Raw genomic sequence first — 144179 nt, 5'->3', positions numbered from 1 at the left:
GACCTGCTTCTATGGAACCTTCTCCTTCTTCCCATGATCCATACGCTTACTTGCCAGCCTGTATAAATCGTGCTCTCTAACTCCAAGCACAATACCCATGGAGCTAGAGCCTCTGGGCCTAAGTCGTACCTTCCCATCCTAGAACAAGACCTCAAAACCCTTCTTCTTGATCATCAAGACATATATCATGCTATATCTAAGTCATGGTACAAACAGTACATCCTAGACCCACATCACCCATCTTGACTCCATCCTGAATGGCACAAATCACAATCCTCGGATCTCTTTTTGACTCTTGTTTCCCAACACCATGTACAACTTTGAGTCCCATTCATCTAGAGTCTCGAAAAGCTCCTATTCTCATGTCATGTGTTTCGACACACCACTATCCACCTACCATCTAACCTCATTGATATTACCCTGTGATAAATGAGAGATCATAATAAATTCCATCTCCTCCAACCTCCTGTTGAGAGCATCTATCTCAACATAAGTGGAAACATGGGTGGCCTTCTTTCCTTTCTTCTTCTCGTCATCTCCCTTCTTCTTCATCGGACAGCTCAAAAAAAATGACCCATATCACCACAGTTGAAATGCTTGACTTTACTCAAGTCCTTCTTCTACTGACCCTTCATTCATGCTGCAAGTGTCATGTCATCATTTGAATCCCTCTTCTTTGAATGAAGATCCTCGTCTCTTAACTCCTCCTGAATGAAGTCATCCCACATCCTATTCCAGTCTACAAACTTCTCTCTGGAAATGATCCACTTGATGAAGGGCTTCCATTCCTCGGTGAACCCTTTCAAATAAATCCTCACCATATAAAAATTTGAAATAGTCACACCGACAGCAACAATCTCATCTTTGACCTAAGACAATCTCGTCAAATACGAAGTAACTCCTTCACACTGTATCATCTTGGTGGACTTAAACTTATCCTCCAATACCAGTGCCTGGTTCTCGTTCTTATTCTGGAACAAATTATTAACATCCATCCGCATCTCATGTGCATTGTTCTTCCCGAGCAAATGAGGTATTAAGGGATCCTTCACACCATCAAGGATGATCAATCTCACCCTCGTATCTAAATCCTCAAACACTTCGAGCTCCTTTGGTTTAGTTGGCTTCTTGATGGATTTATTGGTGAACTCCCAGATCATAGTGACTTGCAAGACCAACTTGATCCTTTCCTTCCATGGACTATAGTTGGACAACCCCTCCAACTTGTACCCATACCAGAGATAAGGTTGTAACTTCGACACTGTCACCTAACTATGACCATCTCCCTCTTAAGTTGTACTTCGTTGTGCACTTTGATGATTCACTGTCTTCCAAAGTAGCTCAAACACCCTCTGATACCATGTTGAATTTCCGCAATCTTAGGTCTAAGATAGAATCTTAGAATCTCATACGCTACCAAACCATGAATCGCAACAGAAATAATTTTCATAGGGGAACAATATAAAGCAGTAAATCACACATGCACAAGTATAGATAATTTTTTACAAAATATTGTACCAATATGTACAACGACCCAATCTTCGTTATGTTAAACCAAATGAGTAATACAACAGTATATGTTGGATCTCCAAAATTTCATCCACTTTCATCTTCATTTCCATCTTTTACACTCATTTTGTAATTCTATAGCCCCATAACCCTACATCAAGTAACCATTTTCATAATCATATGGGTTTATCATTATTATTCTCCAAGCCATTGATTTTAAGTATTTTAAGTGAATTTGTGATTAAATATGAAGAAATTAGCATATTTTCATATATACCTAAAAGTGTTATGAGTTTTGTGATATTGTAGGCCTACTTGGAGATTTTAGAAGGGTCCTATTTGGCCACCCAACCACAAATTTGAATTTCAAATTCAAACTCATAAAGATTTGTGGGATAATTGTAGAAGATGTGGATCATTAACTATGCATATTCAAAGGAGAAGAATCATGGATGAGATAATTTATAGAGGATTTTCATCTTACATTTTTAGTTGATTGGTTCTAACCACAAGAGATAAATGTGGAATGTGAAGTAGAGGGCTGGTCAATGTACCGCTTTGTAGCATCTCCAATGAGCATGTGTTGGAACAACCGAAGACAAATGGAGTCATCGGTGATGGAATTAGACAAACACCACATATGGAAGGAGTGAACGTGATTGGTGGGGTCCTCTCCAAAGTTACCCTCAAACTTGGGAATGTCTGAGGGAATCTTAGTCGGCATAACTTGCCAACCAGCATTATGGTGTATAGGGTCATTAATCAACTGGCTAAAATCTGGGAGACTTAACCCAGCCATGAAAGGTAGCAATGGAGTTTTCGGAATGGTTCCTTTAATGGTTCTACTAGATGTGACGATTGGAGTAGAACTGGAGCCAACACCAAGTTGATTTCCTACACCAGCAATGGATCCTGACATGATGATGGTATGCGATGAAGGAGGCTCAGAATCGGAGGAGGAATCAGATGAACCAGAAGAAGAGTCGGTATGGGGAGTCAGGAGAGGATGAACTCGAACCCTGCGGGGAGGAGTAATACGCCCAAGCGGAAACTGGGGATGAAGACCTAAGAGTCTCTGTGACAAATGCCTTGGTGGCATAATGGTTGTAAGATACGAGTGACATGGAAATGGTGAAGGGAGATAAACAAAACGTCTTTGTCTCTGTGTGGGGATATAAATTAATTAAGTTAAGTATTCACTTGGCGGTGTAAACCAAGCGCCCTTTGCTTAAGGTGTGTTTGTGTGTAATTGTGTTTATTAATTAAGCCAATATCGTGTTTGAAAAACAAAAAAGATTATTGAAATAAATTGAAATTAGAAACAGAAAATTAACAACGAATCAACTATCTAAAACCCCACCCAAAATGGGTTTGTGAACACTATGTTGGCTGGTGGTAAAAAAACAAACAAAACAAAACAAAACAAAACAAAAAACAAAAAAACAAAACAAACAAACAAACAAACAAAAACAAAACAAAAAGACAAAAACAAAACAAAACAAACAAAACAAAAACAAAAAAAACAAAACAAAAAATGCCAATAGATCTAAGCATCAGTGTGACTAGGATCAAGTGACACGATGATGTTGGAAAGTGGTGTAGCAATAGCAAAAAAACCAATGAGGAAAATCGCTGCAAAAGATAGGGAGATGGGTGTGAAAACTAGGGCAAGCAGTGGTACCCTAAGGAAAATTACCAAACAAGGTTCAAGAGGGAACTTTGTATGTAAAGAACATATCTTTGAAGATCTGAAGAAAGAAGGTACAGATCTGGAAAATATGGCTGAAAGTTCTACAAAAACTCAGACTTCTTACTAGGCTAAACTCCTCCTATAAAGGTGGAAGCGTACTAGTAGCCCTAAGGGGCTAAATTCCACTTCGACAAGTGAAACAAAATAGATCCAGGCCTAAGAGAGATAAGATAGTGGTCAACCAACCCTGTAGACTACTCTCGGAAAAACTCAGAAAAAAGATCAGAAAAGTTCCCATAAACACTAAAATCGCAGGTACTGACATGATTCCTAGGATATCGTAATTTTTGGGCCATAAAGTCAGATTTGGACCTCCATATTGCAGGTTTGGGGCAGAAAAGTGTGATTTCTTCTCCTCATTTCTTGGGCAGAAAGTCTCGGAAAAAATTGTCGTCTCTGTCGCGGCTAGTTCCTGTGACCTATGGAAATAACCAGAAAACTTGCAATAGTTAGAAATTTGACTGATATAGGGTTAGAATGCTAGTAAATAACATTAATATATTGAAAAAGGAAAAACCCTAAGATGAAAACTAAAGATCACCCACGTTTCTGAATCAGAATTAAAAACGCAGTGGAGTAGTCATCTGTTAGATGATAAATGTGTAGCTAAATCCCCAGCGGAGTCGCCATCTATTGGGGTTTTTTTCTTATTGATAGTGTACGAAAAGAAATCACTTTAGACTATGGATGAAAAATAGCCTCAACAATAAAAATGGTTATTAAACATAATAGATCTGTAGCAAATGATAGAAACAAAACCTGCCAAAGCCCTGATCTATGTAACATAAATAGTTAAACAGCAGAATGGAATAAGAAAATATGTGTAAGTAACTCCAATAATCCAATGGAAACCAGATATATAAAGAATATATTTTATTAAAAGACACATGTGAAGGGAACAAATAATGTTACCAGTCCCCCTCTATGGGATGGTTTCTTGTTTATCCTCAATGTCTTCAGCTTTTGTAGAGTCTCTCTCCTCTATAATGTGTAAAACCCAGCAAACAAAATGTTTGAGCTCAATGAGAACTCAAATGAAAAACAAGATGGTGTGCGACAATGATAATAATCAGAGCTACAACAGTGAAAATGATCAAAAGTGAGGAATGAATGTAAAACCCTTCTATTTATAACAAAATATTAGGTTATTCTTAAATAATGGGAAATAATAAAATATTATTAACCAAATTCTAGAATTAACCATTTGGAATATTTTATTATATTTGGTTGGAGGGAAAAATGTATTTATATTGGTTAAATACTTTTATTTAGAAATAATAAATAAATAAATGATTTATTTATCATCTCAAGAAATATGGTTAAGGAATAATAAACAAATAATGATTTATTTAAGTATTCCTAGGGGATTTAGTCAAACTTGACAAGGAATAATAACTAATTAGTGATTAATTAATTATTCCTAGAATATAATTAAATAAATAGTGATTTATTTAATTATTCTTCATGGATTTAATCAAAAATGACTTAACAAATGTCATTTATTAAGTAATTTCTTATAGTGAAAGCAATTTTACTATGGTAAAATTGGCCTTACATGATGTATTTCGATCCATCTAGTAAATGATGGCTAGATGATCAATTTTTGGTGATAACAGAAACCACCATAGTCATTCCCAGCCTGCATCCACAAAGATATGAACGATTAGAACAGATAAAAAGTGATGTGAAACAAAAAATACAGAAACTTGAAAATTTTGCACATACGAAGGAAGGTCTTGCCTATGGGCAGAAAGATGTGTCACAACCATTACTTTTACCCAATGCACATGCTTACCTCTTTGATGGATATTACTTTTCAACAAACCTCGAAATCCTCTTGCAACTGTGTTCTCGTCTGCACCGAGCTTCTTAGCAAGTGCGAGGAAGGATTGAAACTTGTTGCCTGCAATAGAGATTTCCAAGCAAGATTGTTCCATCCATTTAGCGATCATATCATAAAATTCATGATGGTCATCTTGAAAGCATTGTGATCTCTAAAAAGTTGATTTTTTTATTCGAGAAGCAAGATCATGATGGGAACCTTGTAAAGAAAAATAGATCTGATCATCCTCGGCGGTCATGCCAAGACATCAAGGACCTACCATAACCACCAGCAAAGGCTAAACTACCTCACCTACTTGACGGAAATCTGAAGACAGGAATGTTAAGCAATGAAGATCAGAGAGTGCAAAGCAACTTTCATCGGATGTGCTAATGGGAAAATGATAAGCCAAATGACAATTACCCAAGATAGAGCAATGATTAGATGATCTAGTTGGGACGTCAGATTCATGGTTTGCAACGAACAAAGAAAAATCCATTTGAACAATCTTGTGACAACTTCGAATAATGGGACCAAGTTTGTTGTGAGCTAGATATGACAGATAGATTTGTAGTGCAAAGTTCGCAAGAAGGTCAATGAGTTGACAATGAAGGGGGAAATTTGATAAGTATGATTGTGGGTAAAGATAGTCTTCAAGATGATGAACTTCACAATTCCATGACTTTATGATAGATGAACATTCCTAACCTGATTTTGACATAAGAGATTTGCATGAAGACAAATGAGCTATAACAAATTCATGAATTCAGCCAAACGTGAAATTTTAAAATTTTGAAAGATCACACCCGGAATACCAAACATTACTTACATGGGGATCCACATAGAATGAAACCATGCAGATAAACATATTGTCTGTGAGAAACTGGATCTGATTTGATGCGGGGGGCTTACCAAAGTCGCAAAGTCTTGACATAACCATCAATGGACATTGAAGTGCCTCGACTCCTTGGCATGTCCTGTAACTTTCTAGAACTATAAAATCACATTTTTAAACTTAAACCAGATCATGCATGGCTTAGGGGTGGTTGTTGTTGCTAATTTCAAAATTTCTCTCCGGATGACAGCCATCTCTGTCACAGATTTCACTAGATTTTTCGGCTTCAACAACAATCAGATTACTCAATTGAAGAGGATCTTCTAATGGTACATCCAAAGATAAATGAATTGATGATATCACATGAGCAAGCTGATTTGACAATTTGTCTTCGTGAAAAATAAGGGATGATGGGGAATGGGTAGGACACTCTATGATTAGATTGTTTTCAATTTTATCATTGATAACCTCACTGCCTTGTGTCAATTGAGGAGATAACTCATCGGATGAAGAAGCAAGAGAACATGGAGTATCTTTGTCGCATGTAGATGTGTTGTAAATGATAGGACACAAGGGAAAGTGAGGTGAAGAGGAAGTTTCGATATGGACGTCTTTGACCAGAGTGCATTCAATATATAAGTTAGAGTCTTCATGAGAAAACAAAAAATCATGTGATGTGCTTGGGTGTTCATCACGGCATGTGGAAGCATGGGAGTGATGACTACCCAAGACTATGAGTTGATCGAAAGAATTGATTGTACAGGATGTTCCACCGAGATTAGAAGGTTGAGAATCGTTCAAGAATGTAAACTCATTGTTTTGATGCGGAAAATTTTGAAACAGAGATGGAAGATTGATAATGCCCTCACCTTTCTTCTCTTCTTCATGTGTAATGTGACTGACTGCCTTACGCCTGATTGCAATTTGAGCCAACAGCTTGAGAATCAAGAGAATGTGAAAAATTGGCTAGTGAAATAGATTTATCAAGCGAGTCATGGTACAAGGATTCATGGCTTATATATGATAGAGGATGGCAAAGATGCAAATTAGATTCAAGACTTGAGTTATGAATGATGACATCCTCTTGCGGAATGGAGGAGTGAGTCTTCATTGTAGGCTTCTTGTGCCATTCTAGAATTTCCTCCATTGAAGCGGGAGACGAATGAGAATATCGGCTAGGGACATGCTGCACAGATTTCTTGACTTCATGATCACCACAAGGGGGTACCCACATCGTGGCTAGAAACTGAGGAGGACAAGGAACAAATGGGGTAGTGGGCTCCTCCTCTGCATTCTGAGGTGCCTCATGATGTGCAAGAGTTGGGGAGGAAGGGAAATTGAGAGGTTCACCGTATTGGGAGACATGAACCAAGCGTTTAAACTCTTGTCTCAAGAAATATGAGTTCAAATTTTTGTCAAGAAATTTCACAACAGAGGTGAAGGAACCAATCAGAAAAGTCCTCAATTGATTCATCAGGCTTCATTCTTAAATGACGGATTCTTTCACAGACATCTTAGTGGTTATACTTATCGAAATATTTACATAACCTCCTTCCACGCTGACCAGATGAACGGATGGAAGCAATGGGTAATGTATGACACCATTGTTTAACATTACCTTCGAATGTGAGGGTTAGTAATCTAGCCATGACATCTTCAGAACCTACTTTGTGATAGAAACAGAGATGGATAACTTGAAATACATGTTCACGAAAATTTGATTCACCTTCACCATCGAACTTAACTTCCGACAGGCCATGAATAACTTCTGTAGGGATGGTACAATTAAGCTCTTTAGAAAAACATCTCAGGATTATGATTTCAAGAAGAGCCATTTTAAATAAGATATTCAAACCAGACTCTACGGAAATAGCCTGTCGTATGGCCCTCCCTCTAGAGCCATTTCATTGATGGTGTTGGAAATTTGTCAACCAAGGGGATCTCCCCAAAATGAAGTCCCAACTAGACCTCACACTGTTTGGTATAGGAATCCCATTCGGTATGATGGCTCGGTTTCCATGAAGTTAGAGACCTACCTTGGCTCTGGATGTCAGCACATGAGAGTGCTACGCTTGTATCTTCAAACAGAAAGGTAAGTGTGCATGGTGAGTGTGTAATGTAACTCATGTCTAGGTTCTCTTACTGTAAAGGGGGAGAGTAAAGTGAGGCTCTAAATGAGAGGTATTAGTACCACCCAGGAAGAGACACAAGCGAACTAGAAAGGTATGTCCATCACCCAGCAGAATAGTCCACAACGGATGTGATTGTCGTTAAAACCGAAGTGAAGGGAACAACACGTACACCACCCAACAGAGTAGTCCACATAGATGTGACGATCATTATAACCAGAAAACAAATATGGTCTATTGAGTATCCCATGGAGTAGTACACAAGGATGCTATAGTGGTGATAACCAATACATAAAGGTGGTCTGTCTAGTATCCCACGGAGTAGTCCATAGAGATGAGACAGTAGTGATAACCAATACAACACATTCCCAACAATGTAAGTACTAAAACAACCGAAGTAGTTCAACTATCTTAGTATAGGTAAAACAAACATGCATTAAAAGTGATGAAAGAATAGTCTTACAAAATCTACAAAACATGCATGAAAACCTGTTGGCCTTAACAGGCTTATGAATTAAGAAAAAGTCCCAAGACACATATGTACACCATACATCACTAATCCGAGTAGTGGGACATTGGAGCCACTCCTCACTCCTCAAATAAATGATTGTCTACTCTCATGGCTATGTGGGAGGAGCCAAGGTGAAGAGTGCTTGATCCTACAATGGGAGGGGTATATATAGCCAAGGGTGATGCTTGACCCTTATGACTTTAGACTACCCTCATGACCGTTGAACTTCCTATGACTTTTCAACTGAAATCTTCAACTTCTTATATGTGTCCATTGGACTTTCACTTTACATTACATTCAGTTACAACAGTTATGGCCCATAGTGGTGATGTGGCCTTGACAACTCATCACACAACTTGACACAACACTGCACACATGTACTAGCTGGTTGTGGTGTCCATGTCAAGTTGTTGCACTGCTAAGTGATGGATGTACTCTCGGGTGTGCTTTGTCTTCTCCTCTACATGGCTTGATGTTGTGGGGTCTTCAATGGTTTTGTTCTTGCAAGATGGTTTCGTGCATGTGTTCCTTTCGCTTGTTGCCTCTTTCATTCGTCTAGCTGCAGGTAAGTCTTCTAGCATGTACGCTCCTTCTTCATACCGTTCATCGTCTCTCCATGATCTATCAATGTACTTGTTCCTATAATTCACTCATGACGAGACGACATCAAATCCAAACCTCCTAGTCTAACATGATGCATTGTTTTCCATGTTCCGGGCCTTGGACAGATGACAAGCTAGGAAGAGGGCCTAGTAACTGTGCACTGCACAGTTCCAAGTGACAAGGAAGGGGGACTGGTCACTGAGACTATGCAGAGTGCAGCTTAGTCTTAGACAAGGAACTCCGAGGCACAGTCTTCATTGTCCGAGAAAACTGTGCAGAGGCCATTGGGAGGTAGAATTCCTCATTTAAGGGCACAAATGTCAGTTGCAAGGTGGGAACCTGAGAGACATCTCTGCGCAGTTTCCAGGGGGAGGACAAGGCAGGATAGTAGAGGAACCAGAGGATAGTTCTGCGTAGTTTTTTAGAGCAGTGAGTCTCGGCTGAGGGAAGTCACTGGGAGGACATCTTTGTGCAATTTTTGGGAGCAGTGAAGGCTCACATCTCTACGTAATGTGGGGTTCTAGCAAGCAAGAAGGAGGCTCGATGATTGTTCTTGCAAAGTGCGTAGTTCATATAGGCAGTGAGGCAATTTCTGTGTAGTTCTAGGAAGGAAGACAGGATGCTCACCTCTGGGATTGCACAGTGCAACTGATCAGGAGCACAGCCTCAAGAATTTTGCAGTTCCAGACAATAGAGCAACACCACTGAGGGTTGATACTGTGCAGTGCAGCTCAGTCGGGGTCCTAGGAAGTGAAGTTGTTCTGTCAAGACATTTTCAGGAAAATGGCTAAGTGTGAGAGGTAAGTGAACTTGTGATTACTCGACATTGTGATCACACACTTAGCGTACTTCGACAACATGACAACACTGACCACCATGACAACATAGTAAATCATGAACCTCTGTGGCATTTTCTAGATATGAAAGCGACAAGTGCAACAATTGGGATAGACCTTTGGACAATTGTGACGACACTTGTGTGATAGTGCTTACATCTTTGTGTGTGAGCGTGACAGGTGTTCACATAGCTAAGACAACCCAAAAACACAAAGACAAACCTTAGAAATCACCAAAACAAGATCACAAGTATGACAGAGCAATCAACATGTCAAAAGACAACAATTGGTTAAGCAAGAAAAAGGTAACAAGACGCATAGAGGAAACACATGGAATGACTTTTAGTGCTTGCAACTATGCACGTTATTGAAGACAGAATGATATGACAATGATAAGTAGTCCTTCAAGCTACAAAAGAGGTGTGATTCAAAATATGTGATTTGTTTTTCATACCTATGCTCCAAGGGTTGTGCATCAGATGGAATCTTCATGTGGTCTTGATCTTTTATCATACCCTAGGTTCCTTGGTCTGCTTATCTTCTTCCTAAAATCCTTGAGAGTCCTCTAGCATTTCATCCTTCTTTTGATCACGCTAAGACACACATCTGCGCAGTTTCAGTGGGAAGTGACTGCTACAGGTTGAGGCCTTGGGAGGACACATCTGCACAGTTTCAGGATGCAAGGGAGATCGAGCAGCTGAGGGACAAAATTGCATAGTTTCTGGAGACAGTGGGTTCCAGCTGAGGGAAAAACACTCTAGGAAACCATTGTGCAGTTTTTAATGCTAAGGGAGGCTGAGAAGATTTCCCCTTAAAGAAAAACAAACCTCCCTTTTCATAACAAGCGATAATCCCCATCACCATATATGACATGTACTTTGTAAAGATAAAAGCGTGAATGACTTCTTAAGATCGAAAAGGGGAGCTTGATATCATCAGCTTACCAAATAAGTGACTAAGGAACCAATGATCACAAGATCCATAGTAGGCTCCGAGATTTGAGTACAAGCCAAAATTTTGGAGGGTCTTGCAGCTACTACAACACTCTGATACCATGTTAAACACACATGAAAATGATAAACAAGATATGAAAGATGAGATGTTGAATGCATTCTATTCACAATGATATACATATTAATACATTTTTCATGACCATTGGATTCATCTTTCAAGGTCTCTTGGACTCCAATAACTCTACATATTCCACACCCAAAACCCTTAGGGGATTAGGTGTCAAACAATGACCTTAAATGATTGTGAATTATTTAGGAAAATGAAATTGTGTAATGTTAGATTTCAATTTGTGGAATGATAATATGTGTATAAATTTATAAATATTATCGATAATTATAAATCACCATGGTTTTCATGTGTTAAAATTATCAAATTGCGGTCAAAATCCACTTTGGATAGCTCATATGTTGAATATAATGATTGCAGTAGATTCCTCTTTTTGAGAGGACCAAAATCGACCTAAAGATCACCTTATTTGGACAAGCAGAAGTTGATTTTTGAATTTATTTATTTACTCATGTATATTGGATTAGGTCAGCTCTAAGCACATGTACAATTGGACAGGTCAGCCTCAACGTCAAGTGGACCCTCATGAAAGCCTATAAATAGAAGATACCTCAAACTAATTTGGACACAATCTTCAAGCCCTCTCTTCCCTCTTCTTTTGTTTGATTCGCACAAGTCTGATGAAGGAAAGCTCACGCAAAGGGTCTGAAACTATAGGGTCAAAGCTCGCATGTGTCTAGGGTTTCTGAGTCTCAGAGGCTCGCATGTAACTAAGGTTTTTCATCCCTAGATGTTGGCATAGTATGGTCATGGGAGTGTCCTGGAAGTCTCGGATGCACACACAGAGTGTTTATGGGAGCATCCGGGAAGCTAGGGTTTCTGCAGTCGAGTTTTGTCCCCAGGCACACGCACAGAATGGTCTAGGGAGCGTCTGTGCTATCATCGATGCTCGCACAAAAGCATAATGGGAACGTCCAAGGTTTGAGGCAAATTTGAGTATGTTTGGACCACGAACACCCTCATCCAGTTCTCCAGAGAGCATCCAGATCTGTCCCAGATACACTCATCCAATTTTGCAGAGAGCGTCCAAATCTATCTTAAATGCTCGCACACAGTATCTCTACACGTGTCTAGGACCTAAAGATGAGTTATCAGTATGAAATAGTGTTCAGCATAGTGACAACAGTATCCATCAGTTAATTACAGTCAGTGACAGTGCATTACAGTCCTCAGAATCAGGGTCTTTGAGTATAATTATGTTTAAGGTCATGTTATAGATGTTTTTGTTGTTTTTGTTGCTTTGATGAAGATATGGATCATTGTACTCTCTTTTTCTGGATCATTTGATGACGATCTAAGAAGAGGAATAATTTACAAGGGTTTTCCCCATAGTGGGTTTTACCCTGGTCTCCAACCAATCCTGGTGTCTCTAGGTGTGCATGCTTTTATTTTATTGTTCCCTTATGTCCCGCTGCATTGATGATGATGATGTTGTTCTTTCTTCATAAGTTGCATATATTGATGAATAATGGTGTAAATTTAAATAATGTTATAATTTTATGAGGTAAACTTAATATGTTAATGAAGAAATACAATTATCTAAGCAAAAAACAATGTAACCCTATGAAAAATTAACATCATGAGTGAGCCTGAAACAACAATAAATAAAACTAAATCAACCAATACTACTAATTTTCCAATATTGTTTTCTATGACTAATAATCGATTTATTTTTATTCTACATAATAAAGAGTATTTTCACTTTTTTGATCTAGGATTAGTATTGTTATAAATCGTTGGGATGGGCACCAAAGCTCATTTATGGAAGGAATCAAATGGTAAAAAAGAGGGTTATAAGTCTAGATTAATTCAATTTCTATATGAGAAACCAAATCTGATAGATTGATTAAATTAATCCCTTGAACTAATACCTACTCTACATGTTGGTTATCACTAATGAATTTTGGTTATCACTAATGAATTGTGGTGAATTTTGGTTGTGTCGATAGCTTCGGTCAACTACAATGATATAGGAGAGGAGATGGTGATTTGTCACCAGTACGTGAGGATACACTAATACCTCGAGCCAACGCTATACTTTACTTCCACCCATCAGGTACGTAAACATTTTGAACGGTACTCTACAAAGAAATTTGGGCATAACCTTTTCACAAAATATGATTTGTGTCAAAGGACTCACGGATTTCTTAAATTCTCTCATTGTTAATCTCCATACACTATCTAAATTCATGGCATTCAATTATGGAGAAGTAAACTCTATTTTGAAGAGTCATGTCGACGGTACGTGCAACTCTATTACTCTAAATCATTTTCTGTTGGCATGTAACCGACGAAGCATAGCACCATGAGGATTGCATGAACACTTGAGATGATTGTTACCACAGTGTCAATATACGCTTAAATCTTTCAGCTCAGTCGGAAGAACTCTAATGGTGGTGTTATTGTTAAGGGTAACAGAGAAAAATTTGATTGGAGTGAAATAAGCTATAGTTTTATTAATAAGCATAGTATTATTTGTTGTAACCCCAATTCTGAGAGAGAATAACCTTTTAACATAATGATTTCCTATATATTATAATTAGGGGGAATTTCTAATCTTGAAATATAATGGCCTGACTGAAATATTTTTTTATATACATCATGATGGTCTCGATGTTATATTATCGTTATGGGTTAGCAGCACTAACATTGCTCAGGATATCTTTGATCCTTGTCCCATATTGTTATTAATAATATAACCATGGTTAATGTATTCTAGTTTGAGTGGTTAAGATGGTGCCTTGTCATTTTATCCACCAAAGTTTAAGTTTTCGGTGATATGGCCTTTCATAAAACACTAAAAGAATAGGCATCTCATTGGAGTCTGGGACTCAGTTCTAGTTTTCGTTAGTCTCTAAACGTCTCGGTCCTAGGATGAATTATGAATTTATAATATATGTAACTTCCGAATTGTTTTATATATCTAGAGAAATTGCTAATTCTCCATCTAAAAAAATTAAATAAATAAATAAATAATACAACAGTGTGCAAGAAGAACCCCAAATTGTTGTATACTTTATGTTTATTACATTACTCACTAGTTAAGGTTAGCCCCATAAATGATTTTGTGTGGTGTTGTAGAAATTATAGTAAGATGGAACTATAAAATCCTATGTCTAGTATAAACTCTCAGACGTAAAATATTCCTTCATGAATAGATATCCCAACTGAGTTCTTTGGAATTTTAAATTGAAATTAAATATAAGTTATATAAACTCTTAATGACATAATGAGAATAAGAAACCTGAACTCTATAGTAGTATAATTAGTGTAAATTGAAAATTGGCAATGAAGCGAAAAATATGTGTCAAGGGATTATGTATGGATGAAAGTTAATAATGTAAAAAGGATATTATGTAAATTGATGATCAAGTGTCATATATATAGTTAATTATAAAAGATTTGATAAAATTACATTTAAAAAATCTGAATTCTATGTAGATTATATTTCTTTGGACTTTTAAATTTATTAAGTTATCATTTCATACATCTGATATGTAAAATGTGGAAAATAGAGAATATACAAAAATAGAATCACTCACAACCATAAGAACACAACATATAACCTAGAAAACCCTTTCGAGAGAAAACCAAACTAAAAGGTGAGGATTTTATGTTCTCTTTCTCTGAATGGAAAATGGATGCAAGTACAAAGAAGTGAAGCATGTGGCCTGTTGACTACTGCAGTGCACAAATCCTCTCTATTTTCTCTCTCTCTAAATACTATCATCTACTTTAGAACACAATGCACTCAAATAGAATGGAACCCCTATTTCTCCTAGAAGTTTGGTTGCTACTCAACCTCATAGTCTACTAGTCGTTAAGTTTGACTCCTTCAACTCTTAATTAGAGTTACAATATGGACCCTTATAGATTCTTCTTTATCATGATCACATGGCTAGCCTCCTTTCCATGAATAATTGGGGCTTAAGTGGCATCCTCTCGAATTATGGTGGTCAAAACAAGAAGTTCAACTTCTTATTGGAAAGGTGTATATGTGTCGAAAATATAAGAAGGTGTCACAGTTAGGTAGCAAAGTTTTACCCCCCAAAAAATACCATTCAGTGCCTTAAATGGTTCTTGAAAGGTTTTAAACCCCAATTTTCCAAACTATGTCCCATCGGTAAAAATGGCCCTGTGAGCTTATTTGTCCACTTTCTACACTTTGAAAGCAACGAAATGCATGACAAATAATATAATGATCCAATCCATATCACACCTCCCCATCTTGGGAGGAGTTTGGTTCCCAGAATCTTCAACTGAATAAGCTGAGGAAATTTTTCCTCCGCTTTCTCTTGGGTGTACAATTTAGCTTTACCTAGAAGTTGTCCATTCAACCCATTCTACCAAAGGTCATGCTACCTTTGTCATGTAGTTCTATACCTCTTTCTACAAAATTCTATCCTCTGTCAATTTTGCATGAGCATCTAGTATCAAATCCTCTATAGAAGGTAGGACTTGTTCTTCTTCCTTATCTACAATGGAAGGCTCATGGAGTTTTAGATTCTCTACATTCACCATGAAGTAAATGCACATGTATGGGGGTAGAATGAGTCTATCGGAATTATCTCCTACTTTTTCCAATATATCAAATGGACCATATTATAGAACCTGGATTTTCTTAACAGGACCCTATATCCACTCCGTGTTTGATTGTAACCATACTTTGTCTCCCACCTTGAAGGAATTATCTACTTTGTGTTGATCATGCATGTCCTTATATTTTTACCATGATCCCTACAATGTCTCCTATACTTGTATATGGATCTATCTTATCTTCTTAACAAAAAAAATTCCCTTAAGTCATCTCATGTAAGTTCCTCCCTCACTCCTCCTTATTGTCCACATGCATTTTCCAAAGGTAAAGGTGGAAAATATCCAAAACAAGTTTCAAATGAGGACTTACCCGTGGAAGTGTGGACTTATCTATTATAAGAGTGTTGTATATATACCATGTTTTTGTCCCAAGTTTTTGGATGCTTCTAATTATAACCCCACAAAAGCTACACCAAAGTCTTATTGACTACATTTGTTTGTCCATCTATCCATGAATGGAATGTTGTACACCTCTTTAACTTCATGTCCATCTTCTCTCACAATGTAGTCCAAAATGCACTAAGAAATCTTATGTCCTTGTTTGAAATGATGCTCCTTGGTATCCCAAAAGTGCACCCAGTCCTATCCAAAGAACAATTTATTTTCTTCTTGTATGCTAATGATCTTTATATAGGGCATCATAACACACATCCTGTTGAACTTTTCAACTACCATGAATAGGTAGTCATGTCCCTTCCTAGAGGTTGGTAAACCTCCACGAAGTCCATGGAAATATTTTTCCAAGGATGAGTGGACACAAGTAAGGGATGATGTATATGTTGCTTCATGTTACTAGACGTGTTGGTACAACAAAGCATGCATCCTCTTATGAACCTAGCTAGTTGTTCTTGCATCTTGGGCCAGTACACATACCTCTACAAGTTGGCCACTTTCTTCCCTACACCAAAATTCCCTACAACCTTGGAGTTGTGAGTCTCTCTAATTAGCCATAGTCTCTCATATTTAGGAACACATAACTTACCAGCCTATAAAGTAAGTCATCCTTGAGATGGTAGTCAACTATGTTGTCACCATTTTGCACATGAATCTAGCTCTACAGCTATTGAAACACCTCCTTCAAGTCATCATCCTCTAAATATGCCTCTATGTATGCATCATGGGTGAATGGATCCATGTGAATTAGAGTTACAAAAGTTGTGGTCTTTGATGCAGGTGCTCTTAAATGCATTTCGTCCAACTTGTTTGTGCTTCCCTTCTCGTACTTGATCATTAAATAATTTTTTTGTAAAAACCCCATCCACTTCTAATTCCTAGTTTGTTGTAGCTTACTTTGGACCTCCAAATACTATAATGGTTGGTGATATGTGTGTATTACTCTATCCTTTCCCATGAGATAGTGTTTCCAATTCTTCATAATTTGCACCAAGGCATAGAGCTCCTTATCGAAGGTAGGGTAGTTGAGAACTACCCCATGAAGTACTTTAAAATGGTAACATGCATGCCTTCCTCCTTGCATTAATACCACTCCCATAGCATACCCAATCACATATGTCTCCACTTCGAAGGGTTGCTACAAGTTTGGTAATGCCATAGCTGATGCTTGAATGGTCTTCTTCTTTAACTCTTCAAAGGCCCTTTATTCACCCTTTTCCCATTGGAAACACTTGTCAAATGTTGTTATGGCATGGAGTGATGTTGCTACCACTAAAAGCGAGGCTATAAATTTATTAAGCTATTGTTCTACCCAATGAAATTCTTGACCTCAAAAGCATTAGTAGGAACTAACCACTTTATAATGGCCTCCAACTTGGCGGGATCAATCTTCATCCCTCCTCCACCTATCACATGCCCTAAATACACCAAAGACTATTGTGCAAACTCATACTTCCTGATATTTTCTAATAGCTAGTGCTTCTTTAATGTCTTCAGCACCTATGTCAATTGAGAGGTGTACCCCTCCCAGATAGCACTATATCCCAATATATCATCAAAAAATACAATAACAAGTGAATCTTTAAAAAGGAACAATATGTCATTCATTAACCTCATAAACATAGATAATGCATTGCACAGGCCAAATGGCATGACTAACCACTCATATAAATCTTGCCTAGATTTGAAGGTGGTCTTCTGCTATGAAACCAGCTCACAAAAAGATAGAAAAGAAAGATAAACGCCTTAGAATTCAGCCTCTACGAGGGGGAAACCTCCTTTACATTACACAAATGAACAATTCTTGGACGATACGAATGACAAGTCCTCCTTTCTATATATATGAGTCTAAGGGGTCATAATATAATCATAGCCGACATAACAATAATAATGTAAGGGTACAATAATAACAATAGTGGGCTTCTATGGGGCACAATAATAACAATATGGGGACTACATGGGCACAACAATATAATAAGGGGGTTGTACTAATAACAATAAGGGATTACACTAGTATTATAGGGACCTAACATCTTCCAGGTATCTTCTTCTCTAAATAGAACCTAGTGATATCCTTATTTTAATTCTAGTTTGGTGAAGTGGTTGGCTTCCTCCAACTAATCCACTAGATCATGTATCCAAGGCAAGGGGTATCTATTATTGAGTGTAATTTTATTTAATGATCTATAGTGCATACACATACATGAAGTCTCATCCTTCTTTGGCACAATGATGATAATGGGTGACCCACATGCTGATATACTTAGTCGAATGACATGTTGGTGAACGCACAGAGGTGGGTTACACTTTTGGCATGCACGTGAGGTGTAATTCAAATAAAAGAAGCTCGATCGAGCATTTTTTAAGCGCTTGATTAAGCAATATTTTATTCCTTAATCAATTTATTTGAGGGCTTAAATATTACTCGATTGAGTTATAAACCAAACCATTGATCGATCTCCTATGTAACCCATGTTTACTTAGGCACTCAATCGGGCAGCCTATTGGTTTTGGTAGGATATTCGAAAATGGAGCTTGATCGGGCTCTTTTAAATTGTTAAAATTATCAATAAAAGGGCTCGATCGAGCTTATTTTAACTTTTATCCACCTAAATACCACACTTTGATTGATGGCAACTGTAGTGTTGGGATAATGGAAACTGCAGCTTCTTTCTGCACTCAATGCTAGGACAAGGTTGGGGGAGAGTGACCATTCCAGTGAATGAAGCAGAAGCCAAACATTCACTGGCATGAAGCATCATCAATCCACTCCAAAGCTCCTACACACCCAAGTATTAATTGTCATATAGTGTATTGGCCTCCTATTGCGGTTTGAACTAGATAATTGAGAATTAAATATATTTATATCTCTTGGGTGAGACCATAAGAAAGCCAACAGACATGCTAAAATGACCTTTTTTTCTCTTCAATAGATCATCACTATAAATAAATAAAATGGTGGATCTCCTATATTTACCAAATCTCTTAATTTACGAAGTATCCTGTTAGTCTAAACCATACAACCTATTCTACGTATTATTATCAATTGAAATGCATTCAATGGTATCTAGATCGAGAGAAACTGGATGGGGGCTATTATTACTCTGACTATTTGTTGGCAAATCATTTGGAAAATATTTGAAAGGCTCGACTTGAAGAAAGAAATGACTCATAAGGTAAGGGGATGGAATTACCTAGATTTATGGCTTGTTGCTCATCTACTTCTAAAAGAAGGGCCTGGGGCATGTGGACCGGACTCTTTATTGATTGAACCCTTGACCGTTGACGGAGAAGTTGATTCTAGCCCTAAGCATTAGAGAAATTTTGAAGTCTAAAATGAGTCTCCTAAGGAATACTATAAAGTAATAGTGGACATAATCAAATAAGATTAGATTACCTCATCAAGTTTTGGAGGGAAAAATAAAAAAACTACTTTTCAACTCGTATTTTCAACTTATCTCCTTACGATTTTACTCAAATTTCAAGCGGGAGCACTCCTTAGATGCATAATTTAATTTTACATTCAAGGAGTACCCATATTGAATAATTTGGATGGACCCTACTACACGAAAAATGTGAAATACATGAAAAAATGTGTTTGCTATCACACTTTTCCATGTATTTCACATTTTTCGTGTAGTAGGGTCCATCGAAAGTATGCAACATGGGTACCCCTTGGATGAAAAATTAAATTCCACATCCATCGAGTGCTTCCAATCAAAATTTGAGAAAATTCATAGGGAGAAAAGTTGAAAATACGAGTTGAAAAAAGTAGTTTTTTTATTTTTTTAATCATTTTATATTTTTACTCCAAAAATGGGGAATCATCCCCCATGGTTGACATCATTATATTGAATCCTATTGGTTCTTATAAACTTTATTTTTGTTGTACATTTTTGTTTTGAGACCCATTTTTTACCTCAAAATTTCTCTAATGAAGCATTTTGAAGTAAGTTTTTTTAATGAGTTCCTCGACCCAAGTCTGTAACAAGCAGATATGATCCATATTCATGTGATCTATTCAAAACAAAGCATAGCTTATTTTCATCACGTCCAACTAGATTCTTTAGGCATGGTTATGTTCTCTATTGCCTTACCTAATGACTTACTAAAGGAGCTCGACCAAGCTCTTTAGTCTTACCCGGTTGTTCCTCAAGAAAACAAGGGCTCGATCAACATATTTTCTTTAACCCTACCAGTGTTTCGATCGAGGGTTTGTTAAACCCTGGATTGAGCTATTTCAAATTTTACGTTAATCTTTCAATTGAGCTTTTTAAGTGCTCAATTGAGTTGTCGAGGGCCTAAAAAACAGATTTTTAGCTCCCCTTCTACAGATTTCTCTACAACACCATATTGTAGAATGGCGAACTTAAGAAAATATTTTTCCTTAGGTGGCAGATTTGATCACATCCAATTCATGAAGCAATCCTCTATCCAATGGCATATAAGTTTGACATTTTTTTAATTCATATGAAAATTTTCATCTATTTTCTTTTAAACCTTATGCTTGAATTTTTTTTGGAAAATTTCAAAGGGGCTAAATGAAAATTCAATAACATAAAATATACAAAACGAAAAAATTTCAAAAAATTTTATTCACTTCATTTATGCGTCCTCTTAAAAAAGTTACTCTTGGTTTTCTAATTTATTTAAATAGTAGAAAAAAATCATGCATGAACGCATGTTTTTGAAAAATGCAATTCAAATATTAATTATTGAACTTCAAAAAATAATATAACAATAATATTTTTTTTTAAAGATAACACTAGGACAACAACATAATTCTTCACAAATTATCTTTTTCCTCCAAATTAAAATTCACAAAACTAATATGAATTTTGAAGACTTTAATTCGATAAAAGAGTAAAATTTTGAAATGACCACATTTGGCCCAAAAGTGTAAACCACATTCATGGGTTTACCCACCTTGTTCTGTTAGTTGTTGTAAATTCTTCTTCACCTCACTTGCTTCTATAACAAACTACATGTACAACCCATTTTTTGGTAATGGTGAGTCCGATAATAGCTATATCGCGTGCTCTACTTCCCTCTCAGGTAGTACTCGTTTAGGTTCCTGGAACACATCCTTGCATGCATATAGTAACTCTTCTAGTTGTTGTTTCAGTTTCTCAGGACACCCCTCCAAGGATGACTTTACTTTCACTAACTCTTCTACAAACCGATTTTCTTTTAAAAATGATAAAATATACTTATTGCCGGAACTGATTAGTTTATTGGTTTGTTTATCACTTATTGACAAATTTTTTGACTTCCACTTGTGTGCACTGATGATGAAGGATTTTCTATCCTTGATGAGGTGGTATTGGTTGGCTCTTTGCATGAATATTGAATCATGCATGTACATATAGGGGCTTCCAAACACCACTCTGCATACATCAAGGGGAACTACATTTAACTCTACTTTATCAAATAAAATAAAAAATAATAGTAAATATAATTAACCCTAATTGGTTACCTTTATTTTTGCATCCTTATTTATCCATCCCAATGGTTATGGGCTTGGATGATCACAAAATTACAATCCCAATTTATTGACCATCTATGTTGCAATGAGATTCACATGTGATTTTAAGCTAACACATAATGAATCTTTATCTTCTTGACCTATATCTTTATATGGAAGTGTCTAGGTTTTTCGTTCTCTTCCTGTTGTTGAAGGCTACTCAAATTCACCTCCTTCTACACCAATGTGTAGACGATCTTCTCATCCACATCTGAGCTACTTTCAACCTGGTTTCTCAAATCAGTGGCCATGAGGTTCTTCATCTTTGCATATTTCCTTATGCTCTTCAAGTTAAGCTCTAGATGAAATTTCCAACACTCCTCTTTATGATCATCAATGTTACATAGGTTGCAGTGGTTGTCATGGTCTTTTTCACTAGCGTGTTATGGCTGCTATCTTTTTATCCTCCCCACTTTTCCATTTCTTCTCCCCTTCCTTAGAAGCATCTTAGTGCTCCTTCTACTTCGACCCACTTGATTTCCCTTTCTTATAGCCTATGTTCTCTAGGTATTGTACCTGTACAAAAGCGTCGCCAATCAATATGGGCTTAAACAACATCACTTTCCTCCATACATGGCTTTGTAGACTCCTCAAATACTTTAGGGGCATGTTTAGGTTCTTTGGGGAGATACCTACCAGTATGGTCATCTTCTAAATTTGGTTTACTCTTATACACTCTACCATTTCTTTTGCCTTAAGTAAGACCACTAGATCCACTAGTCCTATACATACCCAATAGAGTAAAATTTTGAATGTATGAGGGTTTTGAAATCCTCCCACTTAGTCACTGGAGGATCTCCCTCGAACCTCTAAGTCCTTTTGTGGCTTTCCCACAAGGTTAGGGCATGGCCCTCGAATTTAAATTAAGCAAATGAAATCTTTTGTTCTTCCTCTATATGATGAAGTCTAAAATAAACTTTTAATTACTACAACTAGTGATATAGCTTCAAAGCATCAATCTCACCTTGATACAACCTGATGTTGACCTTCACTTCCATTTTGAACAAGGATTGTGAATGGTTCACAACACTCAAACTGAGTTGATCCTTTTCAGGTTGTCTCTTCTGCCCCTTCTTTGCTTCTTCCATGTCTCTTGATCTCCCCCTGATTGGACCCTTGCATTAGAATGTCCAATATATTCTCTAAATAGTCGGATCTTTATGGTCAGCGCTGCCATGAAGAGGCTCACATTACAGTTTATATCTGCAACATATGCTTCCATCTACACAAACCTCTCCTTTGTTATACCATGAGGGTTATTCATAGATTTGTCAGCCATGATCGGGGTTTTGTGACTTTCATCTTAACTAATATAGATCCCTTGTAACTCATCATAATATACTAAAAGAAACTTACTCTAACACCAATATATTCCATAGCCTACCATGGATATTCCTTTGGATAGTTTGTCACAACAAATCTGATAAAATTACACTTTCCAAAATATATACTATGCAAATTATTTTCCCCTAGAATTATATATTTATTAAGTTATAGTGTCATGCATGCAATATGTAAAATATGGAAAATAGAGAATAGACAAAAATAAAATCACTCACAACCATAATAACACAATATATACCCTAGGAATCTCTTTTGCAAGAAAACCCAATTGGAAGGTGAGGTTGCTTTGCTCTCTTTCTTTGAATGGAAAATGGATGAAAGTACAAAGAAGTGAGGCTTGTTGTCTATGGGCTACTACAATTTCACAAATACTCTCTATTTTCTCTCTCCCTAACTAGTCTCGGCTACTATGCTCATTAATGGAACAAAATGCACTAAAATAGAATGGAACCCCTCTTCCTCTTAGAAGTCTGGTTATAACACAACCCCATAACCTTCTAGTGATTATGTTTGACTCCTTCAAATCTTAGTTAAAGTTACAATATGTACCCTGATAGAGTATTTTTCATCATGATCAAGTGACTAGCCTCCTTTCCATGAATAATGGGCTTGACATGGCATCCTCTTGTATTTTGGTGGTCAAAATAGGAAGGTCAACTTACAACTGGCTTAACTTTTTCATACAGACTCTGTTTAAGGTGGTTCTTGCACCATTGAAAATTTACTTGTGTGTACAATAGTATGAAAAGGCTTCACACTTAAGCGGAAAATTTTTACCCCCAAAAATTCCATTATATGCCACAAACTTTTACTGGAAGGTTTCAGACCCTAAATTTCCAAACTAGGCCTTACTGGGAAAAATGGTCTTGTGAGTTGATTCCTCCACTTTTGCACTCGGAAAGCATCAAGATGAATGAAAATCAAAATAATGATCCAATAAAGATCAAATGACACTACTAACTTACATGTAGCTTGTAAGTTGAGCATTGAAAAATATCAAAATTAATTATTTCCACTAGACTTCACCAAAAAAATGCAGAAAAAAAAGACATGATTGATGAGTGTTACATGTTGGTATCAAAACCCAGTTTAATACACTAGAACTTTGAAACCATCAAAAAATTTCTCCATTGTTATTTATTATTGTGTTGAATTTATGTAACTTGATTTTTTCTTATAACAAGTAGCATGGATGGAAGAGGAAGAGAAAGGAGTAGTGTTGCAAGAGGGTGCAACATGGCACCTTTGTTGCAACCAACACCTGTAACCTGCCTAGAGATGGGGAGAATATTGCAGCACAGAAACATATTCCTATTGAAGAAGTACCAAAACTAATGATATCATTCCAAAAAATGCCATAATACTTAATGAACCACTTGGAGAGGGAGCAGGAATGATCCTTTGCTCCTACTGCAAGGTACCAATATCGAACTAGAAACAACATACATTGAGAGTTGGAAAAGGTAAATTTCTAAAAAAAAAATTGGGTCCACAAACGTGTAAGCTTTGGAAGCATGGATAGAGAACATGGCCATGTGCTTCACTTTGAGAGAATACACATAAAACCTATGCAAGGTGAGAATGGGTTTGTTTCAACTTAAGCGAATCACATTATTATGGATAAAATAACTTTTACCCAACTTGGGTATGCATATATTAGAAGTGACCTAAGAGTTATTTGAGGACAAATTTAGAGAATGCTACTTGTCAAAGAAATTTATTGAAAGGAAATTAAATGAGTTCAATGGCTTGAAACAAGGTGGTCAATCTGTACTGGAATATGAGTCCTAGTATATGGAGCTACTAAGATATGTCTTGCATTTGAACAAAGAAAATTTAAGAGTAAAAAATTTTGTGTATGGTTTTAATATCAAGAATTGAGCTAAAGTGAGAATTCTAATTCCTTGCACCTTTCATGAGGTAGCCATTATTGATGAAGAGGAGGTTATGAGAACTAGTCAAAGTAGGACACCAAGACCTATGGGTTTGAGAGCACCTAGAGCAACAGAGACTTCAACACCTAGTGGGAATACACAAATTACAAAAATCATTAGAAGGGACTAGTCTTTAACAATCAAAGGTGGTTTACAGGGAACCAAAGGCCACCAGCATAGAAGTCATGGTCTGAAATACAACATTCATGTCAGACATAGTAGTATCACCCCGCACAGTGGTTCCTTTCTACCCCTCAACATCATTCAACGCAACGACTACGTTTGTATTGGTAGATTTCAAGACCATTTTTCAGTTCTGTCAAAAATGGGAGTCAAGAACTTAAGAGGGGGTATTGGACTTACAGAGGTCCATGTAGAGAAATCTAGGGCATTAGGATTAGGAGATTTCTCTATTAATGATAACTACTTGTGAATTATTCTAACTTCTTCGGATTCGGTTCTTCTCTTTGATATGATTATTATAGTGTTCTTCTTCATCAAGCAGCTACCAAAACATAAACAATAAAGAGACAAGAGACACAGAGTGTAGGTGATCGGCCAGGGCCAAAACCTCTCCAAATTGAGAGAAAAAACCCAAACAAATTTTTCTTCTTATAGAGACTTCAATTTACGAATACTAAGACCAAGACCAAGACCCTTGACACAACAAACTTTCCAATACCAATTCACAAGCCTTCTAGATTCAACTTCTTCTTCCTTGACTCAACGATGGTCAAACTTCTTCCTTCACCCACTAGCTCGGATATCCTTCATATTTCAGTCCTTTACATCAGACCTGTTAGCGCTTGAAATTTCACCTCAGGCTGAAAAAGGTAAACTCCAAGGCAACATCAAACCACTTAGCCTCGTAGCTAGCCCTACGGGGCAGGAGAGGGCTCTCTCCGGTCTATCTCGGCAAAGATCTTCAACGGGCAGAGATAACCAATAAAGAACACTAATTTTAGGCTAGTAAACTGATAAAAAGGTTTGATTTGGGATTTTTAGGGTTTTGGTGGAAAATTGGGGAAAGGCAATTTTGGGTGCAGGGATTGGACACAGTTTTCGCAGGGGGTTCTTTGGGGCAAGGTAGGAGACTGTATTGATGCCTTTGAAAGATTTGGATGGATGAGAATGACTAGTGAGGAGCTAAGGAGAGCAAGCAATCACCTTGAATTCTCCTTAAACAGCTGAAAACATTGATATTAAGCAAACTTAAAGGCAGAGCATAGAAACCATGAATTCTACCTTAACACTTCATTTGCCTAATTTGCAGAAGAAAAAATAAGAAGATGATTCACATAACAAACTTACAAGTACAAAGAGAAACACACCATCAATACATGTAACCACAGGAATCCCAAAAAGGACTGCAAAACCCTGGTCTTTCTTCCTTTGCCAAAATTGGAGAGATACAATGAGTAATACAATAGAAAGCTTTCTCCCTCAAGAGTCCAACCATGAAAATGACCAAGAAAGTACATAATATAGGAAATCTAACATCTTTCCTTGCCTCTAGGGGTCGAGCTCACTATCCTAGGAGCTGTTTCAACCAATTCCAAACTGAGCACTAAAATCTAGGCAGTCAAAACAACTTGCCTCTATAAGCTAGGAAACCAATTCATTCATTAAATTTTTGCCTATTTCATGAATGAATCTTCTAGAAGAGATAAATAAGTATCAAAGTATCATAAAATTACATCATTTACATCAAGGAGGATCAAAATCCACTCCAAAAAGTCAAACCTAGTCAAAACTGCGTTTTGCTGAGCTGTAGGTGCATTTCTGTGAAAATAGCCTGATGCGTAGCGCCCTAATCCTGAACGCGTAGCGCGCCTTTGAGCCAACTTTTGAGGCACTTCCCGGCATCCAAATGAGGCAAAAGTAGGCTTTTTGGAAAGGTCTGGATGTCTACTTTCCAACCAAAGTGGAATTTCTCAATTTGGTGGTAATTTGCCCCTCCAAAATTGCAATCTCCCAAGACTGCTTCCTGTGTGTCCAAAAAGTGGCAGAAAGTCATTTTTTGCATGTTTTTTGACCTTCTGAGGGCTCAAAACCTGATGAAATGTCTTGGCAATTGCTGAGAAAGTGTATTTTTGCATGAAAAATCCAAAAATGCTGAGTTTTCATGAAATGGAGTTGCCCATCTTCAGGGTAGCGCGCGGCGCGCTACGCGTTGAGGGCAAAAACCTGTGTGTGGCACAAAAAATTCACAATTGACAAAATTTTCTCCAAATTTCTTGAAATTTGGGCTGGGAGTCCCCAATCAAGTACCATGCTCATTCAAAGAGGCTTTGGCCAAAATTTGGAGTGGATCGGGCCTTTTTCTCCGTTTTAGTGCTTTGCTCAACCTCCTTGGATCTGGCGATTGTATTTTTGACATTTCTCTAAAACCATGACACCTGTGTAAAAAGTGAAGGAGTTTTTTCTTCTTTGGCATGTTGTGGACAAAAACCTCTCTCAGTTTTCCAAAATTCATCTTTGATTGCTCTGAAACATCTTTTGAGTGAAACTTATCCCGATGTGTGAAACAAAGAATTTTGTCGAAATGAAGCGAAATGAAGGGGATAAGAGGCTTCTAAATTCTTGGGGAAATTTTTGGAAGTAGGGAGGGATATTAGGAAGCAGGGGAAAGTGGAATTGCGGAGATCGAGTGAGGGGAAGGGGTCCAAAAGGGCAAAACACAGGCCCAACCTAGAAAATTGCCAGGTTGTAGCAAGAAACTACGGTTTGTGCGAAAATGAGGAATTTGGCGGATCTAAGGGATGGGAAGCATTTAATAAGGTACTTTAAGGATAGGGGAAGGTGTATGAACATCAGGATACAATTTTTTCCGATGATTTGACCGTCCAAGAGAAATTGCCTTCAAAACCCTAGGAGAGGGAAATGAACCTTGCTTAGGCGCAACTGAAGCATGAACAAGGTGTAAAATGACCCAATGGAACTTGACATGATGATGACAACCCTATGAATGATGATAGACTCAGCTGAATGATGACATGGACTGCCATTTGGACAACTTTGAAAAGAGTGAAAACAAACCCTAGACCTAATGCCTAATGACCAAATTTTGCTTGAAGACTCACTGAAATGACAAAATTTGACCTTGACACTCTGAGACCACTTTGTAAGAGCATATTTTATCACTGGAGGAAGGCTGGAAAGACTGACACTAACAAGACCTACAGTTCTTGGCCCTACTTCAAAAACCCTAGGACGTGTGATTGACCCACTTTAGAACTTTGATTATCTTCACTCTAGGTGGAGGTTTCTTCTTTGGGAACTCGGCTTGAGATACAACTTAATCTTCTCCTTGATTTGACCTTCAAGTGTGGCTATAATACCTCGGCTCCTTTTGCAATTTGGACAGCGTAAATTCTTCACACGTGTGGAGTGGATCAACCCAAAAAAGATCAGAAAATGGTTTGGTTGTCTTCCTCTTTCCTTCGCTTGGTGATGAGGCTTCTCTCTTGTCATTTTCGCACCCTTTTTTTGGTTCTGATTTCCTTGACCAAATTTTATCTTCAAGTGAGTTCGAGTTGCCCTATTTATAGTGGTTTGAGCATCCAAAATAAGTCAACTTCTCTTGGTGACAAGACCGACATGCCTTTCTAGATTTGTCCTTAGGTCAACTTCAAGGAGATATTTTGACATGGTCTTGGAGGGTTAATGACTCAAACAATTTCTCTTTTTACAATGTACAACTATGCCCAAATGTATCTTCAATCCTTGACATTAACTTTACTAGATTTTATGACTTGATGACCAAACCTAATAGCTCACAATGAGAGCTTCAACTAAAAGTAAAATTCCTTGATCATGAACCCCATGATTCAAGTATTACAAAAATAAATTTATTTTCTTCTTTACATCAATTACATAAAATCACATTTACACATGTCATTATAAAGACCGAACCTAGTTACACTTTTCAGCACTCCCTCTTAACTAGGGAGGTATTCATAATCCATACAAGGTAGTTGGACATTCTCAATATGAATAATTCTCATAAGAAGAGTCGGATTGGTAACCCATTTTTATAGCATCATATCAACCAGCAATGCTGCATAGCAAGGCCTTGACTAACATCTCTATCTCTCCACAAGATTAGAGCTCAATGCTAGCGAGACCAATGATGTATAGACACCCTCATCATTGTCTCTCTCGGAACATACCCTACCCGGGTTCTTAGAGTGTGTTCCACCAGGACTATTCTTATCTTAGATTCCCAGTCCTCAAATAATATCGGTCCTCTATGACTACTCTTATCTTGGATGCCCTAACTCATCCTCAAAGAGTATCGGATGCCAAATGTTTACCCAATCCTCCATTTTGTCTTCCCAAGTGAAGACAAGAATGATGTGTCTATCTCTCCCTCTCAACTTAGGGAGGACATACCCATTCCACTGAGGGAATGTACCCATTCCTATAAAATAAATGTACCCAAGCTCCCTCTTAACCAGGGACTTGAACAAGCTCCCTCTTGAATAGGGACTTGCTTCCAGTTTCTCTTTAGGTGGAGATCATGGGATAACTAGCTACTTATAGAACTCCTTCCTTTAATGTCATGAATTTCTTCTTTGTCATAGAGTCTACATATTTCGGGACTTCTTCGTAGGGCACAGACCATCCATCACTTTCATCCATGAGTCATACATGTCATCATTCCTTTCATTGGAAAGTGATCCATTAGTCCATATCTAGTCTTCTTTCATGCCATGCTGCCTTCTTCATGCCATTTTTCTTTAAGGATCTTTCATCCTGCCATATGGTCATAAGTGGTGGAAGAAACTCACAACACTTCCCTTAGTAGTGTTGCATAAGCCTATCCAAATATTATTCAAATAAGAAATGAATCATTAAATCAAAATTACCTTTGTGACGGTATTTCATCATGACATCTCCATGTTTGCATCAGCATCCTACATACATATCGACATATCTCCAAAAGATATACATTGTCAAGGGTCTCTTTATTTTTCAGACTTCATCAAGATATTCATATCTTTCATGGAGATATCATAGTCAAATCTTTCAGTCCTTGGATGTTAATTGCCTTCTTCATAGTTTCATACTTCATGATCTCTTCCTTTCTTTCTTCATACATTTCCTTCCCAGGAACTTCCAAATAGAGTTCCTCCATTTTTTGTCAACCACCTCATATTTCATATGAGGACATATTATGTTGATTTCATCTAGTCAATGTGTGACCCATGCCTTCCTGCATCTTTTCAAAGAGGAGAAGATCTATGTATTTTGATCATGCTCTCAAGGTAGAGCATTCATTCATGTTACCTGCAACCATATGACATGACTTTATTTTATCAAATACAAGCATATATACCTCATTTTTCCTTTAGGTCATATAGATTCCCTTCAGCAACTTCCTTGATTGAAATACCTTCAATTCCTTGATCTTCTTCACTTCTTTTGACAGCATTCCACCATCACATGAATTCCCACAAGTTGGAATTCTTGATGAAACACTTGCTTCATTTTAGTCGGTGAACTTTCCAATGAAGATTCCAACTGAGGATCTTGACTATCCTCATTTAGAAAATGTTTTCCTTTTGATTGATGTATGATGTGCTTTGTACTAGATGAATTTTTCATTTTCTCATAAGTACCATTTATGCTTCTAATGAGGTTACCAAGAGCTATATCCTTCCATAGGTGATTTCCACATACTTCTATCTTTCATACTTTTCTATGATGATTTTAAGAGCTCTTTCTTTCAATACTTATATGATGCCATGATGCATATGTCATGCTCCTTAGTGACTCATGATGGATATATCTTACAACAGAAAACTTGAAAAATAGAAAATTGAAAAGAACTAGGTGAGGAAGACTATTTCAATCATAGTAGAGATCTTTTACTTCCTCTTTCTTGGAATTCTTCTTTTCAGCTTCCTCCACTTCTTCATTGATATGGGCTTCTTCTCTACCTCTTTTTTCATTGTCCTTATTGAGCTTAGTACAATATCTCTTGTAATTCCCATATTCTTGACATCCATAGCATTGAATCTTAGTCATTTTTCTTCTTTTTCTAAGGACCAAATTTCCCAAACTTTCCTTTTCTCTTTGCCACGGTAGCATATCTTGATTTTTCTCATGTGTCCCTACATCAGTTTTTCCCTTCAGCCTAGTTTCTTCAATATTGTATAGTGACCCTAGATCTTGGAATGGAGTAGCTTCTTTCTTCCCATAAATGATTGAAGTAAAGTTACCCCACTCCTTTGGTAGTGCATTTATTACTATGGTGGTCATCTCCTTCTCAGACATTATTTCTCCCAGATCTTGAAATTGATCCCTTATTTCATATATCCTCATAAAGTATGAAGTTATTCCTTCTTCTTTTGAGGTACTTAACTTGTAGAGTTCTTGTCTTAATGAGATAAATTGTCCTATTGTGCTTACGGAAAACAACTCTACCAGATTTTCATATATTTCTTTTGAAGTTTCGATTTTAGATACATATGGGATGAGGGGATCCTTGATGGATTCTATGAGAATCCTTTGAGCCCTTACTTCCCCTTTCAGAAAATTTATCAGTGCTTGAGCATATTCTTTCGATGGTTTGGTGATTGAGCCTTTGACATGTTCCATGACCTCATTTTCAATGAGATTCATATATATCCTCTTTTTCCATGCAAGAAAGTTTGAAGCCCCAACCAATTTGTTTATTTCCTTGCAAAAAGACATTTTGACATATTCATATGTAGACATAAATATACTTACTTGTGAAGATTCTTCTTCCACTTGTTGCCTCCTTGGATTTGATGATGATATAGATAATATAAAACTTCTTCTTGATGAATATAGCTCTCTTCAAGAGTGATCCTTGACTCCACAAAGAGAGAGATCACATTAGATCTTTTTTATGATAATGTCATTATTGATGATGATTGATGATGTCTTGATGCTTCTTGGATGATCTTCTTCAAGGATGAAAACCTTATTTCAACGAGAGGGAGGTTACCTTAGAACCTTTTGATGATGATGACAATGTCCTTGATCTTGCTTCTCTTGGGTGAATATTCTTCAAGTTACTTTGATTTGTAGATCTCTTCAACTTGAGTAGGGTCTTTGTGGTCTTTAGATGATGACTTGAGGATCCCAAGGCTTCTTCTGGTGTAGACTTCTTCTTCGATCTAGGGTTTTGATACTTCTTTGTAGATCTTGACTTCATGATATTATAGATTTTCTTTGATGCCCCTTCTTGAATGCTTGAGTGTCCCTTGATGAGATTCCCTTCCTTGATTATGTCACCTTAGCTCTGATACCATGTTGAGAAATCTAGGGCATTAAGATTAGGATATTTCTCTATTAATGATAACTGCTTGTGAACGCTTTTAACTTCTTTAGATTAGGTTCTTCTCCTTGATATCATTATTATAGTGTTATGCTTCATCAAAAATCTAACAAAACATAAACAATAAAGAGACAAGAGACACATAATGTAGGCGATCAGCCAGGGCCAAAACCTCTCCAACTTGAGAGGAAAAACCCAAACGAATTCTTCTTCTTATAGAGACTTCAATTGACGAATACCAAGACCAAGAGACCCTTGACACAACAACCTCTCCAAGACCAAGTCACAAGCCTTCTAGATTCAACTTCTTCTTCCTTGAGTCAACGATGGTCAAACTTATTCCTTCACCCACTAGCTCGGTTATCCTTCAGATTTCGGTCCCTTACATTAGACCTGCAATTCTCAGCGCTACTTCAAAAACCCTAGCACGTGTGATTGACCCACTTTAGAACCTTGATTCTCTTCACTCTAGGTGGAGGTTTCTTCTTTGGCAACTTGGCTTGAGATACACCTTAATATTCTCCTTGATTTGACCTTCAAGTGTGACTGTAATACCTCGGCTCCTTCTGCAATTTGGACAGCGTAAATTCTTCACACGTGTGGAGTGAATCAGCCCAAAACATATCAGAAAATGGTTCAGTTGTCTTCCTTTTTCCTTCACTTGGTGATGAGGCTTCTCTCTTGTGATTTTCGCACCTTTTTTTTGTTTTGATTTCCTTGACCAAATTCTACCTTCAAGTGAGACCGAGTTGCCCTATTTATAGTGGTTTGAGCATACAAAATAAGTCAACTTCTCTTGGTTACAAGGTCAACATGTCTTTCTAGATTTGTCCTTAGGCTGACTTCAAGGAGAGCTTGTGACATGGTCTTGGAGGGTTAATGACTCAAACAATTTCTCTTTTTACAATGTACAATTATGCCCAAATGGGTCTTCAATCCTTGACATTGAATTTACTAGACTTTATGACTTCATGACCAAACCTAATAGCTCACAATCAGAGCTTAAACTAAAAATAAAATTCCTTGATCATGAAACCCATGATTCAAGTATTACAAAAACAATTTTAATTTCTTCTTTACATCAATTACATAAAATGACAATTACACATGTCATTATGAAGATCGAACCTAGTTACACTTTTCAACAGTCCGCACTATGAGAGGGATAATTTGCCTTTAGTGACAAGGGAAGTCTAACTTGGTGCAGTAGCAAACTAGAATGGGAGACCTAGGCAAGGCTCATTTGATACATGCTACAGTGAACAACCTCCAAGTTGAGCACTAGTATACTATTTTGGAGACTACAGGTACAATTGATGATGTAATATTTTTCATTTTAATAGATCTTTAGTGTTATTGAGTTTCATATTTTACATCTTGCATTATAAAAAATTAAGCATGAAGCAATAAAACAACATGATTTTAGGCATGTAGAAATGGCATGTGGGGTGAAACAGAACATAGGAAAGTTAGTAAAGGATTGTGAGATCAAATTAAGAATTTGTAAGGCTAAGGTCTCTCTATGTGTGATAGTCCTAGGATCCCATGACATGGTCATCTGAATGGATTGGTTAGAGTAGCATGAGCCATTTGTAGATTGTAAGGATAAGATGTTGTACTTGTAATCACCTTCTTCCCCCTTAAGGGATTCTCAGCTATGGAATTTGTTACATGTTTGACCCAGTCTCCAAGGCTTGTTACAAAAATTAAGTATGTAGAAATTAATTCTAATACCACCATTATGATCATCTCATTGAGAGATTTCTGGTGATATAAAATTTATACCAATCCTAATCCCAGATAAAAAGTTATGCATGTTAGAAGTTTTGGCCTAATAAAAGAGGCCATGTAATCACATTCCACGTGGAACCCATGTGGTCTCCATCAGGCTCATGTGACCTCTTCATGTCATCACAACAAGCCCACATTATTAGATTCATGTCATTCCAGCACAGTCGCTCATTCACATTCTCACACATTGCAAAGGTACAAATGCATAACCTGGCAATGGTGGTCTCCTAGTGGGCAGGGTTCCACTATTGGAACCTTGTCCGAATTAGCCAACTTATGTTTTCTTGCCTTCTATGAAGTGCTAAGGTTTGGAAAGGGTCTTGGTGACAATTTCTAGCCTCATTGTGTGTTTTAAGGCTAGAACCACAGTCAGCTCAACAAATTCTAGTTGGCGCCCGATGTTTAAGCTTTAGCAAAGTGCAAAGGGTCATGGCAGTGGGTAGTATCCAACTTCTCGATTCCACAAGCCAGAACCTCAATCAATCATCATCGCTCACTTACAAGGTTAACACTTCACAAGGCATCATGGCAGTCGCAATCTTTTGGCAATAAAGTTCTTAGGGGACGAAACGATGGTTGAATTGGTCGATCGCTCATCACTCTCGTTAACACAGTGACAAGTTGCAAAGATGTTGGAAATGGGTGGTGACTGGTCGTGTCATGACAATACTTTGCAACATGTCAAGATATCGATCTGGAAACAAAGGGAAACCATTGCCACATGATATGTTGTTGCAGGCTAAGGGAAAGTGATCACTCCCACCTGTCTCTTGCAAGTAGAGGCCCAAGGGCCTACTCTTGTGCTCCTAGATGTTGCATCGTGACACATAATTAACAGGGGTCTCAAAGTATGCATTGTGAGGCTTAAGTGAAAGGTGAAGTCCTAAGGCCAAATTCATGCATAGGTAAGGCTTACAAGAGAAACATATGATGCAATTCCAACTCTATCACCTTCTAGCAAGTTGGTTAAACATCCTCAGAGGCTTATATTCATTCATCACACAAACATAGAATTGCATAGTAACACAAGGACAATGATATTTTGACCACACACATTATGAGTCCATTGAATCAGTTGATTCCTTCATATAATTCCATTACTGTCAATAAATATAAAGAGAGAACATTGCGTATGGGTTAGCACATTATTCCCGATCTAGTAATTATCAACACCACCAAGGTGGTTATTCATATCATGGTGTACAACTTGTCTATAAAACAGGGATAGGGCAGCAACTCTTCAGTTCAAATATCCAAGGTTGGTAATAATGCATGGAAGGAGATAGATCTTCTAGCAAAGCAACTATAAGTCCTCTGAGTACATGTCTCATTGTTGCGTTCAGACATACCAATCAAGAACAAAAAAGGGAAATAATGTGCACAATTAACATCTCAACCATAAACACAATATCAGACAACATTGTCCAAACACCTATTAAAACGATATACATACAAGATAGTTGAAAATCATAAACACTTAAGACAATTGATCAATTGTTAGCATAAAAGTGAGTTTCAGGTATTCATTCTTGAACCTACAGGATTATGTATCAATATTAAGCACAATAAGGAATATCATAGTCCATAGTCCAATATGCATGAACAATTATAATTAAATGAGTATGTTTAATGATGGCTAGGAACTAAAGGAGGGACTTCCACTCTCCACCCAACCATAGGCCAGCTACACTACAATTTTCTTGTAGTTGACCACCCTCAAGTCGAATCCAAAATTGGAGGGAATGCTTGATCGTAGAAATTCACAATGAACCTTAGTATACATGCATGAGGTGGATTCCTCTGTCCTGGTGGTTTAGAAACTTCCCTATGGCAATAATCACCATTGTGACTCACTTCTCTGAGATCAATCATAGGGCTTCACCCAAGGTCCAGATGGGCTATTTCTCAATCTAGAAGATTGAATCCACTATCCAGGTTCTTTAACAACTACCTTTTCATTACAAGCATTGTTGGAGTCTGTAGTCCATTGCCTACATGTTTTAACAACTCTCCAACAAGCACCACAATGGCTTCGATTACCCTATCCAAGTGGTTTAATAGCTATACAACAAGCACCACAGTCATCCAATCATCCACTAAGCCTCCCACTAAGTCAGACCACTTAGGCTTGGTCACACACAGCCTAGTGGCCTCAACACGACAATATAGGGAATGACACCCCAAATCTCTGAACACAGGGATCAGTCACAACTTCAGCTCTGCTCCATGCCCAACATCCTGGGGATTATTCCTCTAGTAATGTTCTCCTTCCACTAGCACTCGCTTCTATTGCAATTTCTCAATTTTTTTTAGTGGATTGTTTCCTTCTTTGCTCTGCTTCTCTCTTGCAGTCGATGTTTTTCTGCCATCTTTGTGATATACTCTTCTCCCTTTTCTCTATTGATTGTCTTCTCCACTTCCCAAAGCAATTGTCCCCGATTTCATTCCACAAGGAGACAGGATGGGTGTGGTCCTCTTCCCAACCACGCAATCCCATCTTGTAAATGTTTGTCAGCACATGTGGTTTAGGTGGCTTGTAAGGGAAGTTCAACATTAACTCATGGCTAGTCTCTTAAGGCATGTAAGTAGCCTACCAACCCCACCGCCCCCCACCCGTCCCTTCCCCCCTTAAAACTTATCTCATCCACCATCTGTCAACAATCAAATTTGGGCTAGGTTCATGGCCCTTCAAGGCATGCAAGCTCTTCCCTCAAACAATAGATCTATAAGAAAGGCCTTCCCTTAATTGTTAGTTCATCAATTTTTAATAATTACTTTTAAAATCTTAGTCAAGGTATCAACCAATCATGGCTCTCCATGCTACAAATATAGTCATAATATAATATTACATAAATGGAGGTCTAAGCGAGGGATGTTACAACACCCCCCCCCCCCCCCCCCCCCCCCTTAAAGGAACATAGTCCTTGGTGTTCTATAAATAGAGAACACAAAAAAAAGCTCTTACATTAGTGACATTTTCCATCTCCTAAGTTGTCATTTCAAGCCATGTCATTCATTATCCATGGTCTAGTCACCTCTAGACCATCTAGCATTCCTACATGGTTGTCCATTTCTCCTCAAGGCAATCCACAGGGAACAGATCTGACACATTATCTTTATGGGACACACCTAATGCATTCCTAGTCTCAATGAGTATGTGCATGAAATCTTTGAAAACCAATTCATTCAAGGCTCCTCTTCCTAGCAGTCATGCACCTTCCAAGTTTAGTCATCCCATTCTCTGTGTCCTTAGTCCCTCAGGTGATCCATTTCTTAGTAAGGCTTCCTCACACAGGAAGATCCCTAATGGAGTCTCACATCCAAGGCATCCCTCTGACTTTCTCTAATAACACAACACATGTGTCATGCCATAAATCATGGTGATAAATGCATATCATGGGGTTTTAGTGTCATCATAATGCCTAGTCCCTAGGGTCTTCAACTCCACTACGCTCCCATTTCATTACTCTAATATTACTTGGTATCCATTGCAATCTATCTTTGTTGGATAGTTCATCATCTCACCTATATCACAAGCATATAGTGCTCATGAGATTAACCATAATAATCAATTTAAGTCAAAATTTCAATAGGTAATGTTTTGAACTGGTACTTATCTTTATGGTTATTATTTGCTTCCTTTTCCTCCATAGGTAACAAGTCGAACTCCATGTCTGCATTGAATAGGCCCTCTTGTGCTCACATCCCAATGAGTGTGTGACAAATTTCTCCCCCCATCAGTGACTTATGTTGGACAATGGATAAACCAACGCTCCATGTGTGTTTCATGACATGGCCTAATTGCCTCTCGTGGATCCTTATCTCTGGCGATGAAATTGTTGATTAACACCTGTGGGTTTTGGTCTAACCGCAATCGTGATTGCCAACAAGTGGTATCAGAGCGTAGGTCACGAGTTCGATGCACACTCGACTCATGTTGGGGGGGAGATTGTTGGACATTGGTTAAACCAATGCTCCCTATGTGTTTCGTGACATGGACTAACCGCCTCTCATGGATCCTAATCTCTGGCGATGCGATCGTTGATTAACACCTGCGGGTTTTGGTCTAACGGCAATCATGATTCCCAACAACTTACGCTTCCAAGCCCAAGTAACCCCCATTCCTGGAAGTTTACCTCTTGGAGGGAATTCTTACATGCGCTTCCATTATTTACTCACCCTTTCAAGCCCATGCAACCCCCATCTCAGGTAGTCTACCTGGCCGAGGATTTTCCTACATGGGCCCCCATCAACTACTTGCTCTTCCGAGCCCAGGAAACCACAATCTTGCGCAGTCCACCTATCCAAGTGTTTTCCTGCACTGGGTTATTGTTAGAGTCTTATAGTCAAGAGTCAGTCTAGCATGCTCTATTATATTGTGCATGGAGTATTATAACCAAGTACTTGTCTCGAGTGCTCCACTGTATTTCTCATGGAGTATTACAGTCAAGGTGTCAATTAAGGCTTTCTCCCATGAGGTAATCAAAGTTTCATAAGGATGCCATGTCACCACAAAGGTCTTGTTCTTGGGCTCCTTGCTACATCATTTTCACTTGTGTCGTAACACTCAGTTCCCATGAGATATACTCAAAAATTTCAAATCATAAATTTTTAATTGCGCAAATGTGCTTCATTCAGAAGTCAAATCTCATAAACATGAGACTTTTAGTCATGTTGTTGGGATCCCTTGCAAGTGGTGATGTTCTTGTCATGATGGCTTCTATCTCACATCCCATTCCAACACTTTACCTACAATCTGAACTTCCAATCAGCGAAACAATTGTAATTGCTCGTACATACAATCTTCTCATTACAAAAATTCACAACATCCTACAGTTATCTCAAAATTATTACACATAAAATAATTCTATCACCTTCAACTGATTTCAAATTGATTAGAATGAAACTATCTTTCATTCTATATTTGCCTCATAGTGATTCTAAGCATTTCAAAATGCAATCAAACATTTATTCCAACAACCCAAAGGGTCAAAACTGAGAGATGCATATCTTTAAATTTATGGGCAATCTAGTTCTCCATTTTGTTTTGTATGCATTACAAAATTCATAGAAAATTTTTCATACAGAAAGCTTCATGCCTTAACCATACCCATTCTTGGGTATCCATGCAATACATGCATTTGTTTTGAAACAAAGATACCAAATTTAGCTGAAAGGAATTCTTACCCAATTCCTTTCCTTTACCTTTTTTACCTTTGCTTGTCGCTTGCCTTACTTACTTTGCTACCATAACAAGTTTTCTCAGCGAAATTATTTTCAAAGAGTCCAACTGGATTTTCGTAAACTTCTTGTTACAATATTCAGCAGTGCTTGGAATTATCTCAATCTCACATATTAGTAACAACTCTACCAAGTTAGATGCTTACAAGTTTCAATGAAATTTCAAAGGGAATTTGCATTATGTATCCAATTTACATATTCAAACAATGTCTTTGTTCATATACCCAAACATGTGCATATACATTGCAACATGCATGTGCCATACATGCACACATTCCATGTTATTCATATGTGATTTATTTTAGAGTTAACTTTCAGCCTCTATTGTTCTCAATTATTCACACAACAATTCTGATAAGCATAAGCATAAGCACACTACTTTCTTTCATGTGGTAGTTAACTGCAAGAGGTCGTTCTTGCACACTTTCCATATTAATGTTCCATGTGACATGGAATCCATTAGGAAACCTCACTGTATTACCAAAAACATAACAAGTACCAGTGTCTTATTTGCTTACCATTCATACATTTACATTATTTCAAAAATAAAATATATCAACCAAGCACAAGTTTCAGTTAAAGGAAACTCTCTTCTTAAGCCATGTTCATAATTGTAGCATCATTGTCTAGTTGGTTCATATTGATCCAGTCAAGCACCCTTGATTGGTCCTTTATTCACACTTTCCCTCTAATGCAATTCTACAAGGAAGACTTCCAAGTTCATTAGGAATCTCATCACAAGAATAAACATAGCAATTTTATTAAATGTAGAAATAAGTTTTCATAAATTTTTATCAAGCTTGTAACCCAAACTTCTTTCTTGTAACAGCTATGGCTTCCATTTCCAGTGCATTCTTGTGCAAATCGGTTGTCTACACACACATTATTTGTTAGTTAGTTAATTCATGCATGAGCTATAACATCTCAATTGCATAACCAATTCAATCTTCTTGAATTCTTGAGTTCATATTGTCAACTATATACTAAACATTTGTAACAAATCAAACCTTTCTCAGGCTTATCGCATTTGTAATTCGGTGCACAACTTCATTTTATCTTGTTATGCCAACACTAAGGATGATTATTGGAAGGATGTTGATTTGAAGTTGTTCACACATCTAAAACCCATGTTTGTTACATAAAATAAAAAGAACATGTAAGCCTTTTATCAAGGTTAGCATTCACGATATCTGCAAGTTTAAAGTCGGTGCATATATATATATATATATATATATATATATATATATATATATATATATATATATATATATATCGTTTGTGCGTGAGCCTCTTTAGGTTCAATGTTTGAACCTATGTTGTAATACCACTCTATGTCAGGGCATCAATTTCATCCCCAAAGGTCCAGTGTTGAACCTATGCCTTGATACCACTCTGTAACGACCTCCCTCCCCCTTAAGGAATTCTAGATTGTGGAAAGTGTTACATATTTGACCCAATCTCCAAGGTTTGTTGTGAAGATGGCGCTAACAAAAAGATCATCTTTAAAAGTCGTTGGAACTATGATCAGCTTGCTGAGAGCTTTCTGACAATATAAAGTTTATAGAAATCCAAGTCTCGAATCAACAACTATGCTCGTTAGAAGTTTTGGCATGATAAAAGAGGCCATGTCAACACATTCCCACATGACCTCCACCGGGCTCGCGTGACCCTGTCATGTCATCACAACAGGCCCACAGTACTAGAACCACGTCATGTTAGCATGGCTGCTTGTTTAGGAAAATAATACAGCAGTGAAGGTCCTTGGTAGATTAGACCAAGAATCCAAGGAAAAGTATTAAAATTGTGTCTATACATTGGAAGGCCTTGGTCCAAGCTTTTGATGAGATTGGCAATAATTTGGAATGGAATGTGAGAATTGTTGAACAAGGGATGATTGGAGTTGATGTCATTATGGGTTGTGGTGAAGGGATAAGATTATCAAGAGAAATAATTTGTTTTCCATAGGATTGGGTCATTTGTACTCTCAATCAAGTTGCGGACCAAAACTCCACTAAGATATAGGAGAAAGTTTAGAGGGTTGTATAGTGATTAGAATTGGGAGGGGCATATGTTGGTCTATGGAATGCATATGTTAATTTGAAAAGAGGGTATATTAGGTTAATAGAGGAAAAGGATTCTCTAGCATGGAAAATGAATAAGGCCCTTGGTATAAACTCTTGAAGGTTGGTTAAATTCTTCTATTTGCTTGAGTGTCAAGAACCTGTCTAAGAGTGGAGGGAGATTTGGAAGCAAAGAGATCCTAAGAAGATTCGTTTTTTCTTTCCTTGGCTTTAATAAACAAATCTTTGACACAAAATTTTTGCATAAGAGGAATGTACATGGTCCTAATATTTGTTTACTCTATAGAATGAGGATGAATCTATTACACACTCGATGATGAAGTGCCCATATCCCCATGAAATATGGGATAAAGCTAGGAAGATCACAAATAGTGCAAATGTGTGGAATGGTGAAACAATGGAGATATCCTTGTGGCATGGGTTCAATAAGAAATAGCTTAAAGAATTTATAACACATCCTTGCTTAATTATATGGGAATTATGGCTTGCCAGGAATGCTTAGATTTTCCATAACAAGTTTCATCCCTACTTTCTAAGTATTCTCTCGAATTAGATCTTTGATATCTAATTGTAAAATGCATATCAAGGAAGATGGTCTCCATCAATTCAATGAATTGGTCATTGATAGCTCACAAGCCTAGGGCATTTTTGATGGAGCAAAGCAAAAGACTCATAGTTTTAGCAATGTTAAGGGTGTTTCATATTTTTCAAATGCACACAAAATAAGCTTTAAAGCAAGGTTGGTGGCTGGGGCAAATAGTTATGATGTGTTTATGGCCTTGAGATCATCATTAAAATGTGCACTAAAAAGAGCTAACCAAGTTTAGATAATCGGTGATTCATTTCAAGTGACTAATTGGATGATTGGTAAAGTTAGAATATTCAACAAAGTCACTTGATCATCGAATTAAAGAAATCATAATGTCTTTTGAACATATTCTCACTTGGTACTTTTAAGGAATTCAATATGGACATTGGTTCTCTTTCAAAGAAGGGTCAAACTCTCACAGAAGGTCATACCACTGTGGAAAGATTAAGGGAAGGAGTCTCAATCACTTCAACACTCAGTATTTGACAAGATTTATGCTTGTTTGATTAGTCTTTGAAGATCATCTTTGTTTTATGGTTACTTTTTCAATTTTTGTTATTGAAGCTTAGCTCCATTCAAGTTTACCTTTGGGAAGGTAGATCATCCTTGGCTGAAAAAAGTGGGTTGTATTTTGATGTATATGCTAGAAGTATAGTTTTCTAAACAATATCATATACTATTTCATGTGTGTGTTTGTGTGTGGCTATACATACATACATACATAGAAACACAAACACATGCATGCAATAGTGTGTGTGCGTGCAATAGTACATTATATTGTTGTGATAGGTGATTTGTCTATATCTATTGAAGGATAAGATCTAGGAGTTTTTAATTTTTTGACTGTGCAAAGGCACCCAAAAATGTAATTTATATTCTTTATGAATACAAACCACTATTTTTTTGAAGGAAAAAGATGGTTTTTATCCATGGTTACAATAATAAACAATCCAAACTAGATTTGATGTGATCTCCTATAGTAAATAATAATGTAAAGCTATATTGTAATATTAAATTGCTACTATTTAATGGAGTAAATTAATTTAATCAAATCAAATATATTGTGTTAAGACCGACATCGTTATAACATTTCTATTTCTAAAATCACTAAGCTTCAAAAATCACATTAAAATACCAATTCCTATTTATTATTGTGAACAATTAAACATCCTAAAATTCAAATACTTCAAACAAAAAAGTTGATAAAACCATTAAGATATTTTTCTACATATATAAAAACATCCATATTGGGAAGGGAAAAAAACAAACAAAACAACATGTGCTCTATTTAACCAATATCAAGCCATAACCTGCACTATCTAAAAAAGAAAGGTGAAACTCTTGTCTGTTTTCTAATGAGAATATTAGATGCATGGTCAAGTGGTTTGAAGTCCAGAGGTAATTAGTCTAGGTCCTCCAGCATTCAATAGTCTAGGTCCTCCAGCATTCAATAGCGTGTGAACCCCCAGGGTAAGATTTAGTGGACACTCTGCACTTGCCATCAGCTCTTCATCGGGCCAACAGACTTTGAGTTTCTTCAGTGTTATTCATTCAACGTCAGATGTTAGGAGAGATGGGTCTGATCCTCAGACCTATTAGCCCCTGGATCTTCTCCGCTAGGGCCAGATGTTGATTTATTTCATGCATTGTATCTTTGATTTACTTCATGCATTGTATCTTTTATAGGAGACCCTTTGGTTCTCGCGCTTTGTATATACATCATTGTACTCAACAGTCCCTTTGACCTACTTTGTGGTCATTAGTTGGACATAAATATAATTATCTTATCTTATCTTATCTAATTCTTCTATCACAACACATTTTTACACTTATGTATTCAACTTGGTAAAAAAATAATATTATAAAATAAAAATAAAAATAAAAAATAACGTAATGATACTCATAATGCAATAATACTCATTCACAAAGTATCAGGAATGACTGCAATCTTCTCTTCTGGGCCCAATTCTATCGTATTCCAAATTGGGGCTGGGGCTGGGGCTTTTCAACAAAGATGGAGTAAATACCATATAGATGACGGCGGTTAATCAACAAAATTAAAGATCCAAGCCTTGACTTATAGTTGTGAGATGATGCTAAGACTCTTTCTAATTTGTTCTACATTCCTGGCCTTCTGAAGATATCAAGGTTTTTAACGAACTTTTTGAAATAAAGATCTATTGAAATGGAAAGAAGATATTTTAACATAAACATGTCCAGGTTAAATTGTGTTTGAAACTTATCATGTCCATGAGCTGTACTTAGAAATGGTCACAAAATCATTTATCCCTAACAAAAATCTTCAGCTTCAAAGGATATTCACAAGTATGATCAGAAAGTGAAATGCCAACTACTTCCGATCCTATCTTCATTGACATGCCATTCATCTAATTTCTATCAAAGCGAAAATGGAAGCTCATAAAATACCCATTCCCGTCTGCTTTAGTCTACCAAGCTTCTTTCACATAATAACAATAACAAATGCAGATAAAAGGTAATTCCAGAACCAGAATGCCAAATCAGTCCCAATTGTGACATAAATGCTAGTCAAGCTTCTGTTTGAAGTCAGCTAATACTGCTCCGTTAGGTCTAATGCCAGCATATGATAGCCATGGGATCACTACAGTAAATTCCCTGAGGAAAAGTATAGGATCAAGAAAATAATAATAAGGAGACGTCAATAATAATAACAATAAAATTATCCCTAACCTGTATTCCACACATTGTCTCATCAATCAGGGGAAAATACACTAATAAAAAAATATTTAAATCTGTAGCCAGTATATCACATATCGTCCCAGCAAATGATATTGAAGCATGTTTCCATGTCCCAGGAGGAATGAGGAACCTTCATTGGTTTCCTGTCATCAGTGGTGAAGAAGAATCCTGGTTGTCAATTGATGACTTGGACACCTCAACTGTAGATGGTTGTTCCTCAGAACTGTTAGCATCGTCGCTAAACATGCTGGGTGTCATTTTCTGAACCTCATCATGAGTGTATATCAGAATTTTGCAAGCAATGTTACAAAACTCCCTGCACCAATAACGAAACAGATGATTTAGTAAATAGATTATATCATTAAAATGGTGAAGGTTCTGCCAGCCACCTCACAGAATCATGGAAAAGGGTTTATAAGGTAACATAGGGATACAACGCTGTCGCAATGCATAGGTAATAAGAGAAAAATCTGCACGAAATTCACTAACAAATCTACAACCTGTGTCATTCAGGTACTTACTGCCAAGGATCATCACCGACAAGCATCATGTCATCTTCATTATCTGTGTAAAGCACTTGCCATCCCTTCTTGGGATCATTCAGAAGACCTTCCATGTCAAACAGGCGCTCCAATTCACATATCAGTTGATCATAACCATCGAGTTTTGAGAGATCAACTGCTCTTCCCACAACACTCCCTTGTTTATGAACCTACAACATGATAATTAAAATTTTCATGAACCTACTCTGTAAGGAAACCAAGAGAAAGAAACACAGGTAGTAATAGTTAATGAAAACACACTTTTGTACGTCTACGCCCTGGAGTTTGAACTAAAGTGGAAAGTCCCGAAACAGCTTGGAATGTCTTTTGTTGTGCCGAACCCTTCAGTGCTTCAGGTGGACCAGAACGATCAGCAGAGGACTTCAGTAGGTTATCCTGATTTTGAGAAATAGATGAGTGGACTGTCCCATGCCCATATATTGCAGGCAAACCTTCTTGGGTAATATCACGAGGTATGCTGCTGCTAATCACATCATCCATACAGACAGGTTCCTCAATTAAAGAGAATCCAAAAAGTTTGCAACTTTGCTTTCCTTGGATTTCACCTCGATCAGTCTCTGTGGAATGGAATCCTATAGGAAGCTGATGTTGTTTCAGAAATACTTCTATCAAATTTTCTTGCTTCTTTGAAGGGTCATTTGAGGATAAGCCAGCTGTGTATCCGGCAGGTTGCGTATTATCAGAATCACAGTGCGAGACTGAAGAATCCTGCCACCCAACTGCCATTTTGGGAATATCAAACTGTGCTGAAAGATCACGGTTAAATGACTGGGAATAATCCCCATATAAATCATTTTTCTGAAAAACATTCGTTCTGCACATTGGATATGTTCCTCGTACACATAATTCTGAATCATTTCTAGTTCTGGAACTAAAAATAGAAGACAGTGGTGAGGCCCTTGGAATTGTTGCTAGATTTTGAGAGTTCACAGGGCATGTTGCATGATTACCTCCACTGTGCGGCTTAGTAAAAACTTTCAAATGCGGTGTGTTTGTATTTGAGATTTGTTCACAAGAATACTCCACTGACCTTAGTTTGTCAGATCCATATGCATTCCCAAACTTGCCTTTATTACTCAATACATCTGAGAAAGGAGCAACGTTAGGCCTTCCTAATGAAGGCCAACTTTTATGCCCATGCATTGCTCCTTCGGAGCCTTCAGCATGATAGCCCTTACAGTCCCAAAGTTGAAATTTCATCAAATCAACTCCAGCACTTGTAAGAGATGCCTTTGAAGGCAGGATTTCTTGACCTTGCAAGACCTTTTGGAATCTTACAGATTCTCCAAAGTCTAATAACCTACTTGAAATGTCGGATCTTTCTAGTGAAGACCAGATCGCATTCTCGGTTCTTGCTGTTTCAAAGCCTTCAGCTACAGCATTGCAACCCTTGCGTTCCAGTATTGGACATTTCATAAAACCAACTCCATCATTTCTTGAAGGAGCTTTAAAAGACATATTTTCTTGACCTTGCAAGACCTTTTGGAATCTTACGGATTCTTCAAAGTCCGATAACCTACTCCCATCTGCAGTAAAATCACAACTTGCATCATAGTCTAGACATCATAACTATCTGTATTATACTTCGCTAAAGCTTTCAAATTCCATAATTCATACCAGGGATGGCAACATCTACTGGTGTAGACAGAAGGGTTGTCCGAAGTCTCTTTGTTCTTGTACCAGATGAAACATTCAATCCAGCACCCGCAATAGATGGCTCAATTTCCCATGCAGAAACTCTTTCCTGCTGTTCATTTGCTGCATGTTCATCCCATTCAACCTATATTAACATCCAAAAGAAAAGGACAATGAGAAATTCTGTGCAGAATCAATTTCTCAACCAAGATAGCCTATTCTAAACACCTGTAAACAACCAAGGTACAACTTATTATGAGGAAGAAACAGCCCTACGAAAACACCTTCATAAAAATTGCAATACACCTTTTCAAGAAATTATTACTTATCCAATGCCAATACCTTCATAGATATCATCATTTAGGTTTAAACCATAATTGGTCTAATCGTTATTGTTATGAATGGAGTTATTACGCTAGCACATTAGGCACATGGATGGTGAGCAGTGTCCCCAGCTTATTTCAGACAATGGGAACTGTCAAATGTGCATACAGTACAATCTAGTTGATTTCCTCTGTATGGACTTTACTTTCTCTCTTTCAAACACCTTATCTTAGATCAGTATTTTACTTTCTGCATGCTTTCTATAGTGCTCCTACATTGTATCGGCACTGTTGTACTCAGTGGTCCCATTGGCCTACTTCTATGGTCATTTGTTGAACATTAATAAATTATTAGATTTATCTTATGTACTTGCTAAGCATAGCTTTTAGCACGCCTTAAAATATTGTGAAACTTACATTTTCAGACACAATCAGCATAAGATTAATTCTAAGTCAGTAAGAAAAGCAAATCACCAAACTTTGCCACAACCCCAATGTCAAATGATTACTTTCCTTTCATGTCTCTACATCACTATGATCAGCCATCACTAATCCCAATCTAGAGTTCACACAAACTAAGTAGGATTAGTAGCAAGCTAATGGAGTCAACCATTCCTTCAGATACTGAATACATGCAGATACATGAATAAACAGTTCCGGATGAAATTCCACATTATAAAGCCTACAAGGAGAAAATAAAGAGACTAGAAATCCTATCCGGAATGCAGCACAAAAGATTAGCATAAGAAATCACAATGAAAATACCTTGTCAATCAGTAAGTTCCTATGAAGGTGAATTGAATTGAGCTAGTTGATCTGCCTACAATCCTTAGTTAATGGTTCTTTCAAGATACATATTAAAGAGGCTGAAGCACCCAAGGTAAGGTACATATTCAAAATGCAAAATAAAAATAAACTATCTCCACGGAAAAATGGATCATCATCCCAAACACAGTTCAACAGTATTGAACAAGTACATCCAGCATGAATTTCTCTAATGCTGTAACTTGATAGGGTTTTTTTTGGCCCTTAAAATCCCTTTCAGGCCAGAAACCTTTGGCTTAGAAGCCTTGTCCAAGGGGTATCTACGACACACAGAAATCACCCAGGACTTGCACCTAGCCTCATCCGCCTAATTAGGACAAAACACCTAGGTTCATTTACCTTTGAGATATCATAAGATAGCTCAAAAACATGGCCCCCTTAACTTGGCATCTTGTTCTCGGGAGGAAGGGAGCAGAATTGAATCTGGATTTGTGTTAATAAAGTGCAATTGATTTACTGCTTGACCATAACATGCTTAAATTTAATAATGCTGCAACATTTTTATTTGAAAAATGTCTTAAATTTACAGAAAAATATTTGCAAAACAGAAGAGTGAAAAGCGGAAGGGTATATACAATGAACACCATAACCCCTTCCAGAGAGCTACTAAGCCAGAAATAAAAGCAGAATACTCAGTGTGATCCATAGATTGGGCAAGCTAGGTCAACAATACTCCTTTTCCCAACAACTGATGACGAACCTCATCCATCCAGACAGAACTAAAGGCAGACAAGGAGCTAGGCTCATTATCAAAAACAAGTTTACACTGTAGTTTCAATAAAACAAAAAACACTGCTATCCTCAAACAATGCCAAAGTCCATAAAAGGCTGTAATAACAAGAGTTCAGATATCACCAAACATCACTGCCCACCAGTGAACCCTTTCGTGAAGAAGCTCCAAATGATGATCCTCAAACCAATTCCAACAATGCCTAGCAAACCAGCAGTCGGAGAAAATGTGTCTGTTTCTTGATAGTCGATATAATGTTAGTTACTATAATTGATCATTGAGAAAGGAATTATAGTATATATAGGTCTTCTCGGGCATGAGTGAGGGAAACATCCCAATGAGGATGGGTTGCAAGTTGAATTTGGCTCGTGTAACTTTGAGATATTACAAGACAGCACAAAAACATTGCTGCATTAACTCGAAAGCTTGATCTGGGGCAGTCAGGAGGAAATTGAACATGCATCTCTGTTAAGTGAGTGCAATTGATTTACCACTTAACAATATCCTGCTTGATAATGCTGTAACTTAATAGTTGAGTGATGCCCGTTACCATAGTTGATCACTGAGAATAGAATTATATTGGTCATCAGGGGCAAGAGGGAGGAAAATCTCCTAGTGAGGATGGGTTGCAAGTTGAATTTTACCAGAGTATATGGGGTACGATTGGACCACAGCTTTTCAGGATGCATGAAGAAGCCATTACTACTGAAACTAAATAAAAGCTTGGTGAAGATTCCCAATACCTGAAATGGAACCACTTCAACAATAATCAACAATACACTGAAATAAACAACAATAAAAAGAACAAAGGTTAGTAGCACCTGCACAACCAGAGTTTGAATGCCTTTGCAATTCCTAAATCAAGGAAGATATCTCCATGTGTTAATACTCAAAACAGTGACATGTTCGATAGAAAATAGATTGGCTGCTTTGCAATTACAAGTGAGGGGGATGACCCTTTTTATCACAATAAATTGCAAAAGGCCTAACAAAACCCGAACTTGTGGCCTAAGTTACCTTTATGAGGTAATACCGTAATTGTATTAGTATTTGACCAATTAATCCTAAAACTATAAATTATGTATTTGAGGTCTTATGTTAATTATGTACGAGGCCTTATTTAACATAAGCAGCCTTGTACAAGTAGCAAATATAAAAGGACTCCATCAAAAATATGAGCTAACATAAAAAATAGCTCATAAATGTATTACACACATGAAAAAATGTCATGTTAAGGTACAGAACATGCCCTACCCCTTGGGAGGCATTGTCCCCAAAGCTCAAGAACAAAAGAGTAGCTCGATCATTTTCTTCATCTTTCATTGCTGTTGACCTTTACATGCATATTATTAGACGCATGAATTTGAATGGATAGAAGTGGTGGGAATCATTTTCTTTGATGAACTCATTGAGTACTCCTTGAAAATGCTCAGAATAGTTTTCATTATAATTTTCCGTAGCCATTCCCTCGGTTAATGTATTCTCCAAGATTCTAGGGTCAATGTTGGTTTGAAGGTAGGATGTAGTTTCTGCTGGAGTGTTTAGAGGGGAGCAAATAATTTTGGTCAAGGGTATATTCATTCTCAACAATGTGATCTGATTTGCATGGCTATGCATAGAGATTGATTTTCACAAGGATTATGATATGATTGAATGGAACTTTATTCTAGCTAAAGTTACTAGCTGCAATTATGACCATATTCTTCCAAGATTCGGTGAAGGTTTTTCCATCCCTTTAATTAGATAATTTTTATAAAGATGGAACTAGCCTCGTGCATCCTTAATCTACCAAATAATAGCCTAATATGAGAAAATGGAATATAATTGTTTATAATAAAACATAGGGTCATTACAATATAAAAGTCTGATTTGAAATCGGCTACAATGGGCCAACAAGGTGTGGGCCCTTGTAACAAACATAATTAGTTAGGAAATATATGGACGTGCCCTATTCTAAGGGACACAACTCTTCATGTAAACTAGGCACCCACCTAGTATTTATAGAGGGGCAGCCTCCATTGTAATCCATCATCCATTTTTTAATTCATTAATAAAACATATTTATACATTGCACATACATTTGTCTGTTACAATGGTATCAGAGTCACAACATCCTTCGCTCTCGTGCTACTACACGTTGTCTCAACCTCTTCTGCATTCTAATTGTGCTAAATGGTGTCCACCGCATTCATTGTCTCATTTGTCACATCATTTCCTTTGTTATCCATGTTTCACATTGTTCCTTTTGTACCACCTCGCACTGTTGTCTCATTGTTGCGCACTGTCTCAACCTGTCTCGTTGTCGAACCTTAGCTTGTGTCGTCTCCCTTGTCCCTTGTTGTGTTGCATCGTTGTACCTTCTTGTCCCTATTTCATGTTTTTCCCTCAATACCACCTTGCATTGTCACCCCGCTGTCGCGCATTGTCATGACTCAGGCCATCCCACTATCGGCCCTTAACCTGTATCATCTCCCTTGTTTCCCCATTATTGCCCCCTGCTAACATCACGCTTGTGTACTAAGTCAATCACTGCCACCCTGTTATTGGATCATTGTCGACGTCAACAACATTTCGTCAACCGTCGCCTCCATACTGTCGAAAAGTGTAACTAGGCTCGGTCTTCATAATGACATGTGTAATTGTGATTTTATGTAATTGATGAAAAGAAGAAAAATTAAATTATTATTGTAATTCTTATCTCATCGGTTTCATGAGCAAGGAATTTTATTCTTAGTAAGGACGCCCATTGTGAGCCTTAAGGTTTTGTCATCTAGCCATAAAAGTCAAATTGAGTCAATGTCATGTATGAAGGACCCTTCTTGGGCATGTTACATTTTGTATGAGTCATTCAATTAAGTATGAAAGCCCTCCAAGACAAGCACAAGACCTCTCCTTCAAGTCGGCTTCAAGAAGAATAATAATATTTTCACCAAAGAGTCATGTTGGTTCATCCTCTTCAAGTTGGCTTATTACAGGCTCCAACGACTATAAATAGGGTAGTTCAAATTTCATTGAAGGCAGAATTTCAGAGAAGTATTTTCGGTCAAAGTCTGCAGTAAGAGGTGTGAAGTTCACTAAGGAAGCCTATTATCAAGCGAAGAAGGGAAGAGTATAAACCAAGCTCTTTTCAGGTCTGTTTTTGGGTTAATTTCCTCTACATGTGTGAGGCAGCAAGAGATTAGTTGTAGTAGAAGAAGTCGAGAAGAGTATCAATCCTCTTGGGTAGCTGAGTTGGAAGAAGGTCAAGTCAAGAAGGGAGGCCAAGACAAGCTAGAAGAAGACCCTATCCAAAGCGAAGAAAGTTAAGGCATAAGATAAGGTCTTGTGCATGAGCTAGGGTTTCTGAATTAGGATTGCAGACCTAATTCAAGGAGGCCAAAGGTTTGAAGCAGAAGGAGGTCGAAGTGGAAGAGGAGTCGAGACAAAGGAAGGAGCAGAAGGTTGACTATCATCAAGGGAACTTGTGTCTTGGTCTTGGAGTGGCAAATAGGTCAAGGGTCTTGGTCTTGGTATTCGTCAATTGGAATCTCTATAAGAAGAAGAATTTGTTCATGGTTTCCTCTCAAGAGTGAGAGGTTTTGGCCATGGCTGATAGCCTATATTTTGTGTCTCTTGTCTCTTTATAGTTTATGTTTGGTAGTTGTATGATGAAGAATAACTTTATAATAACATAAGTAAAAGAAGATCCTAATCAAGAGGTAAAAAGTATTCACAAGCAGTGATCTAAAGTACAGAAATCACCAAATCTCGATGCCCTAGATTTCTCAACATGGTATCAAAGGTAAGGTGACTAAGTCAATCAAGGGACACTCAAGGATCAAATCCCAACTAAGGCATCAAAGTGATGATCATCTTGAAGTCAAGATCTACAAAGGAAGCATCATAACCCTAGATCATGTTGAGAATTCAATAGAGCAATGAATATGTTAATTCTCATTAACTTGATAACTGTTTGTGTTACCTTTTACATTATTAGCTTTGTTCCTTATTATTATATTGTGAGATACATCAAACATCTACCAAAACAATAAGAATAGTGACACAATATATAGGTTGCAAGCCAAGGCCAAAACCCCTCCTCTTGAGGGGAAAACCCTTAAATCTCTTCTCTTCTTATAGATCCTTCAATTGACGAATACCATGACCTAGTGACTCAGATAAATACCCTCCAAGATCAAGATCAACGCGGCCTCCTTCTGCAAGATTTTCGACCTCCTATTTCTGATCCGAAATTTTGTCTTACAGCAACTACTGCTACTCCTCAAGAAGACTTCGATCTTCTTCGCATGGCCTCCTTTCTTCTTCACTTGCCTTTCCTTGAGTCTTAGGGCTAGTGAGACACCCTAAGACACCTTCACTTTACTTCCTTTCTCTCTTGTCTCCAAGATCGAACCAAAGATAGCCCCAACACAGAAACCCTAGCTTCGAATTTCACGTGGAATAGAGAGAGACTTAACCCAAGCACTTCAACTTCCTTTGTCTTCCTCTTCGTACTTCTTCTTCGACCTCTTTTAGCCTTCTTCTTCGCATAAAGATATGTGTGTGAGTGTGTCTAATGGAGGACAAGTTCCTCTTTATATATAGGCCTCTTCAAGGGTAGGTGTGGCTCTTCATGTAGGCTACCTTGACAGCTTCTAGGCCAACTTGATCTTGGAGGGCATTTCGACCCTTTAAAGACAAAAACAATTTTTTCTTTACATGAAACAATATGCCCATAAGGTCTTCAATATATGACAATGATTCTTAAACCCTAGAAGCACTCAATGGGTGCTTGACCTATAAAATAAAAGGACTTGAGCATGAAACCCATGCTTCAATAATAATTTATTTTCATTTTATATCTTACAAGAATACATTTCATACATATGAAGACCAAACCTAGCTACAAATTTTTCAACACTCCCTCTTAACTAGGGAGGTATTCATAAGAGGTACATGGTCATTCTCAATCTGAAGAGATCTAATAAAAAGATTCAGATTGGTAACCCATCTGTCTAGCATCATATTTAACCAACATTGTCACATAGCAAGGGCTTGACTAACAACTCTATCCCTCCACAAGATCATAGCACAATGCTGGCAAGACCAATGACTTATAGACACCATAATCATTGTCTCTCAAGGTACATACTCCACCTGGGTGTTCACCAAGTATGACCTTCGTTGGACTATTCTCATCTTGCGTAGCTAATCCTCAAAGACTATTGGTCCACAACTACTCTTGTCTTGAATGCCCTACCTCATTCTCAAAGAGTATCGAATGCCAAATGGTTACCCAATCCTCCATTCTTTCTTCCCAAGTGAAGACAAGAATGTAGTGTCTATCTCTCCCTCTCAATTAGGGACGATACATCAACCAAACCAAGCTTGTCTCTCAAGTACACAAGCTTCTTGTTTGGAAGTGACTTTGTCAATATGTCAGCTACCTGCTCATCAGTGGAGATATATTGTAGTTGCAGCACACCATTTTGTACTAGCTCTCGAATGTAGTGATACTTCTTGTTTATATGCTTTGTCTTTCCATGAAACACTGGATCTTCAGACAAACGTATACAATTGGTGTTATCACAAAGTATCATTGTAGGGTTCATCGGTCCTTCAAAAAGGTCAGATAGCAGCTTCCTTAACCATGTTGCTTCTCTACTTATTTCACAGGTTGCAACGTATTCAGCCTCAGTACTACTTAAAGCAACTGTGTCTTGCTTTCTGCTCATCCATGAGATCATGGAGGATCCCAAACTAAAACATCCTCCCGTGGTGCTCCTTCCATCTTGCTCACTGCCTCCCTAGTCGGAGTTTGTATATCCAATCAGTTGGACATCATTCCTTCTATCATACTTCAAATAATAGTGGATGGTTCCTCGTAGATATCTCAGAATATGTTTCGTTGCTACCCAATGATCATGCTTCAACTCCACTTGGAATTGACTAAGAACATTTACTGCAAAGCATATGTTTGGTCGAGTATTCACCAAGTACATCAATGATCCAATAAGTTGCCTATACTTGGAAGGATCCACAGGGCCAGATTCGGAACTTCTTAGTCTTTTCAAATTTGTGATCATCGGAGTAGTCATATGTTTGCAATCCATCATGTCAAACTTCTTCAGCAGCTTGATCACGCACTTTGCTTGACCTAAATAAACTTCCTCAGGCCCTTGCCATACTTCTAGCCCCAGATAGTAACGCATCAGCCCAAGATCCTTCATGTCAAATTTCGTTGCTAGTTGCTTCTTGCATTCTTCAACTCGACCTTCTACACCTGTTAAGAGAAGATCATCTACATACAGAAGAACGATTCTAGGTTCTTCGCCTACAAACTTGATATAAAGGTTCGGATCTGCAGAACTTTTTGTGAAGCCTATTCTTTGAAGATATGAATAGCATACCATGCCCTTGGTGCTTGCTTGAGGTCATATAATGCTTTCTTTAATCTGCAAACATATGCCTTTCTATCTTTAACTTTGAACCCCAAGGGTTGTTCTATATGTTGATTTTGGGTAGCATCGGATGTGCTCTAGCTCCGAAATTTTGTGGAGGGGCTAGAATACATGAGATCTCCAAGACCCAGAAATCGTTTGGTGAAATTCCACCCGGTTTGTGTTTTATTAAAATAATTAATATTTTTAATGGGGTTCCTAAGTCTAAACTTAGGAAAATAAAAATATTAATGGGTATTAATAAAAATATGGGTGAGAAGCTTCTAAGAGACGAGGATCAAGTCTGTTTTAATCTTAGTCGTTGATTAGGGACTTAATCTCGGTCGTTGATTCATCAACAGGAAAAGTATAAGAGGAGGCTTGAGGGTCAGTTGGAGATACACCAAGTTGATCAAATCAGTTCGATTTTTTTAGGGCGTGGTTTGCTGAGAAAATCGAACCAGTGATCTGAGTTGCAGTGAGAGGGGCAGAAGCAGAGATTTGGATCGGAAAGGAGTTCCGAGCCAAAGAGTACCGGGCAGAGAGGCAGCAGTAGCATCAGAGAGGTAGCGCAGAGGCCTACGCAACCTAGGAAGGGGCTCATGTAGTGCTGACGCAAGCCAAGAGGGTCTCTTGCAGTGACAGTGCAGGATATTCGTCAGAAGTTAGAGATTTTGCTAGAGAAGCTAGGTTTTGAGCTGGGAGGGCTGAACAGCAGTGTTCCTCCAGCAAATCGATCCAGCAGAAGCAGTGACACAGTCTCCTAGAGGAAAGATGCTGGCACAAGCAGTGATTGCGCTGGGATTTCGCAGTGTTTGCCGGAGTCAAGCCACTCAGTGTATCAGTTGTGACTTGGAGAACAAGGTAAACCCTCGTATGTATTTCTTGTTGCTGAGATTTCTCTGTAAGGTTAGCCGGTGTGAGAGGGAACTTGTTGTACTCAAATTCTTCTTGCTTAATAATACAAACCCTCTATCTGTTGCACCGGTTTTCCTGCATTGGGTTTTTCCGGGGACGTGTTGTCCAAAAATAACAGTGTCCCTTGTGTGTTTGTCTCATATGTTGTTTCAGTTTATGATCTGTGTGTCAGTGTAGTCTGCAGTAGTGTTTTTCATCACTGTTTATAAATTAAATAACTTATTGAATGAAATAACAAGTAGGAGATGTTAAACCAGTAACTGCAGTAGGATTTCTATGTCTAGATTCAAAAATTTTCACACTATATAGACTTCTTCATCTATTGTGCCATTCAGAAACATAGTCTTGACATCCATTTGGTGGATGTTCCATCCCGTTGATGCTGCTAGAGAGACTAATGATCGAATTGTTGTATATTTTGTTGTTGGAGCAAATGTCTCTTCATAGTCGATGCCTTCAAGTTGAGAGAATCCCCTAGCCACAAATCTTGCTTTATACTTATCTATACTTCCATCATCGCATGTTTGATCTTATAGATCCATTTGGAAGTAACCACAGATTTGTCTTCGAGCCTAGGTACGATCTCCCAGACTCCATTCTTCATTATAGATTGATATTCTTCATTCATGGCATCTTTCCATTCTTGATTGTTTACAGCCTCTTCAAAAGTGGATGGTTTTGCTTCTATTAGTTTTGTCATGTATGCAACATACCCAGAATATATTTTAGGTTTCTTGCTTTCTCTAAATGATCCTTTCGTTGCCTCATGACCTTTTGCATCAAGTAGAGTAGATTTTAACCAATTAAGTCTTTTTCTTGTCTCAGGGATGACCACAAATTGAACAGGCTCACTAGGACGTTCTTCTTCCTTGTGTGATTCTTCTTTTCCCTTGTCCACTTCCTCCTCAAATACGGACAGTTCTTCATCATCAGAGTTTATGGAAAGTTCCTTTGATTTCTTGAAAGCTATGCTTTCGTCAAATATGACATCACGACTAACTTCTATGTGATGTCCATCTTTCATATAGATCCTATAAGCTTTCGATGAGTTGTTGTACCCAACAAATGTTCACTTCATTCCTGGGATATATACAAGACACCTAAAGATCCAGAGATGATCTACATATGGCTTCTTTCTCGTGAACACTTCTTCCGGAGTTTTGTTGTCTAGAGATCTATGGGGACTTTGATTCTGAATGTAGACAGCAGTCTTCGTGGCTTCTCCCCACAGAAACTTAGGTAGACCATGATCATGTAACATTGCTTTACACTTTCTTCAATGGATCTATTCTTCCATTCTGCAACTCCATTTTGCTCAGGATTGTATGGGACTGTCAGCTCCCTCTTAATCCCAGACTCCTTATAGAATGTTATAAACTCTTTGGATGTATATTCTCCTCCATTATCAAATCTTAATATCTTGATTCGTTTTCCTGTAAGGTTCTCCACTTAAGCTTTGAATTCTTGAAATTTTGAAAATACTCCGTCCTTGGTTTTTATTAAATAAACCCAGTTTGAGATTTAGGAGTCATAGGGCAACATACATTAGAATGAATGAGATCCAAGATTTCTTTTGACCGTGAAGCACTGCTTCCAAATGGTCTCTTGGTATTCTTGCCTAATGCACATCCTTTACAAACTCCTTCATGATATTCCTTTAGATTCAGAATTCCATCTACTATGGAACTTAGAGTTGGATTTTGAAATGTAGATGACCAAATCTTCTATCCCAGAGTTCACATGGGCTAATTTCAATGTGAACTAGGGCTTGGGCCACAAGAGACATTAGTCTGTAAAGTCCTCCTTCTCGAATGCCAATGACTTTAGCTTGATCTATACTTGAGTCTTTACTCCATACAACAACCTTACCATCAATGAAAGCTACTCTATCACCCTTTTCTTCTAGACTCGAAATGAAAAGTAAGTTCTTGTGCAAATCTAGAACAAATAGAATGTTGTTGAGGTGAATGTTGCTTCCATATTCTAGCTTTATGGAGGTTGATCCGATACCTTTCACGGGATAGCTCTTGTTAAATCCAAGTTCCACTGAATAAGTGGATTTTCCTTTTGAAAGGTCTTCAATCGATTGGAGTGGCCAGTCATGTGCCTTGATGCACCACTATCAATTACCCAAATGTCTTCATCTTGGAATGTGCTAGAGAGAGTCGAGAAGAGACCTTCTTCCTTTTCTTTGATTGACACCTTCTTTGAAGAAAATAACAAACTCCATGCTTCCTTGATATCTTTCTTGAGATGGCTTGTAATTTTCTTGATGAACTTCTTCACTGTAGAGGAGATCTTTGTGATTCCCTTAGATAACCTTACCTCTGATACCACGTTGAGAATTCAATAGGGTAGTGAATATATTAATTCTCTTTAACTTGATGACTGTTTGTGTTACCTTTTACCTTATTAGCTTTGTTCCTTATTGTATATTGTGAGATACATCAAACAGCTACCAAAACAATAAAAATAGTGACACGGTATATAAGCTACAAGCCAGGGCCAAAACCCCTCCTCTTGAGGGGAAAACCCTTAAATCTCTTCTCTTCTTATAGATCCTTCAATTGACGAATACCATGACCTGGTGACTCAGACAAATACCCTCCAAGATCAAGATCAACTCGGCCTCCTTCTGCAAGATTTTCAACCTCCTATTTCTGATTCAAAATTTTGTCTCCCGACGACTGCTCCAACTATTGTTGCTCCTCAAGAAGACTTTGATCTTCTTTGTATGGCCTCCTTTCTTCTTCGCTTGCCTTTCCTTGAGTCTTAGGGCTATTGAGACACCTTAAGACACCTTTGCTTTACTTCTTTTCTCTCTTGTCTCCAAGATCGAACCAAAGATAGCCCCAGCGCAGAAACCCTAGCTTCGACTTTCACGTGGGAGAGAGAGAGACTTAACCCAAGCACTTCGACTTCCTTTGTCTTCCTCTTCGTCCTTCTTCTTCAACCTCTTTTAGCCTTCTTTTTCACATAGAAAGAGATGTGTGTGAGTGTGTCTAATGGAGGACGTGTTCCTCTCTATATATAGGCCTCTTCAAGGGTAAATGTGGCTCTTCATGTAGGCCGACTTGATCTTGGAGGGCATTTCGACACTTTAAAGACAAAACATAAAAATTCTTTACATGACACAATGTGCCCATAGGGTCTTCAATATATGACAATGACTCTTAAACCCTAGAAGTACTCAATGGGTGCTTGACCTATAAAATAAAAGGGCTTGAGCATGAAACCCATGCTTCAATAATAATTTCTTTTCATTTTATATTTTACAAGAATACATTTCATACTTATGAAGACCAAACCTAGTTACACATTTTTCAACAGATCAAAGAACTCTACAAAGAAGTATTGGAATCATCATCAAGACAAGAAGGTCAAAACCCTACATCTACTCAAGTTGAAAAGATCTACGAATCAAGTTGAAGTGTCTTGAAGATTATTCATCTAAAGGAAGCTAGATCAAAAGGTGTTGTCATCACGATTCTGAGGCGATCTCTCTCTTGTTGAAGTAAGGTTCTTACCATTGAAGACATCATCAAGAAGTCATCATTGATCTTCATAAACAAGACTTCACCATCAAAAGGGATCTCCCTCTCTATGAGATCAAGGATCATTATTGAGAAAACTATATTTATCAAGGGAAAGTTTTATGTTCTCTATATCATCATCAACATCAAGGAAGCAGCAAGGAGAAGGAGCATCCTATCAAGTAAGTATATTTATGTCCACATCTGAATTTGTCAAAATGTCTTTTTGCAAGGAAAGCAACAAATTGGTTGGGGCTTCAAACTATCTTGCATGGAAGAAAAGGACAGATCTGAATCTCATTGAAAATGAGGTTATGGAACATGTCAAAGGATCTATCACTAAACCAAGAAAGGAAGATGCTCAAGCTCTTGCAAAGTATATGAAAGGGGAAGTTAGGGCTCAAAGGATTCTCATAGAATCCATCAAGGATCCCCTCATCCCATATGTATCAAATATCGAAACTTCTAAGGAAATCTATGACAAACTGGTAGAGTTGTATTCCGTGAGTACTGCTAGAGAAGTCATCTCATTAAGGCAAGAACTCCACACGCTGAAGATGTCAAGGGATGATGGAATAGCCTCATACTTTATGATGATATCTGAGATCCGGGATCAACTACAAGATTTGGGAGAAGTCATGTCTGATAGAGAAATGACTACAGTTGTATTAAATGTACTACCGGAGGAATGGGGTAACTTTACTTCAGGTATTTATGGGAATAAAGAAGCTACTCCATTCCAGGATCTATGGTCACTGTGCAAGATTGAAGAATCTAGACTAAAGGCCAAATCTGATGTGGGAGCAGGTGAGCAAAATCAAGCTTATGCTACAATGACAAGAAGAAAAGGAAAATTTGGGAAGTCTGATTCTCAGAAAAATAAAAGGGACATGGCTAAGATCCAATGCTATGGGTGTCAAGAATATGGACACTACAAAAGAGATTGTCCTAAGACCAAGAAGGACAATAACAAAAGAGAAAGAGAAGAAGCCCATACCACCAAAGAAGTAGAGGAAGTTGAAAATAAGAAGTCCAAGAAAGAGGAAGTAAGAGATCTCTATTACTGAGGTAGTCTTCCTCACATAAGTTCTTTTCAAGTTCCCAAGTCTTTTGTTGTAAGATATGGCTATCATGATTCACCAAGTAAAATAATGGGATGCACCAAAGCATCATATAAGCATTGAAAGCAAGAGCTCACGACATCATCATAGAGAAGCATGAAAGATGGTTAGAATCTATGGAATTCAAGGATATAGCTCTTGGGAATCTCATTGGAAACATAAGTGGCAAGATCATCTAGTAAAATGTTCATGATACATCTGTCAAAAGGAAACCTCCGTTGATGGGATACTTTAGATCCTCAAGATTCTCTGATGGAATCTTCATTGAAAGGTTCACTGGTCATGATGGGAAGCAAGTGTTGTTGATTTGGGGTAGCATCGGAAGTGCTCTAAGCCTCAAATTTTGCAGGGAGGCTTGGGCACATGCATTCCAAAGAACCCAGAAAGCGTTTTGCGAAATTCCACCCAGAAGTGATTTTATTAAAATAATTAATATTTTTAATGGGGTTCCTAAGTCTAAACTTAGGAAAATTAATATATTAACCGGTATTAATCTAATCAGGGGTGAAACTTCTAGAAAAAGCCATGGATCAAGCCAAAACGATCTACACCTTTGATTAAGATTTAATCTAGGTCGTTGGTTGTCCAACAGAAAGATATAAGAAGGGGCTTGAGGGTCATTTGGAAAATGCACAGAGATTGAGAAAATCGATTTTCTCAAGTGAGAAGTTCTCAAGAGGAAAAATCGATTGAGGAGATCTCTTGCAGTTGAGGACCAGGGATAGCAGCGTCCAGAGAGAGAGATTCTCAGTCAGAGATAAATCAGCAGAGATAGGTAGTGAGTGATCCAAAAGCCTTGACATAGGGCTAGAAGGGCCACACAGAAGCAGTGCAGAGGGAGAGGGAGAAAGTCAAAAGTCAGAGCAGAGGGTTAGTTTCAACAGTCGGAAGCCGAGGTGTGAGACCGGGAGGCTGAGAGCAATGACTCTGGGCTACTGATCGATTCCCCAATTGGGTGACGTTGTGCCTGAGAGGGTTGACACTGGGACAGCATAGAGGCAACGCAGAGCTAGTGCAGGGCCTGCCAGGGGCACCTCATCCAGCAGCCGAAACAGCCGGGACCTTTTCTCAGTGATTGTGTGAGGTAAAACTCACAAAGTTTCTGCCAATATTTCTCTCTATAACTGAATAACCCTATGAGGTATTCAGTGATGTATTCAGAATTTGCTACTACTTAATAATAATAAACCCTCAGAGTTGCTGCACCGGTTTTCCCGCATTGGGTTTTTCCAAGGACTTTTGTCCAAAAATAATTGTGTCCTATGTGTTTCTATTTTCCTTGCTCAGTTTCTATGTTTCAGAATCATATTTAATTGGTGTAGGTTGCTTCAGTAATTTACTTCAATGTTTCAAGAAGAAATCTGAAATAAACTTGTAATGTAATTTACAATCTAGGTGAAGTAGATTCAGTTGGTTGCAGTAGGATTCCTGAGATTGTTAAATCTAGGAATTTTCACAAGTGTTTCATCAAGAATTCCAAACTAATGGAATTCATGGGATGATGATGGTATGATGACATACAAGAGGCGGAGCAATGGATTGAACTTTTTTCAATCAAGGGAATTGCTACAAGAATTTTGGATGACCCAAAGGAAAATGAGGTATGTATGCTTATATTCAATATTAAAGAGTCATGTCATATTGTTGCAGGTAACATGGATCAACACTCTATCTTGAGAGTGTGATCAAAAGAAAAAGGATCTCCTCTCTCGAAGGGATGCAGGAATGCAATGGTCACGCACTCACTAGATAAAATCAACATAATATGTCCGCATATGAAGTATGAGGTGGTTGACATTAATTGGAGGAACTCTGATTCGAAATTCCTTGCAATCAAATGTGTGAAGAAAGGAAGGAAGAGATCATGGGATATGCAACCATGGAAAAAGGCAATCAACATCCAAAGACCAAGAATATTTGACTATGATATCTCCATGAAAGATATGAAGATTCTAATGGAGTCTAGAAAAAGAAAGAGACCCTTAACAATATATATATATATATATATATATATATATATATATATATATATATATATATATTGGGAGATGTGTCGATATGTATGCAGGATGTTGATGCAAACTAGAAGATGTCATGATGAAAGACCATCACAAAGGTGATTTTGATTCATTTCTTATTTTTGAACAAATATCTAGATGGGCTTATGTAGGGTTGAGGAGGGAAGATCTATGTATATATTCCACCATCGATGCCCATGTAGTAGGATGAAATATCCTTATGGAAGCATGGCATGAAGGAAGGCCAGCTATGAACAGATGGATCACTTTCCGATGATGACATGACTAACTGATGAATGAAAGTGATGGATGGTCTTTGCCCTATGAAGAAGTCCCAGACATGAAGACTCCTAGATAACGAAAAGAAGTTCATGGCATCATGAAGAGGAGTTCTTCGAGCAGTTGGTTGTCCCATCTCCATCTGAGAAGCTGTTGTAGGTCCCTAATTAATAGGGAGCCTAGAAATAAGTTTCTTACTTGGTAGAAACTTGGAAGCAAAATTCCTAAGCCAAGAGGGATCTTAGGTATATTCCTCCCGTAGGAATGAGTACATTCCTTTATTGGAATAGCTATGTCCTCTCTAATTAAGAGGCAGAGATAGACACATCATTCTTGTCTTCATTTGGGAAGACAAAATGGAGGATTGGGTAAATATCTGGCATCCAATGCTCTTTGAGGATGTTTTAGGGAATCCAAGATAAGAGTAGTCGTAGAGGACCGATATTATTTGAGGACTGGGAATCCAAGATAAGAATAGTCTTGGTGGAACACAACCTGAGAACCTAGGTAGGGTATGTTCCAAGAGAGACAATGATGAGGGTGTCTATACATCATTGGTCTCGCCAGCATTGTGCTCAGGTCTCGCCAAGAGATAGAGTTGTTAGTTAAGGCCCTACTATGTGACAATGTTGGTTGATATGATGCTAAACAGATGGGTTACCAATCCAACTCTTCTTATGAGAAATTCTTCAGATTGAGAATGACCAAGTACCATTATGAATACCTCCCTAGTTAAGAGGGAGTGTTGAAAAGTGTAACTAGGTTCGGTCTTCATAATGACATGTGTAATTGTGATTTTATGTAATTGATGAAAAGAAGAAAAATAAAATTATTATTGTAATGCTTGTCTCATGGGTTTCATGAGCAAGGAATTTTATTTTTAGTAATGGCTCCCATTGTGAGCCTTTAGGTTTTGTCATCTAGTCATAAAAGTCAAATTGAGTCAATGTCATGTATGAAGGACCCTTCTTGGGCATGTTACATTTTGTATGAGTCATTAAATTAAGTATGAAAGCCCTCCAAGACAAGCACAAGACCTCTCCTTCAAGTCGCTTCAAGAAGAATAATAATATTTTCACTAAAGAGTCATGTCGGTTCACCCTCTTCAAGTCGGCTTATTACAAGCTCCAACGACTATAAATAGGGTAGTTCGGATTTCATTTGAAAGCGGAATTTCAGAGAAGTATTTTCAGTCAAAGTCTGCAACAAGAGGTGTGAAGTTCACTAAGGAAGCGTATTATCAAGTGAAGAAAGGAAGAGTATAAATCGGGCTCTTTTTAGGTATCTTTCTGGGTTAATTTCATCTTCATGTGTGAGGCAGCGAGAGATTAGTTGTAGCAGAAGAAGCCGAGAAGAGTAGTAGTCCTCTTGGGTAGCCGAATTGGAAGAAGGTCAAGTCAAGAAGGGAGGCCGAGACAAGCTAGAAGAAGACCATATCCAAAGTGAAGAAAGTTAAGGTATAAGATAAGGTATTGTGCATGATCTAGGGTTTCTGAATTAGGATTGCAGACCTAATTCAAGGAGGTCGAAGGTTTGAAGCAAAAGGAAGTCGAAGTGGAAAAGGAGTCGAGACAAAGGAAGGAGCAAAAGGTTGACTATCATCAAGGGAACTTGTGTCTTGGTCTTGGAGTGGCATATAGGTCAAGGGTCTTGGTCTTAGCATTTGTCAATTGGAATCTCTATAAGAAGAATTTGTTGGGGTTTTCCCCTCAAGAGTGAGAGGTTTTGGCCCTAGCTGATAGCCTATATTTGTCTCTTGTGTCTTTATAGTTTAGGCCTGGTAGTTGTTTGATGAAGAATAACATTATAATAACGTAAGTAAAAGAAGATCCTAATCAAGAAGTAAACAGCATTCACAAGCAGTTATCTAAAGTAGAGAAATCACCAAATCTCGATGCCCTAGATTTCTCAACATGGTATTAGAGGTAAGGTGAATAAGTCAAGGAAGGGCATCTTATCAAAGGACACTCAAGGATCAAATCTCAAGGAAGGCACCAAAGCAAAGATCATCTTGAAGTCAAGATCTACAAAGGAAGCATCATAACCCTAGATCAAAGAAGTCTACAAAGAAGTATTGGAATCGAGCAAAGAAGGCAAAAGTATAAACTGAGCTCTTTTTAGGTCTATTTTTAGGTTAATTTCCTCTACACGAGTGAGGCAGCAAGAGATTAGTTGCAGCAGAAGAAGCCAAGAAGAGTAGCAGTCCTCTTTGTTGAGAAATCTAGGGCATCGATATTAGGTGATTTATCTTTTATTAGTAACTGCTTGTGAGTTCTTTTAACTTCTTTAGATTAGGATCTTCTTTTACTCAGGTTATTAGTGTTCTTCTTCATCAAACAGTTATCAATGCATAAACCATAAAGAGGCAAGAGACACAGCATATAGGCTATCAGCTAGGGCCAAAACCTCTCACTCTTTGAGAAGAAAACCCGAACAAATTCTTCTTCTTATAGAGATTCCAATTGACGAATGCCAAGACCAATACCCTTGACCTATCTGCCACTCCAAGACCAAGACACTGTAGAACCCAATTTGTGCAATTTAATTAGACAACAAATTTGAACTGAAATTTGAAATTAAATGCAGAAGAATACCTGGAATTCAGTTTGGAGGCGTTCCTTGTATATTGCGGCTTCCGCTCCCATTACCAAACCATCCTTTTTCCTCCCAGCCTATCTAAGGTCTACCTATACAGTCCCCAGATCCAGAAGACTTCAAATGGAAATCTTCTAGCCCTTGTGCCCAAAACTCCAAAAACAATCAAGCTTAATCTCTCTCTCTCTCTGTTTGTGACTATTAGAATTTTTACTCTGTCTCTGTAAAACTCAAAACCCAAAATCCTTCCCCTCTGTCTCATATTCCTTCTCCTTATATTCCTCCTACCACCGTCTCTCAGTCATCCCATCTGTATTGTTCTCCGACAAATGGAATCTAGAAAGGTCCTTTTTCTTTTAGAGGCGGTCAATTGAATTCGTGGAGTTGGTTATTTATTTCTTCTAATTCCTTTGTATTTTATTTAATATAAAATATATAATTTCATTAATATAATTAATAATTAATACAATATTATGTTATAGTTCTTATTTAGTTAACATAATTAATAATATTATAGTTACCCCTTTTTTTGTATAATACCTTGTATTTACTTTTATTCTGAATAATATGTTACTTATATATTATCATGGTGGTATATATAGCAAGTAATCCACCTCAATTTGTTCATTATATTCTGGCGAGTTTAGGTATTTACTCAATATGTCTATAATTCATTCATTGGACTTTTCATAATTGGTTAGCACATATACTAGTGCAGTGCATGCAATACATGCATATGTAGTTATCATATGCATGTCTCGTATGCATGCTAATATTTTTGTGTTCCCTATAACTCGAGGTGGGTCATTACATACACCCCTCCTTAAAAAAAACTTCATCCTGAAGTTAAGGTTTATATAGTATATCAATAATTATTTTAGCAATTAGTGTAACCATGTAAAGATTATGTCCTATGATTGAATACTTATTTAATGTGAAGATATTTTATAAATTTGTGTTTCAAACATTTATAGTTTTACAATCTTAATTGTTATGCCCTACTCCAGCCGAGCTCCCAAGCTATTCTAGAATCATCCTATCCTTCATAATCTCTTCTGCTCCCATCCTATCATCCTCTACTGGAATATGTCATGGTGTCAGTTATACCGATCTAACCATTCATAAACCTCAAGGGTGACAGCGTCGACTATATCGACCTGATTTACAGGCGACATTCGATAGTCATCATCACACATCTAGGGGAGCGTGACTCGCACAGTCCTCCCATGACTCCAGGTTTTGGAGGATAAACGGTGGGCAACACCTCCACCCCTCCTAGTAGGACCAAGGTCAACACCCTATCATGGAATCTCATTGAGCCTCAATTGTTCTTGGAGTTTTGTCATCACACGGATCGGTTTGGTAATGATATTATCTGCAATGTAAGCACTTGTCCACATATTATAAAATATGCATCAATATATATTTAAAGCCATTTGTATTCAGATAACAATTTTTTTTGTGCATTCCTGATATATTGTCATCTATGATATTGATCTTTCAATTCATATAACATATTTGGCTATGTCTATCCACTACATCTGTAAGTTTGCCTTCACATTAAGTAGTCAAATATAGTCATTCTTTTAATTCCATCTCATCTTTCATATTGATATGTAAAATAAAATTATAGACATCATATCCATAATTCATAATTCATATTCATATCATGTACCAACAATGTTAAGCAAATAACATACTTCATATCGGTATCCATGTACCAACAATGTTAAGCAAATAACATACTTGATATCGGTATCCATGTACCAGCAATGTTAAGCAAATTATTCTTACGCTTAACAATTTCAAATGATATACAAAATAAAGTAAAGATATACAAAATAAGGTTTTAAATGCTTCAAAATCAAAAGAGGTTGGGGTATTTCTGGTATATGGCCTCCATGTCTCCCATGTAGCCGATTCAAAACTAGAATTGTCCCATTGGACCTTAACTTGGTCTACCGGGCGGTTTGTGAGTTGTCGAGCCCTACATTCCAGTATACATAATGGTTCAACCGAAATGGTTCCCTCGTGCGATAACTACAGTTCATTCCATTGAATATTATGAGTTCCTTCCAACTTTTTCCAGAACCTTAAATGGCCTAATAAACCGGGGCAACAACTTTGTTCCTTTTCCAACCCCGATGGTGCTTTTGTTTGGTTTGATGCGGATAAAAATACTTGACCCCTTACTTCATAATTCCTATTTGTCTGACCTGTTCTTCCATCTCTTGAATTAATGTCGTTCCCACTATTACTTGATCTTCTAACTTGTCCCAACTTAACAGTGTTCTGCAAGGTATGTCGTATAATGCTTCAAATGGAGGCATCCCGATTGAATTGTGGTAACTATTATTGTATGCAAATTTAACTAAGGGTAAATACTTTTCTCAGTGTATCTGCTATTCCATAACATACATCCTCAGCATATCTTTTAGTACTTGGTTCACCCTTTCTATTTGTCCATCAATCTCAAGATGATAAGTTATACTTAAATTTAGTTGAGTTCCTAAGGTTGATTGCATACAAGTCCAGAATCTTGAAGTGAATCGTGAATCTCTATCTGATATTATTTTCTTAGGTACTCCATGAAATCTAATAATTTCATTTATAAATACCCAAGTTATGTCAGCAACTTCGTAAGTATCTCTTACGGGAATAAAATGGGCGTTTTTTGTTAATTTATCCACCACAACTAGAATGACATTATGTCTTTGTGGAGTAAGAGGTAGCCCAACGATAAAATCCATAGAAATTATCTCCCATTTGGTCATAGGAATGTCGTGAGGTTGTAGGAGACTTGTTGGATGACAATGGTCAACCTTCACTTGCTGGCATTCGAGACATTTTGCAACGAATTGGACAATATCGCATTTCATGCCTGCCCAAAAGAAGAGTTTCTTTGTATCAGCATACATTTTCTTTACACTAGGATGTGCACAATACAATGCTCTATGGGCTTCCTTAAGAATGGTGTCTCGGAGATCCCCATTATCAGGAATGTACATCATTCCATGAAATTGCAAAATTCCATCATCTTTTAATTCATATCCTTCAAACTTAGGTTATTTTGGATTTTTATTATCAAGGTCGGATCTCACTTTTAAATACCAACTATCTCTTAAAATATGCTCTGGTACTCGCTCTCTCAACTCTACATTGATAGGTATGAGGGAAAAAACCCTTGGCTTCTGCTTAGAGCATCTACCACTACATTCTCTTTCCCTTTTATGTAGGAAATTCCATAGTCATACTCACTGAAGAATTCACTCCATCATCTTTGCCTAGCATTCAAGTCTCTTTGAGTGAACAAATATTGTAGACTTTGATGGTCGCTTTTAAGCATAAAGCTTCTCCCTACTAAATAGTGTCTCCATATCTTTAGAGCTAACACTATAGCGGCTAACTCTAAGTCGTTCGTGGCGTAGATTTTTTCTTGAGGCTTTAATTTCCTTGAGGCATATGATATTACTCCTCTATCCTGCATTAATATTGCACCTAATCCTTGCTTGGATGCATCAGTACACACAGTAAAATCTTTGTCAATATCAGGTACTCGCAAGATTGGTGCATCGGTCAATAATCTTTTAAGTTCAGAGAATGCTCTATGACATTCTTTAGTCCATTCATACCTAACTCCTTTAGGTTGGAGGGTTGTGATAGGCTTTGCAAATTTGGAGAATCCTTCTATAAACCTTCGATAGTAGCCAGCTAAACCCATAAAGCTTCGCACTTCATGTGCATTTTTCGGTATCGACCATTCCATGATTGTCTTTACTTTCTCAGGATCTACTGAGATTCCTTCAATAGATATGATATGACCCAAGTAATGAATCTTTTTCTAAAACTGAAAGAAAGAACACTTGGATAACTTTCCATATAATTGATGTTCCCTTAGGCAAGATAATACTACCTGCAAGTGTTCTTCATGCTCCTTCTCATTCTTGGAGTAGATGAGAATATCATCTAAGAAGACTAGTTCAAAATGGTCAAGATACTTGTGGAAAACACTATTCATAAGATTCGTGAACACTATTGGTGCATTGGTTAATCCAATGGTACCATCTTGAACTCGTAATGTCGCCCAAAGCATGTTCTAAATGTTGTTTTAGGAATACAAGTAGAAAGTTAATGTCCAACAATTCTCACTAATATGGAAATTTTCATACATTTTTTTCTAATATTTCAAAGGGTTAGGTTTTCATGCCTACACGGTGTCAGTTCATGGTTTCTAAACCCCACATGTATTTTTTATGGGTTATGGAAAATATTAATGATGTATTGTTTCCAATTTGATCAGATGTCTCCGAGAAGACCTAGATGTCATGTTATCGATGTCGTGTTATCAATGGCTACAAATTCTAGAACTTTTGTGAAGTTAGATAATATTGTGTTCATCAATGACGTAATTAATCCCTTAAGTCCTTGAGTAATAACAATATCGCGAAAATAATATAGATATGATACAAAGGATATAAATAAATACATAAGATATAAGTGTATAAAGCATAAAGAGAGATGATAATAAAATATAAGATACCTTTTTATTTCTATAAAAGTGAATCAATAAATATCAATTCAACTATTGCATAGTGTAATAGAACTAACATTCACATGTATTTATCATATATATGTATATGCATATATCATTGGAAAAATATAATTAACCTAAGCAATTATAAATGAAGCCCCTAATTCTACATTTCTATGCATAGTTATGAGTATTATAAATTCTCCATGGCTTTTTTTAAGATAACTCAAGATACTTAGTAGTAATGTAGATATATAATAAAATATATAAAGTAATACTAAGGTAAACTAAAACATTATGTGTCCTTATTATCTTTAATAAATTCTAGTATTCTACCTTGTTTCTATTTTGTTGTTCGATTTTAATTTTGGGGTCCTCTTGTGGAACTACAGTGTGACTATAATAAACTCATAGAAGAGGTATGCTTATGTATATATATATATATCTATCTATATATATAGAAGTGTATCCCATAGTTATATACATATATTCGTATCTATATGCTTATAATTCAACTCACATTATATGAAAGTCAGCAAGGTGTTTACGAGCATTCACAAAGAAGAGTAAAACTTCATAAAAATGAAATTTGTGATTGATTTCACCGAGTTGATAAAAGTTTACTTGGTTGTTCTTTTCACATATTCAACTGGTACATAATTTTAATGGGAATGATCTCCTATTTGATTGCAAATATATATTTGTTAGTTTATTTAGGTTGGGATTAGTTTATATATATGTATTTTTTTTATATAAGCTTGGCAGGACTACATCTTCATTATGTCCAACATATCACCTTGATCGGGGCAGGGAATTGAACCAGTGACTTCACATCAAGGAGTGCCCTAATAGAGTACCCGATCATCGTTTATCCAAGACCCCATGGACATTAATATATATGTATTTTTTTTAAATAGAAAGGAATATATAATTTATTTTTAAGTTACTTCTAGCTAAAAAGAATCTACTTAATAGTAAGGTCTTCTAATCATTTTGACCTTATGAGCCTTATGAGTTTTAAGTAACTCTATAATTTACAACAACTAATGAATTTTTCTTACTAAATATTTTTATTTTTCATGATACCAATCATTTTAAAATCAATAATTATATAGTCCCTCTTTACTGAAAGTGTATACTCTGCCCAACTTCATGAATTTGTTGGAACAAAGAATCCTAAAATAATATATTCTTGAGTCTTAATTCACCTTCTTTCATCCCTTAAAATTTGAAATTCTAAATTAGACACTTTAAGGAAGCCTCAACAAATAAAAATAAAAAAAAAATCAAAAAGCTCAATAATATAAACAAAAAGCTCCCCATACTTTACATATTCCTTTCTAATATCTATATATCTAATGGAGTTTCTCAACCATATATATATATATATATATATATATATATATGTTTTTATCACATTTGATAGAATTATGTTGATATTTATATATAATAAGAGAATATATTTTCAGGTAAACTTGAAAATAAATAAATAATAATAATAATAACTTTGTCAAAATATTCTATATCAACTTCATCAATAAAAATCTCAAAGCGCAGAACAATGGTTCCCAAATTTCAATCCCTAGTTCTCAATATTTGCTTTTAATATTCGAAGGAGGCACCTTCTAAAATGCAACTTGCTACAAGTGCTTCAACATGTCATTATGAAGACCAAACCTAGTTACACTTTTCAACACTCCCTCTTAACTAGGGAGGTATTCATAATGGTACTTGGTCATTCTCAATCTGAAGAATTTCTCATAAGAAGAGTCGGATTGGTAACCCATCTATGTAGCATTATATCAACTAGCATTGTCACATAGCAAGGCCTTGACTAACAACTCTATCTCTCCACGAGATCTAGGCACAATGCTGGCGAGACCAATGATGTATAAACACCCTCATCATTGTCTCTCTCGGAACATACACCACCCAAGTTCTCAGGGTGTGTTCCACCAAGACTATTCTTATCTTGGATTCCTAGTCCTCAAAAAATATCGGTCCTCTACGATTACTCTTATTTTGGATGCCCTAACTCATCCTCAAAGAATATCGATCCTCTACGACTACTCTTATCTTGGATTCCCTAACTCATCCTCAAAGAGTATCGGATGTCAGATGTTTACCCAATCCTCCAATTTGTCTTCCTAAGTGAAGACAAGAATGATGTGTCTATCTCTCCCTCTTAATTAGGGAGGACATATCTATTCCTATAAAGGAATGTACTCATTCCTACGGAAGGAATGTACCTAAGGTCCCTCTTGGCTTAGGAATTTTGGTTTCCAAGTTTCTACCAAGTAAGAAACTTGTTTCCAGGCTCCCTCTTAATTAGGGACCTACAGAAGCTTCTCAGGTGGAGATGATGGTACAATCAGCTGCTTGAAGAACTCCTCCTCACAATGTCATGAACTTCCTTTCGTTATTCAAGAGTCTTCATATTTTGGAACTTCTTCATAGGGCATAGACCATCCATCACTTTCATACATGATTCAGTCATGTCATCATCGGAAAGTGATCCATTTGTTCATATTTGGCCTTCCTTCATGCCATGTTGCCTTCTTCATGCCACATTTCCTGAAGGATCTTTCATCCTACTACAAGGGCATCAGTGGTGGAAGATATCCATAGATCTTCCCTCGGCATCCCTGCATAAACCCATCAAGATATTTGTTCAAAATAAATGAATGAACATTAAAATAAAAATTACCTTTGTGATGGTCTTTCAACATGACATCTTCTAGTTTGCATTAGCATCCTGCATACATATCGACACATCTCCCAAAGATATATATATATATATATATATATATATATATATTGTCAAGGGTCTCTTTCTTTTTCCGAATTCCATTAGAATCTTCATATCTTTCATGGAGATATCCTAGTCAAATATTCTTGGTCTATGGATGTTGATTGCCTTTTTCCATGGTTGCATATCCCACGATCTCTTCCTTCCTTTCTTCACACATTTCATTCTCAGGAACTTCCAATCAGAGTTCCTCCAATTAATGTCAACCACCTCATACTTCATATGAGGACATATTATGTTGATTTCATCTAGTGAATGTGTGACCATGCATTCCTGCATTCCTTCGAGGGAGGAGATCCTTCCTTTTGATTATGCTCTCAAGATAGAGCATTGATCCATGTTACCTACAACCATATGACATGACTCTACAATATCGAATGTAAGCATACATACCTCATTTTTCTTTGGGTCATCCAGACTTCCTGCAGCAGCTTCCTTGATAGAAGGAGCTTCAATCCAATGTGGAAAAAGTCGAACTCGGGATTAATTCGGCACAGGTCCAAAAGTTGAAAAACTCGTCAAAGTCAGGAGTTTTTTGAAAAAGTCGGCAAAATGTCGGCAAAATTAAAAAAACACAAAATTATTCATTTTTTTTTAACATTAGAGTATCCACAACTTCAAATAAATGTATTTCCACATAAACATGTAAAGAAAGCTAATATATAATATGTATATGAAGTCTAATGCTACATTACATATCAAAATAGTGAATCAACACCTGAATTTTGAGTCCTGTCCGAGTCTCAACTCTCAAGAGTCAAAATATCAACAAAAAATATAATAAATGTATATCATGAGTCATCTAAAACTCATCAAGTAATCAGTCACTCAGATCCTCTTCCCCTTTTAATTTTTGTTTCTGTTAATTGTATTAAGAAATAAGTCATGCATTTATTCAGTAGATTGTAATCTGCTTGGGTAATAAGGTGTCAGGTGGTAGGTCCAATGAAAATTAACAATGAGTATCACAGTAGATGTGAAAATTAATGCTTGGTGAATCCAAGCTGCTTATTTTTTGAGAAAACAATAGATGTCAGATTATTAACCTAGCCTTGGCATCTATTATTCAAAAACTCTTGGAGGTAAAATCCACTTCTAATACATAACCTTTCCCCACATTTACAGGGAATTCACCACTAAAGAAGATTCCCTTTCAAAACGTGCTCTCATTGCAGGAAGGATCTTTGCTGTCACAAGATTTCACAGGTACTTTGTTCCTGTCTGAAAAATGGGTTCTTTTTTGAGGCACTGGTTCTGTTTTTTTTGGACAGGTTGTTGCTATTTGATCTTCATGACCTCCTCTTTGTTGTTTCTCCTAGAAGCATTCAACAACTGTAACAATGTTTTTTATGGTGTGGGGTTCTTTCTACGGAACACTGTTGTATGCCTGTCCTTTTGGTACTTTTGTAATCTTTTGAAGGGGCAGTGGCTGTTAGAGTCTGGATCACTGAAAGCCTGGAGGCTCAGCCAATGTATACTTTGCTTTCTAACTAGAAATGTGAAGTATAAAGATTTGTTTTTCCTTGGCAAACAAAAACATATCTTAACTTCAAAACTAACAGATTACAAATGAGACTGCTATGTTCGCAAGAAGTATGACAAACAATACAATGCAATAACTTGAAAATGCATGGATGGAAGCTTCAATTTATAGTTTTTCCACCTTTGCGGCCTCTTTATCCGTGCCCTGGGAAGGGAGGAAGACTTTTTGGGTCGACTCCCGATTAAATCGGGAGTATAAGGAAAAAATCGTGATTTTTTCCTTTGTGAAAAAGTCGCCAAAAAGTCAGGGGATTAAATCGTTTCATTCAAAAAATCGCGTTTTTAGGATTAAATCGGGATTTTTTGCAAACTTTTTCCACACTGCTTCAATCCCTTGATCAGCTTCACCTTTTATGTCATCATACCATCATCCCATGAATTCCACAAGTTTGGAATTCTTGATGAAACACTTGCTTCCCCTGTAGATCGGTGAACCTTTCAATTTAGATTCCATCAGAGAATCTTGAGGATCTAAAGTATTCCCATCAGCAAATGTTTCCTTTTGACAAAAGTATGATGAACCTTGTACTAGATTACCTTTTTTTCTTTTCCATTCAATGAGGTTCCCAAGAGCTACAACCTTCATTCATGACTGACATAGATTTTAACCATCTTTCATGCTTCTCTATAATGATGTCCCGAGCTCTTGCTTTCATTGCTTCTATGATGTCTTGATGCATCCCGTCATTTTTCTTATGATACACATACCTTACAACAGAAGACTTAGGAATTTGAAAAGAACTTAGGTGAGGAAGACTATCTCAACCATAGTAGAGATCTCTTACTTCCTCATTCTTGGATTTCTTCTTTTCAGCTTCCTCCACTTCTTCGGTTATATGGGCTTCTTCTCTTCCTCTTTTGTTATTGTCCTTCTTGATATTAAGACAATCTCCTTTGTAGTGCCCATATTCTTGACATCCATAGCATTGGATCTTAGCCATGTCCCTCTTCTTTTTATGAGAACCAGACTTCCCAAATTTTCCCTTTCTTCTTGTCATTGTAGCATAAGGTTGATTTTGCTCACCTGCTCCAAGATCATATTTGGCCTTTAGCATAGATTCTCCAATTTTGCACAATGACCATAAATCATGGAATGGAATAGCTTCTTTCTTCCCATAAATACTTGAAGTAAAGTTACCCCACTCCTCTGGTAGTGGATTTAATACAACTGTAGTCATTTCTCTATCAAACATGACTTCTCCCAGATCTTGTAGTTGATCTTGGATTTCAGATATCCTCATAAAGTATGAGGCTATTCCATCTTCCCTTGACATCTTCAGCTTGTAGAGTTCTTGCCTTAATGAGATGACTTCTCCAACAGTGCTTACAGAATACAACTCTACCAGTTTGTCATAGATTTCTTTTGAAGTTTTGAGTTTGGATACATATGGGATGAGGGGATCCTTGATGGATTCTATGAGAATCCTTTGAGCCCTAACTTCCCCTTTCATATACTTTGCAAGAGCTTGAGCATCTTCCTTTCCTGGTTTAGTGATAGATCCTTTGACATGTTCCATAACCTCATTTTCAATGAGATTTAGATCTGTCATTTTCTTCCATGCAAGATAGTTTGAAGCCCCAACCAATTTGTTGCTTTCCTTGCAAAAAGACATTTTGATAGATTCAAATGTGGACATAAATATACTTGATACGATGCTCCTTCTCCTTGTTGCTTCCTTAATGTTGATGATGATATAGAGGATAGAAAACTTCTCCTTGATGAAGATAGTTTTCTTCAATAATGATCCTTGATCCCACAGAGAGGGAGATCCCTTGGAACCTTTGATGGTGGAGACTTGTTGATGAAGATCAATGATGATGTCTTGATGATGTCTTCAATGGTAGGAATCTTGTTTCAACGAGAGAGAGATTGCCTTAGAGTCTTGATGACAACACCTTTTGATCTAGCTTCCTTTGGATGAATAGTCTTCAAAGCACTTCAACTTGATTCGTAGATCCTTTCAACTTGAGTAGATGTAGCGTTTTGGCCTTCTTTTCTTGATCATGATCCCAATACTTCTTTGTAGACTTCTTTGATCTAGGTTTTTGATGCTTTCTTTTGTAGATCTTGACTACAAGATGATCTTCACTTTGATGCCTTATTTGAGATTTGATCCTTGAGTGTCCCTTGATAAGATGCCCTTCCTTGACTTAGTCACCTTAGCTCTGATACCATGTTGAGAAATCTAGGGCATCGAGATTAAGTGATTTCTCTTCTATTAGTAACTACTTGTGAATTCTTTTTACTTTCTTAGATTAGGATCTTCCTTTACTTAGATTATTAGTGTTCTTTTTCATCAAACAACTACTAATGCATAAACCATAAAGAGACAAGAGACACAAAATATAGGCTATCAGCCAAGGCCAAAACCTCTCCTTCTGGAGAGAAAAACCTAAACAAATTCTTCTTCTTATAGAAATTCCAATTCACAAATACCAAGACAAAGACCCTTGACCTATTAGCCACTCCAAGACCAAGACACGAGTTCCCTTGTTGAGATCCTTAGTCAATGATAGTCAACCTTCTGCTCCTTCCTTCCTCTCGACTCCTCTTCAGCTTCGGCTTTTTGCTTCGGACTTTTGGCCTCCTTGAATTAGGTCTGGAATTGTTGACCCTAATTCATTCACAAGACCTTCCCTTTATGACTTGATTCCCTTCACTTTAGAGGGAGTTCCTTTCCTTGGTAACTCGGCTAGAGATACACCCTTGTCTTCTCTTGATTTGACCTTCTTACAGATCTACAATACTTCGGCCTTTTCTGCAACAGAAACAATCCTTTTTCTTCGCACGTGTGAGTGAAGGTTAACCCTAAAACAGACCCAAACAGTCCTCGCTCTTCCCTCCTTCCTTTCATTGGCTATAAGGCTTCTTCCCAAGTGATTCTCACACTTCCTTACACTTCAGACCTTGACCAAAAATCTTTGCCTTAAATGATGCTGAGTTGCCCTATTTATAGTGGTTGGAGCCTATAATAAGCCGACTTGAGAGAGAGTGAGTCGACATGTCTCTTTGTGTAGATTATTTACTTCATCTTGTAGTCAACTTGAAGGAGATGTCTTGTGCTTGTCTTGGAGGGCTTTCATAATGACTCATACAAAATGTAACATGCCCAAGAAGAGTCCTTCATACATGACATAGACTCAAATTGACTTTTATGACTAGATGACAAATCTTAAAGGCTCACAATGGGAGCCATCACTAAAAATAAAATTCCTTGCTCATGAAACCTATGAGACAAGCATTACAATAATAATTTCATTTTTCTTCTTTTCATTAATTATATAAAATCACAATTACACGTCATTATGAAGACCGAACCTAGATGCCTTTTCAACACCCTCGACCCCCCTAATAGCAATCATATGGGCGGCGTTGCCTACCCATTAGGAACAGGGATCCAACGCAGCTGAAACAAAAGACCTATGAACAATCAGGAAGATAATCACGCTCCACACCCTACAACTTGAGGGATATTCACTAGGATAGGGCACTAGTGAAGCCAAGAAGGCTAAAATACTCTTTCGCCAAAGTTCACGTACTCTATCCTTATACCACTTAAATAAATTAGAGAGTTATTATAAGTTAGGGTTTGATAGACTTTCAATGATATGGCATGCAATGTCATAACAGCTAGGGGAAATAACCTTTTACAATGATAGGCCAATAAAAGAGCAAGACTATCAATTAGATATACAAGGTTTAGGGTTTGCAATTGAGTTTTTATAGTTGAAACACACATAAAACTACAATAGAAAAGATGATGTCAACCCTAGAATTAGGACTTTATTATGCAATTAATGCTAGATTTTTATTTTTACCAATTATTAAATGCAATCCCTTCTAAAAGGGCAATACCACATTAAGTAAAATTACTATTTAGCAATATTTCAAAGAAACCCTAACCCTAATCCTAGATATCTAGAATTTAGAGAGAATAGGAGGGTAGTTATAGAAGAGAGATCAATCAACACCTCCTAAACTAGTGCCTTGATTTAAATAGGCAATGGAGTTACCTAGGGATAACTTAATGAAGACAACCTTGATGAAAAGGTTGAGAGAGCAATAGCCTCTTCTTACAAACCTAGTGCCTTCCTTTAAAGGGAGGTTTTAAGTTCAAGAGATGCATAATTTAGAATTCTTGAAGAATTCAAGGGAAAAAAATTTGCATGGCCTAAGGAATCAAAATTTCAAGATAAATATTACAATTTCAAATATGGTAAATATAGAAACTTTAATTCACGTAAGATAGCATACAAAATTTAAAAGATATACAATAAACTTACAAAACTTCCACAAGGATCTCTTAATCTATCCTAAGAAACCTTCCTCATGCCAAAATCCTTCTCTAAGACAAATTCGCACCATAGAATCACATTGTGGCCAAGTAGAATAGAAGATAATAGCTAGTTTGAACTTGTAGAAAATAAGAAGTGTGATGAATAATGATGATAAAATGAAAAGTGACTCCCCTATATTTATAGGAGAATAACCAAGTCGCTCTTTCATGATTTTACAAGCAAAGCCCTAGAACAAGTTTACTTGAGCATTCAACTAGGTCAAAGGTCACAAGACAACCTTGAAATCGCTTCAAAACATAGCAAAATGCCAAAAATAACACACACATGCAGGAGAGAAATGGTCTGCACTATGATGTCATCCTTCACAATACACAATAATGCATCAAGTAATTGAGGCAATGGTCCAAGAGTGCTCCTCACTCCAAGAAAACCTCAAAGTGCATGTGTACATCTCCAAAAGGAACCTCCTCCACCATGACATCATCTAAGAGAAGTTGTACATCATCCTTTTCATGCATGTGGGTGTGAAATGGCATCAGTTAGGGCAAGTGTTGGCATCAAAGAGGGATGTGCTAGCCCTCCCACATCATCTCAGTGATAGCCATCCTTATCTAAGCTCTGAAACAAGGTATATCCATTAAATAGGGTCATGACCAAACGATGGATGTCATGGGTCCATCTAGGTACATCATCAAATAATCCAATGCCCAAGATTTTAAACTCAGTGTTTTAGCATCTAGAGGCTCATTATGAGATGCAGAAGCATGTGGAATTTGCTCAAGGTACAACACTCATCTCTAGAGGGGTGACATTAGGGCCTCAAAGTCAGGTCTACTCTCAAAACGAGGCAAAGTACCCTCTAGAATGTGCTAAAGAAGAGTCAAGTTATCCCTCAACAGATTTATGTTGTAAATGTGAAAACACCTGAACAAAACTTATCAAGATTAAATGAGATCAACTTCATTAGGGACATGAAAACATTAAAGCAACATAGTGAACCATATCTAATGCTAGGGGCATAGAAATACTTCACCCACGATTCACCTTCAAATGTCTAACTAGATCAAAACCTATTAACAAGTTATCTCACTTATGTTTAGTGTTCCATGGGGATTTCCTCCAAGGTGGGGGGCCCCACATTTCCCACAAACCCAAGATGGGGGGAACACCTCGGCAAATGTTTCGCCACATCCCCTTTTTGGGGAAACTCAAAGAAACACAAGGGGGAACATTTCCCCAATGTGGGGGATGTGTTTCCCAAAAGGGGTGCTTTTGGCCATCCCCCCTTAATTTTGCTTGAAAACAATAATTTATAAGTGGGGAAGCCTAATATTCAACCCTAGGGCCCTAAAAATGCTATGTAATTAATAATAATGTTAAATTATTGAAGTAAAAGTGGCATTCTCCTTTATCTTTCATTTTCATCATTTTACATAAATGTTTAACAATGCCATTAATTGACTCAGGTTGTTTGAGAGTGGTTTTGACCTTATTGGACTTCATATGGAGAAAGTAGAATTTTAGATCCCACTCAAAATCCAGCAGTTTTAATAGCTTTCAGGATTTCAGGATTTGGGGGATTGCAGTGTACCCAGTGGACTCTATCATGTATGAAGGTATGGAACTAGCATTTAATCAAGAGCACCAAGCCCTCTATGTACCTCAATGTTGGTGGCATTGATTATTGAACTCCTCTGTCATGACCCTAGTAAAATTGTACCTATCACTCAAACAAAATCTCGACTTGACATGTTAAGGTTTTTCTATCTTAATTTAATGCTTAGATGGTGATATTGATGATGAGGATCCTAATATATGCAATGATTTTGATGTTATTTAGGTATTTTTTGTAGCGTGAATTTTTTTTACTATAGAGGCCATCTAGAGCCTCTTTGTTGATGTATTTTTGGTACAAATATTGATTGCACTTGGTGTTTTTTGGTTATATGCACCCTTGCTATATATGTGACAGTGAGAAGCTTTACATATTTCTGTATAATGGTTTGGATTCATATGGAAGCACATGAATATTTACATTTTTTCTCAAAATTTGAATATTTATGTATTTTCTGGTCGAATGGTTTTTCCATCCCCTTTTTTTTCCAGTTCCCAGTTTTGGGTCAACCAATTCAATCATTAGTCTAGTTCTAATAACACCGAGTCATTGTCCATTGTTCATTTTTAGTTTTAACTTTTGAGTCTTGAATCTAGATATTAAAGGCCTTGGACAAATTCTTTGACTTGTCATTCTTTTCTATTTTTGAGTTTGATTTAATATTTACTATTTTGCTTAGTATTAATTAGATTCTAGAATAATGAATGATGAATTTAAATCAATGTATACAATATTTTACTATTTCTATTTCATTGAATCATTTATGATGTATGAATCAATGTATTTCATTATTGAGTTTGAATTTTATATATATATATATATATATATATTCCGCAATGTCCCCCTGTTCCAGAAACTTGGTGGAACATTGATATGTTAGGGATGATTAGGTCAACAATCATATTAGGTGTTTCTAGCTCTCAGGGGGAGTTACATGTCAAATGACAGTAGCCAAAAGGCACACACTTTAATCAGCAAGACATGTCAAAGTGGACCCAACACTTCTTCTCAAGAACAATGTCAAATATTATTGAATTTATCATACTAGGATATATAACTTTAATTGAGAAGAATGTCAAGTATATGAAAGCATAGAAAGGTTGCAATGTGTTTAATTACTTTAAAATTATTATGTATGTTATCATTAGACTTCATTTACCTTCTTCACAAAAGTTGGGGTTATGATAAACATTGAGTTGGTTAAACTATAAATTACTAAGCAAAGACCATATGAATTTCAGCTACATGAATAGAAATGAACATTAGATGATAGTGAACATATGAGTTCCACTTGCTTGGTAGGCTTGTTGTTGGGCATGCTTTGTCCCCTCTCTCAGGGTACATAATATATTGGATGTCTCACCAATTACCACTAGATTCTAAGAAGATTGCACTATTTGCTAGCATCTCTTATTATAGCTATATATAAGTGTATTGCAAAGTGTTAAAGTGCAAGCTGAGTTACTAGATTCATTTCCTCATTTTAACACAATGATAATGCAAGACAATTACACCTCTTGCACTAAAGGACAAATCTCCTAGAATATAAATAGCCATTGGTAGAAATATCAAACCTTATAATATCAATCATAATGCTAACTACGGGCGAGGTCAAAAATGCTATCAGCCATACTTGAAAGGAGGAGGGGGGGGGGGGGGTGATGATTACCACCAATGGAGAAGACAAATATAAATTTAAACAAGTAATGGTATATCAAGATTCAAATAGAATGATCATTAAATATCGTATACCAATGTATCTATCAAAAATGCCCAAGAACATGACCTTTCTAGACTATAAAAGGACTTGATACCACTTTTAAAGGGTTGAATAAAATAAAAATAAATTTAATTTCAATTATGTGACACGCTTACAAAGGATGAACTATCATAATCGTGCTACACATTTAAGGATCAACAAAAGAATGGTTGAATGGATGAACAACAACTTATTGCAAATATTGGCTAGTCTTTACTTAGTGGACATTAAGTTCCTATTATGGTGGTTAAAATATGGCCTTGGTGGTCACTTACTAATGTGATGGTTAGTATTTTATTGTTACCCTGTGGAGGATTCTAGAAAACCCTAGTTGCACTCCACTATATAAAGGTGTCTAATACCCATTGTTGTATCCTAGCAATTCATAGCGAAATCATATAATGAAAGTGATTCTTCTTAAGGTGGAGTTTTCTCTCCCTCGAGGGTTTCTCCAGTATACACATCAATGTTCTCTTCTCTTGTGGCTTTGGCTCTTTCTCCTTTGACTTGTGTGTTTTCTCACTATCTTGGCAAACTATCATGGTGTCAAAACAATGAAGCATTCATTAAGATTTTTGATCTCTTGAAAAAAACTGCAAACCTAGATTGAAGGTTTTTCTCTTCTTAGCATCATCAAGTATGCACCATTTGGGCCACTTCCAAGTAAACTTTTCTTTCTTTTCTATCTCCTTTCTTGTTTTTCAAAGGCCTTTTAGAGCTAGTGTTTATTTGGAATAATATCTTAGACTGAGAGTCACCTTTCTCCTTTCCTTTTTCATTTAATATTGTTCCATACCATACCTTACCTATACCCCAAATGTTGATTTGTTTTTGGTCCTTTTAGCTTCTTCAAGCCCTAAAACCCTCAAAATTTCAAAAATTACACTACACCATAGCCTCTAGAATGCTAAAAGATACCTAGGGTATGATTCAAACATTTTTCATTTGGGTTTATTTTCAGCATCTAAACCTTAGAAGCTTAAAAATACTTGTGTTCACCAAATTGACCATATCTCCTAAACGAATGAAAATTTCTAGAAATTTTTAACATTTATGGATTCTGCACAAAATTAGTGGAGGTCCTTGTTTTGCATTTTTTCCCAATTCTTTTATTTGGCCCTTGAAATTGCCCTCTAAATTTTGTTTATTTTTCCCCATACCCTTGTAGTTACCTCCACACATTGCTATAATGAAGCTCATATACCTTATATAATATTTGGAAAGACATGCTTAACCCTTGGGGCCAATGCCTTAGCCAAATTTTATAAGAATTGTTTAAGAGCATGATGGACCTTGTTACCCCTTGTTAACCCTCATGTTGTATGAGGTATTTCCCTTGTGATTATCATCATGCCAACCATCATTTTCATCACAACTCAATTGCACTTGTTATTTTTATCACATAAGACGGGAAATTGTAGGGTTGTACTAATGGAGCACTTAAAAAACACAAGAGCATTTTCATTGGTGTGCATACTTTGCTTGAAACTTACCTATGGCATTATCAACCACCACCATTAATGGGTGTTAAGTGTCTCAAGGAGAGTTGTTGCTTGTAATCTTATTTATTTTCTCCCATGGAGCATATTAGGATTTTCGATGGTGTATTAGGTAATATGGACGTACCTTAGTTTGATTACGGAGGTACCTACATCATATGCTACATCTCAATGTTATGATGTTTTGCTTGGTCTATTTTCTCATCATGGAAGTAGAGTGCTTCACCTTTGCACTCGGGGGTGTGTTGATCTAGCCTTCACATTTGCCAGATATTGAGGATATTTAGACACATTTCGTTATATGGGAGGAGCACCCCAACACCTTGGAGCTTATTTGGTGTTGTATTGTCATCTTAATATCATATGCTCTGTGAAATTTCCTTAATTGCAACAACCACAAATTAATCTTCTAACTTATGCAGTTTATTTGTCTTCAAAAATTATTTCGATAAATAACGATTAATTCACTAGTACAATTTCCACAATAAAATTCAGGCACTGAGAAAAATAATGCACACACAAAATTTTGGACACCAATATTTTTGGACAATAGTCCCTGGAAAAACCCCAATGTGAGGAAAACTAGTTCAGCAGATGAGGGTTTATATTATTAATTCTTCAGCAATTTGAGAAATACAATTGCTTGCCTAATATTGGCAAAGCTCTGACATACAATTTTCTCCACTGGAAAAATAGTCTAGAAACACGAGTTTTCTCTACAAAAAAAACCCGGCCTCTTCCCAGCCTACTCGCACTCCTGGAAATTCGCACTGCTAACTGGAAATGCACATTGGCTCCTCTGGGAAATTTGCTCAGCCTCTGGAAATTACTTCCTACAAGTAAAATTGCCTCCAGCACTTTGCTTAACCCACTCACTCCGCCTCCGGGCAATAGATCTCACACTGGCACATTGAAACGAGCTCCTCTTTGTAACTCGCACTAGCTAACTAGCTAACTCGCACCACTGATTCGGCCTCCTTGCAGATAAATTTGGCCTCTCTTCCTATCACTGGAACACTGGAAAATCTGCGGAAATCTTCTCCGAAAATCTCCTCCCAAATTCTCTTTTGGAACCCTTGTTGTTAGTGTCTCCCTCTGCTTTAACTGTGCCCTTGTTGATCACTGCAACTAGGTAAGTCGAATTGCTCAAGCATGTCTTTCCAAACCCCATCGACTTGCTCTTATAATCTCTCATTGAGCAATCAATGGCCATGATCTAATCACAATCGATGGCTAAGATCATCTTGACCCCATCAAGTGACTTTTTCGGAAGTCTCTAGAGAAAAATCAATTTTCCTCAATTAATCTGATTTAATTAACCAGTTTTCCTAAGTTAGACTTGGGAAAATATTTAATAATTGGCTAATTAATCTAATTGAGGTGTTTCTTGCAAAACCTTTTCTGGGTATTGGAGAAAATGTGTTCCTTAGCCTCTTAAACACCATAAAGACTAGAACACTTATCTGAAGCTACCCAAAACTAACATGCTCCTAATCTTAATGGAACGCTCCTCTTTGTCACACATTTTTAAGTGATCCTAGCCCTCTCAACAACTAGTTGTCGCATGCTTTGACTTGATTGGAGGCCTGCTACTTTAGTGCCCCTACTTATGTGGATGATTTTGACACTTGGATTGGTTTATGATGACATGGAGCACCATCCTAGGAGGAGAACTACCCCTTTTTATATATATGTTGAGGCATTTCACATGTTATGATATATTTCCATGAGGGCTGTCCCCTCCATGGAGTTAGTTGAGCATTTGTTGACCTTGCACAAGGATTGGTTAGATTTATTCATTTACATATTCTTTGAGTGGCTACACCTTGGATATTGAATCATGGAGTTAGGCTGGAAGACATCCATGTTTTAGGGACTACCTTGACTTGTGATCACCACTTATGAGCCACCATACATCTTTCTTGAGGATTGATTCATCACTTGAGGGCTTTATGGCACATATTTTCATGGGACATCTCACCTAGAGGAGCCATACATGCCACTCGGAGGTCATTTGTTGTACATTTTTACGGTTGGTTAGTAGATCAATTTCTTGGAGAGCTTGAAGGATACACATGGAGCTATGTGACATTTTCTACTACCTATTTTGAGGAGACGTCCTAGCTCTATGGTTCCATTTTGTTGGAGATTGAGACATGTCGCATAACCACTATTTTCCTGCTATCATTTTATGTTGATTTTGTAGCTCAGACAGGTACTTCTGACAGGCCTTGTGTTTAGGCATGCAAAAGTCGCCCACATCTCCTTAGAACACTTGCTCTATGTTGAGCAAGTTGCTAATGTAACTTACCCTAAATCTAACTTAGGAAAAAGTAAATATTAATATGTTGGCTTATTGAGGTGATAAAAACGTAGTAAAAATAAAGTATTTTACTTTTGTGAATAAGTTTTAATCTTAGCCATTGATCTCAAATGAGGCAAGATCTAATATCAATCATCAATCACTTTGAGATTAGGGTTATGATTAGGGTTTAGCTCAATGCAAAGTTATAAAAGCAAGGTTGAGAAGAGGAGATAGATACACAACAGTAACACAATATTGAGAGAGGCATCTCAATGAGCATGTGTTGGGTCTGAGGGAGTGTAGAGAGGCTAGAGATCTAGATCTGCAAGAGAGATCGAGCACCAATATAAGGCAGATCTATTGGATCCGATCTAGGTTATTGTATCTGTATTTTCTCGGGTGGACCATTGATCTCAAGTGAGGCAAGATCTAATCTCAACTGTCAATCACTTTGAGATTAGGGTTATGATTAGGGTTTAGCTCAATGCAAAGTTATAAAAGCAAGGTTGAGAAGAGGAGATAGATACACAACAGTAACACAATAATGAGAGAGGCATCTCAATGAGCATGTGTTGCGTCTGAGGGAGTGCAGAGAGGCTAGAGATCTAGATCTGCAAGAGAGATCGAGCACCAATATAAGGCAGATCTATTAAATCCGATCTAGGTTATTGTATCTGTATTTTCTCGGGTGGGCCATTATACCAGAAAAGGAGCCCACAAAGTTTGGATTTGTTAATGAAAAACATGTTGGGCAGAAATTTGTGTATCATTGTGATTTAGATCATTATTTACTTCTGCTAAATATTTTGTTAGGAACCTAGTTGTGTGATTATTCAGTAAGTTTTTGCTATGAATTAAATATTGGGTGTTGGGTTCATGGAAAACTAACATGGCATTAGAGTTGAAACTCTGAAGTAAAACCGATCTTAGAATCGCAAGTGCTAGGTTTGTATTGGATCGTCGGGGCCAAGGTCAGTCACAATCGCATGAGCGAAAGTTTTTATTTTTAAGGGCCAAAGTAATTCAGCAAAACATCCGAAGAGAAATCTTTAAGAAAGGGTCAATTTGTTTTTAAAAGGCACATTTTAAAAAATAAATAAATAAACAATAAAATAAAATAAAAAGTAATGCGGGGGGTCGAAAGCTTGACAACCCACTTAGTCATCGTAGCAACCAATGGCGACCAAACCAGCCAGCTTGCAAGTCGACAATTGCGAAGGCGTCAGGAAAGTCGAGGCATCACAAAGTGTCTGGATAGCACCTGTGGAAAACAGCCTCGTAGCAGATCTATCAGGGCATAACAGTGGTCAGTCGGTGGAGAAGGGAATCCAATAGTGCAAGAGGACCAAGCACCCAGCCGCCAAGGAAGTAGGGCCCACTGCAGTGAGTGGTCTTGTGAGTGTGGGAGCTCGTGGTGGTGGCAAGTCAGCTAAGGTAGCAGTGCACAAAAACAAATAACTTCGACAACAGAGATAGTAGGCCACGGCAGGGCTCTAAGACCAACACATGCAATGCATAGGTGTTATTGCAGGGAGAAGACACAACCACAACTAAGGCAGCAAAACGAGGACATGGGTATGGATGTAAGCAGTTTGCAAGAAGTGATAGTGGAGGTTATGGTGTGTGTTGCACACTTTTTGTCAAAGTTCCTAGGAAGTAGATATGCCAAAGATTTTTCAAAGAATCGGATCATCTTTCATCAGTTTATTAAGTCATTGTTAACTCATTCTGCAAATTTATAATCTAAATGATGCTAGTAAGACCTTGTGTGTATGTAACAACCTAGGTAAGCCTATTATTTTGGCAAGAATTTCATCCTAGGAGGTTTTTTATCTCATTTGTGTTGCTAGTAAGACTGTGTGTGTATGTAACAACCTAGGTAAGCCTATTATTTTGGTGAGAATTTCATCCTATGAGGCTTTTCACCTCACTGATTCATTTGTGTTGCTAAACATGAATGGTCGGTAGGGTTTTTCCCTCCAACCTCACCCTAAAGCTAGGGTGGAATTCTTCGTCAAAGTCTTAGGTGAGTCCTAGTGTTCTAGTCGAGTCTTATGTAAAAGTGGTTTGGGAATAATTTAAGCTAATTGGCTAAATTATTTTATTACAAATCACTTGGTCTACTAGATCATATTGTGTCGCAGAATTGGGTGTAATTTGAGGGTCTATACCGAACGGGTGTTCCCCCTTTGAGGGTTGAATTGTAAAAATCTTATGTAAAAAATATTTTAGTGCATGGTCCCTCATACTTAGACACCATGGCTAAAATATTAGAGGGTGGAAAAATTATTAATCCCCTCAAGTGTCAATTAATTAAATTTTCTGGCAAAAATAAATTAAAATCCTAAGCCAGAAATTTAATTAATTAGAGTCAAAATTAAATGTCTAGAGAAATTAAATTCTCCAAGTGGAAAAATTCGTGGGTCTCAAAGAAATTAATTTTTTGAAGTCCCCCACCAAGGGAATATTGGAAATCTCAAGAAAAATTGGACCCTTTGATCTTGGTGGTTAAGTCAAAGTCAATTTTTGGAGGAAATTGGCCCAAAATAACTAATTTTGAGCAGATAAAAAATGGGTTAAATGAGAAATTCGAAAATTTCTCAAAATTAAATATTTTCGACGATGGAGATTAAAATATGATCAAATATTTTTCAACGGCCAAGATTATTTTGACGAGGATCAAGTCAACTAGCCATTATTTTTCCACTTGGAGGATTTATCTATAAATTAGGAGTCATTTGAGTCTCAAGCCATCAGATGTTTGGCTAAGAAAATTCTGCAGAAAAGCTAATGTAACGCTACTGTCCTACTAGGAACGTTTTTTGAATCATAATAAAGACTTTGGGGTGCAATTCATGGTGTTTATTGTCTACTGATTTGTGGTATGTGTTGGGTACGGACTTTCCTATATTGTGTTTAAATATTTTTAAAGTTTGTTTTTCATTAGATGGTGATGAGAGCATTTTATTGGTAGATTTTGGGTCTATCTTAGGTGATTTGATTCGCCATATGTCTAACAATCTTTCTTGAGGAAAATATATAGTGTTTGCAAGTTCCCCAATCGTTGGGCTCCAAGTTCACAAACTATGGACATAGGTTGACCTTGTTTGGACTCTGAATATTTATATGGTTTATTTAACTTCGGTAAGGTTGTAGCTTGCGTCTATTCTTACAAATACACTTAAGCCATTTATCAAAAAATTTCATAAAAAAAAATATTTCTCAAAGATTTCTTTAAAAAACATTGTATATTTGTACATTTGTAAATAGCTTTTGTATAATACATTTTTGTAAATTATTTTTTCTAACTGGGGTTTTGAGATTTTTTGTATATATTGGGGTTTTGGGTATTTGTGAATTTATTTTGCAGGTGTGATCAAGCAAGATAGAGCTAGATCTAGGTCCTTGAGGGTAATATCTAGCCTCTAAAATTTTTGCAGGGCCAAATATTGAAGACTTGCAGTGATTTGGGCAAATACTGAAGATCTGAGGCAAATCCGAATTTCGGAAAGGGTTTGCAAATTCTTTTAGGGCTTCCAGGCCCAGTATCCTCCTTCTAGACTAGTTGTTGCCCTTGGTTGGCCTAAGCCACTACCCTAAAGGGTCATGGCCCCCTTGTTTTACCCCTGCCATGAGCCTTAGAGGCCTTGGCCTCCTTCTTGAGCTGAATGGCAACCCTTTTAGGGCTTGTCATGGGTCTTTTCGGGCCTAATAGTCCCAGTCGTAGGCCTTCAAGCCTCTTGGCCTCTCTCCTGAGCCCTCTGCTCAGCCTTTTCTCCTCCTCTGCTCTCCCTTTCCTCCCTTCCGCTACCTCCTCTGCCCTCGACCAACCCTATCCCTCCTTCTCCTCCCTCGGCCTTCCTCTCCTCTCGACTACCTCTTCTTCCTACGATGCAGCCTTTCTAGGCCTCACAGCAGCCCCATGAAGGGTTTTATTCCTCAACGCAGGCCCTACTTGGCCTCCGCTCCCCTAACTGCATGCCTACTAGGCCTTGGTAGCCCTAGCATAGCCCTAATTTGGGCCTCTCTTGCCTTCTTTCATCCCTGTTTGAGCCTTTTTTTTTTCCATACTAAATATTGGTGGTCTTGTAGGCATACTTGAGCATAGTTTTGGTGTTTTCGGGTATCAATTCATTGGACAAACTTTTGGCAAGTAGACTAGTCTTTCCAAGGCCCCAAGGCCTAAGGGTTTGACCCAGTGATGCGGGGGAGCGCCCCCCCCCCCCTTCGAACCAGCTCCCGAAGCGCGCTCCGGGCGGGAGCGGCTCGGGAGCGGGTCGGGAGCGCGCTCCCCAAATCGCTCCCGGACGGGAGCGATTTTCGGGAGCGCGCTCCCGTAAAAAAATTTGCGCTCCCTGGTCTGTGAGGGAGCGCTTCAGGGAGCGATCGCTCCCGCGCTCCTGGAGCGCTTTTTAATGCCCGGGAGCGATCGCTCCCTGATCGCTCCCGGGCATTAAAAAACGCTCCGGGAGCGAATTTTAAAAATTCGGGAGCGATTCGGCGGAAAAAAATTCCGCGGACCCGAAAAAAAAACAAAAAATTTAACTTATTTTTTTGGATTTATAAGCCCAATGGGCCAAAACAAAATCATTTCAATGAGATTGAGCTTGAGTTTGAGAGCAAAGGAGCAAGGAGCAAGAGCTGAGGAGCAAGGAGCCAGAGCTGAGGAGCGAGGAGCAAGTGCCAAGGAGCGAGGAGCAAGCTTGCAGAGGTAAGTAACTTAATCATTTAGTTAGTTTAGCTGGTTAGGTGGTTAGTTTGGTTAGTTTAATTTACCTGTTTGAGTTTAAAGATCATTAATTTAAATTAAATTAATAAATTAAATGAATTAATCCCAATAAACTAAATTAATTTGCAGATTCAAGACTCAAACCCTACAAACATCAAACACGATGGACCTGGGGATTTTTATTGGCATTTTCCTCTTCCTGGTCCCTTTTCTGGTTATTATGGTGGTGGAGAGTAGGAAACGGAGGGGGCCTGAAACTGAAGAGGTGGATGAAGAAGCCGGAGGAAGTCAAATAGGTGAAAACCCCAGTGAGGAGGATGTGGAGGAGGGTGAACATGAGGGTCAAAAAACTAAACAAGACCAAACTCCATTGTGGAAATATGTTCAGAGGCCTGAAGCAGGGAGAGGGGGTGGAACCACTAAATTTCATTGCCCCCATTGCAATTCTGATTTCACAGGCTCATACACCCGTTTGAGAAGACACCTTTGCGGGAAAAGGGCATGGGATGGAGAGAAACAAATAGGAATCAGAACTTGCGACAAGGTGTCAACAGAAGATAGAGCCAAATACATAAAGGAAGAGGAGGACGCCCAATACAAAGCAAAAAGATCAAGGGGTTTCTTTGAAAGCTCACAAAGAACTCCTTCAGCATCCTCCCAAGGCAGTGGATATGGACATGGAGGCTCAGGGTCATCATCTTTACGCCGTAGAACCATATCAGATTTCCTTGATGAGGGGTGTAGGAATGATGTGGATTCAAAAATTTACAGGTTCCTCTATGCAAATGGGATACCATTCAATGTTCTACGCTCACCTTATTGGCACGAAATGGTTTCTGCCATAAATGATGCCCCTAAAGGATACAAGAGCCCTGGGTATGACAAGGCAAGAACAGTTGGCCTTGATCATGAAAAAGCAAAAATATCACATTCTTTGAATAAAATGACAAGTTCTTGGACTGACAATGGGGTGTCCATTGTATCTGATGGATGGACAAATGTAAAAGGCAAGCCATTGATAAGTGTTCTCGCTGTGTCCCGAAGTGGTCCCATTTTTCTAGCTGCACATGATTACTCAGACAAGTTCAAGACCGCTATCAACATTGCAGAAGCATTGCTTGAAACAATTGAGCGTATTGGCCCATACAATGTCATCCAAGTCATCACTGATAATGCTCCTAATTGTAAGGCAGCGGGAGCAATTATTGAGGATAGATACCCGAACATATTTTGGTCTGGATGTTTGGTTCACACATTGAACCTTCTGTTGCATGATATTGTCAAAAACAAAAATGAACAATACCAATGGATTGGTGATTTGTACAAGAAAGGAAAAAAAATGATAAAATTTATTACAAATCATAGCAATACCCATGGCCTTTTCCGCAGTCACTCGAGATTGGAGTTGCTGAAGATTGCGAGGACTAGATTTGGTAGCTATTACCTCACCTTCAGGCGCCTTTTGAAGGTAAGAGAGGGTTTAGCTAGCATGGTATCAAGTCCAAATTGGCAGGTGTTAAAGGAAAGGGCTACAAATGTAGCTGACATTGCAGGTTTTGAAACGGTGGAGGAGGCCGCTCTTGATGGGCAGTTTTGGACAACTGTGAGACAGGTATTGGATTTCACCAAGCCAATTTATAACATGATTCGGTTTGCAGATACAGACAAACCAGTGATTGGTGAGGTGTATGAGCAAATGGATACCATGTTGGGGGAAATAAAAGACATTGTTAATAACAGAGATCCTGACTTGTACAATCTGATTCACGATTGTGTGTGTCAACGGTGGAAAAGGCTTAACCTTCCACTACATTGCTTGGCGTATATCCTTACGCCAAAATACTACTCAGATTCTTGGTTGGGCAAACCTGCAGCAGGGGGTGGTGTTAGGACCAAACCCCATTTAGATCGAGAGGTAACTAAAGGATATCTGGATGCATTAGAAAAGTTGGTGCCTGACAGGGAGGAATGTGCAGCTGTGCGCCTTGAAATAGGCAGATACTTCACTGGCAGTGGTTTGTATGGTAACTTCCATGCAATGGACGACAAAGATAAATTTGATTCTCTCACATGGTGGGAAACATATGGCGGCGACGGACTTTTGCGAAAATTGGCATTGAAAGTTCTTGCACAGGTTGTAAATTCTTCTTCTGCAGAGAGGTGTTGGAGCACCTACAGTTATATACATAATGTGAAAAGAAACAGGCTCAACGAAAACCGAGCAGAAAGCTTGGTTTATGTGCACTACAATTTGAGGTTGTTGAGCCATTACTGTGATCGGGCTAATGAAGATCCCACATATAAAATTTGGGACAATCACCCTGAGGACGACAATTTGGAAGATGGCATTGTACATATGGAAGAACTAGAAGATGAGCTTGTACGGGATGAAGCTGAAGCAGCTGCAGCAGCCATGCCACCTCCACCTCCACCATCCAGTTCTCGGGGCCCGAGTCTTGTTCCATTGCTGTCGCCACCTCCATCGACACCCTCGCGTGGAGGCTCTAGTTCTGGTCGTCGGTCTGGGCGGGAGACTCCTAGAAGACCGCCAAGACCTACTTATACTCCTGGAGACTCTCGTGGCAAGGGCCACTTGTAGATTTACAGTTTACTTGTCTTTTTTAGTTTCTATTAGACTTGTGACTTGTCACTTTAGTTTTCATAACTGTTCAGTGTTGAGTTTTGAGTCCTTGACTCTTGACTCTTGACTCTTTCATATCATTATGACATTATGATATTTTTTGTAAACATTATATCACTGGTGACTGTGACAATGAAAATTTGAAGTTTGAAGTTGGGCCTTGGCAATTATAACTCATTGGTAATGATTGTGAATTATGAATATGATGCTTTGTGAAAGACTAAAGTTGTTTCATTTCATCTCATTATTCATGTTTCATTTTATAAATTTTTAACATTTCATATCATGTTAACAGTTAGAAGTTAGGACTTAGAAATATCTTCGATATTACTTCTTGTAATGGTTAAACTTGGCTTACAAGTACAACTTGTTACTTTGGTGATCAATGATGATAAATGTTATTGAATTGAATGTTATTTTAATTTATTATTTTACTAAGGTTGATGACGATTATAATTTCTAGATGATTGATGTGATATGGTTCAATGATCAATTTATGTTTTTTTATGTTTTTTATGTCTATTTCATCATTCTACATGTTTTTGTTGACATATATGTATCAAAAATTAAAAAATATAAAAAATATATATATTTTTAAAAAATCGCTCCCCGATTCGCTCCCAAACCGGGAGCTTCTGAAAATGGTCGCTCCCGCTCCCGCTTCCGCTCCCGCTCCCCGCTCCCGCTCCCGCTCCCAAGTAACACTGGTTTGACCTCTAAACCCTTGTCCTCTCACTGTTTTGATACAGCTAGTAAACTAATTCATAACTGTGGTAAAAATTCATTCAAGGTGCCCTAAAATCAATTCATAAGTTACTTGACACATTAAGGAGTTAATTACATGAGTTGGACATTCTTCATCTGGCATAAATTCACAAATTTTGGTGACTGTCATCTCTGCATCTAAGGTCTGATATAACTATGGTAATTACATCATAAGAAGGCTGAATTCATCTTAAGATCTTGTGTGGTAAGGTTGATTGGGTATTTAGGATTCTACTGCTTATAATTGGCATGAGCACTTAACATCTAAAGTGCCCTAAAGCAATCTAACTTGTTGCTGTCATAAATTTGTTTAATGCTCAATGAATATCATTCTTGCATAAGTAGTTTGCTGTTGTTTTAGACTTCTCTTGCTTGGGTAACATTGGAACATAAGTAAAATAAGACATTTCATAGTTTTACATGCTATTGTGAAGAAGGTTGCTAGTATTGATACTTGGAATCTAACATTGTGTTTTCTTGCAAGTTCATGATCTACAACGTTGTAAGTTCACATCTAATAAGCTCACTCCCTAAAGCACATTGATCTCATCTTGTTGAATGGTTAATAGATCTAGTAGTTCAATTGTTTCCTTCATTCTAACTAGCATAAGATCATTGGCATTTACTTTGTTGAAATATCTTTGGAGATCTCTAATTATTTCAATCATGGCATTGTCTTTAATAATCTTGCAAGTGATATTTTGATTAAGTGTGAACTAAGTTACTACGGGGTTTTTGTACATCTCGTATTTATTGAAATTTTGTATCTTCTATATCTAGTTCACACTTGAATATTTGGCACATTCCTATTGTTAAGATTATCTTTTCATTTTTCGTTAAGTACTCTTGTCATAAAGAATAATCATAACTTAAGTACTTAAACATCAAATAATCTTAACATAAGAAATCTCTCATATTTCTTGCATAAGCATCCTAGGCCTATTTGCACTAATAATTTAGCTCCAAGCATAAGCTTGGTTGATAAACTCCTAGGACAACCCTTTCTCATCTAGCTTGAGGGATTCAGCCCATTTCAGTGGTTAACACAATGATCTTGAAGTCGTCAAAGCCACAGTCTCTGCAGCGCCAGGGGCACTGGGTGGTTGAAACACAGGGGGAGGTATCATTAATCAAGTCTCTGCTTGCTTCCCGTTGGCTTCCATCCCACAACCTACTCTAAAGACTAGTCTCAAAATAGTTAAGAGGGAGGTTCCATTTAGACTAGGCATATAATTTAAAATTAACCAAGATCCTTGCATTACACCTAGTTTCTAGGACTTGCATCTCATATAGGTTAGTTGATCATTTAAGCAACAGTTGTCCATCCAGTTACTTGGTCTTGATTTGTAATAAGCAAGAATTTTGACTCCATAAGGCATTGGTCTCATTTCTAAATCTAATTGAATCCTTAAGTCTTGCTAAATTAAACCGAGTAGCTAGGCCACTCAATTGTGTCTCCCGGATAAGTTGGTTCCCAACTTGTCTTTCATGTTCTCATCTTCATAGGGTCTACCCTCCATAGCCTGTTGTCAGGACTCAGGAGACAACTAGAACGGAGAGGGCGGGGATCAGAGTGACATCCCCCGTCCTGAGCTGTTGTCGTGGTGCCTGTACAATCTGAGCAATAACATTTTTTGGCACCATTGTCAGGGACCATTTTATTGGACCTTGATTTTGACAACACTCTCATCAATCTTCATAATCTTCTAATCTCTTTCGCCATTAATTAGCCCGTCAAGAGGCACAAAATTTCCTAGCACCTTCCTTTCATCATTCTTCATCTTTTCATCACCTTATCCTTTGTTCTCTCACTAATCCTCTCATCTTATTCATCTGCACCTTTAACACCTGGAAATTTAGGTTGGTTTCCTATTTGGGTGGCAACTTCGCTTGTTCAGCCATTCACAAGAGCATACTCTGGAAGGAATCCTGGTAGCTTGGTTAACCCCTTACCTGATCCTGAGAAGGTTCTAAGAGTCTAGTTAAACAAATTACACTCTAGAGAGCAATTAAATTTTCTCAAACAGGAAGCACTCCTTGATCTCCATTTTCTTTTCATTAATCCCGTAAATCAAGACATCCTGGGTGATTTTTACAGGCCTTGCAACTTCACCAACATCCAAGGATATCTGCATGATCTGACAAAAGAATCCACTATGAGCAAGTTGCCAATCTTCGAAGGAAATAATGCCATCAACGTTGAGGCTCATATAAAGAAATTCAACTCCATCCAGAGATATGCTCATTCCACTGCCTACAACCATGAAGATGTCAGTATGAAATTATTTGTTTCATCATTAGAAGATAATGCACTTGACTGATTTCATGACAAAGCGGATAATGCCTTTGACTCCTTGAGAACCCTCACTAATGCATTTAAAGATAAATATGGGGATAAGAGGGAAGGAAAGTACTTGGTTAAAGAATTGAATACTATAAAGAAAAGAGAAAATGAAACAATGGAAGAATTCAACCAAAGATTTAATGGTCTTCTAAAAGATATGACTCAAGCTTATAGGCCTCTTGATATGACTCAAGCTTGGAACAATATCTCGAAGCTTTTAACAGTGACACTCAATATGAGATTAGATGTGCCAAGCCCATTACCTTAGTTGTTGCCCAAAGTATAGTTGAAGTGTTAAATTTGGACAACTAGGTCCAAACTCCATGTTCTGATGCTCAGATTAAGAGGCTAATATTTTTGTTGGATTCCTCTTTCTGAGAGGTGTAAAATCCATATAAAAATAGTCTTAATCCGATGAGCAGAACTTATATTTTGAATTTATTATTCTTAATAAATTATATGTGCAAAGGTCAGCCAGTTTTGTAATGTAGGCTCACATGCCCAACAGATGTGTCACACACCCTCATTGATGGATATATATATACAGGAAAAGTTGGAGAGAATTTGATCACAAAAACAACTCACATCTTCCTCTCTCATCCTAAAAGTACGAGCTACCTGGAGGACGAATTTCAGCCACACGTGGGAAGGACGAAGAGGATTTTTCTGCTGCTAGGGTTTCTGCTGCTAGGGTTTCGCAGAAGTTTGACCAGCGTTGACTTTGGTCAACGCTTGGTCCAAACAAGCTGAAAACTTGTGGGAGGTTCGATTTTTGAAGGCCATACTACCTGGCACAAAAATCGAGGTCAAAGGGTTGACCGTTTCGCTGCTGCGTTGACTTTTAGCTTGCTGCCCCTGCGTTGACTTTTCAGGACAGCGTTGACTTTTGTAGAACTGACTTGGGTTGACTCATCTACTGGTTGGAGGGTTGTTGTGACACATGCTGGGCTGGCTGACCAAAGGAGACTTTGCTGGTTGAAGCATCCTGTTGACCGCCGAAACAAACACATACATTTTTCTTGTTTCTGATTTGTCTTCTGTAAGATCTGCTTATATGTTCTATCTACATTTTGCTTATCTACTTGTATGATTGCTGTGAGAAAAGTGAAATTGCTCTTAGCATAGAACATCTACAAAACTTTACATGGTATCAGAGCTGAGGTGAAGACAAACTCTATCTATAGCAATCATCATCGAAGGAAATGGATTCCTCTAAGCTTGAATTCAGGGAGAATGACAAGCTGACTGGAAGTGATGACTTCCATGCCTGGAAGATGTTATTAGATCTCAAATTAGAAGATCATGATCTCCTAGATCATGTGACAGGGAAGATTCAAGAACCTCCATCAAATGCCTCTGCTGCTGTTAAACACAAGTATAAGAAGGGAGAAATCAGAGCAAAACTGCTGATCAAGGAATCCATAAATAAGAGTCTGGTTGCCTACATATCTGAACTAGGCACATCCAAGGAGATGTATGACAAACTGATACTTATGTTCCGAGTAAACAATGTGAACCAAGTGCTATTCCTCAAGAACAAGTTGAAGAATATGAAGAAGGGCCGAGACGAGTCTATTCAAACTTTCTTTATGAAGTTGACCGAAACCAGGAACAATCTGCTAGCTATTGGGGAGACAATAGCTGATCGTGAGATGGTTCTCACCGCACTTGGAGGACTTCCATATGAATGGCAAGTATTCACAACTACCATTCTCAACAATAATACCATCCCTAACTTTGATGAGCTTCTGTCTAGATGTATGCAAGAAGAAACAAGGATGAAGGAATTTGATAATGAAAGAAATGCTGCCTATGTTGCTCATTCCCGAAAGAACTCTGGTGGTTCCAAGGACAAAGGAAGGACTAAGACTCAAAAGAAGAAGGGTAAATGTTTCACCTGCCACAGGACTGGACACTATGCTAGAGAATGCCCCTTCCAGAAGAATTCTCCCGATAGTGACGACAACAACAACAACCGAAGGAATGGGAATCAAAGAAATGACAAATCCAAAGGAAAGAGGAAGGCTCACTTTGAAGGAAACCATCCACCTTCTAAAAGGACCAGAAATACCAGGTATGAGGAGTCTAATGTTGTTGATAAAAGAAATGAGTATATTCTAATATTTGCTCTCTCAGCTGCATCTCCGCCCGACACTATGGATGTCTGGCTAATCGATAGTGGTGCCTCAAGACACATCACCGGATTCAAGGAAGCACTTTCTGACATGGTTGAAAGGGATACTAATCTAGAAATTACCCTTGGGGATAATGCCACTTATCCTGTGAAAGGGACCGGGACTGTGACCCTCCACTTGTCTCAAGGACAAGTCCTCCATCTACAAGATGTACTCTATGTACCCAAATTGAAGAAGAATCTTGTGTCTGTATCTGCCATGGAAGACAAAGGATTCAATGTAACTTTCTCTGATGGAAAGGTACTCATGTGGAAGAAGAGCTTCAAGGAAGCTATCTCAATTGGTTTTAGAGTTGGTACACTCTACCAGGTTGGAGGGAGTCCGTTGGGAGCTATGACTTGTGATACTATCCGTCAAACCGAACTATGGCACCGAAGATTTGGACACCTTCATTACAAGGCTCTTCCCGAAGTAAGGAAGGTGGTGACAGGGATGCCTGATTTTGGAAATAATCATAAAGGTGTATGTAAGGGCTGTGCTGAAGGAAAACATACAAGGGGACCTTTCCCCTCAAGTGTCACAAAGACATCTGAGATATTGCAACTGGTCCATTCTGATCTTTCCGGTATGTTGCCTGTAACATCCCTGGGGGGATGTTCTTACTATATGACATTTACTGATGACTTCTCTCGCAAAACTTGGATATACTTCTTGAAGAAGAAGGATGAGGCTTTCATGTGGTTCCGTACCTTCAAAGCCTTGGTGGAAAATATGACCGGAAAGAAGATCAAGATTTTGAGGACTGACAATGGCACTGAATATGAGTCAAATGAGTTCAAAGACTTTTGCAGAGAAGCTGGCATTAAGAGGGAGACTACCACTGCATATACTCCTGAGCAGAATGGTGTTGCTGAACGCAAGAATAGGACTATTGTGGAAGCTGCCCGTGCCATGCTATGTGACCAGGGTCTTCCAAAGTTTCTGTGGGGAGAAGCTGCAAATACTGCTGTGTACATTCAAAACCGATGCCCTCATTCCGCTTTGGACTCCAAAACTCCCGAAGAGGTTTTCTCTGGTAAGAAATCTGATGTCTCACATTTTAGAATTTTTGGATGTCCTGTCTATTTTCATGTGCCGAAAGAAAAGAGAAGTAAGCTGGACGCTACTGGGAAGAAAGGAATGTTTGTGGGCTACAGTGAGACTTCTAAGGCATATAGAGTCTATGTACCTGGTCAAAGGGAAGTAGAGATAAGCCATGATGTCACTTTTGACGAAGATGCTTCCCTGAAGAAAGTAGTAGATCTTCCTAGATCTGAAGAAAACCATGAAGAAAGACCTGGAAATCTGGAAGAACCCCAGGATGAGACTATGCCTGATGTTGAAGAGCCAATGGACCCTATTGATCCTTCCCCTTCTCTAGGAAAGAGGCCATCATGGCTCAGGGACACCCTCGAAGATGCTGAGGGTCATGCTGCCCCAAGGGGAACATTCCGAGAAAGCAAGAAGCCGTGTAGATACCAAGGGTATCTAGCTGCCATGAGTACTATTATACAATCTGAACCTGGATCTTTTGAAGAAGCCATCAAAGCATCAAGTCTGGAAGGATGCTATGCATGAAGAATATGAGGCTATTATGAAGAATGATGTCTGGGATGTGGTCCCGAGACCGAAGGACAAATCTGTTGTCACCGCTAAATGGCTCTACAAGATTAAACATGGATCTGATGGGAGTGCTGAAAAGTTTAAGGCAAGATTTGTTGCCCGTGGCTTCTCTCAAAAGGAAGGAATTGACTATGACGATATATTTGCACCTGTGGCTCGATATACCACCATCCGATCCATCATAGCCCTTGCTGCTACGCAAGGATGGAGTCTTCATCAGATGGATGTCAAGACTGCTTTTCTGCATGGTGCAATAAAGGAAGAGGTGTATGTAGAACAACCTCTGGGATTTGAAGTTCAAGATCGAGACACTTATGTCTGCAGGTTGAAGAAAGCCCTCTATGGGTTAAAGCAAGCACCCAGAGCTTGGTATGAGAGGATGGATAGTTACTTGATGAAGCTGGGCTTCACTCGAAGCAATGATGATCCAAACCTTTACTTTAAGGTTGAGGAAGGAAAGCCTCTCATTCTAGTGCTATATGTGGACGACCTCTTCCTGACAGGTGATGACCCTCTCATTCATCAATGTAAGAGGGAGCTTGCTGCTGAGTTCGAGATGAAAGACCTAGGACTGATGCACTATTTCCTAGGCCTGGAGGTCTGGCAGAGACCTGGAGAGATTTTCCTTTCTCAAGGAAAGTATATTGTGAAGCTTCTGGAAAGATTTGGGATGGTGGACTGTAAGTCCGTGTCGACACCAATGGAACTCAACTTTAAGAAGTTGAGTGGCAGCGCTGCAGGGCCTATCTTGGCCAATCCTACTGAGTATCGTCAACTCATAGGAGCTTTGATGTTCTTAGTGAACACCCGTCCGGACATATGTTTTGCAGTGAATACTTTGAGTCAACAGATGGTTGAGCCTCATCATTTTCACTGGGTTGGTGCCAAGAATCTTTTGAGATATCTTCGGGGCACGATAAACCATGGGCTGAGATACACTGCCGGGAGTGTGATACTCCGGGGATATACTGATGCCGATTGGGCTGGCAGTGTGGTGGATCGTAAGAGCACATCTGGATGTTGTTTCAATCTTGGCTCTGCTTCGATCTCATGGATGAGCAGGAAGCAGAAGTCGGTGGCTTTGAGCACCGTGGAGGCCGAATACATTGCTGCTAGTATGGCCTGTTGTGAAGCAGTTTGGTTGAGGAAGCTCTTTAGTGAGCTGTTCCAACATGTGCTAGATACCACTGTAATACTCTGTGATAATCAGAGTGGGATTCGTATGACTGAGAATCCTGTGTTCCACGACCGATCCAAGCATATTGATATCAGGTACCACTTTATCCGGGATATGGTACAGCGAGGCGCCGTAAGGCTCGATCATATAGGAACTGATGAGCAGGTCGCGGATATTCTCACTAAGCCCCTGGGGAAGGTCAAGTTCCTAACCTTCCGTGAGAGTCTTGGTGTCGTGGAAAGACCCTATGATGTGGGTCCTGTTGGACAATGAGCTCTGGGAGCTCTGGGGGGCTTTGGGGATAGCTTCTCGGAGCTATAAGCACTCATAATGCTTCTGCCCCACCCTTGTGATTATTGAGTTGGTTCGCCACTCATTTAATCTGTGCCCCGTATGCATCCTACCCATTGAGTTCAGGGCTCATGGGAAGTACCTCTCATTTGGCCAATGAGGTGTGGAAAAGCTAGAGACTATTAGCAAAGACTGATGGACGCATCAGAGATTGCCGTACTCTCTATCTAGGATGGCATGGTCCAACCACTTGATCTGGGATCAAGATTTGTGAGGTCTGGGACCTCTGGACTGATTATGTCAGTCGGGGAATGATGTCTTTGTGACTGACCCACTTCTGTTCTGAAATAAAGAAGCCAGAAAAGCAAGTTTCGGCGGGATGACTCACGATGTTAATTTTACTAATAGATGGAGTTCTCCCTAGTTGAGAGGGAGTGTTAAATTTGGACAACTAGGTCCAAACTCCATGTTCTGATGCTCAGATTAAGAGGCTAATATTTTTGTTGGATTCCTCTTTCTGAGAGGTGTAAAATCCATATAAAAATAGTCTTAATCCGATGAGCAGAACTTATATTTTGAATTTATTATTCTTAATAAATTATATGTGCAAAGGTCAGCCAGTTTTGTAATGTAGGCTCACATGCCCAACAGATGTGTCACACACCCTCATTGATGGATATATATATACAGGAAAAGTTGGAGAGAATTTGATCACAAAAACAACTCACATCTTCCTCTCTCATCCTAAAAGTACGAGCTACCTGGAGGACGAATTTCAGCCACACGTGGGAAGGACGAAGAGGATTTTTCTGCTGCTAGGGTTTCTGCTGCTAGGGTTTCGCAGAAGTTTGACCAGCGTTGACTTTGGTCAACGCTTGGTCCAAACAAGCTGAAAACTTGTGGGAGGTTCGATTTTTGAAGGCCATACTACCTGGCACAAAAATCGAGGTCAAAGGGTTGACCGTTTCGCTGCTGCGTTGACTTTTAGCTTGCTGCCCCTGCGTTGACTTTTCAGGACAACGTTGACTTTTGTAGAACTGACTTGGGTTGACTCATCTACTGGTTGGAGGGTTGTTGTGACACATGCTGGGCTGGCTGACCAAAGGAGACTTTGCTGGTTGAAGCATCCTGTTGACCGCCGAAACAAACACATACATTTTTCTTGTTTCTGATTTGTCTTCTGTAAGCTCTGCTTATATGTTCTATCTGCATTTTGCTTATCTACTTGTATGATTGCTGTGAGAAAAGTGAAATTGCTCTTAGCATAGAACATCTACAAAACTTTACATGAAGAGTTGGAAAAGGATAGAAAAGCTTCAAGTAAGTTAGAGGTCCCAGGTTTTGATAGAGGTCCTGTTAAATCTAAGGGGAAGGAAATTAAAGAAGAAAAGCCATATTCAGTTAAAGAATTAACTCGAGAAATCAGGGAAATGAAGGTAGAACATGCCATACAAATGAGTGATATATAGGCTAGAATGATTCAAATGCAAAATATGCAGCCTAGAAGTAACAATCTATGGCCAAAAAGAAATCCTCCTGCTATGCAAAGGTCCCCTGATCCTCAAATTAATATGTTCAGAAGGGAGTTCCCTTTGCCTTTAAAGGATTAGATAGAAGTTATGAAAAATAGTCATAGTGTTGAAACTCTTAATTTGAGCAATGTCGAAAGTGAGAATGAGGATTGGCTTGAAGAACAATCTACACAAGACATCGAAGAAGAAATTCCTGATTTCCTAAAGATTAGTCCAGATTTTAATTTAGGGGAATGGATCGGCCATGTAAGAATAGACGTGAATATTAAGGAAATAATCATGAGTGCGGCTCAAGGGAGTGAAGTCAGAGAAACTACCAAGCCCCATCAAGAAAATTGGCTTAAAATAGAATGTTCACCATGTAATAATCTTGATAAATCTAGAAAGGTCCGAGAAAGGGTCTCTCCACCCAATGATCCTTTGAGAGAACCTGTTGTAACGCAATCCAGCATGGGGAATTATGTCGCCTTTTCTGATCCCATGGTCTTGCCTGATAGCGAAGAAGAATCTCAGGAGCAAATATGGCACATGAGTTTTGATGGTGCTCACTCCAAATCAGGAAGAGGAGCTGGGATTGTTTTGATTTCACCTTCAGGGCACATTTGTAAGTTTGCTTTCCGATTAGAGTTCAAGGCAACTAACAATGTGGCTAAGTATGAAGCTTTGTTAATGGCCTTAGAAATAGCCGGAGATCTTAAAATAAGGTCATTAAGTGTAAAAGGAGATTCTGATATGGTCGTCAAACAGGTTAAGGGTATTTTTTTATGTAATAGTGATAGACTTAAGAAGTACAGAAATGTCGTATGGGATGTTATTGAATTGTTTGAGTATTTGGTCTGCAAATCATCCCTAGAGAAGAAAATGGCCAAGCTGATGAGTTGGCCATAGCCACTTCCACCTTCCAAATTCCTGATAGTCTAATAAAGGATAAGGTCGCGATTGAAGTTGTTTTCAGACCCTCAATCTCAGATAATGTTGAGCATTGGCAAGTGTTTGATGATGAAAAACAAAGCATTCGCTTTCTTAATAATTTGGATGAGTTTGAAGTTTTTCAAGCTTGTTCCAAAGAAGAAGGATCTAATGCCAAAGGTAAAGATATGGTAAACCCCACTTTCAGGAAAATGGTGGCCATGGAACAACTCTTTAATAGGAATGATGCCACCAAAAGGGTTGATGATAAGAAAATGGATCCAGGTGAATTCATTGAAGTTAACATTGGTTTTCCCAAGAATCTGAAAGTGGTTAAAATAGGTAAAGGTGTTTCTGAAGAAGAGAAGGAAAATTTGATTGATCTACTTATTGAATACTGCAATGCCTTAGCCTTTTCATATGATGAGCTCAAAGATTACAAAAAAGATGTTATAGAACATACTATTCCTTTGAAAGATGAAGATGATAAACCATTGAGGCAGAAACTTAGGCAAATTAATCCTAAGTTAGCTCCTCTTATTCCGAAAGAATTACAAAAAATGCTCGCTGCAGGTATCATCAGACAAACTCGACATTCTTCTTGGTGCTCCAATTTGGTGATTGTTAGAAAAAAGAACGGTACTATAAGATTGTGTGTGGATTTTCAAAATCTTAACTTGGCTTGCAAAAAAGATAATTATCCTTTGGTTAATATGGAAAACATGCTTCAAAGGATAACAGAATCTGGTATAATGTCATTTTTAGATGGATTTTCTGGTTACAATCAAGTTTGAGTTAAGGAGGAAGATTGGCATAAGACTACCTACACCACCCCTTGGGGTACTTTCGAATATCTCAGAATGCCTTTTGGGTTCACAAATGCAAGGGCTACTTTTCAGAGAGCTATGGATTATGCTTTTAATGAATTTATTGGCAAAATCATCGAAATTTACCCAAGATGTCTCACCGTTCTTTCAAAAGATAGTAAGGCTCATATAAACCATATTAAGCAGGTTTTTGATAGGTGTCGGGAATTTGGCATATCTTTAAATCCCGCCAAACCTGTGTTTGGGGTTATCGAAGGAAAATTACTAGGACACATCATTTCTAAAGATGGTATCAGGATTGACCCTGAAAGAGTTGAAGTTATTCGACAAATCCCTTTGCCACATAAGCTTAAGTTCCTCGAGTCTTTCCTAGGAAAAACAAATTTTCTAAGAAGATTCATTCCAAACTATGCGGAAATTGCTATATCCAGTGTTTGCTAAAGAAGGATGTCATTTGCTAATTTTTCAACATCTGTAGGTTTGGACCTACACTTTGTTTCAGCCAAGCTTCATCTTGGTCATGGATAGATCACCCATATTTGGGTCTATAAGCAAATGACAACTACCTCATGAAGACTCGCTCTCAGTGTCTCACAATGGCTCTGGTGGGTTCCATAACCAAGCCACTACCTATTAGTTGTCATCTCATTCTTCAACAGGAATGTAGTTAAAGATCTAATTTTCCTCCCACTACTTGGGAACTTATGGTTTCATGTTCTATTCCACTCCTCGATGTGGGTTATTTTCACCTTTCACTCATGGTACTACTTTGTTATCAATGACCCAAGAGTATTTAGCCTTGCAAGGCCCCATGAACTCTTGTGGAGCTGTGTTAATTGCCCTCATCATATATTATCAATAAGGATACAAAACCACATTAAAAAGGATACCACAAGCATGGATGGACGTTTTCATTCTTGTTCCAAATTCTTCTCTCCCTTGAACATTCACCATTATAGTTATCCTACATTATTGAATTGCAAAAAAGCTCCTTTTTATTTTTTTATGTTGCTTTTTGTTATTACGTTGCTTTCCTCTTCCTTGCTTCATGCACAATAGTTGGATCATTGTTAGGAACCTGATGAGTAGCATTACCAAATTCTTCATGTCTTCTTTTCATCTTATTAACCTCGTTATATTGTTTCTCGTACTTCCTCCTCTCCTTTGTGTCAGTTATTTTTTTGAAACCTTCAACACCCTTTCACAATTCCTACAAAAGGTTGTCGGGAATCATGATTGTCGTTAGACCAAAACTCGCAGGAGTTAGTCAACCGTCGCATCGCCATAGATAAGGATCCACAAGAGGCAATTAGTCCATGTTGTGAAACACACAGGGAACGCTGGTTTGTCCAATGTCCAACAATCTCCCCCTCGGTGCAAGTCGGGTGTGTATTGAACGCATGATCTATGCTCTAATACCATTTTTGAGAATCATGTTTGTTGTTAGACCAAAACCCGCAAGTGTTGGTCAATGATGGCATCGCCAGAGATAAGGATCTACGAGAGGCGGTTAGTCCATGTCGTGAAACACACGGGGAGCACTGGTTTATCCAATGTCCAACAAAGGTGTGCCATCACTCTTAGTTAAGATCCCTTATAAGGTTGATGACAAAGATTGCACTCCCAATATTATAAATCACCATCGGGGATTTGTGCGACCTTCTTAACATTATAGAACTTAATCCTCTTGTTGGATTTAGGAGTTGGAGGAAGAGTAGTGGCTTGGTTGAAAGACATTGTTGGTGCAAAAAATAAAAACAAATGTACAATGAATAATATGCATAATGGAAGCACAAACACTAAGAAAGCACTCAAACCAAGAAAGCTTGTTGCTCACCTAAACACAAAAGAAATGGTTGTTTAGGCTGCCCAAAACACCACAAAATACTTCTTGTAGCCACCCAAAGGACAAAATTTCTTGTTGTTCACTTGAATACAATAAATGATGGTTGTAGCTGCACAAAACACCACACAACGTTTTTTTGTAGATGACTAAAACACTGAAATTCTCCTTGTTGGAATCAACCTTGCTCAAGCTGCCTAAACAACTAAAGATCCTCTTGCTGAAATTCCTTTGCTGAAACCATGTGAGGAAAATGAGAGGGAAATCCTATCTAACAAAAAACTATTTTGTTAAAGACTTCTAGAAGTGTCTCTAATGCTTAATTAACCTCAAATTAGGGTTTAGAGTCACCAAGGTAGGTCCATGCAATCAAACTTGACCAAAATCACCCAAATCAATGAAGAAGCATGCCATATGAATTGTGATGTGGCCTTGAAATGCTATTTTTTTTGCAATACGCATTCCTTTCTCTTAATATGTGTTTCAGGCCATGCAATACATGTTTCATCGAGTTTTAGTACATGCTACAGAATCACAAACTCTTTGACGACATTTCCTACAACTTAGCTACAGACGCTATGGCCTATATGGTTGCTACAAGGTATTCTACTTCCTCTGTTCTGCTCACAATAACCCACTCCTTTACTCCACTTAACTATGAAATAGTAAATCAATACAACAAGAATAGAAACCCTAGCAACCCATTGATTACCATGTCCCAACAGCCAGTTAGGTTTAGACTTAGGGTTTTTGCATGCATCAACAACTAATCACAATTAGAGCTTTGCACTCTATAGAGTCTTCTTGAGAATCAACAAATGACAAGCTCCACATGCCTGAGTAATGGAGGTTGACAAGGAAGGCTCCCATAAACCATGAGTCCTCAAGTAAGCTCACCTAAGGTCCTCCAATCCTATACAGGACGAGAGGAAGCTGAAGTGAACTATAAAGGACCAGCGATGTTCTGACCAAAACATCAAGATACAGACAATGAGAACAAGATACAGGTCTAGGATACCTAATAACAAAACCTCACATGGTTGTTACAGTGCTTTGACTTGTAACCTTGGACTTACAATGGTGGTGATATATACTGAAAAATTTTGTATGTACCCATGCTGACATGCAGGGTAACAGGAGTCTCAGGAACGTATTTAAGCAGGTTTACACATACAGAACCGTGTTCCTAAACCATTAGAAAATTCATAATAAGCTTCATGATGGGAGCATATCATTTACAAGACTTGAAAGTTTCTTTGAGGTTGGAAACCAATGATTGCTTGAAGCCATAGTGCCAAAAATTGGCAGTCTAAACAACTCACCTATGCAAGGATTTGGAAGATGCCTCTTGTAACCTTGAATAACAAATTTCTATGTGGGATGTTAAACATTAACTTCGTAGTTCAATGGAGGCACAGATCAGGGTGCAGATTAATTGGGCGAAGTATGGTTATGACATTATGAAGATGTACCTTAATTATCTGAAAATAAAACAGCGTTCTGAGAAATTAATATACTCAAAGACCCCACTGGTAAATATCATCAATGATCATGATGAAACAAAAGATTTCTTTTATATGCATTTTCAAATTCTAACAGTCACACTGTCCCTAACAAAATTCAGAATATGAGTCATACTTTTTGTCTTGACTCTTGGACAAAGGAGAGTTATACAATATGGATAAGAGTAAATCATTGGACTAGGTTGATTGAAGGAAATATGAAAAGAATGGCAAATTCTTTTTGCGCTTCAGTCATAGGCCCAACCAAGTTTCTCATCAGGCTTGCCAGTCAAAACTTCTGCAAGTGAGTCCACCAGTTCAATTCATTTTCTGTGCGGACACAAATTTGGCTCACAATCCAGGGCAAATTTGGCAAGTTTCGTAATCATCATAGAAAAAGTAGCTTACTTGAATCTAGTCTGTTTTGCTGAGCTAAATAACTAATTCAATGCAACCAAGTGATGTGAAGAAGTTAAGAACTGATCTGGAGAGACAAGATGGGGCCTAATAGTAAGCCTATTAATCACTATTATATGCAATCCATCTTAAAGGATCGGGCCCAAAGTAAATGTCATAGAAAAGTTCAATAAAAAGGAGAAAGCTTACTGACCCGAAAACTAGATAGATGGCTTCCCAGAATTCAGCTCATTTGAATTAGCTTGTGTGTGGTGTGTTTTTAAATTAGGGGATGCGTAGATGGTTGGTTTTCAAAATTCTTCCAAGGACTGGCCAACAAACAGGCTTACATTAAATGGTGTCAAATGAGCTGCATTTTTTGGAGATGCAGATTTGCAAGGGGCAATTGTGGAACAAGACTAAGGTAACCTGTTACTGACATGTGCACTGGAGAACAGCCCTTTCTTGGGAACTTTCATTCCACAAGAAGGTGAACTGGACCTTCTCATTTGTTCTTTTACTACAGTAGTATACTTTCTAAAGTCAGAAAAATGTAGGATCTTTGATGGTGTTAAGCAAGATTTTTGTCATACAGATTTCCATCATTTTATAAATGGCAGAGCAAGAATGGAATACATTAGTTCTGATCTCCTCAGAAAATATCTTGCACTAGATGATCAAAGGTTAATCAAAGATGATTTCCCTACTTTCCAAGGTACGGAGAAAAAGCAAATTTCTGCCATGCACCTCATTCTGTACTTTTATTGAATGTTTTTTCCAAAAGACGGGAGAAAAGAAACATGCAATACTTATCAAGAATTGTCAGCATTGTCCTTGATTATTGCAAGTAGTTATGTTCTATAGAATTGCATGCAGTTAAGTTGTTAACAGTTAGGGCTAATTACTAGGAACATCTTCCTAAATGGTGTGGGAAAGGAATCATGTTGTCCACTCCAAAAATCACAAGTTCTAACTTTTTCCACATTAAAGCATCCTCATTTGCTGCAGCTCCACAAATCAGCATATTTAACATCAATCTAACTCAAGAACCTGTAAATAGGAAAATAGCTTCATATGGATGATTCCTGAGTCCTCATAATGTTTAAAGTTTAAACACATAGGTGTCTTTTGATCCTACTAAAGCTAAGGGCCATCCTCTAATCCAAAACTTTCTCAGCCCACACATGTTCAGATGAGAAAAAACACTAGATTTGTCCACCTTTTACCAACTTCATTGAAAGTCTAAAACAAAATCCTTCTAAATAATGCAGGAAAAACTTCAAATTTTAACAAATATCATACTGAAGCCATGGTAGCCTGAAATAACCTTCAATAACCTCCATTTTGAACCAGGCCATCTAGCAGGATCTGCATCACCTATCGCAGTTATCATGCCAGTGTACCTGTAAATTCAGATGTTACCTTCATCAGCATTGTTTCTAGATCATTTCAAATTGCATTATCAAATGTCTCTTTGTCTATAAGAATATTCAATTATTCTATGCCAGGTGGAAGCCTATCCAACCTTCTCTCAGCGGTATCCTCTGTTTCAAATCTCATTTTGAAGCGCATTCCAATAGACAATGGTTGCTTGCAACTTTTCACATATTTCTGATAAGGTATAATGAACTCTGCTGGACTTGTCCTGAAAACACAGAAGGGAGCAGGAGTTAGGAGAAAAAGAAAAGGCACAAGATCCCCAAATGCTCATCAATGCTTGCTCTGTGCTTCCCCATTAGGATTTGAATATTTCAGCCAAAAACAAACAATCATTCGAATAACCAGAAGAAAGATTTAAATAGAAACCGGAATTTAAAATGCATGAATTAATTTGCATATTTAAATGATATAAAACCGGAAGCAAACAAGCTTCTTAACATGAGACATTCTTGACTTCTAATCCCCCTAAGCATTAAAACAGTCCTTTCCCTTTCATTTATGGCTCAAAATTCTGTTGTATTAACCTTTTTAGCTGTCCTTTTGCATCATTACTATCCAGGCTTCCAATAACTCCTTTGGGGTTTGAAGAACCTGGAGAATATCCAAGTCCAAATTAAATCTCTGAAGCACTTTTTTCCACGACTGAATAGCAAAAGTTACAAAGAAGAAATAGACGAGGAATAGATTCAACTTCCCTTCTACAATGTGTGCAACCTTACAAGCCCTGAATACCTTTATTGAAAAGGTTTTCTATTGTGAGGTCTTCCTTTTATCAGTATCCACATAAATAATTAACCTTTTGGATGTTTGATTGATACGAGCACACAGTGAAGTAAATGGCAAGGGATAGAGAGTATTTTCAACTGTACATACAGTCTACACAATATTGGTATTACACATGTGTCCATATTTAAAGTAAGATGGTGCCATAGTTGGACACAGAGGATAAAGATTATCCAGGAGATAAAAATAATCTTGAAGATAAAGCCCGCCTTCAGGTTTCAAATCCTAGAATAGACATGGTTTCCCAACATAACATCGCTGATGTGGGAATGCCATAATTCTATATGGTCTAAAACTACAATAGCCCATGAGCACATTTTACATAACAAGTGTGAAATAAGCTTATGAAAGACCATAATGAATGTCTACAACACACAATCTTCTTGCTTAGAGGAAAATGTTGCCTATTTTTGTTGCTCAGTCAGTAAACTCCTTTTCTAACCAAGTATATAATAATTTGGTAGATTTTATATTTCTTGTCTTTGGATGGAGCAATGCATCTTCTGATCGTGTAGTCAGAGTACTTTAAGAGAGTGGAGTGCTTCAAACAGGGGCAAAACTCTCTATCATGCAGAGGAGGTTTGAAATACAAATTCTTGGCAGTCCTCCTTGCTTAAGAAAAGAATCTAAAGATGTCTATTTTTGTAATATTCCACTCTAGAGACGCCCATTTGGATATTTTGACTATGATGTAAGTGGGTGTTCCATGATACCTAGTCATGTGAATCTTGTAACAGTATCTTACGATGTCGTAAATAGTTGTGCATATTACAATATGTGTGGATTGTATAATGTTATTTTAGAAGGAGCTCAAGGTCAAGACCTCATTAATGGATATGTTCACTAATTAGTAGTGTTTTTGTATAGCTTCCTAAGCTGATGGGATCTAGAATGCAAGTACATAATATGATGTAAAAGAGATATAATCAAAAGGGTAAAACGAAGCTAGGAAGAATAGCACATGGGCATTTTCCCTAAGGGGCATGTTGCCCCAAAATCTAGCAAGTCTTGTGAGAGGGCTTACAAGACAAGAGCCAAACCAAGGGACAACACTATGTGGTGGAGACCCACTATAACCATAGCTAAACACCTCCTACTATTTAGTGGACTTTCACCACAAGGAAGGTATCCCTATATAGGTCACCTAATAGGTATTCGAAGTTTAAGGCTAAGAGGTGACTAGGATAAGCTTAGGAATGGCAGTCAACTTAAGGACAAGGCTCAATCCAGCAAAAAGAAGGCAAAGTGTGCCCTCCAAAAGGCCTATCTAGGGCGCGTATGACCTAGGATTTAAAGAATAGGCAAGGGTAAAGGCTTACCAAGTTGCATAAGGCCAAGAAAAGGCTTGTTAAAGATATATACAATCAACAATTGGAGCAACAAGCTTTCAAAAAGCCCTAAGTTGAAGCCTCATGTTAGCTTAGGGTTTACCCTAGCGCAAAATTACCTAGGCCTTGTGACATCAACCCTAAAGAGGAAGAATTTACTGTGGAAAACGACAGATTTTGATGCAATGAGGCTCAAACCACGTGTATGACCCTTCCTTGAGCAAATGTACTCCTAGTTGTATTTGGCCCTAGCCCTAGCCTAACAACATGCCTTGAAGGGCCGAAAATGTGAGGGAGAAAGAGAAAAAGGTTAAAAGATGTTTTTCTATGGTGTGATTAGCTATGTGGATGGTCAGTGCTTGATACTTGGGTAATGGAGTCAAAGGGAGACCTACTAATGGAAATATTAAACATTGGCATGGAGTAAGGGAAAGAAAAACCCTAGTTTTCAAAACCCTAGCTATCACTTTATGAGGGGATAAAGTCATGAAGAGAGCTTAACATGAAGATTTATTCAAGAGATTGTCATACATTGCTTAGGATAATGCATACAATATTTTTCCAAGAATTCATAGAAAAATATTAAATAAGACTAGCACATAGAAACCCTAACAACAACCATTCCATGCAATAACCACAAAATGATAAATCAACATATAGAATACTTACAAGAAATACAAGAACAAATCCTTTTTTATCCCAAAATGATATCTCCACAACAAGAGAGTCTCCAAAAGCAAAATCTTCACAATAGATCACATCTCCACAAGTATACAAGACACATTCAACTAGGCTGAAATCCTCTAAGGAGATTGAATTCTCCACAAGTGATGATGAGAAATAAAAATGAAGTGACCTCTATTTATATGAGGTCTACCTAAATAGTGTTAACTAATGAAGCCCCTAAAACAATAATCCTTGGGTTACAAGCCAACCCACTAGCTCAATGTTAAAACAAGCCATGAATGCCCACACTTGTGAGCCATAGCCTCAAAAATGCTAACATTGTGCCTTTATAAAGCTCCAAATGCCATGCCAAGGTGTGATGAAGGTTGAAACAATTTTGAGTGCTAGGATCATCCAAAATTTGAGGAACATCCCTGAAATCCACCTCAATTCCTCCTTTGGGTTCCCAAATCCAACTAGGGTGTCTCCATGGGTCTCCAACAATCAAAATATGCCCTACTCTCTCTAGCATTAGGGCTCCATCGGGTTCAACAAGCCCTCCCTAATCTCTCATGGAAGACCATCCTCATATGGGCTCTGAATCATGGCTTTCCCATCAAGTAGTGTCAAGGCCAGGCTGAGGACATATTGGGTCCAGTAGTACCATCATCAAGAATCCTTTATGCTAGGTCAAAGTAGACCAATATCCTTGGTCTTGAGGGTGCTTTAGGGCATGTAATGTTTGCTCAAGTCGTCATGAAGCCCAATGCTCCCAATGATGCATCTATTGAGTCATCTATCTCTCTAAATAGGCCTAGGTACCTATGGAGTGGGCACCCTCAAGGCCTGGGTTGTTGTCGACCACCTGACGAAACCAACATGAACTCAAGTGAAAGCAACCACCCAACAAAGACGAAGATCATATGAGCATCTAAGTGGACCAAACTTGGATGTTAAGGGTATATTAATACTTCAAACAAGGATCGTCTTCTGATATCTAACTAGACCAAGTCCCGTAAAGGTGTTCCCTACCTTGATAGAGGTGGCTAATGGTCAACCCTATTAGGTGCTTCCAACCCTCAAGGGGAAGTGGCATTTCTAAGGTTAACCCCTCAATCAATAGGTGTTAGATTTGGCAACTAGGGCCAAACTCCACCTTGGACAGCTCATATGATGAAGCTGATATTTTTATTGGATTCCTCTTTCCGAGAGGTGTAGGATTGATCTAAAGATCATCTCATTCTGACATGTACAAATGGAATTATGAATTTATTTCTTTTATGGGCAAATTGACAAGGTCGACCAGCAAACTAATGTAGGCTCAGAAGCCCAAAAGTCATGTCTTTTCATCCTTAACGTTGCATATAAATAGGAGTATCTACCTCATTTGGACACTCATCATCACTCACACGTCTCTCTCTCTCCTCATCTGGTTGGGTCATATGGATTTCTAGGCAGCTTCTTTCCTCCACACGTGTGAAAGGGTTGACTGTACTTTTCTATTTTTGCGTTGACCAAGGTACAGCAAGTTTGACCAACGTTGACCAAACAACAATTGACCTTGTTTGACTGTGTTTTTCTTGGGAGAAATTTTGTTTGGGCAGGCCGCATTTCTTGGCATAGATTTCAAGGTTTTCTAGGTTGTTTGACCAGCGTTAACCATAGGGACTTTGACCGCAGGTTTGACTCTGCGTTGACCGAGTTTGACCAACTTTTTCTGGACTATTTTGGGCTAATTCGAACTGTTCTTGGAGGCCAAATTGACTGGGTTTGACCAAGCTTCTTTGGAGGAGTAATTTTGATAAGTTGACCAGCGTTGACTTTCTAGTTAAGGCATCATGTTGACTGCAGATTTGACTGTGTTTGGGCAAGTGAACTTTGGATATTGTACTCTCTCTCTCTCTCTGCTGAACTTTTGAAGAATAATAAGAAGACTTGATCAAAAGGTTTCCCCACATTGGGGTTTTTCCCTAGCATCTGTCAAATATTGTGTCCTCTTGTCTTCTGCTTTTTATTTATGTTATATATGCATTTACTATCATGTTAATGTGATTGCTAATCTAGAAATTGATATTGGGATAATAAGAAAAAATGAATTAAATTGCTCTTCACCATAGAACATACCATTGTTATCTAAAATTAACAATAGGTGATGGTGAAAATGTATGGCAATGGAGGAAAAGGCTTCATGGCCATGTCCCATGGTCAAGGGGACCAACTGATAGGGAGTTCACATCCAAAGTGTATGAATGTGAGGAGGCGGCAATTGTGGAGGCATGAGTTACCCTGCTCAATCTGATTTTTCCACCCATCTAGTGCACCTTTTACTTCTTCTTTAATGCTTTGTATTACGGTGCATAGCTCAAGGGTTAGAGCTTGCTCTTTATGATGTAACATTTTATATTACCCCTTAAGATGAGACAGTTCATTGCTCATCAAGGTTGAGACATGCAAGGGTTCCTTTTGATGTAAAGGAGCATCATGTGCTCAAGAACCGAGTGATGGCTAATGAGAAGGGTAGAGCTCATGCTAGGCTTTTGCCCACATGCTAACTTATGTCCTGACCATCTTTTGCATTTTAATTTTCTTCTTTTTCTTTTGTTGTGGTCATGATATGCTTTTCCATTCTTTTAGTTGCATCAACCTCTAGGGCAATGTTTTTGGCCCTACTCAAGGAGTGTGGACATGGTGCCAAATCTCAATGAACCAATGAAAGGTTAGACCCGAAGAATGGAGATGAAATATGGGGCTTGTAATGTGTTATGGAAAGTGTCAAGTATGGTGTAGGGGATAATGAACACATTATCTCAATTTGGGTTTTCCAAGTGGTACCCCTCATATAACCCTAAGGCCTTAAGGGAGGTACCACTCAGTGTTATCAAAACCAAACTGAAACCAATGAAACTAGCCGGCCCGACTAGTTTGGGGACCAAACCAGTCTGGTTTGAGGTTCGAAATTGGAATCTCTGTCAATGGCTCCCTGTGGCCCCAAAATCCACCTAGGGTACCATAAAGGGGGTCTCCTAGGTCTCCACCTACGAAAAAGTGTCCATCTTTGCTCCAATGTTGAGGGTTTTTCAGGTGCTACTAACCCTCCCAAGTCTCTAAAGGTGAGACCATCCTCATTTGGGTCCTAAATCAGATGTCATCCCTCATATGATGCTAAGGCCAACCTAGGGTCATGTTGAGTCTGGGTGTATCATCCTGAAGAATCATCAAATGTAGTGCAAAGAGGCAAAACGTCCCGGGTGCAGGAACTACCTAGGGGTAGGTATGATGTGTTGTTGTTGCTTGAAGACCCAAGGCTCTCAACGTTTCACCTGTGCATGCTAATATACTTCTCAGGGGCTTGGGTGCCTATGGGTAACGTGCCCAGGTCGTGGGTTGCTAAACCACCTAACAATCACAACATAAAGTCTAGCGAAAGCAACAGGTCATCAGGGACAATAACCATTATTGCATCTAAGTGAACCAAGCTTGAATGTACCGGGCAATTTAACATTTGAAACAAGACTTCCCTTCCAAAATTAGGGCCTTGAACTCGCAATGGTGTTCCCCCGTAAGTAGGAGTGGCTAAAGGACACCCTAATAGATGTTTCCAACTCCCAAGGAGAAGTAACATTTCCTCAGTCCACCCATCAGTTGATAGGTCTTAGTGAATAATAATGATGGTACGGAGGGGAGAAAACTTCATGGCCAAGTGCCATGGTCAAAGGAATCGACATAATGGAAATCCACATCCTGAGTGTACAGATGTGAGGAGGGAGCAATCATGGATGCATGAGTTACCAACTCAGCCTTTATTTTTCCACCCCTCTTGTGCGTCTTTTACATTTTCTTGATTTTTCTTTATATTGTTGCTCATAGCTCGAAGGGTTAGAGCTTGATTTGAATGATGTATAAGAGTTGTATTACCACGTAAAGATGAGTCAATTCATCGAACATCGGGGTTGGGACATGCAAGGGTTCCTTTGTGATGCCATGGAGCAACATGTACTCAAGAACCGGGTGATGGCCATAATGGGTGAGGTAGAGCTCATGCTAGGTTTTTCCCCACGTGTTAATGTGTATGTCCCGGCCATCTTTTGCATTTTGATATTCCTTTATTTTATTTTGTGGCCATGATATGCTCTTTTTTTTCTTTTAGTTTCATCAACCTCCAGGGGCAAAGTTTCAGGCCCTACCTAGGTATGAGGATGTATGGGTGCCGAATCCTAGAGAACCAATGGTCAGTTGAGCCCGAAGAATGGAGGTGGAATATGGGCTTATAATGTAAAATGGAAAATGGTAAGCATGGAATAGGGATAGATGGAGCCATGTTATCTCAATCAGGGCTTTCCAAGTAGTGCCCTCCTATACCCATTGGGCCATTAGGGGTGATCCCACTAGACTAAGGTCGAAGATTAACCCCCCATTTAAGGTGAGGGAACAAGATCATGGTCAAAACCACTCTTTCGTCCATGGTCATTAGCTAGTGGTGGTTTTAGGGGTTGCATGGTTGGCCAGTTGGATGTGAAGAATAGGAGAACAGTTTTCTCCTATAGGGTTACCCATTTTGGTGGGTAACAAGACGACTTTTTAAAATGATCTGCAAATACATTTGCTACTTTCTCCTCCATGCTTTGAAAGTTATATCAGTCAAGGTTTGGACCTAACCACAAAATTGGAGGGCCTATTACAAAGGACTGTCGAAACCATACACAAGATGACAATGGATTCAATCAGCTCTGGAGATCAACTTATTATGGCTCTCTTAACACAAAACTAGAAAGGCATTTCTCCTTTATAATGATAGGTTGCCTTCAACTATACAGCTGGGAGGCCCAAGTGCCTACATGTTAATTTCTAAGTACCAGGTTCAAATTTTTGTTTCTCACAGCTATTTTATACCTGGAAAATATTTTTACTAAAAAAAAATAAATTTCTATTGTAAAATAAATTCTAGAAACTATAAAACAGAAATACTTTGGTGCTTTAAACTAAAAAATCTTTGCAGCAGAATCAATAAAAATATCAGTCACAAAACAGCCAATAAAAACACAGAAAATCTGCCCAACAAAATCCTTCTTCATTAATTTCATATTAAAATTTAGGGCTCCCCTCACAGGGAAAATGGCCCTCAGAAAATACACAAAAAAACCGCAACAATAGTGTTGATTTTCTAGTGCAATTAGGGTTAGTGCAATATTTCTGAAATTCTGATAATTACTTTTGATGTAGATCCTCTTTTAACTTATTCTAATATATCATTTAGTAATTATACTTCAGAAATTCAACAATAAAGAACTGTAGAACAGTAGATCTCACAATGCGCAAAAGAAAGACAAGATTTACCCTGGGAAAACCCCTACAACCTTTTCAATAGAGAAATTCTTGTAGTTCAATGAGAGACACACCTAGACCTATGGTCAAACTTGATCTTCTCCTCCAAGTCAAGTCACACAAACTGATACTGCACTTTGCTCTTGATCCTGCTCTTCCAGAATTTTTGCCCTCCTGTGATTGCCAGTTGCCCAAAATTTCATCCTTGCCACAGTTGCCCTAGTTGTTGGAGAATGTAACTAGTTTCGGTCTTCATAATTGTCACTTGACTCATATCATGATGTATTTTTTATGTACTTATCAAAAGAACAAAGAAAATGATGTGAAGATCAAAAGAAAATCTATTTTTGTAAAGCATGGGTTTCTTGCTAAAGTCATTTGTTACTAGGTCAAGCATTCATTTAATGCTTCTAGGGTTTACATGAGTCAAAGAGTCCTTGTCTTATTGTAAAAGACCCTTTCAGGCACTTGTATCAAAAAGAGAAAAATTATTTTGTATTATCAAAATGTATAGAAGGCTCCCAAGACCAAGTCGGCCAGCCTATGTGAAGTCGGCCTAGACAGAGCTAATGGAGCCTCTTGGAAAGGTTATTTAAAGGAGGAACTTCGACCACATTTGATACACATCTCATATCCGATCTGCAAATGGAAAGGTGTGAAGGCCTTAGAAGGCAAGGAAAACCCTACCGAAGGAGTCTAAGAACTGCAGGAAGAGCATAGCCGAGCTTATTTGGAGACCGAAAGGCTAATCTAACCTTAATTTGAAGAGATTTTTGCTTCGTTGTCCTTGGAGACTTTGTTTTGTCTTGGAGAAGACTTGTTTGGTTGTTGGCTTGGTTCTTGGTGGATGTCATGTTTTGGTCTTGAGTGCTAGAAGTCTCATTTGAATTGATTTTATAAGAAGAGAAGTTATTTCTAGGTTTTCCCCTTGGAGGGGCTTTGCTCTAGCTTGGAGCCTATATTTGGTGTTCTATTGTCTTCTGTTATCTTCATGTTTTATGGTAATTGCTTGATGAAAGAAGAATTATAATAATAAAAAGGTTAATAGTCTCACAAGTACTTACCATGTTAAGGAAATTTGACAATAAGTTAAAGACCTCCCAAGCAAAATTTTAATGTAAATGATGCTAGTAAGACCATATATGTATGTAATAACTTAGGTAAGCCTATTATTTTGGCGACGAATTTCATCCTAGAAGGTTTTTCATCTCACTGATTCATTTGTGTTTTTAAACATGAATGATCGATAGAGTTTTTCCCTCTAGCCTCACCCCAAAGCTAGGGTGGAATTTATTGTCAAGGTCTTAGGTGAGTCCTAGTGTTTTAGTCGAGTCTTTTGTAAAAGTGATTTGGGAATAATTTAAGCTAATAAGCTAAATTATTTTATTACAAATCACTTGGTCTACTAGATCATTGTGAGTCGCAGAATTAGGTAGTAAATTGAGGGTCTATAACAAATGGGTGTTCCCCCTTTGAGGTTTGAAATGTAATTATCTTAAATAATAAATATTTTAGTGCATGGTCCTTCATACTTAGACACCATGGCTAAAATATTAGAGGGTGGAAAATTTATTAATGCCCTCAAGTGTCAATTAATTAAATTTTTTGGCAAAAATAAATTAAAATCCTAAGTCAGAAATTTAATTAATTAGAGTCAAAAGTAAAGGTCGTAGAGAAATTAAATTCTCCAAGTGGAAAAATTCGTGGGTATCAAAGAAGTTAAATTTTGAAGGCCCCCCACCAAGGGAATATTGGAAATTTCAAGAAAAATTGAACCCATGGACCTTGGTGGTTAAGTCAAAGTCAATTTTTTGAGGAAATTATTAAATGAGAAATTCAAAAATTCCTCAAAAATAAAGATTTTCGACAATGGAAATTAAAAGATGATCAAACATTTATCAATGGTCAAGATTATTTTGACCAGGATCAAGCCAACTAGCCATTATTTTCCGCTTGGAGGATTTATCTATAAATTAAAAACGATTTGTTTCTCAAGACACAAGAAAATTTTGTAAATAAGCTCTGAGTCAAGCTCTGTTGGTTGTAATATTTTTTTATCAATAAAGCAAAAGACTTTGGGGTTTACTCTTGATGGTGTTCCTCTTTAATTTTCTTATGGTAATGTTTTTTGAATCATGTGCTTAATACTCTACTGAAAGAATTTTACAAATTATTATTTCTTTAGCCATTTGTTGGATCAACTATTTACACAGGTATCTTGTATTAGTTGATGGGTTTTAGAGAAACATTTTAATTTGATTTATCTAGCAGGTATCTCTAGATTTTGAAAGTTATTTTGTTATCTATGCCTCTATTGATCTAATAATTTGATTTTAAGTGTGTAGAGACTTCAGGTATTCAGATCTTGGGCGTGAGGGGAAGTCTTTGGCTAGACCAACCCACTCTCAAGTCAAGAAAACTCAAGAGCCCATCTGATTAAATTTCATGGTTTATCTAACGATTTGATTTGCAGAGATTTTGGCTATTGCACACCCAGGAAAAATTATCTCTTATCTGTTTGAATTTATTTGTGCATTAATTGACATATCTGCTTACAAGAGCTTCAATTATTGTATATTTGTAAATTAATTTTGTGAATAATTTTCTCTTAATCCTTGTACATATCTTTTCACTTTTGTATATAGCCATCGGGGTTTTTTTGAGTTTATTTGCAGATCAGAAGAATTTTTGAAGACCCATTTAGAATCTTGTATATATCAAATTTTTGCAAGTTTGCATGAGGGTTTCTGAGCTCCTTTCCTAGGGCCACAAGGCTCAGATCTGAAACAAAACGTCATAAATACCCTAGCTGCAAGCATTCAGACATTCTCTTTTAAAGCCGCAGGGGTTTTAAGGCTTTGTTGGGCCTCTTAAGGGTTTCATCCCATAATTTTATGGCTCCAAAACCTCAACAAAAATTTCGCTAAGGAAGCCACTAGCTTTGAAGCCCTGTCTCACTGCAATATTGGAATTTTGTTTAGCGTTTCACATCTAACAAATAATTTTTGCAATTATTCCTTACTTATCTCATCAAAATCTGACCTGGGTTATTTTGTTGCAGGCATATAGACCAATGTTTTTAAAACTGGAACTGGTGACCGGACCGGTCCACCTAATGAACCGGTTTACCGACCGGAACCGGTCTAACCAGGACTGGTTTGGTCTAAACGAACCGGTTTTAAAAAAATACATTAAATAATTAATTTTTAATGAAACAAAACTATTTTTAAGATGTAAAACCATGATTCCAAGCCAATAGAGACAAAATATGCAAAGTTTGCTCATTTATATACCATGTAAAGGTGAATATATCAAAATGGCACCGAGTACAATACATATCATCGACAAAATAGCAAAATACATAAGAAATGAGGCTCTAAATGGCCTATAAAGTCCAAAAGCAATGCTGCAAGCTATGAGGCCATTGGCCTACTACAACTCTACAGTGTACACATGATCAATCATCAAGCTCATCACCACTACTGGCCACAGGATCATCATCAGGAGCTACATATATTACAAACAGAAACTGAAAGCAATTTCAGACAAGGAAAGCTAGGGTTATTTTTATTTTTGGGTTTACATGACAGGTTGATGTTTTTGAAAAATATAAAAATAATAGGCTAGTCTTTCTTGTTTTAAAAGATGGGCTAGGTTATTTATTCCTGATTTAAAGTTATATTATTATTTTTCTAAGAATTTAAAGGGACTATTTTCAAAAAACATAAGAAGAAAAGGAAAAAAGAGAATTCAGTCTTTTTCTCAAGAGAAATTCAATTTCTTTTAGATGAGTACAGACTGTCGTACTATCAGTGGGTGTGCAACTATTAGCAGCTTACCCTGTGGGTGTACAACATACAAAATTTACATGGACCAGCTTCCAGAATCCAGACACTTTACAACTTGGTCTGATGGATATGTTCTGAGAAGAATGGTTGATCCAGTTGGGTACTTATGACACGAACTTCAAAGAATATTTCATGGAATTTAAGTGGCAAGAAAAGATATGTAAGCTAAATGGATCAGGAACCTTATATCAGAAGATGTGTCCATTGCAACCAACAAAAAAGGAACATTTCAAAGAAAAGTCAATATATATCAAGACATTGCACTAAGAGACAAAATAGAAGACCTTATAAATATTATAACCACATTAGAAACAAACCTTGCAAATATTCAAACTCAAAATCAAAGGGGGTGACCTTCTACAACCTAAACTGAAAGTACCATGTAGAACAAATCAAGAGGAGGGAATCTCCCAATATTCCCTATTTGAAAGGGAGGCAATTAACATACATAATAGGTAATGATAATAACAAATTCTGATAATATTAAGACTTAATTTACGAAGGGTCGTATCCCTTTGTACTTGTGAATAGCCAATGTCTATATATATTCTGTCACGATTGATTGTAAACAACCATTCAGTGATTATTCAATATATACATTCATAATTAGACACTTCTCATGTTATTTCATAATAGCACACATGTTACTTGTTACAGCTGTTACCTGTTGATGTTATTTCATAGTGAACAAGTTGTCAACAGTCAAAACACCTTTAGTTCGCCCCCAAAACCCCTAAACCATAGTCAAAAAACCACTTTTTGCATGTTTCAGTGAGCGTGCCTAAAACCGGCCGGTTCCATCCTAAACCGGCCGGTTTTCACCGGTTAGGGCTAAAAAATGGCGAAATGCCCAACCCAACCGGGTTTTTTGGCCGGTTCAGACCGGCAGCCTTGCTAACCGGCCGGTTTGACCGGTAACCGGTTTTTAAAAACAGTTTTGAAAACACTGATATAGACTAAATTCTGGGGTTTGATCTGGTTGGATGCCTCTTTCTGGTTGGCTGCTAGCCTTATTGGCTATTCCAGGCCTAGCTGCAGGCTTGATCAAGTCTTAGTACCTGTGTTGCAGGCCTATTTGACCTAGTTTTACTTAGCTGCAGGCATGAAGAAGGGTTTCTTTTGTTACATATGATTTCAGAGACTAACGCTGGTTGTTTTGCAGGCCTAAAAATATTGTTGACAGGCTTACAACACTTGTTTTCCATCACCATATGTCTCTGCCACCCCTTCTCTGAGATATGTATTAGTATTGGGCTATATTTGCATGTATAACAAGGGTTTTGTCTAACATGATTTGTGTGCAGGTGTTGTGCCTCATTGGAAGATCCTAAAAGCAATAGATCTTGAGATTTTATGCCATATTCCATCACATCCTACCTCTGCCAATACGCTTCATCTGAAATACTCCATTGCAGATCCTAATCACATTTAATAGTCATAATAATCAGCCCAAAATACTCAAATCTGACTCATGACAATTGCAAAATTACTCATAAGGATTGGACTATGATCTTATCTGATTTGGGTGACTGATATCGTTATTTTAGAGGTCTGATATAAAATTGCGGAAGTCTGATATGAATCTACAACAGTATCTTTTCAATTCTTCCAATTTTAAACTTAGTAATTAATCATTGTAACTGACTGTTGCATTTTATAAATAGTTTTATGGAGTGATAGGCTGATATATACTTGACAAAGGCTATAGTAGCTCAACTTCATTGGCAAAGGTACATTGAAGTCTTAGTGCACTTTTTCATACAGCTATTGGTATTTGAAAGATCAAATTTGTAATTGATTGGTATTCATCAGATTTTGGCACTAATATTGGCTCTTATCTAATCAAAGATACCCTTTTTAACTGTTTCTCTCTCTCATCTCTTCATTGTTGGGCCTCGAAGTGTTGAGGTCTCTCTTATTTCCTAATTACTAGATATCACAAGCATAAAAGAGAACTCAAATAAATTGGACCCTTTTCTTCTAACCAGCACATGGAATAGCTCTCATGGCTAATATCATTTTATTGAAATAATATCTAAGTATTTTCTAGGAGCACTCTATAAGTTGTTATTGGCAATTCTTGCAATTCTTACGCTTAGAAGTGTACTTCTTGTCCATTTGATTGCAATAGTCTTAAAGCATCCATTCTTAAAGCATTAGGCATGTTGAAGTACCATTTGCATCTTCATTGTATCTTACTAACACTCCTAACTTGCTTGCAAATTGTATTCATTCGTTATATCTTGTCATCATTGGGGAATTTTTCATTTCACACCTTGCATCTTCATTCTCAAGTGCATTGTATTTCATTAACCTTCCCTTGCAGCATTTGGCTATCTGGTAACTAGGCGTATCAATCCTTGTTGTGCAAGTATTTCCTAAATTGAAGGAACTGGTCTCTCACTAGAATATCTTAAGAATCTAATTAATTGTGCTTGATAATTCTGCTTGCCATGTAATTTAAGCTAGGTTGCTAGGATATGCATTTGTATCTCCTAAATTTGTTGACCCTTAACAAGCTCCTCATTAATTTCACCCCTAGGGACTACCCCCCTTAGGTTGCTAGTAGATAGCTAAAACAGAGTGGTCAAGGATCAAAGTGACAGCCCCTGCCCTAAGCGTTGTACCCCTTAGTCTACACTTTGGGCGAAAACCCAAAGCTTTGGTTGAACAAGGAGGTCTGAATCAATAATAATTGGCTCAAAACGATATCTCAATACTTTGGACAGGTTCATCAAAATGGCTCCCTGTCCTCTTGAAGAGATCGATATATATATATATATATATATGATCTGCCTATTATATAAAAAATACTCGTCTATATGGAAACCCTAGAAAATATGTTCATTAGTGACGATTGTTTCTGAAATTAACATCGTGGAACTATGACTAAGATCTAAACTGACTAGTATGAGAAAATACAGTTGATGATTGATAATATGGAAAGTGATGGTATGTACCCTATCTTAATGATAAGTTGTGAAAGAGGATGGCTCCATGATGTTCAAAAAGGTCGAAGTTCACACGTGATATGATGATAAAGGAGGAGCCCCTGTAGCTACTAGCATGATCTCCACAAAAGAACAAGTAGCTAATGTTGGACACATCTCCCTAGTTGAGAGGGAGCTTGGATATATTCCCTTTGTGTGTAGGGGAATGAGTATATCCTCCCTGGCTGAGAGGGAGTGATGATGGACATGGTTCTCTACTTCATGTGTCATGCACTAGGCCAGGACTAATAGTCGTACGTCTAGTGAAGGCCATGGAGAGAGAATGGGGTCCGGAGGATTGGGTAAGCATTTGAGATTGGTACTCCTTGAGGATTTGGAATCCAAGATAGGGAAGTGGTCTCGTGGACCGACACTCTTTGAGGATTGGATAGGGTATCCAAGACAAGAGTGGTCAAAGAGGACCAATATTCTTTGAGGATTAGGAATCCAAGACAAGAATAGTCCTAGAGGACATACCTTGTGAACATCTGGATGGGGTATGTGCCTTGAGAGGTAGTGTGGTGTCCCACGTAAAGCCTCCCAGCATTGTGCTCTGATCTTATGGAGAGATAGAGCTTGTTAGTTAAGGCCTTGCTATGTTGACAATGTTGGTTATGATGATATGATGTTGATGCTTAAAGATGGCTTACCAATTCGACTCTTCTTATGAGTGTACCAGTTGGACAATTATGAATTACTCCCTAGTTATGAGAGAGTGTTGGAGAATGTAACTAGTTTCAGTCTTCATAATTGTCACTTGAATCAAATCATGATATAATTTTTATGTACTTATCAAAAGAAGAAAGAAAATGATGTAAAGATCAAAAGAAAAATTATGTTTGTGGAGAATGGATTTCATGCTAAAGTCATTTGTTACTAGGTCAAGCATTCATTTAATGCTTCTAAGGTTTACATGAGTCAAAGTGTCCTTGTCTTATTGTAAAAGACCCTTTTGGGAACTTGTATCAAAAAGAGAAAATTTATTCTGTATTTTCAAAATGTCTAGAAGGCTCCCAAGACCAAGTCCGCCAACCTATGTGAAGTTGGCCTAGAGAGGGCTAATGGAGCCTCTTGGAAAGGCTATTTAAAGGAGGAACTTCGACCACATTTGATACACATCTCCTATCCGATCTGCAATTCGAAAGGAGGTGAAAAGGTCTTAGAAGGCAAGGAAAACCCTAGCGAAGGAGTCTGAGAACTGCAGGAAAAGCAACAGAGCTTCTTTGGAGACCGAAAGGCTAATCTAACCTTAATTTGAAGAGATTTTTACTTCATTGTCATTGGAGACTTTGTTTTGTCTTGGAGAAGACTTCTTTGGTTGTTGGCTTGGTTCTTGGTGGATGTCATGTTTTGGTCTTGAGTCTTGGAAGTCTCATTTGAATTGATTTTATAAGAAGAGAAGTTCTTTCTAGGTTTTCCCCTTGGAGGGGTTTTGCCCTAGCTTGGAGCCTATATTTGGTGTTCTATTGTCTTCTGTTATCTTCATGTTTTATGGTAATTGCTTGATGAAAGGAGAAATTATAATAATTAAAATGCTAATAGTCTCACAAGTAATTACCATGTTATGGAAATTTGACAATAAGTTAGAAATCTTCCAATTTCCAACATGGAATCAGAGCTTTGGTTGAACAAGGAGGTCTGAAGATCAACAATCGTTGGCTCAAAAACATATTTGTATACTTTGGACAGGCTCATCAAAATGGCTCGCTCTCCTCTTCAAGAGATCGATATATATATTCTATGATCCACCTATTATTAAAAAAGAACTCATCTCTGTGGAAACCCTAGAAAATTTGTTCACTAGTGACGATTGTTTGTGAAATTAACATCATGGAATTCGCAGAGGTCTCAAATAAATCTTCGTTTATTCACGATGGTTAGCATCCTATGATTCGCTTCATTTATTGTGGTTACAGTGACAATTCTCAGTGGTTTGATCATTAACTTGAAGCTCACAAACCTATGATTATATCTTTGTGGAAAAGGTCGCATTTCGGTAAAGATACGAAGGTTTGTGGCATGTATACAGTGACATGCTCCTAGATCAATGACTAAACTGTGGAAAGTTTGACTTACATATACCATTGGAACTCGAATTAACCCTATTGAGAAATGATTTTTGTGGAGTTGGCTTCTATATAATGATATTGCTCACTACAGTATTCATTGTGACTTTTTCTTGTATAGCTCTCACAGAAATGGCTCATATAGTGATGACTCGTTCATGATTTCAAAGGTTGTAACACGGATTAGTTAGCAGAGGAAAGCATACACTACAATACTATGATTTGACAATTCGATACAATGGCTCAGATTTGTATCACTGCAATGTTGTTTACAGTGCCATCATGGGACTGACGGGACTCTATGGCACGAGGCTCGTATAAATAATGGCTCAGAGTTACATGACATGGTTTAGATCTCGTTGGATTGATGGTAAGAGATAATCGTGAGATGTTGTTGCCAACTACAACTATATATAGGCAAAAGTATATATATATAGGTAATATATATATAGCAACAACATAAATCCAACCTATGTATGATCTGATGATTAATAAATGACTTGACAACATACATGGAAAAGCATATGTGAACCTTTGTTGGAAGAGTGAGTCATCGAATCCTTGCAAAGAAAGAGGCATGAAGTATGTGCACTTTGTTTTATATTACAAGATTATAATAAAAGGGTCTAAATAGTCTTTAGGGTTTTTCAAGCATATTTTGTATGATAGAAATCTAGGGATTGTAAATCTTATTCTTTTGGTATCTAGGGTTTGTAAACCCTTGATAGGATTTGGATTAGGAATCCCTAGAAAAAGGTGAAAAACCCTAATCCTATTTTTAGTTATTCCCTCTATAAATAAAATCATCTAGGGTTTGCAAATAATCTAGGATACATGGTAGACCCTAACAAGGGTGGAATTAGATAAAATCTAGGATTTGACATCAAAACCCTAGGGCTGATATCTTCGTTGAAAATAAAAACCTTATCAAGGGTAAGGTCAAGGAATTTAGGGTTTGTAATTAAGAACCCTAGGGCTTCAACCTCTAAGACATCATGGAAACCCTAAATTTGACATCATGCTCTTGTATTTGTATATTGTGCTTGGTTGTACTTGTTGAAAATTGCAGGTACATAAAGGAAGCAAGATAAGAAGGATGAAAAACAAATCAAAGCAATGATGAGCATGATGGAAGGAGGGAACTGTAAGGACCCTACATAAAGGAAGCAAGATAAGAAGGATGAAAGAACAAATCAAAGCAATGATGAGCATGATGTAAGGAGGGAACTGTAAGGACCCTAAAGGAATTAATGCTAACAAGTTAATTAATGATTAAAAGAGTAAGTATACAGTGTTGCTTTTTCTAGGAGAGTCTTGTTTTGTAAAAAGCATGGCATCATAAATAGAAGCACTTGATAGTAGAAAGATTAGAATCTAATTGTTTAATTTGCTTTGGGAAAGATCATCTAGTTTAAGTGAATAAGAAGAACAAGACAATATTGCATATTGTTGTTCATCCTAGCTTTTTCTAACATCATGTTGGAGGTAGTCATTTTGCAAAGAAGGGTCATCAAAATCCTATAAGAATCATCATTATGGAAGATTCTTGAAGTAGCATTATTACTGGTATATATTCCATCTAGTTGGAAATAATATTTCTAAAGAATGAAGGAAATGCTAATGGTCAAAGGCATAATAAAAATCTTTCTTTTTTTTTCTTTTTTCTTTTGGAAAAAGAAACTTATCTTTGGCAAGTATAAGAAGCAAGTTCAAGATGGCTAGAAGATTACATGAAAGCAAAGGTATGCATATTTGAAGTTATTCTTCCCTAGAGCATGGTTCATATCTACAGGGATCAAGAAGGAAGAATTGATTATGAATGTGCTTGGTAAGTCTTCCATGTGGCTGCATGATGCTCAAAAAGAAGTTTGTCATCCTTTGAAATGTATGGAGATCAAGACTCTCTCACAAAATTGCATGATCAACATCAAGTATAGTCTCCAAAAGAAAGAAAGGGAGTTAATAATGACAACTCCTAGGAAGATATTGTAACTTGGTAATCAAGTTCGATCCATGGGCACTCTGATTAAAATGAATGCATGAAGAAAGATTCATGTGGAGATGGATCATGCGAAAGGATGTTGATCTCGAAGAACTCAAGAAAGTTGATGCTTTGATGAGAAGGCCATCATAATAAGGTAAGTCTGATGTTAATATTTTTGTTATTGGTTATCTAATTAACATATTGTTTTGCTACCTGGAAAGATATTGCAAGAATACATGATGATAGTTGAGGCAAGTTCAACTGTATGGATTGAATGTATGATTTTGGCAATCATGTAGTCAAGATGTTTTCATCATCATCTTGGGATTGAAAGGTAGCAGTGTGAAGAGATAACCTGAAGTTCAAGTTCGTACAATGAAGATCACTTTCCCAATGTTGCATAGGAACTATGACTAAGCTCTACACTGACTAGTATGAGAAGAAACAACTGATGATTGATGATATGGAAAGTGATGGTATGTACCTTGTCTTAATGATAAGTTGTGAAAGAGGATGGCTCCATGATGTTCAAAAAGGTCGAAGTTCACACATGATATGATGATAAAATATGAGCCCCTGTAGCTACTACCATGATCTCCATGAAAGAACAAGTAGTTGAGGTTCGACACATCTCCCTAGTTGAGAGGGAGCTTGGATATATTCCCTTTGTGTGTATGGGAATGAGCATATCCTCTCTCCCTGAGAGGGAGTAATGATGGACATAGTTCTCTACCTCATGTGTCATGCACTAGGCCAGGACTAATAGTCGTAAGTCTAGTGAAGGCCATGGAGAGAGAATTGGGTCCGGTGGATCGGGTGAGCATTTGAGATTGGTACTCCTTGAAGATTTGGAATCCAAGATAGGGAAGTGGTCTCGTGCACCGACACTCTTTGAAGATTGGATAGGGTATCCAAGACAAGAGTGGTCAAAGAGGACCAATATTCTTTGAGGATTAGGAATCCAAGACAAGAATAGTCTTAGACGACATACCTTGTGAACATCTGGATGGGGTATGTGCCTTGAGAGGTGGTGTGGTGTCCCACGTAAAGCCTCCCAGCATTGTGCTATGATCTTATGGAGAGATAGAGCTTGTTAATCAAGGCCTTGCTATGTGGACAATGTCGGTTATGATGATATGATGTTGATGCTTAAAGATGGCTTACCAATCTGACTCTTCTTATGAGAACTTTTCAAAGTGAGTACTGTCCTTGTACCAGTTGGACAATTATGAATACCTCCCTAGTTAAGAGGGAGTGTTGGAAAACGTATCTAGTTTCAGACTTCATAATTGTCACTTGACTGATATCATGGTGTAATTTTTACGTACTTATCAAAAGAAGAAAGAAAATGATGTAAAGATCAAAAGAAAAATTATTTTTGTAAAGCATGGGTTTCATCTTCAAGTCATTTGTTATGAGGTCAAGAATTCCTTTAATGCTTATAGCGTTTACATGAGTCAAAGAGTCCTTGTCTTATTGTAAAATACCCTTTCAGGCACTTGTATCAAAAAGAGAAAAATTATTTTGTATTTTCGAAATGTCTAGAAGACTCCCAAGACCAAGTCGGCCACCCTATGTCAAGGTGGCCTAGAGAGGACTAATGGAGCTTGGAAAGGCTATTTAAAGGAGGAACTTCGACCACATTTGATACACATCTCAAATCCAATTTGCAATTGAATAGGAGAAGGCCTTGGAAGGTAAGGAAAACCCTGACAAAGGAGTCTGAGAGCTATAGGAAGAGTAGCAAAGCTTCTTTGGAGATCGAAAGGCTAACCTAGCCATGATTTGAAGATATTTTTGCTTTGCTATCCTTGGAGACTTTGTTTTGTCTTGGATAAGACTTGTTTGGTTGCTGGCTTGGTTCTTGGCAAAGGGATTTTGCCCTGGATTGGAGCCTATATCTGATGTTCTATTGTCTTCTGTTATCTTCATGTTTTATGGTAAATGCTTGATGAAAGAAGAAATTATAATAATAAAATCGTTGATAGTCTCACAAGTAAAGATCACGTTATGGAAATATATAGTTAAGTTAAAAATCTCCCAATTTCCAACACTAGTAACCCAGAAAATTTTGTCCCCCTAAAGCAGTTGCCCCAGAAACTACGAATCACAGAAAGAAAGACTCCTTCACATGTGCCAGTTGCTAGGGAGAGAGGAGAGAGAAAGTTTGGCCTTCTTCTCCGTCCTTCTTGTCCTTCACTCACTTGCCCAAAAACTGTCTTGAGAGAGGAATGTGAATTGCCCAAATGAGGAGCTCGAGCTGCCTTTATATAGTGGTCTCTCTAGGGTGAATGGACGTGTCTCTTAGCTAGGGCTGACTTGACTTAGAGGGAAGCCGAGTTATCACTTTTGGAGCCAAAAATTTCATTTCAAAAATTCAAATTTACATCTTTTAAAAGTCGCAATGGGACTTTGACTCAAAATATTTTTTTTTCCTATAACTCAATTATTTATAAATATGCTTTACAATGATAAATATCATTACATCGGGTGTGGTAAAATTGGATCGGGATTAAGCAAGCGAAAGCGAACTTCTAGGGTTTCTGCGAGTTGCAGATGGCACTCCTCATGGAGGGTCGCAGAGGAGGGAGAGCATCTCCCTACTTCAAGGAGGCTGTGGCTAGTAGAGGTAAGAAACCTCTAGAAAATTCTAAAGGGGCTTCGCAGGAAGGGAAAATAACTATGGAAGGGGAGATAGCAAGAAACAATACCAAGGAAATCAATGGCACAAAGGACAAGGAGCTAGAAGACAAAAAAAAGGCACTAAAGACAAGAAACAAAAGGGACCCTGCAAACCCAAAGCTGAGATCACACCAAGAGTTGTTTTAAACGACCCTACCCTGCAGGCACACAGGGATCACATGCGGACATATGCTATTAACTTTAAGTTCGTGGGACTATGGCCCACCGAAAAAGCATTACAAACATGGATCAAATATCACTGGAAACCTAAAGGGATCATAGACCTTCATCTGGGGTCAAAGGGTTTCTTCACTGTGGTGTTCACGAATATTGAAGATAAGGACAAAGTATTTGAAGGAGGACCCTACTTCTATGAGGCAGCTGGACTCTATATGAGGCCATGGATGATGAATTTTGTCCCGGAACGTGAGACTTTCACCTCAGTACCGGTCTGGGTAAGACTTTATTCTTTACCTCTTGATTACTGGCAAAATGAATCGTTAACAACTATAGGCAATAAATTAGGTCGTTTTGTCAAAGCTTCTGAAGCTACAAGAAGAGGGAAATACACTTCATTTGCCAGGATATGTGTGGAAATGGATCTATCAGGAGCTCTACCAGATGAAGTGATCCTGGAAGTCTTTGATGAAGAATGGGTGCAAACAGTAGACTATGAGCATATCCCATTCAGATGCCACAAATGTCATGAACATGGACATCTATTTAGAGACTGTCCACTTGGGAAAGTAGTAAATAACAGCAAGGCAAATACAGCGAAGGAAACGGATAGCTTCCAGAAAGTGGTCAAACGAGGAAAAGGAAGCAAAAGAGAACCAAAGCAACATCAAGATGAAGGGCTTATGGTCAGTTAAATAAGTTCCAAGTTCTAGAGGAAGATGAAGAAATCACAAAGGAAGATCAAGTTATTGTAGGAAAGCCTGGGGAAAAGAGAAAAGAAGAAGAATGTGACCAAAACCAGGAAACTGATTATCAGAAAGAAACCATGATGAGTGAAACGAAACTCGAGATGGATCAGGAGATGACCCAGAGCGAAATGGACCTGGAGGACCATGAGCTACAGGAGATACTTGATAAAGAAAACCTAGATCTGGAAGGGTTCTTGATTCAGGGAACTACGGGAGGAGTGGATTTGGTACCTCAAGAGGCACTCAACAGGATACAACAATTGTTTTTATGGAAAACACAAACTAATGCATTAGGAAAAGGAAAAAATGTAGATAAGCAGGAAAACAGAGGAGTGAAGGCGATGAAAACTACTCCAGGACTAGCAACAAGAAACCTAGGTAAGAAAAGAGGCAAGAAAAAGCAGAATGAACTCTTGATGGAGTGTGGCAAGCTAATGATAGATTCAGGTAAGATGAAAGATCTTGCCAGCTACTCCTTCACAAATCTTTAATTATGAAGTTTACATCTTGGAATATAAGAGGTCTAGGGAGTAAGAGAAAGCAGAGAATTCTCAGTAATAGAATGAAACAAGAAAAGTTGGATATTATCTTTATCCAAGAAAAGAAATGTTCCATTCAAAAAATAAGACAAATCCATAGTAAATGGCTCAGTAGATTTGAGTTTCTAGAAGTTAAAGCAGAGGATACCGGGGGGGAATTCTCACTCTTTGGAATCCTCAAAAAAAAAATATAATAGATTCTGAGGCTACCAGGAATTATCTATCAGTCGTAATCCAACCTGTAGGAGACAGGCACCCCTATCTGGTCACAAATGTTTATGGCCCTCAAAGAATAGACAACAAACTCAAGTTTCTGGACTCAATGGTGGATCTCAAGGACAGACATGTAGGAATTCCTTGGATCATGGGAGGGGATTTCAATATGATCAAATCTCTTTCTAAGAAAAAAGGAGGAATAAGAATCCTAAGTAAAGACTCTTTGGAATTTCAAACCTTTATAGACAAGATGAACCTAATAGAAACAGAAACGAATACTGGCCTCTTTACTTGGAATAATAAAAGAGGTGGAGAGTCTCAAGTAGCCTCAAAGTTAGACAAATTCATGATCTCAGAGGATCTGATGCTAACAAATAAGGAAGTAATAGCGGAAGTTCTCCCCTTTGGAGGCTCAGATCACTCGCCGGTTCAACTGGAGATCAAAGGTATGGACATTCTCAAAAACAGACCTTTCAGATTTGAAAACATCTGGCTCTCCCACCCAGATTTCTTCAACAATATTAAAAAATGGTGGACAGAAGATTTACAGATTCAGGGAACAAGAATGTTTCTTCTTCATAAAAGATTAAAGCATATCAAACTCAGACTAAAGGATTGGAACATAAATGATTTTGGCAATATTTTTGTGGAGAAAAAAATCAGTTGAAAACAAAATGAAGGAACTCAACCAAGCTCTGATCAAGGATGGATTTGATAAAGACAAAAGCAATCAAGTGGATAAATATCATCAAAAATGGGACAATCTGTGCAAACAGGAGGAGGTTTTTTGGAGACAAAAATCTAGAGTTCAATGGCTAAAGGAAGGGGAGCGTAATACAAAAAAAATTCACAGATCCACCATGGCAAATAAAATGTATAACAGAATATCTTCAATTAAGAACAAAGAAGGGAATCTTCTCACCTCGCATGAGAATATTGAAGCTGTGTTAGTTCAGCACTTCCGAAGCATTACTCAGGAAAATAATTCGGATAGAGAATAGTCCATATGCGAGGTAACTAGAAATATACCAAAGATGGTATCCAGAGAGGACAACTTCAATCTAAATAGGCCAGTTTCTGAAAAGGAGGTAGATGATGTCCTCAAAGAAATGCAGAATGGAAAAGCACCAGGCCCAGATGGTTTTAATGTGGATTTTTTCAAAGCATGCTGGAACATTGTTAAACAGGATATTTTGAATGTGGTGGAGGATTCTAGGGTGAACATAACCATTTTGAAAGTGTTGAATACCTCCTTTATCTCCCTTATCCCTAAGCAGGAAGATGCTCAAACTCCGGATAAGTTTAGACCCATAGCCCTTTGCAATGTGGTTTACAAGATAATATCCAAGGTAGTGGCAAATAGACTTAAGCCTTTGCTTCCTACCCTTGTTTCAGGGGAACAATCAGGCTATGTGGAAGGCAGAAAAATTTTAGATAACATCATTCAAGCTCATGAGGTGGTTCACTCGTTAAAAAGCAAAAGGCAGGCTGGAATGATCATGCAATTAGATATAGCCAAAGCTTATGATAAAGTAAATTGGACCTATATGAAAAGGGTACTTATTGCTTTTGGTTTTGATCATAATTGGGTCAGGTGGGTAATGGCCTTAGTTACCTCCTTCAGCTTCTCTATTTTGGTGAATGGCTCTCCCTCTGAGATTTTCAGTCCTTCCAGAGGCCTCAGACAGGGAGACCCACTCTCTCCATTTCTTTTCATTCTTATGATGGAAGGACTTGGTAGGTCCATCAAGCAAGCTAAAGTAACAAGCAAGATTAAAGGCCTTCTACTTTCTGAGAATGGTCAGGCTCTAACTCATCAACAATTCGTAGATGATACAATGTTACAAGGAATCCCCACTGTCAAAGAAGCTATAGCTTATAAACAAATTCTGAACGTCTTTGCCATGGCCACAGGTATGGAAGTTAACCTCTCCAAATCAAAAATCTTTTTCTTTAATACCAATATAGCGATCCAAAGGAATATTTCTAGAATTCTTGGCTTTCAAAGGGATGTCCTTCCCTCAAAATATTTGGGAATCCCTCTAACGGCTAAACCAATGCTCAAAAGCATTTGGGAACCCTTGATGAATAAGTTGCAAGATAAAGTCAGTAAATGGACCTTCAGATCTTTAAATCTTGCAAGTAGGTTGGTTCTCACTAAAGTTGTTCTGCAAGCTATCCCTATTTTTATGTTATCTGCCCTCCCAGCTCCGAAAGGAGTCCTTCAGCAAATCAGAAATATACAAAGAAACTTCCTTTGGGGTAAGGAGGAGAGGAAGAAGAAATGGGCTTTAGTTTCTTGGGAAAAAATTTGTAGACCCAAAAGCCATGGAGGGCTTGGCCTGGACAATCAGGAATTACTCAGTAAGGTATTAGGGGCCAAACTTTGGTGGCGCTGGGTTCAGAATCCAAAGACTCAATGGGCAAATATCTGGAAAGAAAAATATGCAAGATCCTGGCAAACTTATGATCTCATAAGAATGTCAGGTAATATTAAGGGCTCATACATCTGGAACAAAGCCTGGGAAAATAGAAGATTAGTTCAAGACAATAGTTTCTGGGAAATCAGAGAAGGGAATCAAGCTCTCTTTTGGGAAGATAAGTGGCAACAGGAACCAATACTATTGAAAGAAAATTTCCTCGACCTTAAACATGAGACAGATTTACAAGGCTTAATTAAAGTAAAGGACTTCTGGGATAATACTCAGCCGATAGAGAAATGGAGAATCTGGGAGAATATTGATTACAGAAATAATATCCCTTTGAAAACTAAAGCAGAGAAGCTAAGGAAAATGGTGGAACAAAGGATGATCTTAGTTCTTGAGGGGCAAGACCAAATAAGATGGGGCAATAATAAAGAGGGCACCTTTAATCTCAAAGAAGCCAAAGGCATTCTCCTTGAGCTGACTCCCCGAGTTCTGAATAAAATCTGGCAGAAACTTTGGAGGCACCAGGGGTGGATGAAAATCAAACTCTTCATGTGGTTGGTTTACCACAGGAAAATCCTGACTTGGGACAATATTAGGAAGAGGGGTGTTCAGGGGCCTTCTAGGTGCCTACTCTATGGGGAGCAAGAAGAAACAATGGAACATCTTCTTAACAATTGCATTTTCACCTCCTGGTTATGGGACATATTTTCCAATATCTTTCAACAATCTGACAGGGACAAAGGAAGTATTTTTAATACCCTCATTAGTTGGAGGGGAAATTTCTCAGATCATGAAATTCTCAACTCAGCATGGACCCTCACACCAAGCTTTATTATATGGAATGTTTGGAAGGAGAGGAACAAAAGAATATTCAAGGAGGAAAAAAATCCCCCAAATCTCCTGTTTGAGACTATTCTGAAACAACTTAAAGAGACAGTCAGTTCCACAGTTTGCATCCACCATAATAATCCTCCCTCAGATCGGGAAGGGAAAATTCTCAGACAGCTAGGGCTGCAGGGACTAACTCCTCAAGGTCTTAATAGAAAGGTTACAGCAAGGGATAGAGAGCAGGATTTCTGGCATCCTCCCCCAGAAGGATATTTAAAATTCAATATTGATGGAGCGTCTAAAGGAAACCCGGGAATTGTTGGGTATGGGGGAGTCCTAAGGGATGCCAAGGGCAGTATTATCTCCATTTTCCATTGTCACCTAGGTACAGCCACCAATAACATGGCTAAATTAATGGCTTTGGAGCAATGCCTGGATTTTCTAAGTCAGGATAATTGTTGCAATGTGATAGTAGAAGTCGATTCAGAGCTAGTAATTAACTCAGTGAAAAGAATTAATAGTGGTGCAGAGCCGGAGAAAGTCTCCAAACACTGGAAATTAATCAGGGTTATCCAAAGAATTCAGGATCACCTACGAAACTTGCGCACTGTCAGATTCCAGTATGTTCATAGAAAGGCCAACAAGCTGGCGGATCTTCTAGCTAATCAGGGGGTCAGCAATACAGAAGTCAAGGTTTCAATGGGATGGCAAGAGTTGCGACTAAGCAGATTAAAAACTCTTTGCAGTGAACAAGAAGAGGAGGATATGAGAGTGTTCAGACACAGAGCCATAGAGGCAAGCTCTTAATTTCTTGGCCTTCGCATGTGTCATCAGCTTCAAGCTAACAGGTCCTTGAGGAGGGGACGAACACGGATGGTCGATAGATACCTTAGCAACAGTGAGACAGCCCGCATTGTTCTTCAGGGAATGCATGTTCAAGCTAGAAAGTTGAGCAGACGTCGAAGGAATCCATATTTCACAGTCAGCGGGAATCTTCGCCTTTTTGTGTCTCAGAGAGAAAAACCGCTTTCTTGGCGGTTTTTGGATGATCGCACCGATTTAGGGAGGAAAGTGGTTTTAGTGAATTTGCAGTGATCACATTCATCTGCCCACACGTGGCAGAGGGCAGATTTGGAAAACCACCCTCCATCGCACATTAATGTCTGGTTAACTTGGGCGATGCGATATTATGGTCAACTGTTGGATCTCTCTATTTAGATCAACGGTCCTGATTGGTCGTGCAGGTTGGTGGAGCGGCACGTTAAACCTCGATCGGCTTTGCTGTACGATATCTTCCAGGACCGTTGGTTTAGGCGTCAGATTGTATGGTTCAGATCAAAGAGTCTCTCCTGGGGTCTGTTGGGCGGAAGAGCTCGCGGACTTCAAAGGGCTGGTTGTAAGGTCAGGTCTCCTGATTTTCGGGTCAAGATTAACGATTATCTTCCGGGCATGTTGTGCAGTGAGGACGGCTCGGGTGGATTTCGGAAGGATCATATGTGCGAAGTTTATTCCACAATTCGGACCCGAAATCAATTTAGTTGGGATTCTATTTTTTCATCAGGTCCATTTTTGGAATCAAAGAATATGCCCTTCTCTGTCCCGATTTGATTCTCAATAGCTAGATCTTTCCAAACAGATCAGGTGGTTGAGGCTTTGGCTAGGTTTTTTTGGAAGTTAGTGGGCCCTTGGCTTGGCTCCCAAGCCCTAAGTAGATTGTGAATGTTTAACCCTCAGGTCTCAATGGGTAGTTGTTATATATGTAACTTGTGTCTTTGTTTATAATGAAAAGAAGGTACGACTCTTGCTTTAGCAAAAAAAAAAGATAAATATCATTACATCAAGTCACCAAAAGTACATTATGAAGACCGACCATAGTTACAAATTCAACAAATAGAACCTGGAATATGGCCCACTGGATTTCCTACCCGAGAGAGATTCGGCCAAAGGAAATTTGGCCCCCATGAAATTAATTCAGCCTCTGCCTATGAATTTCGACCCCCTCACCTACACAGCCTACACACTATAAGAATTTGGCCTCCCTTGCTCCACGCAGCATCTAGCTGTAAACTTGGCCTCACTCCACAAATTTGTCCTGCAACTCGGCTTCTCTCCAAATCTCGTCCACTCTCCTCAAACTCAGCCTCCACTAATTTAAGCTCATGCAAATCTGCTTGAATCTCTCCAAATGAATGTGTCTTCATCCTCTTCCTTAGGTTGCTTTTATACTTTCAAATTGGGCAAAATCTCCAACCCTCAATCTCCAAAGTGATAGAAGGCTAGGATTAAATCCTAAACCACTTAAATCAATGGCTAAGATTAGATCTAAGTCACTCAAATAATTAGTATTTATCCTTATAAATTTTCTCAATTAGCCAACATTAATCAATTAAATTAAATTTTGTGCTTTTCCTAAGTTAAACTTAGGAAGGAAATCAGATTAGTTGTTTATCTCAAACAACCACCTAAAGAGGACTTCTTCTCCTGCATGCAAGACACTAGCCTATGCAGAAGGCCTTCCAAAGCTACAAAATCAACACTACAGTCATGCACTAAATTCAGTGAATGTGATAACACCCAGCAACTAGTTGATAATTTTCCTGAATAGAATCAAAAGTATGTAGTTTAAGGTCTAAGAGGCAACTCAAATGCCAATTTACAGAACAACAAAGTAGCAACAAGTAGCAGACATGACCAAGCAAAAAGCTGGGAAAAGTAAAAACTTTTTAATTTCTTCGACGTTCAATTATAATATCAATGAGAAGCTCTATGGCAAGCAACGTATGGCAGGATTCCTGACCAAAATACTAATCTTGTATAAAGAACCATCCATTAACAATTCAAAACCAGGTCTCACTCGCTAATACCTAATTATTGCTGGGACTTCTTGGTCTAAAAGAAGGCATCCGTTACTCTTACTTTAAAAGAACCATGCTTGACTGGCATAACATACCTTGGATTGTAGAAAACATGAAACATGCTCTTTGTGGCAACAGCATTAGCTGCAGCAGCAAGCACACTGAGATGGGCATTCTGGTTAGAAAGAACTGAAGATAGAATACCACTTTTCTGTCTGGTAGCTCTGCGAATCCCTAATCTTAACTCTCCATTTTCACCCCTGTTCATAGAAACATAATTATTATGTAGATAAAGGAATGCAACTTGAACCAGTATTTCAAGGCAGCTAACATGAACTTCTGAACAGAAGTACTATTTTTTTTAAATGGAAAATAAACAGCAATCTTCTAAATGGCTGCTGGAATACCTCAAAAAGAGTACAGCATCCCCAGATACAAGACCTTTGTGACTGACAAAAACACTCCATCCAGTTGTAAGCAAGTGCCTTCTTGGTTGACCTGCAATAAATATCAAACTTCCAATTCTTCATTCCCATGAGTGACTGACAATTCAGGAATCCATAAGATGAGAACTTCCACAAATACATGTCTAAATAATCATTATGAACTCCAGCAAATAAATCTGTATCATATAGAATAGAAGCAAGCCACCTCAAAAGAAACTGGAGAGTTTCAATAATTGATTACTCCTCTCAAGATGATCATCACAAAAAGTCATGTTTTCCTTCCAGATATGAAAGATAAGCAGGCCACCTCAAAAGAAACTGGAGAGTTTCAATAATTGATTCATCCTCTCAAGATGATCATCACAAAAAGTCATGTTTTCCTTCCAGATATGAAAGATAGCTTCTGAAACACATAAGTGGTTGGCACTCCAGCCCAAATGTGCAACTGTTTAGCTACCTAATTGCAAATCTACTCCTACTTTGTGTCAAATGTGCCTCATAATAGAGGCTTACATACTCACCCCTGTAAATGTGCCGAAATTTCCATTCAACTCCATGCAAGTCCTTTGCCAGAAGCTCCTGTGAAGGCCGCTGTTGGGTATAGTCCTGCAGAAATTATGTGTGTAAGTTTGTGCAATACCAGTCTATGTTGACCAAAATGATAAACAGGAAATGATAATGGAACAAGAAATGGGGCTAGAGAATTTTGGGGGATAAGAAACAGGAAGCCGTCCCCTTCTCCCAGCGTAAATTATGCATATAAAATCGTTTAATATAGTATCAAGACAAAAACGGGAACAAGAAGAGGAATAGGAATGGAACGAGAAATGGGTCACCTGATCATGTTTCTGGTAAAATAGATACCAATAGTTTAGAGCATTTACTAATGTTAAAGAATCAGAAGGCCGAGGATCATCCCACCTTTGCCAAAAGCACTCTCTGGCATCCGTGATCCAACTCTATCAACAACTCCAACTTTGGTCAAAATCCTAATTGGAGGCATTTTAATTTATTGGGCATCAAGGCAATAGACTGGCGCATTCCACAAAGCAAGCTCGAGTATTTTTGAAATGTAAGTTGGTCTGAGCCTATTTCCTGCTAATTTTATTTTTTTATTCCACGAAAGAGACGTTCAAAAGAACAGTGGCAAAGTAAAGCACAGCAATCTAGCTGGAGTAAATACAACGATTGACCTTTGGGCAAGAAGGGCTAGAGAGAGCACACAGATGAGTTTGACCAAATAAGTCCTCTAGTCGTTGAGTCCTCAAAGCAAAGACTGTTTTGCACTAAAAGAAGAATCTTTGGAGAAAGAACATACCAAGGGAGGAAAGCAATCTTCTGCAGCTCTTCGAGGAACTGAAAATCCACCATGTGTGCTGGTGTCTGAAGCTGTCAGTGTCTTACAGAACATATGTGGAGTCGGTTTGTTGAGCACATCTTCATCCTCTTCCTCTTTGTCTCCTACAGCGTCCTCCAATGGCTGCCAAAAAGCACATCTCAATTACAAAAGTTCGAAATGGGGACTCTGAAAGAACTCACATAGCAATTCAATAATTCATCGGGAAAGATTTCGAATTGTGCACCCAGGGCTCGACCATATCATGCTTGGAACCAACCCCTGTTCTCTTCGTGAGTTTGGACGTCCCCACAGGACGCTCGCAATACTATATATGGTTAAGGGGATGTTCCTTAAGTGGATAAAGGAACACCTTCCTAAGACTGTCACAATGAACTTTTGAAAAATAAAACTAAAAGCCTGTGTGTTTACTAATTCCAGGTGATGAACCAGTTCACTACCCGCTTTCCCATCTGGATGAAGGGTGTTCACTAATTTCGAGAGATAAACAAGTTAACAACCCCATTTCCTATCTGGACAAAAGGGTCCCCTCAGTTGTCATAACCAAGTTAGAGTTGAAAAAAATAAAATAACAAAAACCTCAATGGTTTATCCAGGGCCTGGTACGATATTGGGCATGTTTTATCACAAATGTTAGAAGGCGAACATACTTTATCCAAATATAATTTCAATATACAATTTATTTGGTGGAGATACTGTTTCATGCATTCGCTAAATTATATGACCAGAGACAAAAACGCACGAGAATGTGTGTATATATATAAAATGAGTGGTTTCTTTTATGTGGGTAACCATACCTCGGGTTCAGGGACCAATGTGACCTGAGCATACACCTCGTCTGTCTCCTGGTCAGCCTACCAACAATACACCAGCAATATAACAATTTATAATCAAACATAGGGATCCCCAAATCTGCAGGTAAACAACATGACTGTTCATGTTGGACAAAACCAAACAAAAGTGTGCAGGATGGCGTTCACCCACATGGAGATTCACATTGAGCACACGACAGAAGATCTGAGGTGGGAGTTCATATGGGCGCATTTGTTGTTGCTTGAGGGAGGTGGACGCCTGCTCCAGGTGACCCTGAGGAAAATACACCACCAAAGTCCCCTTCCTTGGCAGTGATATCAGAGGTCCTGCACAGGCATGCCATAGCTCCATGCATATTGAGCTTTTGCTCAATGCCAACTCCTCGCTACTATTGAGTCTTCCATTGCTGTATTCATCTGGACTGTTTAGATCAATTTCCATGAAAACCCAAATACAGGACCGACAAAAACAATTCAAACAGAACAAATCCGCTCGACCCACTTCAACACCAGCTGCTCAGAGAAATCCTGGCCATGTAAAGACACAAATGAAAGAAGAAGCAATGGATATGTGGTAGGCATTAAGGATGGTTCATTAGCCCAAGTACAAGCAGCACAGAGGTAGCAGAAGCGTGGTTCCCAAATGACCAGGCACTCATGCTTCCCTGCGCGATAACAGACAATTACACCGGGGATCTTTTACCATTGGAATGACCACACACATCCCCACACCTGGTCAAACGAATGAATGCCTCAGTCTCCTACTTCTAGCTCTGAGCAGTAGTGGACAGTCATATATTGTCCTTGCATTCAGACTGACTGTACTGTCTTAGTACTAGTACTGATGGCCTGAGGCTTAACTCCTCAGACAAAATGGGTAATCATTCAATGCATATCTCAAAAGCTGCGCTACTGCTTACTATTTACTCCTTCTATTCTCCTTGATTACCGCTCACCCCCCACCAATTCGCACACGTTCTGTACCACTCAAACCAGCCTCCAATGATACAATACTACCAATACCAACCCCAAAACCTCCATCAATGCAATTTTATGCCACTAATTTCCACCCAATTTACAATACCCAATGGTTATTACCAATACCCCACCAATGTCACCCATTGAGACAACGAGAAGATCATGGACCAATACCACCTTAATGGATCCTTAAGACCGTCGAACACAATTGAAGGTCATGGACCAATACCACCTTCATCAATCCTTAAGACCATCGAACACAATTGAAGATTTTGATATGCAAACTAACATGTAAAACCTTCTTGGGCTGGCATGAAAATAACAACACCCACCTTACTTGATTCATCCAACAGCCCAAAAACAGCAGATATTATCACAACCAAGTGTGATGTCATTGTCCCAGGGGACACAACCACATCACCTACTCTCTCTCTCTGCCTCCCTGACCACAGTTTTGTTTTCTTTCCTTTCACTTTTATATTCACTATCAGCCTCCTACCTCCTTTCACAATACTAGCAAAATGTCTAACTCGCTCTTTTAGAATTTTTCTTCATACTAACCATCTATACCCGTCTTTCCATACTATTACACTGCTTTAAAATATTTGTATCCCTTTTTCAATAATTTTGTCTTCTGCACTTTTAACTCATCCTTTATCTGGATTGTTTCTCTGTTTTTCGCTTTATCACAATCTGTACAATTTTCATCAACTTTTTTCTTTATTTCTGTACTGTTCTCTCTTTTTCATTTTTCCTGAAATATATTAATGCACCCTTCAGTTCATCCTTTTCATTTTTATCATCGATGTGGCATTTAGTGTACCATCTGATTCAGAATTGCACATATATATATTAGTGCCTTATGTGGGGACTGAACAGTGCCCGGGACACCCACCCCACTTCCTGTTTTTGTTAGCTCTTCGGTGTGTATGAGTTGTCTAATCTGGAGCTGACTGCCAGAGATTTATAAGTGTGAAGAAACTCTGTCAACATTTATTTTTAGGTATAAAATTGA

At 38.0% G+C, this 144179-nt stretch overlaps 1 protein-coding gene across 2 annotated transcripts; it reads right to left on the bottom strand.

Moving 5' to 3' along the window:
* Positions 1–44661: 44661 nt before the first annotated feature.
* Positions 44662–143666, bottom strand: LOC149193055 (auxin response factor 4-like). 2 transcript variants are annotated; one of them, XM_089404778.1, is made up of 12 exons: positions 142359–143666; positions 142172–142228; positions 141336–141497; positions 140539–140623; positions 139979–140069; positions 139667–139831; positions 110195–110314; positions 109997–110072; positions 46779–46941; positions 45402–46687; positions 45120–45310; positions 44662–44914 (listed from the first exon to the last, which is right to left on the bottom strand). In XM_089404778.1, exons 1-12 carry the CDS (start codon positions 142626–142628, stop codon positions 44731–44733), a joined length of 2850 nt encoding a protein of 949 aa, XP_089260904.1. In that variant the 5' UTR covers positions 142629–143666; the 3' UTR covers positions 44662–44730. The 2 variants fall into 2 exon arrangements, with proteins under 2 accessions (XP_089260904.1, XP_089260905.1); XM_089404779.1 differs by having other exon boundaries at positions 44765–44914; positions 45099–45310.
* Between the last annotated feature and the right edge of the window lie 513 nt (positions 143667–144179).

This window comes from Pinus tabuliformis, chromosome 2_2 (assembly GCF_031772625.1).
Source record: "Pinus tabuliformis cultivar Carrire ecotype Pingquan chromosome 2_2, CPIR1, whole genome shotgun sequence".
NCBI lineage: Eukaryota > Viridiplantae > Streptophyta > Pinopsida > Pinales > Pinaceae > Pinus > Pinus tabuliformis.
Note: the sequence above shows the minus strand (reverse complement) of the source record. Positions and strands in the feature narration are given on the sequence as shown.

Bases quoted from the DNA above. Each gene is read 5' to 3' on its own strand.
- LOC149193055 (XM_089404778.1), bottom strand. From the start codon at position 142,628: ATGGAAATTGATCTAAACAGTCCAGATGAATACAGCAATGGAAGACTC. The intron at 140,070-140,538 runs GTGAGTATGTAA...TATTTATTGCAG, and splicing joins ATTTCGGCACATTTACAGGG to GTCAACCAAGAAGGCACTTG. The intron at 110,315-139,666 runs GTATGTTATGCC...CTGTGTTTTCAG, and splicing joins CATGTTTTCTACAATCCAAG to GACAAGTCCAGCAGAGTTCA.